A 107,276-nucleotide genomic window follows, 5' to 3' on the forward strand; every position below is an offset into this window, starting at 1 on the left:
CAGGTGCTGCCATCTAGTGGCAGAAGAAATCCCAGGTCTTGTTTTTTGTCATTTTTGTTTGTTTTCTTTTTATAATGTAACCACAACTGACTACAACCAATAATTCAACATCCACAGAAACTTTCAACATTCAAGACAGTCAATATTCAACAGTCAGTGCTAAGTATTCACTAAGAGCTGGGTCTTAAACCTCATGACTCATTCTACTCCTGAGAACAAAGAGGAGAAGCGTCAGATTTAAGTGCCAAGGTGTTCCCTGAACAGTTGAGTCTTCAACTTTCTCTTAATAGTAGAGAGGGACACTGTGGATGGTATGTTGTCAGGTAGTTCATGCCACCATTTGGGAACAACAGAGGTTAAGAGTCTGGCTGGGCTAGAGATTCAGAGCCATGCTGAGCTGGGAGCACCAGCCGTCTCTCACAGGCAGAGCGAGCAAGAGGGAGTGTAGTCTTGAATGAGGGATTCCAGGCAGGAGCCGTTCTTGTCACTGTTTTGTAAGCCAGAAGACGAGCTTTGAATTTGATTCGAGCTGCCACTGGAAGCTAGTGAAGCGATATTAACAGCAGGGTGACATAATGCAGTTAAAGACCAGACATGCTGCTGCATTCAGGATCATCTGCCGAGGTTTACACGGACACGGAGGGAGGCCTGCTAGGGAGGCTGTAAAAGAAGCATTGACACACTATTGTAAACAAGATAAGAAACAGCTCTAGAAGGTTGTTGTTAAGATGGATGTGTTTAAGATATGTGTCACCTGTTTCGTTGCTCTAAATGGTTAAGGGTCAGTTTTTGGTCTTACTGAGCACCAGAGAAAAATCATTTAACCATCACTCTGACAGAGTAAATCCTAGTGTCATCGGACCAATTTGAAAGTGAGCTTGGAGATAATTTCCATCTGCAAGGGGCATTATTAAAAGTCATAGACCAAAACATGTGACACAGTGCAGACGGATCTTTAAAAAACATCTTACAGTGGAGTTATTTGTTCTTCTTTGAGAGAAGACAATGTTATAATGTGTCTTTTTCAGTGTATTATCAAACCTGGCTATTATTAGATTCAAGATTGTTTTCCTCGTGAAGGGAACATGCGAGTGTCTAATATTTCAAAACTTGAAATGTCCTGAAAAAAATCAAGCATTTCACCAACATATATATATATATATATATATATATATATATATATATATATATATATATATATATATATATTTTTTTTAGGAATCATCATCCAGAAATAATGTGTAATGACTCAGTGCCAAATATTTCACTGGATAAGTGAAAAGTTTGCATCAGTGGTGATATTTGAGGAAAGGTTAATAGAATCATCTGACTAATTCTCCACTCAAGTCAGACCAACTGCTGCTCCATCATCATCCACACACACACACACACACACACACACACGCACACACACACACACACACAATAATTTATTGTATGTACAGTGGTTATATCTCTGCTCAGGGTTCTCCATTTCAAGCAGTGTCATTAAATTCTGACAAAATCTCGCAGATTCTGTTGGATTCATTTCCAGTTCACCATCATGATGTTTGTAATAATCACATGTACCACCGGTGGAGGGTTTTTATTTCATTAGTAGTCGAGGCGGTACGGGAGAAGTGTGCTGCAGCAGCGTCTCTCGTGTTCCTGTAGGTTCCACACGTGCGGCCTCTTAGAAAAAAACATTATACAACATTTCAGATGATGAAGTGAAGGGAAGTCCGTCCCCCCCCCCCCCCCCCCCATCAACCTTGCTGAAATAAAAACACCTTACTTTACCTGGCTTTTATAGTAGCAACATATTCCAAGAGTGTGGCGTTGAAGGGTGTAAGTGTGAAATGAAACCCGTCATTCAACACTTCTTCAAAGTAGAACCACCAAGGTTTTAATGTCTTGTCTACTTCTCCGCGGTGTCACTCAAACATTCACAGTTGCGTGATAGATCAACGCAAGTCCTCTCTAAGTGCTGAGACTGACTGAGTGAGGGGGCCAAGTGCAGCTCATGAAAACTGTGGCATGAAGCCTGCATGACATCATTGTGTTTCTCATCTAATTTATTGGGTGAATCAGATGTTAGCCCTGTGGTGACCTGGAATGACCATGAGATTTCTGACATGTCCAGCAAGGCTCCACCTGCGGGACAGTCAGTATAGTACAAATGTGTGTTTATGTTTTTGGCCCATACACTGGTATTTTAGGTGTGTTGATCTTCCTTTTTTCTGTGTGTGTGTGTGTGTGTGTGTGTGTGTGTGTGTGTGTGTGTGTGTGTGTGTGTGCGTGCGCGCATATGCATGTGTTGGCAGTTTGACTCTAAGAAGCCTTTGGCATTGACATGTTTGAACATCTCGGTTTAATCACAATGAATCACATTTCGATCTACAACTGAGATTTTCAAAGTATAACTTAAGCCTCCCCGGGGGCTGCAGAAAGTATCAGAGGAGGTGAAACAATATTAGTTATGAAAACACTTCATGTATAACAGCTTAAATATATGTGATCTTCAATTTAAAAAAAAAAAAAAAAGAAGAAGCTTCAGGCAGTTTGGGAAATTTTAATAATCCCTACTCTCTAAGAGCACTACTTCAAGACGCAGGACAGTTTTCACATATTTGGTGGAGACAAAAGTGAAACAAAAAAGTCATTTAGGGAATATTTAATTGCCGACTGTTTGTTGGCTGGAGTTGAGGACTGCTTATGTACTGAAGTGACACATTAGTTGTGTTTTGTCTGTCACTTTATTTCATCAGTTTGATTTTGATTTGAAAAAACAAAACAAGACATGAGGAGTCGAATTGCGCTGCACACTTGCTGCTGTAATTCATGTTGCGATGCTGGCGATTCAAAAAAAAAATTCTTTCATTTTACACAATTTTAATTTGTATTCATTGTTTACAATATTCTCATACACTACTTGTGTAGCGTTAAAGGAATGTGCAATTCCTCACAATTTAAATTGACAATTCACTAATTCATGATTCAGTGATGATGTTTATGTGCACATGATTTTTCTGCATTGTTTGGACAATATTACAATTGTGTACTGGCCATAACCAGTTGTTTGTAATTGCGTAACCTGATCAAGATCATATTCCAGTAATGAAAAAAAAACAAATAAGACACCTGGCAAATGCCTGTATTAACCAGAATACTGGATTATGTAAACATGTTTATCAGAAAATGCCCCGAAGAGAAAATTATTTTATGTCTTCACGTGCTCATTTCGCATACAAACTTTTAAAAACCTTTGGCGGAGGTGAGAATTGTGTAGTTGCTGCTGCTAAGATTGCTGTGTGCACATGTTGCCATGGCAACCCAGAGGTCGAGGTGAAAAATTCCAATACATCCCGAAGCTGTGTTTACGTAATTATGTTATATTTGCTTACTGTATTTAAGACTATTTATTGGTTATTTTGCTGTGATGCCTTTGTAATTTTTTTTTTTAACGAGTGAATTTAAAGCAATTTACATAAACTGGAAGTTTATTAGCGAGGTTGCCTGGCAATGAACCAGAAGTAGACCAGCCTCACTGCATGTGCTATTTCCCGACAGCGACCTAGTGACTCTACCACATTTATTCAAGTTCATCATGTAGGCATGCTAAAATGCAAAACATTACAGTAATAAAATTAATCCTTGGGTGACATCAGTGTCACTCCCAGAATTTCATTGCACTCCTATCAGTTGGGTCAAGTATTTCAGTCAAAACCACAAATGCAGTGCTTGAGGAAAAAACACATGATAGGAAAAGTCACAAGGAATCAGCTTTTGGGACCATGAAGGATTGTACCAAGTTTTGTGTCAATCAGTCTAGTACATACAGTACAAACAGACTAAATAACTAGATAAGAGGGAACTTTGAAAAATCAAGACATCGGCTCTCGGTAAGGTACTTTTTTTGAGGGCTGTGACGGTGTGTGTCCAATGGTGTCCATCCAGTGGTTGCTGAGATACTTCTGATGGAAGAAAAAGCTAAATGATTCAACTGACTGACAAAATGCCCTAAACTGTAAAAAGTTGTCCCGCACATGGCCAAAAGCTCATTTTCAACCATAGTTCATGTATTTCAACATGAAAATCCAGGTGAGATATAGAAATCTGTGGCGCTCCTACAATTTTCAGCACCGGTTGTATTGTTTGAACATTCCCAGGTGTAAAGATGCTGGTGAGTACTTCCTCTGGTGGAACACCGGGAGAAAAGATGGAACCGCCAGGCTGTGTGGGCGAGGAAGGGTGAGGACAACCATCTGGTTCAAGAGATCCTTTATTGTTGTTGGTGCTGAGAACTTGTTCATGTATGATGGAACAGTTGGTTTTGGTTATTTGTCCCTCCATTTCCTGAATATTTTCCATTTCTTTGTTACGAAGCCCAACCCTCGGTACAGAATAATCGCTCCGCCGCCTGGGCTGACGGTTGTGGTACAGAGTATATTTTAATAGTATAATTTTATGACAAAGTTTGACTGCTACTTCCTCCGAAGCATGGGTTTTTAACAAAAAGCAGGAGTGAATCCCGTGGTATCCTCATGTAGCATACATGATACAGAAGGTCAGTGTCTCTCCATGACAGTGGGTTTAGTGGATCTTTAGCCAAAACATTTCAACATTTCAAACATAGTTTTTCAAATACAAGGCTAAAAGTTCAGCGAGCTTCTCACAGACTAACAGAGGAAGCATTTAACCAGAGCCTACCCACTGGCGTAATCTCATGAGATTGCATATTAATGACTTAGCCCTTTTAAAGACACTTCATGTGTCGTATCGTAGTGTTTTCAGCTTTCAGTGTGTCATACTCTTTCATTTTACAGTACAAAGAGTACAAAGTAAAGTTGTATCCGGTCAGAAAAAGTAGAACAGAATAGAACAGAATCTTCATTTGCATTTGAGCAGCATTGCTTGTGTGATGGTGGCCAGCAGGTGGTGCTGTGAAGCCAAGGTCACTCCCGACTCCTGGTGACTCACTCGTGCCCATGGGTGAGTTTCTTGCAAGTGCGTCTGCCTCCCCCCCAATGCGGCTGCCGCTAGTGTAGTCATTTGAATCTAGTGGTAGGTGACGCTTTCAAAACACAGATTAAACCTACTTTGATTTTAGTTTTGGATATACCATAAGATGCGTGCTAGTAGTACATAATAGCAATTTTCTTTTGAGTGGGAAAAATGTAATATTTTTATTGATTTTGTGGTTGTTTTTACAGCACCGGTTACGCTTTGGTAAAGTTTAGGCACAGAAAATACATGGTTAGTGTTTGGCAAAAAATCCTGTTTGTAGTTTAAACGGAAATTAAATGTCTCATCTCGTTTCATGACAAGAAAGATGGCAAAAAAAATGAAGACGGACTTTATTGTCTCAGGGAGATTTCATTGTAAATTGATATGCCATGCCTGAACAATAGAAGTCTGTGTCTTAATAAATTATCCTTGTATTGATTCGCCTTCATATGAGACCAGGCTGCACGCACATATGCTGGAATTTCCCCTCCCCAGATGAAGAGATTCTCATTTAGATATCATCTAATCTGAGATACGATTCATGAGGCGGATTTTGAAATTTGTTGTTCTATTTTTTATTCATTGTTATTCTTTATTATTTTTTATTTGTCTTATTTGAGTTTATTGAATTCTGAAAGTGCACATTAATCGACGTATCAGTAGTAGCATGTAAATACAATATAAATATGCCAGAATTCGCAGAAGTGCTCAATTTTATTCGCCGATATCATAAAATCACTGCTATATACATGACATCTCACAGTACACTACAAATGCACACATTATATCAAGCATAACACGACTACCTCCAAGAGGCTGTTCAATTGTAGAGTAGGCCTAAAAGCCTCTGAGACAGGTATCAGAGGAGAAAGAAGGTTATGCATGGTATCAACATACGATTCATTTTTAAAGAAAATTAATGTCATGTTATTGTCATCTTCCGCTTAGTCCTTACTAGTAAGGGTCGCGGGGGGGCTGGAGCCTATCCCAGTGTCTACGAGCGAGAGGCGGGGTTCACCCTGGACAGGTCGCCAGTCCATCGCAGGGCCAACATACAGAGACAAACAACCATTCACACTCACATTCATACCTACGGTCAATTTAGAGTATCAATCAGCCTAGTCCCCAAATTGCATGTCTTTGGGCTGTGGGAGGAAGCCGGAGTACCAGAGAGAACCCACGCAGGCAAGGGGAGAACATGCAAACTCCACACAGAAAGATCCCGCGCCCGAGCCGGGACTCGCACCCGGAACCTTCTTGCTGTGAGGCCACAGTGCTAACCACTGCCAGCCCAAATGTCGTTATCAATCGGTAAAATAACAAAACAGATTCCTTTAACTAGCTTACATGCATGCCTTTCTTGCAACACTACGAGCGTTTGTTTTATCTCCTCCCAAATACAACTAAACACCAGTGCTTTAATCTTGTGAACAATCATAATTAATCCCGAAATAATTATAGCGTGATAAACTGAATGGAATGTTTTCATTAATCCACAGCACTAATTAATATATTCATGCTTTCTAGAAAACACACCAAATATAGCCAATCTTGCGCCAGGAGCATGTACATTTTGGTCAGGTTGTCTAGTAGCCAGCTTCAGAGATTAAAGACAGCATCCCCGTATGAACTACAGTAGTACATCCATCCGCCCATGTCTGTACTGCTTATCCGTAAAGGGTTGCGGGGGTTGGAGCCTATCCCAGCTGACATCGGGTGAGAGGCAGGGTTCACCCCGGATGGGTCGCCAGTCCGTCGCAGGGATGAACTGCAGTAAAGTAAACGATATTTTCTGGAAGCAATCCATCTGCCTGAGCTATTTTTTTTTGTTACTAAGAAAGGTAAACATGAGGTTTTTATGACCAAAACAGGGGCACTCAAGCTGTGAGAAAATCCAATGAGGTATTATTTAAAGTGACTGGGTTACGTCTCCACTTCAACAGGGACTAAAATAACATGATGTGAGGGAGTTATGGGAACACGGGTAGTGTAGAGATTTCTCAGCTCACATTTCCATCATACACCCTCATCCTTTGTGAGACTTAGGAAGTTGATTTATCATATAGGAAATTACACGCAACAAGAACACCGCTGGGATTTTCTTTGTCAAATTCTCACGCGGGATCTTAATGATCTCATAATGGGAAACAAAAAAAGGGCTTCCGCTGACGGTAGAAAATATCATAGCAAGCTTTAAAAACAAATGGAGGAAATATCTTGAAAAAGCAATTTACAGTATGTAATGTCATTTTTCAAGGCAAGTCTCAGCTGTTGACTCGGTGGTCTTGCTTTTAAAGCTATGAAAATAACAAGAGTGACAGCCATAGAATTCCCCATATAGCCTCCATTATGAAAGTTCCCTTGATGTAGCTTTTTGGCCCCATTAGCATTGGTCAGTGTGGGGAAGTCTACTTTTATTTTTGCTGGCAGGTTTCTCAAAAATTCATAAATTAATGGATGACTTTGTTTTGTTTTTTTTGCCATTTCTCTGTGGTCACAAAGTTGTTGTTTGTTTTCTATAGGCATCATACCAGCAGTTTTAACATCACTTCAGGGTCTTGTGCTACATTACTTAGGCACGCTCCTTCGATCCAAAAACATGGGATTTAGAAGAAGAAACCGCCATTAAACTTCCCTTTTGAAACACCATTCAGAGTTTTAAGACTATAAAACTACTAAACAACTACAGTTTTAGAACTATTGTTACATGGCTGGCTGACAAACATTTTTCTCTTGAATGGTTGCATGCAATTGGATTTGGAAATAAAAGCATCAGTTAAACCTTGTGATTTTTGATGGAAACCAAAAAAGAAATACCGAAAAACATTTTGGAACAGACTTCCGGAAAACAAAACAGTGATTTATTTCAATAGAAAGGGATGTTATTACTTGGAATGGCAAAATTTGGAGTTGACGATTAATGGCGCGTAAAAATTGTTAGAAAACATTTTTTTTTTTTTTTAAGATTTTCACCTCTGAAGTTTTTTTAGATACTCACATATTTTTAACCAAACAGAATTCATTAAAAACCTGTAAAGATCATGGAATTGGCAATTTCCAGTCCCTGTTACTGTCTGTGTTTTGTGAGTGGGCGTGTGTTTTTGGGCGGTGGCTTGGCTCCGGCTTCCAGCAGGCGCACCTGGTTCCAGTTCCCTCATCGTCCTCACCTGCCTGCCATCAGCTCGTCACTGGAAGCCTATAAGTGTTTGATCTGCCCTGCCTGCAATGCCAGATCGTTGCACCAATTCCCGTGTGTGGTAACGCTACTAGCCAATTCTAGTTTTAGCCTATTAGCTCTAGAGAATCTCTGCTCTTTTTGTATTTTTTGGAAATCCAGTTTTTTTGCCTCCTGTGACTTTTGACTTCTTTCCCTGCCTCCCCTCAGCGACTGCACCACCAACTGCCTTGCCTGCCCGCCTGCTCGTGTCCACCCCTGGTCTACACCGCCACCTCCTATCTTCAGCTTTAGTTCAAATAAACACCCTTGAACTTTCATTGTGTTTGTCTGCTTTTGGGTCTGCCAGTTTTTGCAAATCGTGACATGGAAAAGTATTTGAAATATAAATAAAGCCTGATTTTTTTAAATTTTTTTTAAGTCGAGGAAATTTGTTTTAAATATATGTGAATATTCGTGTACTGTATGTGGTTAATCTTTTTTTCGATGTTTCGAACTTTTGTTTTCCGTGACATTTTCGAGAATTTTCAGGGTAGGAACCTTAACCAAAATCTCTTTAAAATTAAATATTTGAAATGTTTGTCACAGTTAATTTTGCTATATGTGAGTGATTGCAAAACATCCAAAAATGGGTGTGTTTTTTTTTAATTGCTCAACAGCCCTGTATCACGAGGGCAAGTGCGTCTAGCAGGCATTTCGGTGCCGCGGGCTGCTTAACATACAGTGTTTAATGTCTGTCAGCCAAACCCTTATATGAAATTAGATAGTTCAATATATACACAACATAAAAATCCAATAGAAAGCACTGCTATAAATACATATGCATAACCAGACACGGGTAACTTAACATTTTAGTATTAAACTCTTTTCTTTTATCATGGACAGACCCAACCGTGCAAACTAAGCCCACCATGAAGTCCACAGAAGAAAATAAAAGCCTAACTGCTGAAAGGGTTTAAAAGCATAATACAGTACATCCCTGGACTCTGGCAGACCCTTGATACATATATGGTTTTGGAGAGGTGTGAACCGCCAGCCTGCAGACCACACAAACAACCACGGTTCAACTTCAACTTAAGAACAAGCAGCTCACAGATAAACATCTTTGACAAAAATAGAAACCTGTCACATTAATTTCATTTTCTCTGCAGCCCGAATGGCTCAGGGGAGGTAAACGAGGGGTGAGGAGGGGAAGGCACAAAGACTTGTTTCATTAGGTTTTTTTTTTTTTGTTTTGTTTTTAAATACATTTGGCACATTCGTCTGAATTTGGTCCACGTTTGACACCCATTCATTGCTGGAGTCAGATCCGGTGGCATGACTGATCACTTGTTTTTGGCAGCATAACAGAGCAGGGTTACTGTTTGGCTGATGGGTGTAATTACAAGTCCAATTAAAATTTAAAAAACAATGGAATATCTAACTTTGTGACCTAACTGGCCATATGACTCTTTAAGGATGGATTTTCTAAATGGGGCCGCTGGGTGCAAACAGATATGTAAGTGTAACAAAACAAAAGAGAGCAAATAGACAAAATTTGGGGTTGTCAAAGAAAACCCTAAAATATAGTAGTGATAATAATAATAATAATAACAACAATAATACATTTACTTTGAAGAGCACTTTCTCAAGAATGTTACAAAGTAAATAAAAAACTAGTTCGATGAAATAAGGCAGAGGTACATCGTGAACAGATGCAAGATAAAGGCACGTACAATAAGAGCAAATAAAAATGCATATTAAAGATTTTTAAAAGCTTTGTCAAAGAAAAAGTCTTTAGTATAGTATAAAAGTATACATTCAGAAGGGTGTCCTCCCCCTCCTGTGCATCCTGCCACCTCTACCACTAAAATACTTAGGTTTTGTAATTGTCATTCATTCCGACTGTACTCACCTTTTAGCCAAGTTAAAAAGTCCACTTCTGTCCTGACTATAACAGCTTAAAAACTGGATTTTCCTACGGGGATTGATTCCAAATAACTTGAGCGATCCCCTGACTTCCCTTCTAGCATCACCATCAGGTCAATTTTCAATATGAGCATGATCGAATACAGGCCAACTGCTGACATTCCCATCACCCTCAGCTATCTTCTATTTCTAGAGCTCATGATGGAATATTTGCAAGAAAAAACCCTCAACTTAATGAGGGAAAATAGTCAACTTTGTCATTATAAGCATGGTACTGCTGTCCCTCTCCCTGCCTGGTTGTACTGTCCATGAATTTCAGATGTATGTTTCTGTGCCACGGGCCTCACAGCATTATGGTGATCCATCCATTCGTCTATCCCATTCTCCTCAGTGCTTTGTTTGGAAAACCTTCAAAGACCTTCCAAAAATATGGTATGAATATCCGCTGGAATAAATTGATGGATGAACTAAAAAGATTTCGGTGGCGGTCAAAGGTTAAGGTCCCTGTCCCCTCACAGTTACACAAAATCTGTCTATTCTCGATGATGTTCTAAAATGATCAATGCATGCATTGTGATTGTGAAGTTGCTGCCTTTAATAATTGATTATTATTGAAGCCCATTTTCTGTTGTTTTTATTTTGTTTTTAAAGTCAGCAGCTGTAGTCTAGTATTACTGTCTTTCCCATTACTAACCCATATGTGGGTCACCATTACAAATCCATGTGTTACCTCTGGATTGATTGGAGGCCCCATAGATCCAATTCGCTGTGGCTCATGACATGGAAGCTGGATGATGTTACGCGCGGTGGTCGCTGCAGTGTCCCCTCCTCTGGTCGATCGGTGGACTGTTCGGCAGGGAGGAGAATAGCGCGATTCTCCCATGTGCGACATCTTCCTAGCAAAGCTCTCTACTGGAAAGTGAAAAAATGTAATGGAAAAGGCCTCCGGTTGTCTGCAGCCCTCCTTAGATCACACTTGACATTAAAGAATGTACAAATCTTATTTGTATGAAAACAAATACAAGCATTTACTGTTCTAGAGACATCAAACGACAGATGTCTATTCTATAAGGATAAGAATATTTTAGTACAAGAAGTAGAAGTCTAATGTAAGTCATATAATATGATGTAATATGATTTAAAATTAGATAATGTATCATAAATTTGGGCGGTACGGTGGTGCAGTGGTGAGCACTGTTGCCTCACAGCAAGAGGGTTCCGAGTTCAAGTCCGGGCTCGGGCTTGGGATCTTTCTGTATGGAGTCTCCATGTTCTTCCTGTGCCTAAGTGGGTTCTCTCTGGCTTCCTCCCACAGTCCAAGGACATGCAAATGAGGACGAGGCTGATTGATACTCTAAATTGACCGTAAGTGTGGCTGTGAGTGTGAATGGTTGTCTGTCTCTATGTGTTGGCCCTGTGATGGATTGGTGACCTGTCCAGGGTGAACCCCGCCTCTCAAGAAAATGGATGGATGCATGGATCATACATTTGTTCATAACCTGCTAAAACTAAGATAACAGTGTAGCTTGTCGCTTTATTTGGCTGCCATTGGGACCTCAGAGGAGTGATGGGGTGGCTCCAGCCTGAAGGGGCAGTCCTTATGAAAAAATGCAATCTGTATGTAAAATCTGTATGTAGAAAAGGCAGTATGTCAAGTAATTAATTTCACCTCTATGGGTCTCTGTCTCTCTGTTTCCATGAGAATTTCCATCCAAATATTTTGTGTGCATTTTGAAATATCAAATTAAAAAAGGTTGATGAAAAAGGCAAAATTCAAGAGACAGTCCTACATTTTGCAAAGGTTTTTACATGAAAAGTAAAGTTTTTCCCTTTTTTGAAAAAGACTAATTGAACAAAAGAGAGAATGGAAATCCTGCTTTTTGAATAAATACTGATGTTTAACTTGCATGACAGCACGTAAGCTTGTGCTCATGACCAATTACAATGTGTCCAACTGAAGATGATTACCGAGGACAGACAGCTTGTCTTCTTCTTGTGAGAGTGATGTGGGTTGTTGCCTGTAGTGCCATCTTGTGGTGGGATTACCTACTTTTTTTCACTCCAAACCTGTTGAGAAAAATGCATTTATTGTGCTTTTTTTGTCCGTTGAATCCACATTTCCTCGACAGTGAAGTGAAAACAAAATCTTTCTCTCTCTCTCTCTCCCTGTCTGTCACCTTCACTCTCACTCTTAAACACACAACACACAGAAAGACAGACAGACATACACACACACACACACACACACACACAGTGGGTGGTCTCAGTGCTGCATTTTACCCCAGATGTTAAAAGAGCAGGCCAGCTCACATCTCAGGAAATTTCACCTGCCAATCATCTGCATGTAAAGCACCTTCTCATTTCCTCCATTTCCTCTTCTCTTATCCCCTGATGTGTTTTTGTGCGCACCAGTATGGGCTCACCCTCCGCCGTTTACACAGGCCTCCCTTTGTCACCCTATAAAATGTATCCATTTGGGGCAGCTTCACTCAACTGCTGCCAACGTCAATACTGAATGAATTAGGTCTGAAACGTCCCTGAAGACTTTGAGCATTTTGTGTTTCCCTCCTGATCAAGCATTTGGCAGCAACTTTGTTTTGCTTTTGCTGTCTAATGTCAAGGACCTCTGCCCGCGCTGACTCTGTGTGACATGCTGATAGAGAGGAAAACACATTCCATCTTATAACTGTACAGTTTTGTTTGACACTGTAAATACTAGTGTATATTTGGCCCCGTTTTATGTCTACTTTTACAAATGGGTCACCATTACATATTGTATATTTGGTCTAAACAACAACAATCAGTGACAAGAATGCAGGACTGGTAATCAATTCCTGTCTGTCTCATTTGTAAATCTAATTTGTAAACTCAATTATATCCTTGGCATGAAATCTGTTCATATCTGCGGAGTCTTCAAACTACCCGCTAGTTTATTTTTTACAGCATAAAAATTGACCTTTTGTACTATTGTTAAGCATTTGATCAACAGCTCAACATACGTAGTAGCATACATAATCCTATACATGCCTATTTTTGGCAAGATACTGATGGTTGGCCTCACTGAGAACCATATTAGGGTTGTATTTTGAAATGCTGGGACTTATTTGGGGTATTAAAGGATCCTTCAGAGAGAATGTCTCATGTTGAATGAAGCACTTGCTCAGGGTATGACCCGAGCCTGTAAAGCGCTAGTTAATCCTCTGAAAGCCTGAACTTCTGGCATGAGTAGTAAGTTTGACAGGGTTCCTCACGCCACGAACATCCTTGACTGATAAAATCCAAGACAAAATGAGGCCATCGCAGGTAAATTAACAGAGAATCCTATTTTTCATATTTTGAACTCAAACACATGAATTTGACACAGCTGTCATGGCTTCATATGGTTGGATTAAATAGTAATGGGGACCTGGGGCCTTTTAAAGAAACTTGCCATCATTTTAGTAACAATGGCAATTAAGTTTAAGACTTTTAGAAGATAGGTATTACCTACTAAAGGTTAATGTTCCTGCCATAACGTAAAAATCCAAAAGCATCCCTTTGTTACATGCAAAAAAACAGCAGGGGGTTTTCAGCACAATAACTTGTATACATTTTCCCAGGCTTGAAAAGCTATTGCTAAATTCATGTCATGTCGGACTAATTGGAATAATGACTTTCCGGATTGAGAAAATTTGCACTATGACCCCTCATGTCACAAATAAAACTGCAAGATTATTTAATTACTGTAAATTCTCAGTCAGTCAGGATTTTCTTCTGTAAAACAAAACTGGGTAAAATCCCAGCATATTCTTATTCTAGTTTACCCTCAGGCATGCTGGTAAGATAGGAAGCTTCTGTAACATAGCCCATCTAGGCCAGGTCACTCAGTGGCCCCTCTGAGGCTGAACAACAACCTTTGCTGGAATTTAGTGGATAATAGGGACGTGAATCCTCAAGTGCCTCACAATTTGATTCGGTTATGACTCAGGGGTGCAGACCAATGAAACAATGATTATCGATGCATTTTGATGCATCTTGTAAGGCTGAGAATTTCTCAGCCCATTATCTTTTATTATTGCTGTAAATTGAAGTGATACGTCAACTGGAAAGTTAGTCCATTCATCATCGACAGGGTGACTTTACAATACAACTAACAAAAGCAGACCTGGAATAAAGTTGTTTTCGGGCAAGGTCAAATACTGATGCCCCTGTGAATGCCTCAAATAGCGAACAAAAACTGACTGATTATTTTTTGCGCCCTCATCATTCAGCTAAATTGCCTGCCGCGCATTTAACGTGCACTTGCACAAGCATTCAGCTCTTTCCTTCTTTCAGACTTTTTTCTTGGTAATCCCATAGCTGTTTACACACATTTCAGGCCTGCTACTCATTTTAGCTTAGTGCCGATATCTTCTCTCTCTCTCTCTCTCTGTGTCCTGTTCTCCTGCTTGGCGTGTCTCATGATTAGTTTTACTTCCATCTCCCTTATGATAAATCATTCATGTTTAATGTCGTTTTTGACTACGCTGCATGTGAGGGTCAGCAGCTCCGTGTTAGCTTCTCGCTGTCCCTTGGTAGTTGGTGGGCACCAATCCAACTGATTAGTATATTGTTTGTAGTGTCGCAATTAATTTTAAACGAGGGAATGAGCAACTTTAATGGCACTTTAAACTGGCTAAATGGGTAGAAGAACAGAAGTTACAGCCACACAACAGGACATCCTAAGTGCTGCCCCTTAAGCAGCACTGTGTTTCACTCTCTCCTGTCATCTTTCTTGCTGCATGTTGCTGCTGAACCGCTTCTGTCTCACTCATCACATTATTACCACTTTAAAACATTAATGTTTTAAATTCATGAATCAGTGCCTCGGGTGGCACAGTGGTGCAGTGGTCAGCACTGTCGCCTCACAACAAGAAGGTTCCGGGGTTTGAGCCCCGATTCGGGCATGGGGTCTTTCTGTGTGGAGTCTGCATGTTCTCCCTGTCTCTGCGTGGGTTCTCTCTGGTACTCTGGCTTCTTCCTAAAGTCCAAAGACATCAAGAGGGGATGAGGCTGATTGATACTCTAAATTGACTGTAGGTGTTACTGTGAGTGTGAATGGTTGTCTGTCTCTATGTGTTGGCCCTGTGATGGACTGGTGACCTGTCCAAGGTGAACCCTGCCTCTCGCCTGAAAGCCGCTGGGAAAGGCTCCAGCCCCCCCGCGACCCTTAACAGGATAATAGGGAGAAAATGGATGGATGGATGAAATCGCACTGAAACCATGCAACAATGCTTAGTGCACCTTTAATTGCATTTAGCTTTATTTTTGTATGTATGGCCACATCACAACAGAAGTCATATAATATCACTTTAGTTTATTAAATAAGCTAATTAGAGTTGTGCTACTGATCTAATTTATTTACATCCTCATGCATTTTCATTACTCCTCTGATGTCTATTTTGCTAAAACCGACCTTACATGCATTGCAAAGACACACAAACGTGCCCACAAACCCACATTGAGGGCCCCCCCATGCAGTAAAACAAGGGGAAGCACTGATCTGTAAACACGAGTGACCTGTGACCTTCAGACCTTCAGCTGGCTCTGGGACTCTATGAAAATCTCCATACAGCTTTCAGTGATAGGGCTCTCACGCACTAGTCAGCACGAACAGCCTTGTCCAGGACACCCCCCACCCACCCACAGTAACCCGCCCTCAACACACACACACACACACACACACACAAACATAGGATTGAGGCAGGAAAAACCTCTTGAAGTTCAGCAAGCCCTCTTTACACCCACGTCTGTCCAGGCAGTGTTGTCCACTTCTGAAAGAATCCTATTTTCTGGTATAATCCACTGTCTTTTCCTGAGGACCGCATGCAACGGGGATTGGGTTTAAAAGTACAACATCCAGGACAAGGTGATACCCTACAGGCATATATCTTTTAACAGCTAAAGCGAGGTCTTGTTCAGAGATCTATTGTATTTTATGTCTGGTAATAGCTACCTGATGAGTAGGGAATTCCAAAAAATACAAGAAAATTTATTTAAGTTTGTTTAGAAAAGATTGGACTTAAACTCACTCTCGAGATAGAAACATTACAGATTCAACAAGGTGGCAAATGTTGCACTATGTGGATGTGTCTAAGGGCCTGGGATGAGAAAGTAACAGGAATGTTGAGAATGACATGGAAATGTTGGGGGAAGGGGGCAAAATACCACTTTGATTAAAGTTTGTCTTGTAATATTTCTTTCTGTAAACCTGTCCCTGTTGCTGTAAGGGTGTAAAGAGGTTCATCTTTGACAGGTGAATTGCAATTTTGTCTTTGCAATTCCAAACTACACATGTTAACTGGAGCCCCATTTTACCTTGTGTGTTCCTGTCAATAAATGTTTAAATGATCATCTCAAGCAAATCTGTAAAGTGTTGACTAGGTCCTTGTGCAACAGAATGTATAATTTACATTTAAAAAAAGTGTGAATCTCTGTTTTATTTTAGTAATTGCACATTTATTGCTCCAAAGTTGAATAATAATAATAAGACTAATAGTGAGAAGAAGAAGATGAAGGTCCTGTCTTTGATTTACTGAAATTTTCCCTTTACAATAAACTTTAAATAGACAAACTCATTCAGTCAGCATTGCTGATCTGCTCTGCAGCCTGACAAATGGTAAGCTCCTCTTGGAATAGGAGATTACAGCCTCAAATCCCAGCTCTGCATGTTTGTGCATCTCCTTAAGTCAGCTTTACTCCCCTGTAAAACCCCTGGGTCATTAGAAACGGCAAATTCTGCTGCTCCCTCCTGTGACTTCCCTCACCTGCATCACATTATGAATGACAGAAACATGTTGTAAATGGTGTCTTGATAGGTATCTAAAAGGGGACATCAAACTTTGAGACTTCTAGGAGAAAAAGGATTGAATTTGTCTCTTCCCTTAGGACGATAAGGTCACTGGAAGGCACAGAGGGGTGATGGATAATCATAAGTTGTCTAATTGATGTTGTCACATTTTGTGACAAACTTTGGTGAGAGATAATTGGCTGAGGGGGACCTCATGACTTGAGCTGGATTGTTAGCACCATCCTCTCACTTAGCTGGCTCACTTTAATAAATTATAGTCAAAAAATGCAATGAAATTCTGTTGGAATAGAACAGTGTCATCAGCGTGAAACATAATCTGAGAATGTAGGGTAGATCAGTCACAGTCTACACTACATTCTCAGCCAATTATCTCTCACCAAAGATTTTAATCCAAAATGTATTTCAGATTAAAATGCTGTTTAACATTCTACTTGACTACTTTTTGCATTGTGTCCAGTAACTTTTGGAGAAATGTAAAAGTTTGCACAAGTTTTGTGTCAGCGAGTGTGAGCACCACATGCAGATGTTGATGATTGTAATTGTTAAAGTAAAACGAGTAATTATTTTAGTTATGTCCTTGTGTTAATAGCATGTTAAAGATATACACATTGCAGACCTGAATAACTAATATTTTCTCTTAACATTTGGCTGCAGGAAACTTTTCTTGAATGAATACATTTTAGGATCATAATACCAAAGGCCCAGACCAGACGTTTATAGTATTTGGTAAACAATACTGAAGGGTTTACAGATATTTACAATTAAACTAGGATATTCAACTGCCTTTATACAGGTAAAGTGTCCTGTACTAGCTGCCAAAAAAAAGTGTAGCAAGGAAAAGTGTATGCACCTACCATATGTACCTTCAAACAAGGCACTAAGAAAGACACTCCCCTTCAGACATGCATTGTGTTGCCAGCAATCGCGAGGGCTTCCAGAGTGATAGATGCTGTCTGTGAGAATTTCAAAATTTCTTATCAATGTGAAAATCTATCAGTATATTTGAAAAATTACTGCATGTCATGGGCACTTTCATTAGTTTTTCTTTTCTTTAATACTTGGCATCACTTCTTAATTATTTGGGAGATACTTTTGCTTTCTTGGCAAGGAGAAATCTTCCAATGCCCCCTTGTTTATTTCCTCTTTTATTTCTAAATTCTGAATTTCATGTGTCAGCTGTTGCATTCACTTCCTGTTTATTTTGTTGCTCCTTTGATTACCTGCTCCACTCTACTGCTTTACACCCATGTACAGTTAGTCTTTACTCCTTTATGTAGGTGTAGCTCTGTTCTCTACAATTGCCAGATTATTGTTATTCCATGTGTAAATGTCTCAATAAAGATTTGGTTGATTAGCAGATAGATAGCAGCCATGCTAGCTCTCTAAATTTAAAATGGTAAAAGGGCAGAGTCATTGTTTATCAAGAGAAGTTTTACGACTAACAAAACAGTGAAGCATAATTTCCTCTGTGTGTTATGTGGGTTTCTACTCTCCCACACCATTAAGACACTAGCAGCTGGTGAGAGAAGTGGTTTCACACTCAGATTAGAACCAGTTCTGTCACCCCATAGTCACCTAAGTAAATGTTTGACCCCTTTTTCACAAGCTACACATCTTTCAACCATTGCAACACTAAAATACAATTTTTCAGATAAGTCAGGTGGAAAAATCGAGTAAAAGTTCATCCAATTTGCACAACTTTGAGTTAAGAGTATTTGTTTTCACACAAGCCACATGCTCTGTGCTCTCCATAAAGCACGAGCGCTCTGACTGGAAGGTGATGCATGGTATCTATACTCATCATTTGTCCCCAGACTTGAAGGAAACATCTGCATAGAAAGTACAGCACAATATTTGAAAGTGTAAAGTAATTTTTTTTGCGCGTAGGTGTGGCAGATCAGGTGTGATTAGAGGACTTGGAAATATCCTTGCATGTAGGAGGCATAGGCATTGGCAATGATCTACACAAAGAGGAGCATTACACAAAAATGCACTTAAAGGGCATGTTTTTAAAGCATTGTGTTTCCTTTTTTTTTACCAGAAAGATTCAAAGATTTTAACCCATAGGAATCCAGTCCTCCCTAGATTGTGGTTACAAGTGTTCTGTTGCCTCTTCAGTTGTGGTTGCTTCAACCTATCAACACAAACGATCTTTAAATGAAATCTTTACTCTTGACAACAAGTTTATGTTCCATCTACAGAGTGGAATCTTCTTGAAATTTTCACTTAAGCTGATGCTGATGTTGACTCAGGGTGATAATACTTAATGGTAACCCAGCACATGTGTTGCTGTCACGCTACAACCATCTGTCATGTATCACTGTTAAACTGGAAGCTTCTGCTCACTGATTGAAGTTTGTCTGTCATCCAATTCAAAGCATACCTTTACGCTTATAACACAAATCTCAGCGCTGTGCTGTGTCCTCGGTGGAAATTGATAACGACAGATCATATCTAAATCAGTGACATCGCCTTGGTTCTGTTTCTGTCTCTATCTGCTTGGGGGGGGGGGGGGTGTGCTTTATTAGATTTTCCAGTTTTTCCATAGGGATTCTGCCACTTTCTCTGTGATTTGTCTCCCCACTGATGTCACTGTGATGCCCAGGATTGTGCTACACCCATCCGTCTCAGATGGTTTTACCATTTTCTCTTTCAAGGAATGCATGAAGTTAGTTTTGAAATAAAACCAAAACATTTTTGACTGAAAACTAGGCCTTCAAATTTTGCTCTAAAATTGAATTTATTTTCTCCGATTTGAAATCTATCAACACTAGAGTATTATCAGATCATAGAGAGCACCACGGTGACAACATGACACAAGTGCTGTGTACGGTGGGGGCCATTACCAAAGCCCGTCTTTATTCTTTGCTGCATCCGCTCCACTAATAAATGATTTATGCCACCTACATAACACAACTTTGCTTACTTGACTTAAAATATGGCTGAATAATGTGAGACAGCGGCGAGTTCGAGGTGTGGGCTGTCCCTCCATGTGTACTCAGGACAACTCCATGTTTGAAAGAGATTTAACACCATGTCATCTTTGTCTCTCTGGTGTTACTGGGGACATAAGTGAAGTGTAAACATTTGATCAGATAGCAGAATAAATGACTATTGATTGAACCCCTGATCCAGCACCACTGGTACACTCGTTCGGTCTGGTCTCTCTGAACTCTCCTAAACAGATGACTGGAAAATGTTTGGAAATCCCAGATTGTACTTATTAAGACTTGATTATATATTTACGGACAGTTTAAATTAGTTAGTACAATTTTTGTTGTTTTCATTGACAGAAAGTCCCCAAAATATCAAAGCCAACCATTCTGTGCGGCACCATTCCAGTCAGTCGAAACTCCGAGCACACACATTCTTGGATAATGGCCCTAAATCTTAGACTTTCGTGTTTTATCAAGGCTAAATAATTTCCTGAAATGCTGCAGTTTATTTGCTCATGTCATTTAAATAGCAGGCAATCGTGTATTTATTGGATTTCAGCTCCATATTTGGTGCACTAATGAGTAGTGGCAACAATGGATTGGCCGAACATAAACTACAATGCTGCCCATGGTTATTCAGGAAAGGCCAAATTCAAATTGTGGGGGTTGTGTTTTTAATATTTTCTCAGTAACAATGGAGCTCTAGCTGAACGGGAGAAAGAATGGTAAGACAGTAGTAAGTTGTGGTCATTTCATGAGACTGGACAATAAGAAAAATTTGCTAAAAGAAGTATAACAAATATCGTAGGCCTGTTATATGAAGACATGATAAGCCATCTGCTGTTTCTTGAACATGCTACTGATAACGCACACCACTTCAGGTAAGTGACTTCTCATTAATAGGATTCACATGCGCTTTTGGCGCCAGTGCAGCAGCTTGGCTAGCCCTGCTAACGTTAATTCTAGCCTTGTTAGACACTGCACTGGAAGTCCTAGATCAGATGGGTGTGATAGTCGGGACTCTGTCTTCTGTCTTGCACTGCATCCCCTGACTTCTGCTAACATAAGACAGGCAACATATTAGGTGCAAAAGGGTCTTACTTTTCCAGGTTAGGAAGAACTGGACAGACTGGGGACAAATCCTGTACCCCAGTTTGGAAATCATGGTGCAAGACTAAACTAAGCAATCTCACAGAAAATACATTGAAAGAGGTTTTCTTTTTTTTCAACATTGTCTGTTCAGCAACGTCATGCAATGGTTACTGTTGTTAAAACAGAAGGGGTCTCATTCATGAAATATTCTTAGACACAAATGTGTTCTTGGAGACCAAAAGACTCTCACAGACAGGAAGCAAAGCATGATGTCTATTTTTAACATCTTGCTCCTGATATCTGCTGCATACCTCTTGAAGTTTTTGCAAGCCTGGGTGATTGCCAGTTACAGGAGATAGATGGTTGTCAAGAGCAAGGAGTTAGCCAGCATCACGTTTTCCATCCTTTCTGGAAGACTAAATTTGGGGTTAAAACTGCTGCTGATCAGGTTTCAGACAGGGGAGGGTGGTACTCTGCCATGGGAGATGAGTTAAAGTCCCATTTGAATCCTGTTTACAGCACAGTGTTGTACAAAATTTGGCCAAACCATGACATTTTCCAAACCTTAACCAAGTGTTTTGTTTTTGTTTGATTTTCCAACAGTGAAGTCCTTTTCAAAAGGCTGTTGTGACTTAATAAAATAAAGTTACTACATACTGCCAGTAGCGTTACGTTGTTAAGTCAGGGAGTTGGTGTGATGGCCATGTGTTGCAGCTGAAAAAGATCACGGACATTTCTGTACGTCTGTGAGACAGCACTGATACTAACAGACTTTTTAATAATATGTTGGCATAGACACTTATGTGCACATTTTCAAAAATATAGTAACCACAAAAAAGTTGAGAGCGGCTGTCAAAAAAAATGAAACAAGTTGCATAATAAGAGGTTGTGTGAGAACAACATCCATACTCTTTATGGTTATTTATTGTATGTGCCAACAAGGAAATATGTGTTAATGATAACCTCAGTAGCAAACTGTAAGAGTATTGGTTAATGAAATGTTCCCAACCGTAAAAACTTTTCTTCTTCGTTTTATTAAAAGGAAGAAACAAAAATATAGTTAATGACACCAGTATTGAGTAAAACCTGCGGTAAACAGGGTCAGTGTGGACTGGAGAAAACCAAACTTCCTTCACTGCCAGCAGATTCCACAAGAGGAGTTTCTTTTTTGTCAAAAGTGTTAAGAGAACTGAGAAGACTTTTAGTGTTTTACAACATGACAGTACAGTGTGGGCAATTGTGAAAAAACATATATGTTTGGTCAGATCTCAATAGGATGCCTTTTATTTTCTGTCTCATAAAGAATTGCCCCATCAAGTCCACAGGACTGTGACATTTTAAGCCCCACCCCACCCCGCCCTCACCCACTCCATTTGCTGCTGCTGTGAATTACCCTCTTTCCTCTACAGCCACACTGGTCAAGGCACATAAAAGTCTCACAATGAAGCACCTTTGCAGCCCAGCTCTGTAGTATTCTCTCAGAAAGAGTTCATAGCTTGTTTCATTCCTTTTTATAGACTTTTTTTTCCTTTTGACTTCAATAAATAACACAAATATATTCATACGTCATATATAGATAGGTAAACATGTATAAACTATATGCATTTCATATAATTTAAATAATTTATATGTACAGTTCCCCTTCACACACTCCCGCCCGCCCTCCCTCCCCACCCTTACTCAAATGAGTTCTTCCAACCAGCAATGCTGCATCAACTTGTGGATTTTGCAGCACAACAACGTGAAATATCATGTCAATGGACCCAAGATTTCTTCAGTAGAAGTTTTATAACAAAGTGTTGCTCTTCACCATACGGAAAGTTCCAAACAGGTATTAGAGTTCCCCAGCATGGAAAGTACTGTTGAGTTTACGTCCTGCGACGTTTCCTGGACAAGGCGCAAACGCAGGAAGTGTCGATGCGTATCCACCTCCAGCCCACTAAATTGCGAAGTGTTGTCAGTGCTCGAACAAATGTTTGTGTTGTCTTACACTCCGAGTTCCAGTTCTTGTCATCAATACCCCTGCAGCCACCCTTGAAGGGCCTGGCGGTCTGACAGCGGGTCTCATAAAAGTACTGCTTGATGTCGTTCGTTGGGCTTGTTTTTATTCTACCCAGAACAATGACCGACTCCCCCCTGTTGTCCACCGCCTGAGTTTTATCTGTCACCCACTGGCTCTCACTGTCGCACACAGAATATTCCCCACGATAGCTCCTGTGCTCAGCGTAGCGCTTCCTCCGTGTCTTATTGCCTGCTACTCCACCATCCGGTCTGCCACTCATGAAATCATCAGCGAGGTACAGTGGAGGTGGTTGCAGTGGTGGCTTCTCACTCAGCAGCACTCGAGGTGAATTAAAGCGCTTGTGCTGTCTCAGTAAATCTGAGTTCAACAGCATTACCTGCTGGTCAAGTGCACCTTCACTGTTTTCACCGCTGCGGCCCACCACCCCCCACTGCTCTGCGTCACCCTGGTCCTCCAGAGGGAAGTTTGCACTTAGCAGAGGGGGCAGCATGTCCGGGGGGCCCATGTCCCTGCTTTTCCCTTGCTGGCTCTGGTTCCCCCGGTTCTTCCCCCTCGTCAGGTCGGCCTGAAGCAGCTGGATGATGAGAGAGTTTAAGGGGTCTGGACTCGGCTGCTGCTGTTGCCCCTGGCGACTGCTGTCCATATTGGTTGCCTGGATACCATAGAGGTACACGAGGACCATCACATAGAGCAGGATTGACATCACTAGATTCACCTGTAAGATCTAAGGAGACAGAAAGAGAACATCCTTCTTTTAAAACTCATCACAAACATGAGCCCTCCAATAGCCTCAAGTGATCTTTGAGATTTTCTGGGAACACTCAACACGTGTTTTTGGTTATGGGAACTAACATGCCGCTGCATGTACAACATACCATGCAGCTGTAAATTACCCATAAACCTGTTCAGAGCACTACATGGACACACAAGAACTTAAAATTTGATCTAAGTTGCCATAAGGAGTTTCATATTCAGTTAAGGTAAGGAAAAGACCATTTATTATGCTTCAAAATTCCATTTCTTTGTAATTTCTCAGTAATTGCAGGTGTAATGTAGATGCAGTTGTGGAAGCATTTTCAGTTCGATGACACTGAAGGGTAAAATCATGCGTTAATGATCTGTGAAGATCAGAAGCAGTATTTTCAGTCAAATTGAGTGCTAGGAATCGTTATGAATGCTAACTTTACAGATTACAGCAAAAATGGATGGAAAAACTGGGAGGTTGGTGTGGGGTTGGAATAAGTAATAAAATAACAATGAAATTGTTACGTATGTACTTCACACTCACATGTGTGTGTGTGTGTGTGTGTGTAAGTAGGTATAAAAGCTTCAACTAACTGCACAGTCTCATTGCAAAGTGTCACCATTATGTATTTATGTTAACCACCAAAGACTTCAAAATAGTTTTTACACTTTATTGAAATTTCTGACCTTCAAAAGGTACCATATACAGTATGACCTCCAACTCAAAAGAAGTCATTCTGAAACAGGTCACACCTCCTCTGCTATTGCATGGCGGTTTCTGCCTGTCTTTCTGCGGTAAAGCAGAGGCCCCAAAAGGCACCCTGACCAGTTCTACCTGAAGCACAGCATCCCCATTTACAACAGTTCAACCTCTTTTTGCTTCAATTCCACCAGGTCTTTGTGTTCCAAGTACGGTGACATTTACCCATCAAAGTTTACAAGGGCACACCCAATAATCAGTTTGTTTTGCTGTCTGTGTTCATTTTAATTGCCCAGTACAACATCAAAAAAGATAGCAGATGTTTTCGTATATTCCAGCACAGATGTGCTATCAGAGGAAGCCTGAGGCAAGTGTCACTGCCACTTCTAGTTTTTCTCATTTTCCAAGCTGGATGTCCTTATGGAGAGGTGACTGACTAACACTCATTCATAAAGCTCAGTCCAGCTGCAGTCATTCCCCCTAAACAATTCCTCTCATAGGAAACTGTTTCTATTCCCTATTCAGTCCGCCAGGCATAGCTTTCTCCAAACTTTTAACATGCAAATATACTCCATGACAAAGTAGCACAAAGAATTTTTTTTTTTTAATTTCTTAAACGTAATAGGAGTCATTTATTTACCATGGAGTGTAATTTATCTCCAGCTGAAATGCTGTAATGCTTTGACAGCACTGTACAGTATAACTACATGGTTTCCCACAGCTGTTTAGAGCAAGGTTGTGACCTCGACTGAGTCAAAGACCCCCCTTTAATGGGATTTCAATGTGCCGAATATTAATAGAGCCAGCAGAGCCTAATATGGTCTGATACTACCTCATACTGAATACCGGCACTTCTGATTTTTGTCCACGATTGCTTTTACTTTTTATTGCGTACTGACCTCTCCCAATGAGTAAAGGTATCCAACCCTAATCACGTGCATCACAGCTTCTCTTTCTTGGCTAAGCTTAGATCAGTATGGAGTTGTTTTTTAATCTTAATCATGCAATCAAGAGTAAATGGTTTGTGAACAAAATAATGATTTATCAATACTACGCAAATTTTTTTTTATTGCAACATATGTGTACAAATATGAAACTTTTTTTTAACATTTTTATAAACTGTTATTTCCTGCAAATCTTATGTTAAATTGTACATTTAAAATACAAATGTAATCCCGTATGTATGGATTAAAAAAAACAACAACACAAAAACAAAATTCTACTCACTAACCTGAACAATGCAATAGAGTCCACATAGCTTGTGCAATTATTTCTTTTCATCTTGTTTTTGAAATTGTTTCAGAGATTGTAGCGTGTGTTTCATTAGACTGCATAATTTAAAACGAAGCTGCCCCTCTCGTGGATGTGGTAGCCCAGGATATTAGAAACACCACCATACAGGCCAGTGCAACACCACCACAGCCTTAATAATAAGCATGTAATTGAATAATAGGATCTTTCATGGGGCAGAGCCACATGTAAGTTGATCTAATGACCCTTGGGTTCGCTGCCAAGTTATGAGTATATTTTTATCTTGAAGTCATGGAACTGTTGGATTCAGCAACACTTTTGGCCTATTTTAGAACCGAGGACAAGTTGAGAATTTGAGCGATTATAAAGCAACCTTTCGCATTTCTGTGCTAGAAGGCTTTTTTTTTTTTTTTCATCAATGTGAATGTTTCGCACAGACTACATCCTTTTAATCCTATTTTAAAATGCAAAAAAAAAAATGTATACAATCCATGTTAAATATTTTTCTTCTGTCTCATTTTAAATATGGTCTTGCAGACAGGCAGGTGGAGATTGGTAGCATAGTTCCAGTGTAGTTGTTGCTTCATGTGGCAGTTTAATGTCCGGCAAACCTTTGCTTGATAAGTCAAGGGATGGCCAAACTGATGTCTTCAAAACAAAAAGTAGTGACACAACTAGACAATATGGTTGTGGGATGGAGGAAGGTTGCACCATGTGTGAGTACAGTCAATGACTCACAGAAGATTAGAAGACAGAAGAAGAACATTACTGTTCCTCTCTCTCTGGGCCCTTCATGAGAACTAACACTCAATGCTTTTGAAAAATGATCCAAATGGACAAACTCAACTCTTTTATTGCACCATTTTCAAAATCATGGTCCTCAAAAACACAGATGTAACAGCATTCTCTCAAAATGCTTTTTTGTTGTCATCACATGAGATTATAAAAACAGGAGGCTGTTCCACCAAGTTTGCAATTTGGGATTCTTCCCTCTGGCCTCACTAATTAAAGTCAAATTCATGCTTGTGACCTACGTGTATGTGACAACGCATAACCCCAAAACAACTCATTCAACTGTATGAACGTATAAAATAGCAGATCTTGTCAATTTGTATGAGAGAAATGTGACATATTCTCCACTGGTGTAAATATGTGATATATTTAATTTTTTTTTTTTGGTATAATAAATGGATGGGTACTGATATTACACAAACTACCCCGCAATAAAAGCCCTCTCTGTTTTTTATGATATTTTGTTTACGATGTTGATATTCAGGCTAATGAGGCTAATGAGGCTCAGTTGATGAGCAGTAACTTGCCCAGTGAGGAGTGTGATAATGAAGAGACGCGAGTGACAACCCATCGTCACCTATCCGAACATGTTGGTTTAGGTTTATAATTAGGGTTACCTTTTATATGTAAAGTTGCTGTGTAAGTGGGAAAGACATAAAAGCACAAAGTTTGACAAATGTTAGATTCACGTGCGATCACAGCTTGTCAGGACATTATGAGTCCAACTGTTTCAAGGTGAGTCTATTTACGGCTCTGTCCTCTGCCAGAACAAAGCATGACAACCTCCATCACTTTACAGGTTTCTATGTCCAATTGTGCCCTTGATTTAAATTGAAATAAATATAACAAAACTTTGTATGTGTACATTTTTTCAGGCAGCACTTGGTCATATACTCAGCAGAAGAATTCAGAATTGAATTCTTTATGCCACTTGCATATTTGTGCGGAGTAAATGTAAATGTAATGTACTATAAATATAGTCGTCCGTAAATGCACTTCAAATTGGTGATACTGCAACTTGTCTCTCAGTAGTATTACACAAAAGTTATTGGGTCAGTTTTCATATGACCCAGTGTAGGGCTATGACATCAGGAATAAACTATTCAATTTTGGTACAGATGACAAAACCCAACATCGTCTTACATCAGTGTTGGTGCGCTTCCTGACCTCTCCGACTGGCCCTCTGTCAGCAGGATTTTACAAAACACAACGGGGATGATTTTAATGAAAACTGTGTCAAGGAATTTCATTAATTTCCAAAGTTGTGCTTTTTTTAGGTACAGCTGCAGTTCCATGTTTCCCTGTGCATTGATAACTGTTAGCTAAAGAGCTGTTATTGTAATTGGAGATCTTTCTATTCATCACCCAAAAAGCATACATAGCCTTTCAAGTCAGGCAGAGATAGGTTCTTCCCTCTGACTGCAAAATGCATTCAGCACTTGCCAAACCCATTTAGCTTAAAGCTGATGGTGACAAACTAATAACAAAAAAAAACTTACCAAACGTGTGTTTTCAACCTCTCAAATGCATTGTCTGTTATAATCTATGTCTGCTTTTTCCAGCTGTAAACTCAGCACTCCGCAAATGCTTGAGATTATATGGCTGGATGAAAAGATGTGGATTATACCTGACAATGTACACGAGCCTTTGCAAATGGACATTTTTTTGGACCGTTTTGCTGTTGTATTTAGTTAGCCCAGTAGCCCATAAGCTTCAAGCTAAATATGTATAGCTGGCACTTTCTGCATTCTTGAGTAACAAAGAAGTCATGCAAGTGGAAACAAACATCTGTCTGAACTGAAGTCACCTACATGTGAGTGTTTGGAAAGCAAAATACCTTTTTTGTCAGTGCCTTATTGCTTTTATTTTTGCAGGAAGCCCTGGGAGACAGTTAGATTCGACAATTAGATTTGGGAAATGGTTAATAGAGTTAATTATCCTAATGCGAGATGGAGTTCACAGTACTTTTTTGAATTCATTGCACGACATCTGTCAGGTTGGCCATTTCAAGCTATCGATTGTCCAGTTGAGCACCACATTAGCTTAGCCTGCCACATCAGCTCATCTACACTGAAAAACTATTACCCTGGCCTCTTTACGTAGGTGTTATTGACCTAGTTAACAACTGTTTGTTCCTCTAAAATGTCAGATTTCAAGAAAATTCTTTCCAGAGTACTGCCTCTCGCTTGAGGTCTGTGTTGATTAAACATTGGGTGTTCATTTTTCTTTTTTTTTTTCTTGCTCTATTTAGATAAATGTAACAACATTTTCTCAACCTACTGAGGACCATGGGATCCTTTAGCTGCACAACTTCTGGAAGAGTACATGCACTGTATACTGTAAATTACAGCAGCAGGTTTGGGCATGAAGAAACATCTGAAGCCTCAGGGATTTGTAAGAGGATTCCTAACATTCATATATCATCTTGTGAAACGGTTTCTGACAAATACTGCTCACTACCACATTGGTGTTTTGGTGCCATCACCATCAGCACCAACAGTGAAATCCTTTTCCTAAACTGCCTTTTTCACTCTCAAACCAGAAGTGAACCTACATAGCAGTGGGAATACTTACAAGGAAAATCACCGTGTGCCTCTTAGCACTGTGCTTCACACTTAAATTGATAATTGCTCCAGGAAAACATATTCTTCATGTGACATTCAGATGGTTCCCTGGCCTGAAAGTAGTCACAGAACTGGGTGAAATTGGAATGCAGCCTAGGGTTTTAGGGCTTTGTCGTCCAGCACCAGCACAATGAATGGGCCATGTGATTAATTGAAGGGTAATATCGGTTCGAAGACTTCTGTTACAAACCTGACTGTTGATCTCCACTACATGCTCAGGGGCAGTTATCCAGCCAGTTATCCGCCTCAAATTATTGAACCAAACAAGCAACAACAACCTCACCCAGCAATACACAGTAGTAATAGTGACATTTAGAGGCTCTACAAGAGGATGTTTCCTCAAATTCCCTCGCATAAATACACTCACTCCATGATCAAAATACTTCAAAACATTGAAATCAAGTTCTTGCCAATGATTTCAGATGAAGCATGTCACAACTGGATCCGCTTTTTCTTTCGCAGGGAATTACAACATGTCAAATCAAGCCAGTCTGCGTGATTTCTGAATCGTAGAAACTTTAGAACAAAAACACAACAACTAAAAAGCACATCTGCACATATCTATTAGTGATGTGTCATCACGCACCAACAAGCCAGCGCATAGACTCCTGAATTTCTTCTATTCATGATTCGTTAATTGATACAAGACAGGATCGTAGAATGACTGAATGTTGTGTTGGTGTGGTGTTTGTGTGTGTGTCCATGCACGTGCATGTGTATGTGTTTGCATGCGTGCATAACCCATCACATTTAATGACAGAGTAGTGAGTCTACTATGATCTATGATCTTCCTGGTGATAGATAGATAGATAGATAGATAGATAGATAGATAGATAGATAGATAGATAGATAGATCAGAATTTTGTTGGCAGTCCCAGTCAAGTTTCCTGTCTCTTGCCCCTTGCGATGTGTGTAAATACCCAACAAGTCCAAGTAATGCTGCACTAGTTCATGTACCACAGCATCCTTAGACGTGTCCAATCCTCTGCCGCAAGAGCACGCTCTGCCCCCAGAGGTGTGTGTTTGCTTCTGTATGTGTGTGTGTGTGTTTTGTTTTTTTTCCATTTCAGACAGCAAGCATGAATTAAGCGACTGGCACTGACAAAGCACACGCATGCAAACGTCAACCTCATGACAAGGATGAGTTTTCTTTCCCAACTTTACTCAGTGTCCCTGACATGCAAGTCAAAGGTCAGAAGACAGATCAGGACTTGATGAGGCAGGTCTCCAAGTATCATCCTAGCGCTATACAAGGGGGTAGTTTCCCATCTATTCAAATATCAATGAGCTCTAATCTTTTCACCTTAAGCTGTACAGGAAACAAGGAGGTGGCTGGGACTAAGGAGAGAGTGAAGCAAAAAGGAGAAAGATATAATGAGGATAAACAGCAGTTTCATCAGGAGGGGGAGTAACGTGATTCATCGTGCAGCATTAGGAAGAATGTTTTCTCCGATCTTGTCGGATGGTTGGTGTGTGAATGTTTAACATTTCCAGCTGTAATTAAATCATGCAACCTCATATTATTTTCATAATCTCTCTACAGAAATTTAACTGTTTGTTGAATGCTGCTGCAATGGGTGCCTGTTACAGTGACCTTGATGTTTCACCACAATTTTTTTTTTTCACGTCATCCTTGGATCCCCGCAGCAGTTTGTGGCAAATTTGGATAAATTCCCTTCATACATTTCTGAGATAATTATGACCAATACATGGAATTTCCTAATTATTTGTTTTCTTGAAATGATAGATATGGGACATTAGTGACTCAAAAAATAAGTGTGGTGGGTGTAGCAACAGGTTTGCCGGAGGATTAGAGAAAAGTGAAAAAACACACAGAGCTTAATGAGACAGCAGGGTTTTCCCTGGTGTAATGCAGCAGCGTTGATGTGTTTGTGAGAGTATTTAATGTGTGTGATGGGGATTGTTTAAGTGGCTCGAGCCCAGCGCAGCTTTCTGCTTGGTGGTGGAAGCCAGCGGATCGCAACATGGATCTGTATGTGTACAGTTAAGGTGTGAGAGTGCTTAAACTTGAAAAGACCCAAGCTAAATTCCAGTGTTTAGCTTGCAAACTGTTGCGTACTGCATTGAATTTTACAGTCTATATATCTCACTTTTCAAAATAACACCATAACTTCAGAGTGGTGCGGATCTTCGCTCCTTTTTTTAAAAAAAAAACAATGTTTATCGACAGTCTTCTCCAGCTGCAGCGGGCACCAGACTGACAGCCATTGGGATTTCAGACTAGGGATGGCGCCGGCAGCCCCTGCTTATCGTGGAGAAGATGAACTAAATAAAGGAACAACGTGCCTTCAAGTCACGCTAAAAATGTATTTGTGTCAACACAAACATCCTCCAAAAGACCGGAAAAAGATGGTAGATTTGTCAGTAGTCGCTTTGGTCAATTGAAACTGCCAAGGGGAGTCTAGAAAGTCACCAGATCTGGTGGCAAAGTCGCCAAGTTGGCAACACTGTCTGCAGCTTTAGCCTCTCTCCACACGCTCTACATACATCACATGCACCAAAGCTATTCTTAAAGGAGCTATGTTTCATTACAACCCTCGTGATGGACCTCACTGCCTTCAGAGACAGACTGTGTTTATTTTGAAATGTGTTGATTTCATTGTTCTTTTTTAGACTTTTGTCACAGTACTGAAACAGGTATTGAGAGTCATGTATGGCGTCTGCGCCGATTACCAAATTTCTGCTTTTGTGACATTCACAATGTCAACTCCATTCTGGGAAGCCCTGCTCTTAACAATGTGGACCAGTTGGTTTGTCTGCCTTGAAGACAGGGAACAGTTAACGTGGCACACTTGGCAAGAATGCGGACCCTGAAAAAGTGTCAAAATGGACATGAACTTCTTTTAGAAAGCCCTTTATGGCTATATTTACTCAAATGCAGCCTAACAAATGACAACTTGTCACGCGACACAGATAACAAAAGGCCTCTCAAGACTGTCTAGTTGACAACTGCCACTGGCTTTCATACTGTTTGAAAAAAAAGTCTTTCAATGGTCAGGTCATGTGACAGTGAAACAACAACCTGTAGCGTCAAGATTTAAAGTCATCTTTAGAGGGTGTTCAAGTTAAAACTCTGATGTTTGGCTCAGCAGGCATTCAAACATGTTTGTCTGAATATTTGTGCGAGAACTGAGTCTTTTTTTTTATACATTATCACACTATGGACACATGGTTACATTTTTTCCAAAAAGATGATCAAAAACTCAAGAAGAGCTTTTCAGGAGGGCTGTCAGTTAACAGGGGATGTGCTCCTGTTTGGACTGGATCTCAGGTCGGTAAGAGCATTTTTACTTCCAGAGATCAAGCTCATAATCATGAGTCTATCTGTGAGTAGGAAGCTGTTATTGTTGTTGAACCAGGCAGAACATGTATGATGACACAGTTTAGCCAAGAGCTTGTTGTCACGAGCCTGATGCTTAAGGTCTCTGATACCAGAGATTCCTGGATCTGGAGCCACATTTCACCCTGCTGATCTTGGATCAAATCCCAACAGAGATCTTTGCTTTCCAATTGATTTTTCACTTTTTTAATATAGAATGTAGCCACAAGCAATGTTAACACGGTCCAAGCAGGAAATGCAAGGCGCACGGTGAAGTTAAACTTTAAATAATTCAGTAGAATTTGAAAACCAGCCAGATGTTTGGCAGGTTTGAATTAGACACCCTTGGGACCTTTGCCTCTGTAAAGACTGACTGTGCCACTGGGGAGACATAACTTTGACACAACTTCTAACTTGAGGGGATGAAATCACATGTACTAGACAGTTTAGCCTTACATTGTTAAAACTGTAAAAATGAAAACAGTACCAGTTTGAATGAGTAAAGCAATCAGGAAGTCAGTCGGTAAATAACTAGCAGCTGGGTGCACAAATCAACTTCAACAGTGTGGCAGAGGATGAGAAGGGAAGCAATGCTTTTATACTGGGGTGACTTGGAAGACTGATGGTTGCCTGGATGTGGGAAGACTGTCTTCGCTGTCCAACCAACAGAGACAGAGAGGGTGTCATACTGTGAAAATAACAGTAGGGGAATGCAATCAGTGCTACAATATGCAACCAAGGACTAAAATGTGGAATGCTCAGGGATAGAGCTGCCAGTATCAAGCTCTTACTAACGCTTAAAGACAGGATTGTAGTTTTGTACCGTATTGAAAAAAAACACCTACAAAATTCCCTCTCTTATTCTGCGGCAGAGCCATCTTTCAAAGCATTTGCTAGTTGGGTAGCAGAAATGATTCAGGCAATGTAAGCTGTATGTTAGCAAGCTGATCTAGCACCTTGACTTATGAGTGACATTTGAATTATTTTAGCGACAGAACACTTGCTGTACTCAGTTTTACAGTTCGACAGCTTTTAAAATTTAAGCGGGAGCTCTTTAGCTTGTTCATCCCACCACACAGCAGCTTTTAAGCATTTTTTAGCTAGCATATGGAATAGACAATGGGAGTCCACCATGCGCGCAACGCATCTCTTTCAAATTTGAAATTGGAGGAGGTGATATCTTCACACACAGCAACAATGCAGCTTTTCTCTAGAATTTGAGCTGACAAAATCACAAGAAAGAACTCCTCTAAAAGTTAATCTTATTTCCTGATTACCTGTACCATTCCACTAAATTACATCAAACTATGCATCAGTTTGAAAGATATCCTCAGAATAAATACATTTTTTTTTTAAAAAAAGGATATAAGATATAAGAAAGATTCCCATCTTGGACGCCTAAATGGACAATAAATGCTTTGCTGAGAGGTTTCATACAACTTTAAACCCCCCAAAACATCTCCAGCAGCACGGTAGTCGACTGAAGCATATTACTTTGGAGTGCAAAAAGCAGACATATCCACCATGACATTAGATGTCCCCTATCAACCAGGAAATGCTTCTCCAGGCTCCATACACCAATATTCCAGCACTAACACACATTTGAAGCAGCACCGCACACTATTCAGAAGGATTTGAACCCAGGATATCACATTTCCACACTACCACTGAACCATCCAGTGCAGCCCCATATGTTAAGGTAGAGCATCTGCGTTGGTACGGTGTACTGAAACACAACATCAATTGTTGACCACTATAAAGGTGTATATAATGGTAAACACACATTTTTTGTTGTTGTTTTTGTAGAAGCTTGTGAATGAACTAATGCTACTGCATGCTATTAACCTTGGAAAGACCATCATCACGATCAGTAGAAGCAGGTCAAAGATGTAACAGCATGTACAAGATGTGATGTAACTGTCCTCTGACCATTTTAGAGGGAAAACCTCCTAGAAATCAAGCGTGGACTAATGTTCCATAGCTACCACCATGAGTGATATCCCAAGAATCCTTTTTCTCCAAACGGAACTACAGTGATTGCTACTTAGAAAACATAAAAGAGAACTCAACTGGCTATCACAAGACTTGCGTTATGTCAATCAGAGACATTTGAAGCTTTTCAGGTCAAACCTAAATGATTACAGAAAGAAGTTAAGGACGATAAATTTCCAGTTATAAGACAGCCCTTTATTTGTACTAAAGGCAATTTGAATGAGAGATCCCCTCTTTTTCAGCTTAGGAGGCTTAAGGCCCATTGGGTCAGTGCCTGGTCTCTCCCCCTGCCGCAACATGCACTCATCAACTTACTTTTTTCAACTTAATCTGTTCTCCTTACTTTTATAGCACCCCCCCTCACACACACACACACACACACACACACACACACACACACACACACACACACAAACACACACACACACATTCTTATTACAAAGGTAGGAAAGAAAAAGAACCAAATAGTTACCAAAGTTCCAGAATCCAACCATTTTCTACCACTTATCCTGTTAAGGGTCGCAGGGGGGTGGAGCCTATCCCAGCAGCCTTCGGGCTTGAGGCAGAGTTCACCCTGGATGGGTCGCCAGTCCATTGCAGGTCCAACGCATATAGACAGACAAGCATTCACACTCCCAGCAAGTTCCAAAATTTAATTATGAATTTTAAATCTCTGTTTTTTTACATTAAAATGTAAACTTTTTAGATTGTCAGGATCAAAAGAATAATCTCCATTAATTGTTAAAATCATGAAACACCCCCTTAACTGAACAAACAGAGCATAAACATATCTATAAGTACATGTGTGATGCAACTTCCTAAGCCAGTCACTGGCTACACAAACATGGGCTGCACTAATCAAGCTGACTTTGAATAAGACAATATTATGACTATGATGTTTGCATGAATTTTAGATAAACAATGTTTCCAAAACTGGGATTCACACAGTTACATTACAGGGTACAAACACAAAATATAATCAAATGTAAAGTACTACCAGAGGCCAAAATGTGGTATCCTCTCAAAATCCTTGATCAAAAACTATTTTTAGTTTCTGCCACAAGCATGTTGTGAAGTTCTGTTCCTTCTCTTCCTGATCGATTGCAATCTACGCACCTGAAGGCACAAAGTATCGGCCAATCAGAAGCAGAGTTGTGCGGGACCTCAAGGGCTAAGTGTAAAAAAAAATGCTGTTGAAATGCCAGTATATGACATAGTGAAATGTATACATGCATAAAATCCACTGAACTAATGGGATAGGATTAGAATACTCCATTTCAGTACCAGAATATTTTCTTGTCCATCGATCAGTGAAGCTGGCCTTTTCTCAAACCAAGATTCCTGTTCAAATCCTTCTTCCACAGTCCCATGTGAAAGCTGCACACGTAATTAAGCATGCAACAATGTGAGCGTGCAAATAGGTATCACCCCGCCCCGAAGTAAAAATACACTTTGCTGAATACGGTCTGTGAGCGACTCAGGTAGGAGCTGCAGTCTCACGGCCCTCTAATCGTTTAACTCCTGAGGGATTGATTCAGATAATCAGCCTCACCACGGCAGCATCTTAGCAGGAGCACAGACAGGTCTGCCCTCTAGATACGTGGTTGTCCGTGTCACTGTGGTGTAATGGATGGCTCATGAGCCGTCAAAGTTTACGTGCGCAGACTTTTTTTTGAAGGTGATGCAAGTGCCCCAGGGCCCCTGTGCCACTGTTGCACCTGTCTGCATTCTACTTAAGTATGTTCAGTTTGTAAACTGAAGAGTGCAATGTTGTACTTCATGTGGTAGTCAGGATGCCTGAGTAGAATACACACGTGTTCATCCCATGCCCCATTGGTCTAGCCTGGTAAACCAGACCCTCTGTCCCCGCCTCTTTGAGGATTGTTTCCTTGATATGTGTTTTAGTAGGCCTGTTATAGTGTTAGGGGGAAAAGTATTGGACCAGCCTTAAACCAATCAGCACTGACAACCAGCAGCTCAAGCTGGTAATTTGAACTTTTCCCAAATGTCACTGGTAGTGAAGCAACAACATATTTACCTTCAATTTGTAGATTTCTGTTCCAGTTTTATTATACTGTATGTGTTTTTAATAAAGTTTCAACAACTGCTCGTATTGCCTCATCCGATTCTAACACAAATGCAATGGGTGAACTACCTTAAACAGGCGCTCTCACTTCTATGTCGTCAAACTCTCGTTAGTCACTGATTAGCCAGCAAAGACTTTAGCTTGTGCAATCGTTAAAATGACTCTCATTGCCAGACTGAAAATCAGGGAGATTGAGCTGTGAGCTGAGTGGAAGGAGGGCGGAGCCACACTTAAACGAGAAACCATCCCCCCTCTTGCGGTACCGATTCAAAGATGCTGTTCATTTCGGCACGATGTCATGAAACAATACCTCTACTGCAGCTTTAACATTTTACTTAAAATTTATAATAGATTGCTTCATTGCAACATTGTTTTGCAGTCGGCTGAGTTGACTGAAAACCTTTTGGAAAGATATGCAGTAAAATGTGACGGAACATAATGCAGCTTCTTTTGACTCCATTCTTACGTTTTGTTCATGTCATCTGTTGTTCTACAGACATTTTTCTGTATTGATATATTCAGTCAAAAATGGCAGCAATGCTACTGTCCAAAAAGTACCAGAGTCTAATTTTGAATTTCTATACACAGTGACTGTCCTCCGGAATATCAATACATGGAATAAATTTATATATGATCAGTAAATTGTACAGCTTTATTTGCTTAGACATCTATGGCCAATAATACGGACTTTATGCATGAAGAGAGTCACTTAAAATTACAAGAGAAGAATGTAACAGAAAAAAACAAGAAGTTTTTTACAAGCTTAGGTTGGCTTCTTAAAATCTTTTTGGATTGGTTATCCACTGAGAGGTACCCTCTTTTTGAAAGTGTGCTCTCTTACAACCACAGTCTGATTCCATCCACTGGAGCTGTCAGGGTTAAGAATCTTCTTCAAGGGCAAATCGGTGGTATGAGGGTGATTCATGACATTCCCCGCACAGATTTATCCTGCTGCTTCTGGGGTTTGTACTCCTAGTCACAAGCTTAAGTTCTGAACCTTTTGGCCTCCAACGCTCCTGCAAACTGAAGCTGCGCATCAGCCTCTCTTAACTCTTACCGAGCAATAGCAGACTGTGACATTATGGTTGTTATCACACCCACTGATTTGAATTTGTGTTGTGTTGGATCAAGGGCAGCAGGAACCTGGGACCAGGACAGAGAAACTTAGGAGGGCTCAGACAGCTCATAGGTGAACTCAGCTCAGCAAAAATAAGGAAACTAGTTCAAATCTAGTATACAGCTGAACTCTGCTGGTCATTGTTTGAAAATGTGGCCATTTTATCACGATAGTGGTCAGTGTCTCTTTACAGTGAATTCCTGGATAGCAAATGCTAATTTGGGATTTCCTTTGCTCATTCCAATTTCAAGAGGGTGCATTTAACCATTAACATTCATCACTCCTCACCATAAAAAAGCTATATCAAATTTGGCATGCTAAATAACTAAAACTTGAAAATGTGCCACACCATAAAGCTGAGTAATGATTCTTTGACTGGTTACTGGCAACATGTTTGCACAGATATTTTTCCGTCCATATTTGGTGATATTCGCACAGATTTTTGTCTTCTGATGCAGTATTTTTTAAAACGAGCAGCTCATGTGAAAATTCTTTCACAAAACTCTGATGTTGATACATACCCTTTTAAAGTTTGAGGATGGTATAATGAGATTTTAGAGCTTTCTGCATCAGTCTGTGACGTACTGTACCTGCTGCAACATACAACATCGCTTTTGTTGTGTGCTGGTCTGTAAAGTGTATGTGGACCTGTGGAACTCATCGGTGGCATGAAAACAGATGTAGCCACCTCAAAACCCAATGTGAACACTAAAAATGAATGTTGAAGCAGGATTTGTTGTCTCGGGATCCTGCAGACAGCCTTGTCATTCATCAACCGCGTAGGGGAGACTCTACTGCTGCACCAATGCCACATCAATCAGGCACTCACTCAACATTTCCATTTATAGTGCTGGCTCTCTGGTGACATTTCTTGTTATTTAAATTTTTTTTTCAAAAAAAAATTCTTCTTTGGCCCATGTTACATCCCTTAAGTAAAGGGCCAAAAACTTTCCTACATTGGGGAAGGTTACCATGCCAAATAAAAGGAATCTCCAAGTTACCATGTAACGCATTAATATCAGATAAATAATATTTTTACGTTGTCAAATGTACTCCATCCATCCATCCATTTTCTTCCACTCATCCTGTTAATGGTTGCGGGTTGGCTGGAGCCGATCCCAGCAGCTTTAGGGCGAGACCCTGGACAGGTCATCAGTACATCGCAGGACCAACACATATAGACGGACAACCATTCACACTCACATTCATACCTACGGTCAATTTAGAGTATCAATCAGCCTAGTCTACATTTGCATGTCTTTGGACTGTGGGAGGAAGCTGGAGTACCAGAGAGAACCCACACAGGAACAGGACCAAGAACCAACCAAGAACCTTCTTGCCGTGAGGCGACAGTGCTGACCACTGCACCACCGTGCCGCCTGTCAAATGTATTTATTTATTTAATGGATAAAAACTGTGAAAATGTGAAACTGTTCATACTTATTTGCCCTCTTTTCTTTCTAACAGCGACTTGCCATACAGAAGCATTCACACATAGATACACACACACACACACACACACGGTGAGTCCTGCCTCCTCCCACTCATTCATACAGCTTTGCTTTTGTTGTCACTCATCGTAATAGCTCTAATATTCATTCAGTGGATATGGTAAGTGCAGTCAACTGATTTTGGTGGGCAAAGTTTGAAATTCTGAATTGAGTTTCACCCAGAAAATATAACCAGAAGAGTTGAGTCAAGAACAATTGGACTTGTGGTAGATTTTTTTTTAAATTTTAGCTCTTACTCAGAAGCTTACTCCTGTAGAAGCCTTTTGTAAACATTCTGCAAGAGTCTAAAAGTTCAGCTGTTCTTGGCAGAAGTCCTATGGAGTCTTCACAAATGTTTGTGTTTGAAAACGTTCCACTTCATGTCCTGAAAACCATTATAACACAATAATGCTGTACGATTAGCAAACGCAACGAAGTTGAAACTTTATTCCTTTGGTTTGTTTGTGTAGTTTAATGTCTGTAAAATGAAATATACTTTCAGCAAATCCAGAAACAGGCAAACTCCTGCAGGACCGGCCATTAAATGCAAAGGGAAGGAGTCTTCTGACTGACATCAAACCTGCCTTCCAATCTGCTTGAACATTAATTTGATTCATTTTTTGACAACAAAAAAAACAGTATGCTTTCAGCCTCACAGCCCCCAGTATTGTTTGAGCATTTGATCCTAGGCATATTCTGTATCAGGGGTGTGTGCGTGTGTGTGTGTGTGTGTGTGTGTGTGTGTGTGTGTATTTGTGTAATAACTCTGATGTGTGCAGGCGCATTGTCTCTGAATCGACGCCAAATGTTTATTTAACCCAGGTTCTGTATCACGAAGCAGGATTAGTGGGTTAGTAAGGTAACTTCAGGTTCAACACAGGATTTTCAGTATCAAGAAGGTGATTCACTTTGCACCAGGATATATCACCATGGTAACTTAAATGCTGTAGCACTGATGTACTCCCCAGCAGGTCGAGATGGAGATAAGAGCTCACAGCAGTATAAAAACATTCCTTACTGACCAATCATATCATGGACACTGATATCACCATTCCTTGAAGATTCAGTGGACCTCACACAGTCTGCAAATGCTTTGCCAGCGTTTCTTCCTGACTTTGGCTGCTATAACTGTGTTGTTTTAGGTCTGCATCACAGATTTATATTCCACGTATTTGTTGAAACTACAGTGCATTTTATATTCAACACCCAGTTGCATTCAAGCCTTTGTGAGTTCACACAGTGGTGATTAAGCCCATTGCAGCCAGGTAAAATCTCTTTGCGTTTGACTCTAGATTGTTTTTGTGTATTTGTTCGCTGCCCCTGAATAATTCCAGTTCGCCCTCTGCTAATGTGGGTAAATAATTTAATCAAATTCCTGAGGGAAATATGCAGCTTTCCCATGTTTTCTGTTGTTGATCTGGTGACAATACGATGTGAAGATGCTTGGAAAAACATGTGGGAAACAGCTCACTCAATGATATCCTGGATATGTTGAACATGTTTTGTGGTTCAGGCTCCCAAAGGCCAAAAGGTATATGAAGGTGCACCTGTCCTCAACCTTTATTCCATTTCTCTAAAACAAAACCTCTCATTGTTTGTTTTAATATTGACAGAGGCTGTATTTCAGTGTGGTGCAGTGGCTATAAAACATGACACCACAGCACCACTGGCGTCATTGATTCCAGACAAACACATACACCAGATATCACCGCAATCAAATATTTGGAGATAAAGACAATTCGAATTTTACTAACACCAGGAAAGTCTTGCACCAGCGCCTGTACATTTACTGGAGAGAAGTGGTGCGATGAATGCGCCTCAGACATCACCTCATCCTTGCTCTGATGATGCATGAATTAAAAGCACAAAAAGACAAGATTGACAGGAAATAAAATATCTATACATCAAATCAGCTGCACAAAAATCTATTTTAAACGGTCATCATCAGACATCATCTGTGTTTGTTTGTCTTTTAAATTTACCACCACACTGAAGGCAGAAGTCACAGTGGGGATGTAATATGGGCTCATCGGGCCACCCATTAGGTGCTGATGGCATGGGGATGGAATTGAGTCAGTTGTCCCCGGGCCAGGGAGCCACAAAAGTGCCCTCGAACTAGGGCTGCAAGATTCATCATATTCAAATGATCTTCTTGATTCTTCTGTACTTGCATTTTGGACTACAGAAAGCTGCATGAAAAAAATCCTTTCTCCTTTACCAAATGACAGCAGGGATGTAAATAATCACAGCAAGAGAGAATGAGTGATGCCAAAAAGTGGTGCGAGAGAAGTTGTGTGAGGACAAATAAGAATATGATGAAATGAATCCAGAAGAAATACGGACGCTAATGAAAAAATGTGAAGGAATAACAACTGAGCGATTGCTGGGAAAAAAGGATCATATTCTTTGTTGTGGAAGGTTTTTGGAGTCAAAAAAACCAACGAAAGTCAATATCACACAGTGTAGGTATTCTTTAGCGGTAGCAGTCGCCTCCCAAATGAACAACATAGCCTATGTAATTACTAATTTTGACCCAGCCCTGTTTTTGCAAAAGCAAAAGTTTTTTTTTGTTTTTTTTTAATAATTACGAAATGGCAGGCGGCACAGTGGTGCAGCGGTTAGCACTGTCGCCTCACAGCAAGAAGGTTCCGGGTTCAAGCCCCGGCTGGAGCTCTGTGCCTGCGTGGGTTCTGTCCGACCCATCCAGGGTGAACCCCGCCTCTCACCCGAATGCTGCTGAGATAGGCTCCAGTCCCCCCCCCCCCCCCCCCCCCCCGCAACCGTTAATGGGATAAGTGGTAGAAAATGGATGGATGGATGGATTATCAAGTGCAGTTGATATTGGGTATTTTGTTATTATGAATGAATACAAATTGTTGTATATTGTTCTTGATCATGAGTGGTCCCCAATAATACTAGGGTGATGAAATCGCATCGCTCGTATTGCAGATACAAGGGTATAGATGATGGAATGAAATAAAAGACAAAAGCGCAAAAGGCAATTTTAAGAAAACAAATAATTAAAGCGATATTAATACAGTCACAAAACTTTTAGGAACATGCAGAATTAAAGTCTAAATGTACCTGAAAAAACATAGTGGTAAATAAATTATTTGAAACATTTTATTGGTTCCAAAATATTCATAATATTTACATTTGAATGAGTTGGCGAACAAACCATGAATGATCTCTGAGTTAATAGTATAAACACATTGATATGACCTCTTATCGATATGCCGTCACCGACCTCAGGAGCTCAGGGGTTGCCAGGTGTTGGGTTAACTAGAGATACGGCTGAGAAACAAACAGGATCATTTCATTATTGGGCCCCATGACTGGGTCCCATTGTAAACATGGTGGAAGCTGGAGCTCGGTCAAAAGAAAGCGTCGTTGCTATTTTCAAGTTGGAGCGTTTGACATTTTCATGAAAAAATGCCCTCGCCCTTTAACTAGCAAATGAACTGCACTCCATCTGCAATGGCAGCTGCTTACGTACGTCAATGAGGCCTGGTCTGGTGCGTCCATAGTGCATTAATATTTTGGAACACCAGAAAATGTTTGGGCCACAGACCAAGAAAAGGTTGATCTTTGGTCAATGGTTTTATGTGTGAGGTGCTATTCAAAGCATGCATCAATCATATGAGCAGATGCGCCATTTGCAAAGTGGTTCTACTGATATTAAATATTGGCCAACACCTCCTTCCAGGACTACTTTACAACTGATGGCTTCGGAGGATACCTGCTGCTCCCTTATATAAACACAAGACATGCTTCTGCACCTTCATCTGGCCCATGAGGAGGTCAGTTTCACCAGATGAGAAGCATTTACTTCTCCCGAGCTGAAATGCACGGGCAGTGAAATAGCAACACTGAAAGTCCTGGTGCAACCTGGGCTTTAAAAGGAATGACAAGGAGGAACTCTGACTGGTCTGAGTGACATTCCGTCCAAGACACATCATGAATAACTAGGTGTCTTATATAGACGGCTTGTTGTAGTTCCCTACTTTAGGACTATTTGCTAACGCAACATCAAGCAGCCCTATAAGTAGGGATGAGTGAGCACATCATTTTCTTTATCTGTACAAGCAAAATGGCGTGTATCATTATTCCTATTGGAGGGGGCAGAGTTTAATCCTGAAGAGTATGCGGTCTACACATGAAGTGGGTGTGGCTTTACATGGACTTCCATGTTGTTTGTGGAATTGGTTTCAAAAAAAGGAAATTCAATGAATTACTCTGCCTCCTCACAACCACGATAGTCGTACGGGATACTCGTTTTAGCTTGAGTATCTGGCTCATCTCTACATGTAAACTTACTCAGATTGGTAGGAGCTACAGTAGCTGTGATATAATCACAATATAGCACAGCCAGCTGTGGTATATTGCTTAAATATAGAGTTAAATTGGGAGCGACCAGAATAAGGGGGAAGAGGAAGAAAAGAAGAAGAGAACAAGATTCGTTCAAAACTGTAAGGTAGTTCAGTAGAGCTGGATGAAAAGTTAAAAAAGAATATGGCAGGGAGGCACAAGGAGGAAATAAAAGTGGGGAAGATTAGACTATTTCAAGAAGATGTGATGAAAATGACAGTGGCCAGCAAATCACTGTCTAACCTCTGAACTGACTGAAACTGGGACGCCAGCCTGGTAATCATCAATCTGGCAGTCATACTTAACAAAGTGAGCCAACTGCTGTCAAACGCTACAAGGAGAAGAGAATAAACAGACTTTTGCACAATTGACCCAGAATTTCAGTCTCTGACACCAAAGTATTTATGTCCACAGGGAAATAAAAGATAACAAACATAAAACTGTTTAATATTGGCACCATATTAGTATCTTGTGACGTATTTCTCCACACTCACATTCAACCAAAAAGCTAATTCTTATCAATTAGTAGCAGTATGTCAACAATATTCCAGCAAATAAATTTAGAAATAATATATTGAGCATTTCTTAACTTCTGTGGACAACTAGGCCATTGGGCTAATTCTGGTCCATCCGCACTTTAAAGGACAGATAAGGGCGATGCTGTACTGACCCTGGACGTAAGGGCAAGTGATTAAAGGTCTGTATTTGCTGCCAGGCTAAAATGGTCAGGACACATGCTGTAAACTAATTAGTGATTTACCCTTGCAAGCAGCAGGAGGAGGAGGAGAGTACAGACGTGCCTTAACCACAGCTTAGGAGGTGTTTGATTTAGAGACTGTGCTTCACTGAGGCCAAATTCCCCCTCAATGATAAGTTTTCATTTTAAAAGGAAAGAGAATCACTACCCATGCGAGCATTTGAGCCCCATTTCAGATTTAATCTCCATCCATATAATAACACCTGGAAATGCATACACTGGACATGAACAGTGGAAACAGGAAGCACATTGTCACATTGTCAGTTGCAGAAAATACAAGGAGGGAAAAAATTGCAGAGATGTCTTTGCTTGGGGTGATGATGAGGTGGAAGTGTTACCAAAAGTAGCACAAGTATAAGACAGTCAAGATTGCAGAAATGTCGGCAAAGACTTGTAGATGTTGTAAAGACATTTTTTTACCGGGGCCTAGATTAAACTTTTTTACTGAAGTTGAACAGGAGTGATCTGGACACTCAAAAACAGCTGCCATCATTTTCCATGAGCGAACTCCACATTAGCTTTGCTTCGTGACTGTTATGTTCTAGAGCAGCAGCGCCTCATCCTGAAAAATGCAAAGAATGGCTAGTGTACATTGTACCATGTATATCATGGCTCACGCAGCAGCTCTTCTTCTCTTCTTCTGCTGCAGCCTTCTAACCCTGTCTCTAAATAATAGACGAGGAGAGACTAGCTGTTGTGACTGAGTATGTCCCAAGCTCTATTGCACACAATCATGACACAAGTCCAACAATCTCCTCGTTTAAAAGTCTACTCTTCCATTTGATGTCGTTTGCTCCTCTGCACCATAGCTTTCAATAAGAGCAAGCACGAAGGGTAACATTAACCGGTACTCACTGGGGTCTCCAGCCATCCTTGTCCGATTGAGTCGATGGCGTTTCTGATTCACTTTAAAACTCTAGGGTCTGTGCTTAGTTTTGTGCCAACTATTTTATTGACAGTATGTATCCTTTTTGTCTGCTGAGCTGCCAGCTTATGTCATGGCTATGTTGGGTTTCAAAGAAGTGGACTATGCAGTGCACATCGTCCATTTCTTTGGTGCAGTATGGCACGATTATTGATGACCTTAAGTTTGGGGGACAAACACAGTGGGCCGTGTGTGACAAAATGAGAAGTGGAATAATAGGGTTAAACCAAAGAAAGGTATGAAAACAAAAAATGTATAATATTGGGAAAGTATAATTTACTTTTTTGTCTCAAGCAGAAAAGAATGGCATGGATGGTGTGTTAGTTACTGTGGAGACCCCAGTGATGATGCAGTCAGGGGCGCTTAGTGATGCAGCTTAGAGGACATTGTGCCAAACCAGCAAATCCTCCAGAGGGATTTTCACTCTGCAGTGTCTGAGCCCTAATACGGCCCAATTGACTCCAGATGTTACGAAGCTACGAAGGGAGAACATGACAAAGAGTATGATCCAGTGGTTCCGTTTCCTGCCAAGTATTTGTCCTGTGAATTAGAATTCAAAAGAAACAACATTGGAATGGTCCACAAAGATTTGCTGAATTATCACTGCTGTTGGAAAGCATTAAAACCAATGGTTGGCTGGCTCCATTTAATTGCAGAACTATTTACTGGTTACCTTTGTGGTCTAACCATAAATGGCCTAACCATAAATAGCCAAAGTTCCTATAGGAAGCCTGACTGGAAAGAAATAAAACTTCAAATTTTGTTTTTTCCATTTTTCCCTTAAATTGTTATTGGTTGGATATAACTATATTGCAACGAGGAAGGGACAGGTCAAACCGTTTACTCTATTTCTATGTAGCTTGCATTTCAAAAGTCCAACCAACTGTTTTTGGGAGGGTGAGTGAAATGTTTTGCATGGATCATCAAATTGTCAATATATGCCTGAATTCTGAAGAACTAGATTCTACAGGGACACTTGTGATGCACAAGGGAGAATGAGATCAAATGTTCAAAATGAGATTCTATTTTAAAGTCAAATGAGATGAGATTGAGTATGTCTGAATGAATAAGAACACTGAAGTTTTAGATATGGCAAATTCTGAACAAGAATCGTTTTAAGGATGGATTTTTTTTTTCCCCCCATTGTAACCACAACTTAAAATGTCATTTATATTTTGAATTTAACTTCCAGATTGACATATTTATCAATAGTATTTATGGATTTGTGGAAACCAGCTCACTTTCTTTTTAACCTTGAGGTGTCAGGCCAAGTAAAGGGAAGGGCAAAATTCCAATCGTAGCCTTGATGTAAAGTGAATGTTTCACTGCCTCCAGCCAGGTGACTCATCTGCATTCACAGTGATTCCTTTGAAAAGACTAGTTTGCGCCTGAGCAGTGCATGCATCTTTTTTGCAGTGCGTGTGTGTGCGTGCGTGCGTGTGTGTGTGTGTGCGGGCATGTGCATTGGAGAGAAGGAAAGTGATGTTATTGTGGTAATGATCGCTGGTTGGGAAAGAGATAGTAATTGTAAGCATGGTGTGAGTTTACAGTGCATCTGTGGGCACAGCGAGCATGTGTCTTCTACCAGCGAGTACTTGAACATACATATGTACACACCTACAGGAACATTCCTGCATCTGACAAAAAAATACACCCAGTTATACAAGAACAAACACCTTGCAGCTCCACTGATGGCATAAATATAGGGCTTACTATTCTGTTTCTCAGTGAATGAATTTAATTTCACTAACAATAAAACAACTCTACTAAAGGGAACTTTGAGGGTTGAAGAATTGTTCCCAATGGATACAAGGACACTATTGTTGAAATTAATATTAACACAGAAACTGAACCACCATTCAAATTTACCACACATTTAAATCAGCTATTTATAAAAATCCGCATTAAAAAGATGAGTTCACGTGTGCTTTAGATATATAAACGGATGATACTAAAGGAATTAAACCCAAAAGCTCAAATGTTAAAAAAATAATAATGTAAAATTATGCAATTTGAAAAAAAGGAATCAGTTTAATGTGTGAACAGAAAAATAGCTTTAAAGTTTAATTTTCAAGCTCTCAACAGCTCCGTCCCGCGTCCACTCGAACAAGTGCTTTGGACCATTTCATGATTTGAGGACAAATTAGAGGAAAATTGTGACCCCTGAAATTCAGTAGAATAATGCCAGTGTTTCTAACTTGATTTTTACTTTCCAATGAAAAACTTCCGAGTTGAAAACTGATGCAAAGTCCTTTAGGTGTTTGTTTTTTTTAATCCTCATTTAACATTTTAGGAGGTATTAGGTATCCAACTAATTTGCACAGATGTGCTGACACAGCTAAATATATTGGCGTGTTATCTGCATACATATGATATGATACTCTTTTATTGCCTTGGGAGCGTGTAAGGATTAAATAACAAAGGTCTGAGAACATATCGGTGTGGGATGTATATATGCAGTTATTAATAGATACAAAATTAGGCCTCTCTGAGGTACGTAGCTGGATGGGAAATAAATATTTTAAGAAGATCTTATTGACCATGCCAATGAAACCTCAAATATTGGAAACAATGAAGCCCCATGTTCCCTGTACATCATGATTTGTGCACTTTTCCATCTCAGCATTTTAACAGTTACATATAAATCTGAAGGATTTCCCTTCAACTTACTGCACAAACAGAGAAGGAAAGAGTCGGGCAATCTTACGTATTTTGCTTTGGGGAGGATGACAAATAAACACATTTCACAAAAAAATCACATATTTCTTTAAAATGCTACCGTCTATCTAAGGCCGAAAAGCGAATGAAAGGAATCAACTCTTAAGTGTTTCGTTTGCAAAGCAAACAGTTCTTGACCCTCAGTGGTACATGTCTGGTCCACTCTCATCTATTGAGCACTGCAGTGTTGACATATTCTTGTTAAGTCTGTGTGTTTAAGAAAGAGAAGAGTAGAACAAGGCTGCCTGTATCCAACTTCTACTTTCACAACAGGCCAAACAGATACAACAGCAGTGGCTACAGTGTTAGATTTCTGTGGTTTCCTTAATGAGTGTTGGAAAAGAATTCCCTATTACTCCGATGTCTCTGATGTGGTTATCATTATGATCCACATCTGAAAACGTTCACCCTGGAGATTACACAAACACACACACACTGAATGGAGGTTTAGTGTAAGCCCTCTTATTGAAACTTTTTTTTTTTTCTGAAGGGATAGATTTGAGTTGTTCGACGCACTAGATGGTTAGTTTGGCTGTTGTTGAAATAAACCCCAGCAACACCTCAAACCACATCGTCTTGAACTCATGAAGCCTCGGTAGTGAGCGTGAACAAAGACTGAACACAGGAGCAGACCGACAGCTGAGAACTGTGTGATCCACACACTCAACGAGAAATGTGATTGATGGACTGTGACCCAGGTTTGTACGCGTCATCTTGTGCTGGCTACATATTGAGGACTAGAATACGTCTTTAACCACAGAGTGAGGACATTTTCGAAAAGTGAGGACATTTTAGCCGGCCCTCACGTCTTCAAAGGGCCGTTTGAAGGTCAAGACTTGGTTTTAGGGTCGAGGTTAGAATTGGGTTCTGGTTAGGTTTATGGTCAAGGTTAGGGTCAGGCAGTAAGTTGAGATGGTTAGGTTTAGGGTGAGGGGCTAGGAAATGCGTCACGTCAATGAAGGTCCTCGCAAAGATATAAGTAAAGGATGTGTGTGTGTGTGTGTGTGTGTGTGTGTGTGTGTGTGTGTGTGTGTGTGTGTGAGTGAGATAGAAACAGAGAGAGAGAGAGCAGAATAGGTTATAATAACCAAATCAGCCACAGAGATCAGGGGAGCTAATCCAGTGTCAAGCCTAATAGAATCACAGACACAGGAATAGACTGTACAGCTCAACAGTGGCGTTGACCTTCCCTTTGTGTGTGTGTGTGTGTGTGTGTGTGTGTGCGTGTATGTGTAATATGGTAGTATCATGTAGTATTTCCTGCATTAATAGTTCGAGGCTGGACAGCGATCACGCAGGCCGACTGCTGAAGGTCCTGAATGCCTGGTTCTCTAAAGGCTTCAAAGACTTCATGGCCAAGAACGTTACCCCTCTGCTTCTTCCTGCTGTCACCTCGAGAGTGGAAATGAACGTTAGTCGGTCCAGAAGAAAGAGCCGGGACAGCCCAGCGACTGCTGAACCCTTTGTTTTTTAAGCTGGCACCACCAACCATTTTTTTGTGGGGAACTTTGACTTTGGTTTACTATTTTCCAAATAAATTTTTATAGTGCATTTTGACACTTGGTCCAGGCATCCTGTAACATGGTTGGGGGTTTATACCAGGGATCTATAAAAGCCCAAACTCCATATACACCATTTATCCTCCATAGAAACACATCATTCTGATTAAACATACCCGAACTAATGAAACAGATTCCATTCAGTTGTAGAGGAGTGGTACAAACCGTTTCATCAACCAGTTAAAATAAGCATTGCTCCAACCTTGGATTTGACCTCTGCAAATTTTCCATTTACCAAGACTTTGGACAAATTAGTGGTGGGACCAACCACTCTCAAATTTCTCTGACTGTGGTGTGGATGTGGGGTTTGAGGATGAATCATGTGTTTGGGAGACTCCTGCTTTTGTCGGCTTACGCTGAGTTCACCTTTCAACATGGCATCAATAACTTAAGTCAACCTGATATCAGTCCGACAGAGTAAGAGAGACACAGCACAATAATAGAGTAACACGATAACAGCAACTTCTGCCCTGAATAGACAATACAGTAGATGTCCATGAGCTGATTCCGCTTGCCAAACTGAATGCATGTGTTATGTCTGCACACACAGGGTCATCAGTGTTGCATTAGGTAACATAGTAGACGTTTTGTATTCTGTTGCAATCAGGGCTGTCAAATAAAATTCCGTATTAAAACATGGACATTTATATTTGAATATGTCATATAACAAATTAAATGAAAAAGTCCACCTCACAAGCTCTGGAGAGACTTTGGGCCCCCAGCATGCTGTAGTACCGCAGCTGTTCTCAGGAGAACACAGCTCTACTCTTTGACCATATGGCTGCCAGCTGGTGGCGATAATGCATTGAGAAATTGGTTTGCCAGCCAATTGCCACTAAACTTTAGAGAAGAAGAAGAAGAAGCCACAAGGGTGCGCGAGTAGGCTCTCAATTGCACAGGAGCTGAAAAAGTCTTTGATTTGTCAGTAATGATGGCAGAGGGAGATGGTTCCGAATCAGACTCCACTGATTTGCATTCTGGCCTGTTCTGAAAAGCCCTCTTTGGAAGTTTGTGGTTTTGGTCGGTCGATGACAAAATCAAGATAAAGTTTTGTGCAAGTTATGCAAACTACAGTTAACCACCATTCCACATCTAGGAACTTGAAGCTACGTCTTGAAAATGTGCACCCTACTGAGCGTTACCTGGGTCCAGAATTCCAACGAAATAGCCACTATATACTCATATTCTACACCGCCTGTGACAAGCTCTGTATTATATATATTTAAAAAGAAATTTTAGATATTAATTTTCACTTTTTTTTGGCAATCGCTAGTTGCAATCATTGCATTTTCGTGGTTTTGTTGGGTTCAATCGTTCTGCATGTCAGAGCAAGTCAAAGAGTAAACAGACGGTGTGTTGACACTAAAACAGCGTGATGTTGTGATCTCTCCAAACATGATATTTGGCAGCAGGGATGGCTGATACCTCACTCTCAGCACCTGTCCACTTCCTGGTGAGCCACCAGTACCGTGGACTTGTGGCTACATTCTCCTCGCCTCAGGATTGACTGAAGCATTGGTGGTAAGAAGCCACCGACTATAACAAAGCTGTGGAGCGCGTTTCCCAGTCCCTAAAAGTGACCTTTGAAGATTTTTATTTTGCCAGAAATACCAAGTGCCCTGTTAGTCAGTGCAGCAGTACATGGTTAACCTGTGAGGCCTAGCTAGACTGGGATGTGTGCATGTCACGCAAACTATTCTTAACAAATTTACCAGCCATAAACACCAGACCATATCAGAACGGCTTGATGCCATAAATACACCAAATAATTTTAATGAGAATGACAAAAAAGTGTACATGTAAACCCAGTTAGTGACAGAATGGAATTAGTTATCAATGCAAACCCCAACCCTCTTCCATATCTCTTCCATTAAAGACGAACAGCTGACTTACTTAGCTTTGCCAGACTGCTGTAAAGTCCAACAATACTCTGAAGTGCAACACACTGATCAGTTCCACTCAATATCACAGTTTTGAGAGAGTTATGGCAGCTGGTGAGAAGTGTGGCGACCCGCTTACAGCAATGTTTATACTTCAGATAAGACTTTTTTTTTTCTGTAGAAAAACAACAATTTCAAGCCTCCATTCACAAGTTTAGCATGTATGTCATTACTATTAAAGGTCGCTCGACTCGTGCCAGCTGTACTGATGCTTGTACTTCCTGAGAAACAAGAGCTGCCAAACATTTGTGCACATGTACTAAAAACATTATGGTCTGAAATTTCACCTACAATTCCACTTTCCAAACACTATTTTGTTGCCACAGATCCTTCAGCGAAGAGTACCTAGCGTTGCCAAAAACGAGAACAAGTACAGTATGTGCAGCCATGTTGGGCTCAATAGAAAACAGTCTTTTTTTTAAGTTTTGGCCCCTGTAAAAGTTTTTTTTTTTTACCCAGGAGGTGAAGATTTACAAACGATCAGTCAGATTTAAAGCGGTCGTTGAGGGGCAATCGAAATCTTCGCCCTGTGAGAACCTACCTTTAATTCGGAGACATGCCCTGGCCCGACCCTTAAAAGTTCTAACCTCAGAATACGCATTACTACATAGAGACAAACTCGATGTTCCAGTTTGTGCTTGCCATCGTTTCGGAACAACTGATAATCTATCTGATTGTTGAAGTGAACCCTTCAAGGTGTCTTTGATCTTTCAGAGTAGATAACATCACATGCTGGATGAGTAACGGTCTCCTGTCAACCATCTGGCTGTAGATTTTGATCTTAATATGCAGTTTGGCAAATTTAAAGCGGTTCTGGAATTTTCTTTGTGTTGGTTCTCAGCGTCTCACTACAAAGTTGCCTTTTGTTGTCATAACAATGCCAAATATCAGTGTGACATTGTTTAAAGCAGTACAGGGTTGCGTTTCACAAATACATACATTTTAGAAACTGAATGTAATTTGTATGTGAAAACTAATGTTTTTCATGTGAGGAAATGTCCAAAAAAAAAAAAAAAGTCTTCCGATTCAAGATGTTGAAGTTAGAATTTATGACATCCTCTCAACCCCAAAAATATTAAGATATTCTTCAGGCTGATGTTTATTTATTTCCCTGATTCTTCAAAGATCAGTTTCCAAGAGGAGACTGTCTCATTTCATATTGTATATTGCACATCGAGCGACCGACATCGTCCGAACCTTGACATCAAAACAAACTCTTGGGTGAGCTTTTTAGCCGACGCCAGCACAGATTTATGGCTCCGCTCACACTAAGATGAAGCAATATCAAGGTTAAAGAAGAATATACCAATTACCAATAATAGGCAATACTTCTCAAGGCCAATACCAATAACTGAACATTTCATTTGAAATGTTATTTTAAAAAGAAGTTCACCCAAAGCGAGAAATGTAGCACTAATATGGATGATTTAATGTTACAAAACTCTGACCAAAATGAACAAGAACACTTCTGACCCTCAGAGAGTTCATTTGTTGTTGTTTTTTCTGCTAAAATACATTTCAAGGAATGTGTAAGGGCACATCGCAGTCTAAAAGTAGGCCAAAATCAATTGTGAACAAAGTAATACCAATAAATGAGCCTAACACATGAATACGTGTGCATTTTTTTTACATTAAAATTTCCCATCATATCCAGTGTGTAAAACCTTTTGCTGCTAAAATTATAAGGCATCTGCCCAGTTGTTTGAAAATGCCACACATTCCGGTTGAAGTGTATGTAATTATTCACAAGGGGGCGGCATGGCTCAGAGGTAGAGTGGCTGTAGTAACCGAAGGGTCTCTGATTGGATCCTCACTTCATCGGTGACCATGTCGAAGTATCCTTGAGCCCCTAATTGCCCCTGATACCCCTGTGACAGACTGCCCACCCGTCCAGGGTCAGCTGGTATTGGCTCCAGCACCACCCCGCCACCCCTAACAGATAAGTGATGCAGAAAATGGATGGATAGATGATTATTCACAGTCATAATGTCCTAACTGCGAAAGAAAGAAATCTACCTGCATGCAGGACAACTGTGTTTCACACACACACCAAAAATCCCCAAAACTTGAGAGGAAAAGACAAAAAAATGGTGCCACATCCATATTTGGGTCTGAAAGAATGGAAATCCAGTAATATTATCTCGTACAGTGCATTCTTTGCGTTCACATTCCAGGTGTAACAGACTTGTTGCAGCAGTGTGTCATTCCTCCACTCTGTTAAATGCTAAATTTCAAATGTTACACTTTGTTCACTCTCAGAACACTCCATGTAAAGAAACTGGAGACGAGCGGCCTTCTACACTGCACTCCTTGTCAGCACAACTATATTAGTAATAATTCAAAAGAGGTTGATAACTTTATTCATACAGCGCCTTTAATTACAGAGCGCTTTGACGGACAATGAATTTATAGTAAGGACAAGAGAAGCATGACCAAGTTACTATAAATGCATGACTCACAATGAGCAGCTTTTTAAATTACACTAATATATAGTTATATATATATATATATATATATATATATATATATATATATATATATATATATATATATATATGAACAAAGGCAATAAGACCATGAAAAAAGAATTCTATAAAAAATGGGTTTTGAAAGACATCACTGACTCTGCATCTCCTCGTGCAGGTTGTCCCAAAGATGAGCATGATGGAAACAAACATGGCCTCCTTTAGATTTAAACCTCAAATTAAGAACGAGAAGGTCTGCGGACAAGGATCTCATCATACACAACGGCTCAACCTTAAAATCACTTCTAAAACAAACGGGGAGCAAATCAACAAAGGTCAAGCATGTGGTGATGGGATTTATATGCAAGAGAGTGACTTTTACTTGTTTTTTTTTTCAGTCAACATAAGTATCAGGAACAGGTGTACAATAAAACACTGCAAAGAGCTGTGCTACTCAGACTGTCACGAAGCAGACGTTGGCCCGATGTCATGACAACTCACTGTTGTTCATCATATTCATTTGAATGATTGCAGCTACTTGAATAAAGGTGTTATTTGTTTTAATATTTCTGCTCTAAACTGCTGCTCAGTCTGAGTCATGCAATGCACTTCTAAAACAAAAGCCATCTTGCTCTCATCTGAACGCAGTTTTGTTCGTCTTTTGTAAGGCACGTTGAATGCAAACAATATAGCCAGTATTGTTCTCCCACATGCACAAATATTGTGTTATTCAATAGGAATACAATGTGCAACCATACGACTGTGGTCACTTCAGTGCAGAGCAAACGGATTAAAACCAACTGGAATGTAAGCACCATGGTGGAAGAAGTGCTTGCATCCTTCCCTTCAGTGGTAATAAGGATGTGTTATCGCAAAAATGCACTTCAAGCTCTCAAACTAAAAGGTCTTCAATGGGGAAAAATATACAAACACACTTGTTTGACTTAAGCAAGGTGATTTTATGTGTTTGTCTTGAACAAACTGCAAGATTTTTAGAGTCAATCGGGTTTAAACTAGAATAAACCATGTCCAGAACCATGGTTCTTTAGACCGTTATGGAAAGAGAGCTCTCTCATCGTTGAGAGCCAGGTTTAGGCTTAGAAACTTTGCCCCGGGGTAAAGATTAAAGTGAGGATTAGTTTATGTTAGGGTTAGAGTTAAACCAAATGAGAGGATTTGGTTTGAATGTGTTTGTGTGTGTGTGTGTGTGTGTGTGTGTGTGTGTGTGTGTGTGTGTGTGTGTGTGTGTGTGTGTGTGTGTGTGTGAGTGGTGTATGCAAAGGAGTAACCTAGCAAGATTCGATGGGCCCGTAACCTGCCCCGAATCTAAAGGTGCACCCTGACATTCAGCTGTGTGTGTGTGTGTGTGTGTGTGTGTGTGTGTTTGTGTGTGTTGAGGTACCATGAGGTACCAAGCAGCAGGTTTCACCCTCAAGCCATCTGAACATCTGCCAGCTCAAATATCAAAGTGTCCACAAACCTGACACACACACACACACACACACACACACACACGTGTCACCTGTGGGCATCTCACTCCATTATTTGGGTAAAATGAAGATGGCCGCTCCTAAACTTTTGGAGCCATGATCAAACTGCAGGTGGCTGCAGCCGAGGCAAATCCTCCTGTTTGACAGAGTACATTGCTAACATGCTAACTACCTATCATGAGAAGAACTCTTAATGTCTCGCTTCTTTACATTAAAGGAGAAATGTTTGCTATGTCAATAAAGACACTCAGCAGTCATCAATAAAAAGCTATTTTTCCTCTTCTTACAGGTCTTATCAGGACTTGAACTCCTTGGAGAAAAATGCAGATTAAAAGGAATCCGCTAAGAATGTGTAAATCTCTGCTAAGGCTGACAAATTTCATGAGAGTTTGACTTGACTTTGGCTGTCATTTTAAAGCTAACAATAATCGTCTTAATGGCAGAGATCATACATCTTAATCAGATGTCAGCTAATCCCTTAAGAAATGTGGTAAGGTTGACTCAGTCACCAAATTTAGTAAAAGTGGGTGCCGATTTTGTTTCGCCACCCACCGACAGTGATTTCTCTGGGGAGTAATGGAGGGTAAATACAAGAGCATACAGGAGCATTGAACGCAGCTTCTACTCTGCTACCCTCAACTTGTTCACGTTTGGACAAAAAAATAAAAGTAAAAGGTTGCCTTCAAATTTTTACGAGTAAAAAAAAATAACCGTTTTTTTTTTCAGTTAGGTGTATTGAAGTTTGTCACTCTAGTTTGCGTCTGTTAATAGCAGCTGTGATAACAACACTGTAGATGATTCTTGGAAGTGTTTACCTGCTGAAATTGTATTTTGCCTGAAAAATACATTACAAAATTGCCTTTAAAAGCTTGGTATAAGTGGGTGTATATTATTGGTTGTCATTCTAGATTTTAGATGTTTGAAACATCATTTTATATTTCACGTTTTCCTTGTGTGATACCTACTTGCATGAATATTTTAAAGGAGACCACGTGTCGGTTTAACAATAAAGTTGTTCTGGTCGTTGAAGTTTTGACCTCTTAAGATTTTATTTCCCTTCTGCGAGACTCACAAAAAGCATTTAACATTTCTGAAATATCCAAAAAATATATGTTGTGGATGGTTTTACTTTAACCACCTAACTATATCTGAACTAAATCCACCTCCGCCAAGAAAAAAATAATAATAAAATGCTCCCGAAATATTGACACATCAGTAGGTCATCCATTCAGTGATGACTGTTTGTCTGCCAGCAGGATTACACAAATATTTAAAAACTGAACTACACCCAAATTTGTGGAGGAGTAAAACACGGTCCAAGGAATCACTCAGTAAATTTTGGAGCAGATCTCTTCGACTTAGCTAAATTTTTAAATTCAGGTTTGGTGGTTTAGTGTTTGCTTGGGTTAATTAGTTAGTTCGTAATAATTCGTTTGTACATGAATATATTGATCACGTTTGCATCACCTGAACTCAAATAGCGTTTGAATACGGATAGAGATGAACCCACAAAAGGCGCATCGAAGTTCAGATGAATCAGTTCAGCAATATAAAGTACGCAAGTTAAGTGGAAATACGTTCCATTTGCAGTGTTTGCATTAAACACCTTATGAGCAAATGAAAAAAAAATCAATGCAAAAAGCATCACCTTGACTGAGAGACGAAACAGGAGCCGTTTGCTGTTAAATAAGATTAAAGCTGCAGCCAGACCTCAGGCAGCAAGATATCGCATTTTTCTGTAGAGGCTGCCTACATTTTAATGGTGGATTAAAATTCGTACATGAGTATTGAACACATCTGACATACTCTTACATACGAAAAAAAAAACGAATTGTGAAAAGAAAGGTAAATGTGCAGGAAGTCAATCCAGTGGACAGCAGCGGTGATCAGATCAATGAGCACGGCTTTGGAATCCTGTTATCAGGAGGTCACTGAGTCTACGTTTTAATGTGGAAACTGAGAGAGTGGAAAGAAAAACAGGATAGGAGGGAGAGAGGGGATGTAAAGAGAGAGGAAGGGGGGGTGGAGGTGTGTGAAGATCCAGACAGTGAATGTGAGAGAGATAAAGAAAATCGTTGAGACAGAGAGGAAGATTACAAGGTCAAACTGGACAGGAGGAGGAGGGCTGAGCTGTCATATGACTGAGCTGCTGGGAAGAGCGAGCCTCACCTTGAAACCACATCATCACTATCTATCTGCCGGTGGCTAATTTTACAATTTTTTTGGGACTTAAATGACCTCATTATTAGTTTAGATTTAAGGAGTGTTTCTGTCAGAGTAAAAGCGCAGTTCCATAGTGTGTATAGAGAAAGCTCTACCTACCCACGCCAAATCCTTACACTGTTTTCCTCCAACAAGCCAAAAGAATGTGCGGCGAATAAACACGCCGCTAAATGTGTAAACCATCACGGAGCAGACGGGGTTGTGAAACTAGAGGGTGAAAGAAGGTTCTGGACTCATCCATGTGATGGGAATCATCAATTCACTAAGTCGCTCAGAAGCATGGGAATCTTTTTATGTCGCTTTAAATGGTGAATTTACAAACCTTGCTAGCAATAATAACCCTGTTGACAGCCCCTTCAGAATGCTTGACCTGACTAAAAAAAAAAAAAGAAGAAGAAGAAGTAGAAGTGACACTTGAAAAAAGTGCTTGAGTTCCACTTGACTTGAACTACACGCAGCACCAGCCTCTTGAAAAGCAGCAGCGATGTGTACATTTGGAGTTGCAACCACAGACTTCTGGTGATTCTGAACGTGAGATAGATGTCTGTGGGTTTCACCTCAGTGAAAATGAGTTCAGTTGCAATCGTTAGAGCTGCAATGACTGGGAGATTTTTTTTTTATTCACTTAGGCTTGGTTAAAAATATCCCATTGTTTCAACACGGATGGGCATCCCAGGTAAAGTCCTCCTGGCTCCATATTGAGTTCACCGATGTTCAACTGCAGTCACTTCGCAGCTAAAAGCTGGCGGATGGGAGGCAGATGGTGCCTGTGGGCCATCCAGGCAGCATCAAGCAGTGTGTGTGTGTGTGTGTGTGTGTGTGTGTGTGTGTGTGTGTGTGTGTGTGTGTGTGTGTGTGTGCACGTGCGCGTGTGTCATCCACAATTACAACTACAATTTGTATTCATTTTACTGAAGGTAGATTTTAGTGGGGTTTTTTTTGACAACAGTGATTTTGATTTTGATTTTTGACTTTCAGTTGTTAATAAAACTCTTTCATTGGTTCTAATAGGTGCACGTTTGTCCAATCCTTCCTTAGTTCATTAGTGAGATTTTAACGTAATCCCCTCTTCGTTCCCTAGACAGTCTGGGAACGAAACTTTAGAATGTAGAACACTGTGGAACGCGTTCGGTTTTATACGTCGCTGTTCTTTGCTCCCATGCGTTTGTTGAGCACGATAGATTTCCCTACATGAGGACTCAACCCCTCCCCATCAAGTAATTCATAATTTAACATGTTAAAATATGTCTTGTGTCAGGTATGTAATGTAATGTAATGCAGTGTCTGAAGTTTTATCTTGCATGTGTGCCAAAGAGCACGCCATACAATTTAATGCCTTAAAATGACCCAAACTGCACTCTGTCAGGAGAAGTAGGAGTTTGGTGCAATGACGCTGGAGGACTGAAACCTTGTGGAACCCTTGGACAGAAATGTAGTTTTACATTGAGGTACATGCATTTGATGCATGACTCAAGGGGGAGCTACCTTTACACCCTTTTAAAAGCATTGCAGTTTACCTTGCCTTGGCCTGCATCTGTCTTTCATTCACCTCCCTACATGTAGATGTGTGCTACACTGTCATACTATTGCCAAAATAGTGCTTTTTATGATCACTAAGCTCTCTATTCCTCTTGGCATCGTTTGGCAGTACAATGCTTTCATTCAGTTGCATTCATTAATACCTTTGACAAAGAGGTAATCTGGTCACCAGTGTGTGTGGGTGTGTGCGCGCGCGTGTGTGAGAGAGAGAGAGAGACTGTGTGTTAGCAGGATGTCTAAAAAAATTTGTGGATGGATTTTGATGAATTTGGTTGACAAATCAATTTGATTTTGAATCAGTCCGCATCTGGATCTGATTACGTCATAGTGACTTTCTTGAGGTTTGCATCGTCTGAGCACCCTCTAGTGGAAGTATTTTCAGTTGCAGGTCCCACAAATCAAAAGTTCTGGTGATATGGACTGATTACATCAGCTACAGCACCAACTGAAAAGCGGCATCGTGTATTTTTTGTTGACTGGCCAAGTCATTGCTCCGTTTTACACAGCCATTTCAAGGTGGTGATATGATACAACTGCTGTGCCTCTACACTTGTGACGGGGTGAGAAAACAGATCATGGAACCTCTGATCTGCCGGCGGAACAGCTCCGAATCGACGGCTGTGTGAAAAGGACAACCAAAAAAGTGGAACAGCTCATTCTGTGCTGCAGGCACAATAGTTGTGTCATGTGACAACTAGACAAATAGAATATCAACTATACACCCATCCCCGTCCTCCTCCAACTTTTGGAAAATAAATGAAACACCTGGCTGGACTGCCACAAATGGAAAAGGTTCCTGGAGGTCCTAGCGTACTAGAACGTTTGTACCTAAACCACCCGACACTCAGCATGGCGCTAGTGGCTCCCTTTAAACAGCTGCTAAATCAGCTGCGCTGTTTGTACGTCTGTTGATGCTGAATATTGATCATCTTGATCTGCACTGTTGCCTTTAGATGTAAATTCTGCAGCTTTTTTGGGGGGTGGGAGGTGGTCCAACTGACTGTCTGGGCGGTCTTCTGTCTCAAAGCCACTGTCACGTTGTCCTTGTATCTGCTGATATAATCATACTGGGTTAGCCTTGTGGACAAAATGTAGTTATACAATTCTGAGTATGTGTCAACTGCAAATGGAATTATACTAATGACACAGCATGAGGAGAGGTGGAGACAAATGGCAATATTACATGATTCCAAGAAGTGGGAGGATGTCGCTCTAAAGGCGTCATGAGCAAGCGCTACGGAAACTTTTGGCTCAGCCTTTTATCCAAGTGACTGTGTGAAGCCCAAACTGCCCGACTACCAGCAGTACAAAAGATCTTTTGAACAGCACATGGGAGCGTTACATCACATCTTTTCATCCGTTCATGTGTCAAAACTCTAATTGGCAAGATGTTCTAATCGCTTTTTTTTTTTTGTGCTTTAATTTTTTTTTAAATTTTAAAACAATGTACCCACTCTTCCTTCCAGTTTTTAAAACAGGCTCTTGACTTTATATTTAGTGTTGCCCCATAGTTCAATGAATGCATACATCTTCATGATTAAAGGTCAGAACCTGGTCCTGGGTAGGATTGAGACTATGTTTTAATATTCGACTTGACTGCAGGTCCTTCACTTTGTGGTTCAACTTGATTCTTGGTCTTAGTTTTAAAATACTGAATGGGTCTACTCTGGGTCCGGGGGGTACATCCTGGGTCTGTTCGGGTAGGGATATAAAATTTTGCATGCACTGTTGAAGACCTCTACTTTATGCTAAAAATATGTAGCCGGTATTTTGACCATGCTGAAGTCACCCAGAAGTCATGCAGGGTGGTGAAATGTCTGAGAGGGATCCAAAAACCCGACTGTGAGTACTTGAAAGGGAAATTACACTTTTTGGAAGAGGTGTCACTTTAATGCATTTGAGCAGAATTATTAAAGAGTTTTATGCATCACTGAGCACCTTGTAGTGATCTGATGATCAGCTCTGACACCATCAACCATCATCATGGTGACTCTCAGCACTTGCGGGTAGACTTCAGAGCCTGTACTTTTTCACTTTTACGTGAGTAAAATTGATGAATCAGAACTTCAGAGTCTCTATAGATACTCGTGCAGTAATTATTAGTGTCCAGTTAGTTAGGGATTTGAACCAGCAGCCTTCATTTCAAAAACCCTCGAGGCCGGCGTCATTTTGCTAGACGAGTCCTCCAGCAGGAACAAAAGAGATTGGGGCAACGTGTTAAATGGGCGCAGGATAGGATGAGTCGGATGCACATAAAAGCACAAACAAGTTGGAATGCAGAACCAGACAGAGACAACAGAAACGCCACAGAGAGACGGTCTTCCAGGCTCCCAGGCGATTAACTAGAATGAAGTTTAGGAGCCATTTTTGCCCTCTTTTAACCTTATCTTCTTTATGTTCTGTTGACAACCCTGACGTCTCACTTTTCTCTTTTCTCCTGCAGTAAAACACAAAATGAAGTCGTTAAACTGCAGCTGCACTGTCCCATCATGTCTGGTCCCCCATCCCACACACACACACACACACACACACACACACACACACACCCCAGTGTGTTGAAGAAAGTTTATGTCATGGTGCCTGGAAGGTCATTATTGACCAAACTGCCCATAAAGAGAGATGCAGAGCGGCTCCTCTCTCGTTTCCTCTGCTGCGTCCTAATTCCTAGTCCCGCTGTATGCCTGCATGTCAGACGGGGCTCTGCATCAAATCCGCCACTGCAACAGCTGTTCCAGCGACCTCTACACACAAACATGCACGAACACACACAGAAGAGGACTCCCACAGATACAGAAAGAGCATGAAGACACCTACTGATGCGCCATTACGCAAAGCTGCCAGGACCACATGTTCCATCTAGCAGACCCGACTTTAGCACAGCGCCGGGGAGGCACTCAGAAATGCCTCCATGGTATTTTATTAGACTCAAAACACACACACACACACACACACACACACACACACGCACACGCACACACACAAAGAATGTTTTCGGCCTTAAACTTAACCTAACCATTTTACAATTCTCAGTTTCTGAGGGAAGAAAATATGTATGAACACACATTAGGCAAACACACACATTCAGCCCAACCCTGCAGAAAAAAATAAGGCCCCCGGACATGAAATAAAAAATATTGTAACATCTAATTTCTTTCTGAACAAGTTCAAACAACTTTTAAAATTCTTTAAACACACATTTTCTTCTTTTTAATGTAATTCTGCACGATCACATGTGCCGCTCTAGTCCTCCTTTTGTTTTAGTTCATTTTCCATTTTTGGCAACATGCGTTTCTTTTCACATTTTCTCTTAATGACTTTAATGGTTTTGATGAAGCACTTTCACTTCCCTGGCTGTTGGAAAGTGGCGTACCAGTGAACTACCTGAACAGCGCGAGCTCGCGCGCGCGCACTCACACACACACACACACACACACACACACACACACACACATACACACTAACACTAAAAAAATAATAATACGATCATGCATGTCCTCAAGACGAAAGAGACGCGGAACGCGGGGGGGGGGGGGGGGTCAAACTTGTGATCGGAGACATCTTCGTTAGGTTTCACCCTCACTAACGCGATCCAAGTTATATCCCGTTAAAAGCTAAATTTACCAGTTCCACCTCAGACTCAGAGAGCTGCTGAAATACCAGGGGTCTCTTCTGTTTGTGCGCGAACTGTGGAAAGACCCAACCCTTTTGTCTACCTGTGCGCAGAGAAGACGAGACGAGTATGAGTTTCTACGCGCTTGTTTGCCTTGGGGCGGCACACGGCGCGGTACTGCGTCCCACATTCGACTTTGTTTAACCTGCCAAAGCTCGAGCTTATAGGGGAGGACACAAGTCTTTAAACACATCACGCAACACCTCTGATAGGCTGCTCAAAAAGTAAATATTTATTCTGCAACCCTTCAGCTGTTTAAATGTGCCAAATTCAGTTCATTCACAACTTTTCCTTAACATTGAAGATCAACTCAATTTTACGGTCTCGCATCACAAGTTTTGTGCTATTTTAATGTCTGCTGTCACTATGTGACTCTTTCAGAGAGTCAGAGAAGCAGTTTTCGGAGATAAAATGCGCACTGGAGCGCCGCATACAAACACTGAAGAAGTTGCTCCTACCGTAATAAAGGTAACCATAGCATCGGCCGGTTAGTATCCAACAGAGTCGACATGAAGGTGATTAATTCTTAGAGAATCCTTTGGCGAAAACTTCTCACTGAGGGCTGCCGCCTGTCTGTGCGCCACACTGGTTCTGAGTGGAAAGGATCAGGGTGTGCGTAATTCTCTCTCTCTCTCTCTCTCTCTCTCTCTCTCTCTCTCTCTCTCTCCCTCTCTCTCTCTCTCGTCATAATCTACGCCGCTGTGTCTGTTGCAGGACAGATGGCTCTTGGCGCGCATGTCGCTGCAAAGACCTGCATGCATGTTGCCAGAGTCTGTCGGCGCAGCAAGCCTGCTGACATGAATTAAGGGACAGAATTAGGTGTGTGTGTGTGTGTGTGTGTGTGTGTGTGTGTGTGTGTGTGTGTGTGTGTGTGTGTGTGTGTGTGTGTGTGTGTGTGTGTGTGTGTGTGACTAATGCAACTTTACTATCCAGCTGACATTTGGCACGTTCACCAGGGCTGGAATATGGAAGTCATATCCACCATACCCAAAAACCCTCATAAAACAAAGGGAAACAAATACATCAAATACATATCAGCAGAGTGTCTCTGATTATTAATTAATTTATTAAATCTGATTATTCAACTTGGAAAAATCGAAATATATTAAATATATAATGACCTTGCAACAGCAGCTAAAGTTCCTTGTTAAAAAAAAATCTGACGGGTCCTTGTAGCGCCGCAGAAACAATTGGAACTTATATTTAACTTTAGTCAAAGTGCTTGATGTCTTGAGGAATAATAGATCCTCTAGTATTCATATCAGAGAGGCTGAGGACTTTTTTGTGACTTTATGAACAGAAAAAGTCTTAAACTGAAAGAGCTGGATGTGCATCCATGAAATGCATCCGTCTCAGAGACTTTGACCTTTGACCATCAAAATCTTTTCAGCTCCTCCTCGAGTCCTGCCTGAGGTTTTGGCAAATTCTTTTGTCTAGTCTTTTCTGATCCCAACCATGGAGGGAAATTTCCCACCTTTAAGATGTGTTTGTTCTGGTACAAATTCATTTGGAAACTTGTAGGATTTTCCAAGAAAATTCCAAGTAAACCAAAACAGGGCAACAATGTTCACTTTACATATTTAGAAAGAGTTTCCTGTTGGGTTTTGGGGGTTTTTGGGGGGGGGGGGATAAATCTGTTAAGCTACACAAGTTGCTATGGTTAGCATGTGGTTCTTTTTGGATCTTGTTCCCAGTACCAATAAACTTATTCGGTCCAGAGTTGATCTGGGGCTTAACTGAGACCACTTCCTTTAAACGGTGTGGTTGTTTTGGTCTGTTCATGCCTACAAAACCATACCACACCGAAGGGGTCAGGGGAACTGGACCAGACGGTGCAGAGAACCTGCAAAAATCCGAGGTGTCAAATCATCAAATGCTTATGTGAACAGAGGTCAGTCATCCTCCACATGCGTGCACCATCATCATCTATGCCTGAAAATTATTTGGACAAACTATCCCTCTGATTCTGTCTCTTTAACTAATTTCATAACCCAGTAGGCTACATCAAAACACACTTGATCAAGGACTTTTCAGCTGCACATCTGGTCTCTCCTCTCAATCTCCTGACAATCTTAGCAGCACATCTGGTTAAACTGAATATTTTCTCACCTCAGAGGCAAGATTGGACCTGACAAATAATTGAAAAGGTGGGTGGCGGACTGACTGATGTCATTAACCCATGATTTATGTGAGAAAGGTACAAGTAACACAACATTATGCAACACTTGAATGAGATAGTCCCTGTTTTGTTTGCATCTTTGTTTACCAGTACAAATGAGAAAACGCAGTTAAACACATTCCACTCATACTCAAAATGAATTGTGTTGAAATATGGTTTGACAGCTGATCCAGAGATCCAAAACAGACGTAAAGCTGCGTTAGTATGGGATGAAATAAATGAAGGACACCTTAGCAACAACATGGGGAGTTTGATGGAGAGAATGATCAAAATTAGCGTTGTCCTGAAGAATAAAAAACATAAATGCTTTGGCTATTTTGATGATACACAGTTCAAAACTTTCACAAGTGCATGTATGTGTTTTCATGACAGATCAGACAACAAACACTGGTCTCAAAATATCGTTGTAGCCCAAATATAGAACTATAAACCAGTAACTGTTTGGTTTAGCTTAGCTCACTTTAGCTTAGCTTCGTTAAGATAATCTGACTTTAGTTTAGCTTAGCTTAGCTTTGCACGAAGACAGGAAATAGGAGGAAATGGTAGCTAAGGTGACACCATCAAATGCAAATAAAACCCACTCAGTTTCATCTTTTACTCTCTTTTCCCAGCCCTGAAGTAACAAGCTGTTCATGAAACCCATCAGTTTTACTCTAGCAAACCAAACAAACAAGACGTTACATCCTAAACTGAGTGTTTTAAAAATTCCAGGATTAGCAAGTAGACCGGGCCAAGTTTGCTTACTTAACCCCTTTCAAGATCGGGGAGTGTCACCCTCATATAAAATAAATGCAACACAAAAAAGTAAATAAATAAATAAATAAATAAAGCATGCAATTGGTTTCACGTGTGCACTCACTAGTTTTCCCCAATGCTTGGAATGACATGATCAAAGAGAGGTTCCAGAATGGTTTTTTTACATCATTTTTGCCCTGGTCACAGACGCTCGGCCAGTTTTAAGTTCAAAGTCTAAATACAAATTCTAAATACAGACTTGAACAGCAGATGGAGCGTGACTCTTTTAGACGGCCCAGTTTGCCATCGTGACACTCTCCAGATACACAATTGGACAGTTTATTCAGGATGTATCATTGAGCGAGAGACCCCTCATCCACTTGGTGGGACTGAAGGTTAAAATTGTTTTCATTTGAAATGGTCACATTAACTTTTTCCATAATTTCAGAGGAGGTCATTCATTAATTGGACATCTGCTGTTGCGCATGCACTTTATACAAATACATTTCTTTTCTTTTTTTTTTTTTTTTTAGAAGATGAATTTTATTATCCATTCATACAACCAGTGAGGCCCTAGTATGTTTTTCTTTAGTTCCTGTCTCTTGTATTGTTGCAGTATTTTATGTCATGCTGATTGTGTTAAGTCCTGTGTGTCCACTATGATATATTTGGTGAAAAAAGTGACCCTGATATTTATCCCTCCTGGAGGAGATACAGTTTTTTTAAATCTTATTTTTTAGGCAGACAAGCTAGAAACAAACTGTGTCCTCTGATGAAAACTTGCCGCAGTTTAAGAGATAACGGAATATAGGGGAATAAGACATGACACCGTCATTGTTTCCATTCATGTTACACCCCAAACACACCCAGGATTAATTTAGCCAATGACATTACTATTAATTCATCAACTAATTTAAATGGATTGGACACACCTTCAAAAGGTCTTGTGCCATTCGCCTTAAACCATGTGTTTTAAAAGGCCCTTTATATTCCAGCTCAACAATTAAAGTTTGTTTGGAGATAGCGGTAGTAGTAGTAGTCGTAGTAGTAGTAGTAGTAGTAGGAGAAGACATGCCAGCCACTTGTGTGTGGAAGGCTGAACTGTAGAAACAGCAGGTGACCGATACTGGGCAAGAGATATAAACTTCCAAACTTTTTTAACAAAGCTGTCTCACGTGCTGTATGAAGTGCCGAACATGCTGCATATTGTGTTTTGCTCTCTATGACTAAGCATTACTCATACATCACAAGGCGCCCCTCAATACCAGCCTTTCGCTCACCGTCATCACTGTAAAGGATGTGGTGCATTTTTAATGTGCACAATGGCAACGCACATCTCCTGCGGGTCCCTGGGGCTCCACACATGACGTGAAACGGAGTAATTATTATCCTGGACCGCAGCGAAATCATCAAATATGTAAGGAGCGAGGGAAAGTTTTCGAGGGGGAGAGGGAGGATGAAGTGGGAAAGGACGAGAAAAGAGAAGTCAGCAGAGAGAAGAACAAGGGATGAGGAGGAGGAGGAGGAGGGGAGAGGCAAAGGCGATGATGATGATGGATGCCGGCCTCTTTCAGGTACTTGAAATGTTTTACCCCAGTTTTTCCAACAGTGCTGGTATGCTGAAATATCTAACATCCTGCCGATGAGTGTGCAAGCTGATGTGAGTGATGACTAACAGAGGCCGCTCACGCTGCTGTTCCCAGTTTATTACCTGACATCATCCAGGGAGCGGCGATCACAAGCAACTGGACTTGCTTGTCCTTGGATCACCATGGCAACATACTAAGAGAAACACATGTATTTCATCGTTATTAGACATGAGACTTTGAAACGTTTCATCAGAAGAGTTGGAGCTTGATAAGAAGTCTGGAGAGACGCGCTGCACAGGAATCTTTATGTTCCCTTTTTATTGGAGGTTCTTTCAGGGAATGAAAGGTCACTCCTCAGCATTGTACCATAATCCTCACATTTCCTTGCTCGCTTTCGCTGAAATATAATAAGGAAAATGGAATTCTCATTTTAGAAGCCCTCATTAGGCAGGTTTATATCGACATTTAAAAGAAATTTTATGAAATTTTCTACCGTACTTAGATAATTAAATAGCTTGTTTTCATTCTTGAGTTTTGCCTGCATATTAAGTGTTGCGTGTATTTTGATAAACCCTTGTTTGTATCTATTTTAATACCGTGTCACTGACAAAAAAAAAGGGTACTTTAATCTTTCCTTCATTAATTTGCTTTTTAGGCAACTAAACTCTTTGTTTAAGAGTTGGATTGAGTCTAAAAGCTTTCTGGCAGGAATGTCTATGTACTCTGTTTAGGGAGGGAAAAGCCAAAAGTTTGAATAATGCTTTGAAAGGTTGATTATTATGTCTTCAATTTTTTTTTTTTCATGAGAGTTTGGGGCGATAAATATGCTCTCTGTGAGAACTCTTGCTACTTCCCGCATTTGCTGTGTCTGATGTTCTTTTGTGTTTGTTTTGTCTGTTCTTCAATTTGTTGAAATCTCCTCATAAATAACTTTGACTCCCATTGACCTAACCGGATTTCAGTTTTCAATTGCAGAGTTTCTGAATAATGGATGAAACATGATGCCATATTATACCCCAAATAACCTTAAACAAGAGGTCCAGAGTCTTTACAGGCTAAATCCTGACAAGATCACCAGCAAAATCCCAAATTACATGAACTGGATTAGATTTGTTTGCTCAGATAATTCCATTTTTCATGCTGAGATCATTGTGTGCTCAAAAGCACTGCACGCTTGTCTCTTTCTTGGACTGCGATAGGCAGCAAGCAGTCTTAACCACCATCAGCAAACACTTTGAATGATGAAAATGTCAACAGAACCTCAGTGACGGGACATTTGTTTTGTTAGGTTTTTTTGTGACGTATTTTCTTTGTGTTACACCTTGCTTGGTCTCATGGAAAATTCAAAGCTAGTGTTGACACACAGATTAAAAAGACGCAAATGCAGGACACGCACACACATCTCAACACCAAATATTGATGATAAACCACATACACATGCATGGAGTAATTATTGGAAACAGAATGGCGTTGGAGCGGAACAAACCTGAGAGGGACATGAGAATGAACCAGTGAGGAGTTGAACAGAAGGTAAAGAGGAGATAAGAGATGGAAGATGGAAGAGGAGATAGGAGAGAGGAAAGGCAGGGGAGAGCGAAGGAGTTGAGAGAAATATGTTCGTTGGAATGGTAAAAAGGAAAGAAAGAGAAACTGGAGGAGAAGGTGGATTTTCTTAAGTGGCCTCAGAATTTTAAACAAATGGAGGAAGAAGAACCTTGTCCTTTTAACACGCAAGATGTGTGTATGTGTGTTCCAGGGATCATGCAAGCTCTTAGTATGACAGAGTGAAAGCCTCACCTCAAAATACACACAGACTCCACAAGAAGAGATCGCACGAAATCATGGACTAGTAAGTGTAGGGACTTGTTTGCGTGTGTGTGTGTGTGTGTGTGTGTGTGTGTGTGTGTGTGTGTGTGTGTGCGCGTGTTTGTGTGTGTGTGTGCGCGTGTTTGTGTGTGTGTGTGTGTGTGCGTGTTTGTGTGTGTGTGTGCGTGCGTGCGTGCCTGTTAAGACTGTGCGTCTGAAAGTATGAAATACAGGAAGGAAGTAAATGTGAGAATGAGAAGGGCGAAATCAAGAGGAAAAAGCAACGATGATGATGATGATTATCAGAGCAGAACACTGCATTATTCATCTTCCTCTCTGGGGAGAAAGACAGAAGCAAAGAGGAGTGATGGAGTGAAAGCAGATAAAATGTAGGTGAGGGAGGGAAAGGAGGGATGAGCGGGAGGCAGAGGAGGAAGAAGTGAAGGTGTGACAGGAAGTGAGGGAGGGGCGAATGAAGGAGAAGAGGGTACCAGGACAGATGATGAGGGAGAAATAAGAATTTAAGCGGTGAAATGTCAAAAAAGAGTGTTGGATTCATTCATTTAATACTTTCATTCTGGGAATGACTGCTCCTGTCACAGAGAATAGTGGCTGTGTGCTATTGGCAGGTAACATTGCATCTTTAAAAAGACAACAGTGCCCCTTCAGTTCACTTTTAATCAGTTTGGAGGCCAACGACCTCTTCAGACCAGTGCTACACTTCTAACTCTTTCACCGCCTGTGTTTTTTTAAGTTACAAGCCCTCTGTTCTTTGTAAGAACAGCCATTCTTCTTTGTTTTTAATCAAGGCTTCAATAAGGTTTGGTTTATGTCATTTTTCAGATGTAGGAAAAGCACTTCTTTTGAAAAAGAAATATTTTTTAAAAGAAAATGGATTTGAACCCCAACATTGATCTGTCTTATGCGACTTTCGATCTGCAGCGCTTTAAAAAAGGTGTGTACTAGCGCCCTCTACTGCATGACTGTGAACGATTTGATCGATTGAATTTAATCTTGTAAATTGTATGAAAGTGGTTTCTTGCAGATGACGGATAATCTCACCGATGGAAAGGCATGGAAAGAGTTAAGGTACTTCTGAGGGAACATTCTCAAAAAGTGCCAGTGTAGAGCTGTTATTGACTTGTACTTCCATTTCTGGAAGGAATGAGGTTGATAACTGCCCTCCTAACATCCCAGTAAAAGTATTAAAAGATACTGACATGGCACATCCCCAAGATTGTTGTTGGTGAGGAAATGTAAGTGTAACAGTGGTGATCAAACCATTCTCTGAAAGGAGAGCAAAAGGCTACCGTACATCAGAACAAGACACACTTAACCCTTCGTCGATCGTCCCTGATTTATGAAAATTTGAGGATCCTTCCTTGCAATTTAGAAACACTGAGTTACCGACTCTCCCTAAAAACCGTACCTGTTTAAGCGTCGTCAGTTGAAGAGTTTGCACATGAGTGAGCTGTGGAATTTGCAGCAGAGCATCAAAGCTACGTCTGAGGTACTGAAAGATTCTGGCTTTGTACAGTTGTACACTTACAAGTCAGCACAGGAATAATTGGAGGTGTGATGTGCAGGGCAGTCACGTTCAAAAACAAGTCAAGAGCAGGGTCATGGCTCTCAGTCATGGAATGATTGACGTTTCTCCTTAATTCCTGAATTCCTTCACTGTTTAAGGGTGGTATTGTTGCTCTAAATGGGATGTTTCAAGGTTAATCCTGGTTTGTTTCAATTGATTTACAGTAAAAGCAGATGGACAAAATGTTTTACTTTGTAATGGCGCTCTGGAATTAGAAATGACATCTATTTTTATCTATTTGAGCCTATGAGAGTAATAACACATTGATTGACAAGGTATGAAAGTGGAATGAGAAAAGCTTAAATGGAGGGACGTCAACAGTAACTGTTGACCAGTGATTATATTGGTGAAACGGTTAACTGCATCACTGTGGATACATAAAAGCTGCACATCGATCAATTCATGATCATGTGTGCGCATATTCCTCCATTTGCATATATAAAAAACTTTTATATGAAAAAAAAAATTTCATTTTATTTTCAGTGGGTCTGACACTCATCCGTGGCGTCTTATAGTGCCGGTTGACCAGTTAATAAACAATTAGAGGTGATTAATGTTAAATGGCCATTCCTACTTATATGTTTAAAACCCAGGTGTATTATTGTGAATTCAATCCTTAATTAAATCAATCTGTTAGTCAATTATCCTGCATAGGTGGGTGGAGCCAATCCCAGCTGACACAGGGTGATGGACAGGGCAAAGGTCTCTGCTCATTCACGTTGGGGCAATTAATGAAGCAAAATTCATATTTTTGGTACAAAGGAATGAAAACATCATCAACTTCACGATGTCTTTTGACATTTTTTACTTCTATCTTGAAAGCACCTGCAGTTTGACAGATTCTAAAGTCAAAGCGCAAGTACAGTCGGTGTTGTAGAGAAGAACGTGTCACCGAGACGCATTGTCTGGTCGAGATCGTGAAACAGTGGCGTTTTTTTATTTTTTCCAATTTAATTTTGATTTCTTGTAAATTTGCTTGCTGCCTGTCTAACCTCACCAATCTTCAGCCAACCACGAAGATATGTTGCAGCTGATGGCAGCTTTTTATAATCAGTATGTTTCAAATTTAAGTAACCCGTGATTTTAAAATCCCACTGGTTGTCAACCGCTCTATATTTGCATGTAAGCTAAGTCTTGCCTGTTGTTCTGGGTGAATCACTGAAAGTCATAATGTCAGAGGGAACGTCACACAGAAGGAATGTACAGCAAGTGGGAGAGCTACGAGTTTTCAAGTAGTGATGCTGAATAAACACTGAAGGACAAAACATTTTTCACACACACATGAAACAATTATCGCATGGAGACATATAGAAACGCCGCTCAGAAAACCCCGGAGTTGCTTTGTTTTGTGTGATGGGCGGTGACACCGACTTCTGAAAGCGAGGGAAGTCGATGTCCTCATTCGATCTTTTCAGTCATGACATGTCCTTGTCTGATTCACACTGGAAATGCCTGGAAAAATGTATCTTAACTCAAAATACCTCATTGTGTATTTGTATACCACAGTAATGTGTGCCTGTGACCTTGACCAACAAAATATTTCAACCCAACATCTCAGTTGATATTTGTAACCAAATCTGTAGAAATTCCCTCAATGAAAATATTGTGTTCACAACAATAATGGGACGTGTATCAGCTATCATGTTCATATGAGATGACACTGACCTTGACTTTTTTACCACCAAAAACCTTTTAAAACCAAGACAATTTTTTATACGTATAGCGCCAAATCACAACAAAAGTTTTCAATTTTCAGTCGTGACACTTAACAAGCAGAGTAGGCCTGGAACCACACTCTACAAATTAATTTAGTTGAAGGAGACCCGAAGAATTCCCCATGAAAAAAAGGAGGAAAAAGACTTTTAACAGGTAGAAAGTTGGCGCAGCACCATGTGTGGGTGGCCATCTGCCTCGACCGGGCAGTGTGACAGAGACACACAACAGAAAGGGACAAAGAGAGACAAAGACAAAAAGGGAAAGTGATTGACAGACATTGGCAAGGACCAAGAAAGAGACGGATAGAAGGAGATTGACAAGAGCAGAGAACGAGAGAGAGAGAGAAGTACGGAGAACTGAGACACACAAGAACAATGATTGGCAACAGCAGTAATAATAAAATACCACTGACAACTTAAACCCACCACAAAAACAAACTCAAGCATAATTTCAGCATTTAAGTATAATCATTGGTTTTGTGCTAGTACTGATATGAATGCGGTGCAAATACATACTACTATGAATCCAGAAACAATAATCATGCTAACAATTCTAAAAAAGGCTAATATTAAACAATACAGTACTGATAATGCTAATTTTAAAACAATACAGTACTGATAATGCTAATATTGAAACAATATAGTCCTGATACTGCTAACATTAAAACAATACAGTACTGATAATGCTAATATTGAAACAATATAGTCCTGATAATGCTAATATTAAAACAGAAAGCACTGCAGGAGTGCATGTAAATTCTACCTTTTATAATGCAGCTGTTTCCTACATGCACAAGAGGAAAGCTGCTACCCAAGCACACAATCCAGCCGTGTTAACACAGAGTTACATTTTTAGCCAAGTCTGGCGGGTCAACACACCAATTTGTAAGTACTAGAAAGGCGATACAAATTTTTATTTTTATTTTTTTGGCATCACTTTAAAAAAGATGAATAAGTATAAAACCCCCCACCATATACTTTTTTCAAATTAGATTGTTGAACCATTTTTACACATGCAAGAGATGTAAAAACTCTGATGAAGTCACATCGGTTTTAATCAGCTAGAAGGCAAAACTCATTGTAAATGCTACATCCCGTGAGGACAGGCCTGTGCTACGGTGCGTTATGAATTAGCCAAGGTTAATAAAGCCTTTTGAATATTTCACGAGGAAAGTGCCTTGAACCCCGTCGAAAAACCAACCCCTCTTCACTTTTTGGGGACGAATAAGCTGCTGCATTTAAAAGCGTACACTTCACTACGAGATATCAGAGGAATAATCAACTTTTCCAGTGCATTCACGTCACCGAGAATATAAAAGTGTGGATGTTATCGCTGCTTTTATTAGTGCAATTTCTGAACTTCTACCAGACAATTCAATTCCAGTCTGTTGAGGAATGCATTGTCACCATTCCATCATCTTTAAAAAAAACACACAAAAAAATGCAAACAAGCTGCCCACTGGCCTTTCCTGTAAATGGTCAGTGTGTCATGGAGGCTCTGGATGAGTCACTGCTGTGTCAAACCTGTCTACCTTTAGTCATCACAATCACTTTTATGCCGGTTGATTACAAAATACAAGAAAAGGCACTGTGACGTGCAAAAACAACCCCAAACAAGTTTGAGATCTAGACAAGAACCCCTCCTATTGACGAGCTTCCCATGAGCAAGGCATCACAGTCCAGGCACGTCTGAACATGAGAGCAAACTATCCCAGAGTAATTAAAATAAAAGATCAAAAGAAATATGTATAAATAAATATAACCGGCACAATAAAAATGCAGTGAACAGTAATGGCGTGTATTAGAAATGATTTTTTTTAATGAATTAAATCCTTTCACATGTAAACTAACAGCTCTAAACTGTTGTCATGCCAAAGGTGTTTTCCTGCCTTTGACCCAGTTCTTACTGGGAGGGACTCCAGTATAAGCAGGGATGGAAGTAAGAGAACCAAGACGTACATTTGACTGTTTTTTGTTTTTTGTTTTTTTTTAGTTTTACTCAAAAAAAAATCACATATAGAACAAATAATCCAAATATGATTTAGACAAAAAAAAATCCACATTTTGTTTTAGGGGGATTTTTTTTGTTTTGTTTTGTTTGAAGTGATAAACTTGCACAACTCTTCAACCAAAGGACTTTTTTTTTTTTAAAAACATATTTTTCCACACACTCAGACAACTAAATCATGCTATATCAATGTCTGCTAACAGGCTTATCTAATGGGATTATACAAATCTTGTTAGAGAAACACAATTATGAAGATTTAGGAAGGGATAGCGAGGGTTGCACGGAGCAGATTTTAGACAAATACCGCAGACCGACACTTCATTTTAAATTGATGGATAATTTTGTTTAACCATGCTGTCAACCATACACATCACTGATACCATTCGCATTTCACTTTCTGTAAAACTCATGAAGGAATTAAATGTTTATTTTTACATTTGGTGTCAGCAGTGGAGGTTTATTTGTGTGTGTTTATTAGTCATGTCGAACGCTAAATGAGAATCAGAGAGTAAAATGTTATGTTTCCGGGATCTTTCAGTTGCTTGGGAACATTTTATAGATTAACTTTAGCCCTCTACCTGGTTCACTCTCCATCCATGACCTCCCCAGAGTTGCATCATGACAGTAATAATAACAGAGAGCTAGCCACATGCTACAGCAAACTACAAATGTACACCTTGGAAGAACTTGTTTAACATGACTCCAAATGATCTGGATGGCGGCACACACTGAAGCAAGGACTTAACCCTTCCTGCAAAATTCTTCATCACAGATTTTGTACATCTGTTGATCTGCGGCTTGTTTTATAACCTATAACCTTCAACCAAGACCTCAGGAACTGGCATAACCTACGATTTACTCAGATCTGAAAGCATGACACCAGGAGAGATTATCAGATCAGTTATTGCCATGATTCCCTCGCTGGGGATACGGCAGAAAAAACTGATGGAATCTTCGTATAATCATCCATCAAAATTAATAAGTGCACCTGTGCTCTGCAAAGATCGTTCAACTTTTCCCTGATCCTTTATGAGCACCCCATACGCTGCCTAACTTGCTCAAATATAGCTAAGTGGTTGAAATTAATCTCCACCACGCCACTGGGAGCAGCTGTGAATGCACATCGGACAGGAATCTAGCACCACGTAGGGCAGGGCTAGCATTAAAGTTGGTAGTGCTAGTAGAGGTATAAGGGCACAAAGCAGGATTATTGATGGTTCAGGACTTTAAAAATTTGGGAAACACTGATTTAGAAAGTAGCAGAAGCCGGACTATCATCTAAGCCAATTCACTTCATAAACTTAGCAATACACATGCCTGGCTTTAGGAGATGAAGGGGGGGATAAAAAACATTTTTTTTAATACAATTGCATTTTCACATTCCATAAAACGGTGGTGCAGTGGTTAGCGCTGTCGCCTCAAAGCAAGATGATTCAGGGTTCGAGTCCTGGCTCGGGCACAGGGTCTTTCTCTGTGGAGTCTCCATGTTCTCCCTTGCCTGCGTGGGTTCTCTCTGGTACTCCAGCTTCTTCCCACAATCCAAAGACATCAAGAGGGGATGAGGCTGATTGATACTCTAAATTGACCGTAGGTATGAATGTGAGTGTGAATGGTTGTTTGTCTCTCTATGTGTTGGCCCTGCGATGGACTGGTGACCTGTCCAGGGTGAACCCCGCCTCTCGCCTGAAGCTGCTGGGATAGACTCCACCCCCCACCCCCCGTGACCCTTAATAGGAATAAGCAGAATACAATGGATGTTCCATAAAAATCTTTTTCTTGGGATTTAGCTTCAACCTCAGCCCTCAGTATTACATAGTTTGTTTTTCCATAATTTCCTTTTAATTCCCAGGATGGAGGCTTTGCCACAGTCATCATCTGAAAGATAAAGCAACACTGCAAGTCATGATCATGTTTTCCACATGCTGTTTTTTGAAGTCTTGGAATGTTTGTGAAATGATGATTCATCTAAGACACTTCAATTATTTTTTTAATAAATACATTGCAATGTGCTCTGGAATCACAAAGGTAGTTTGGAAGTCCATGATAAGATAATAAACTTAGATGTAGCAGGAAACTCTTCCAGATGAGCTTGTGTCAAATGCGTTTCCTGATTTCTTTAATTTGAAACCGAGTCATTGTTTTTGTAATATGTGCTCATGCATATATTTGTGTGTTTAGAGCCTGACAATCTGACCCGTGATTAACTGGTCTGGATCAGCTGAGGTTGGCTTTAGAAAGATATTCAAAATTATCTTCAGGCTCTGGTTTGGACAAATATTATATGATACGATATTCTCCCAGTAGGGGAAATTGTCTTGGACTTGAATGGTACTCATACATGCCTTCACAGAGCACCACATGCCCCAAATCAGGCAGCGTGGCTCGGAGGTACAGTGGCCGTCTTGCAACAGAAGGGTCGCTGGTTCCATTCTCACTTCCACCAGTGACCATGTCAAAGTGTCCTCAAGCAATATACTGAACCCATAGTTGCTCCTGGTGAGTATGGTGAGTGTGTGTGTGAATGGGTGAATGAGACAACACTGCCAAACACTCTGAGTGCCGCTAAGGTAGAAAGGCGCTGTATAAAAATGAGTCATTTTACCGTTTACCAAATCCACATTGCACACAACATATACTGCACGCACAATGAAATCAATCCTTGCAGCTTTGTTTAAAAAGCTTGATCGCGGGAGAAACAATTGTTTCGATCTTGAGGCTTGAGGAGGTCACATCAGTTTTCAGTGAAACTATTGTGTCAAAATCAGTTAAATCTGTCCGGTTCACTGCAAGAGCATCACCGCATCAGGGTAAACAGACAGGCTATAACCATTGCAACAACAGTTGCCTGATAATGTTTCAGTTTACCATAAATAAGCCAGATTTCGTCAAGCTCAGGTCAGTTTCGTACAATTATTTTAAAACAAACATATTTTTGTTTGGACAAACAGTCTTTGGGCTGGGGTTAAAGAACTGACGTGTCAGTCTTAGTTCTGCTTTGGTTACTAATCTGTTAGACTTGGTTTGGATGGGAAAATGTGGTTCTAGTGGTGTGTGTGTGTGTTTGTGTGTGTGTGTGTGTGTGTGTGTGTGTGTGTGTGTGTGTGTGTGTGTGTGTGTGTGTGTGTGTGTGTGTGTGTGTGTGTGTGTGGAGGCCAATTTTAAGGCCATTAATAGGGGATAAATTGATGTTCAATTGATAAAACAGATTTTTGGGTCAGCGGTTAGTGGTAGGGTTTGATGGTAGTAGTTCATGTGTGTGTATCTGCGTGTGTGTATGTGTCTGCGTGTGTGTGTGTGTCTGCGTGTGTGTGTGTGTATTTGTGTTTGAGTGTTAACAGGCCCAACCTAATTCCAGTATTTGTGTAGGTGTTTCCCTGTTTTAGAAAGTGTCTTGTGAGATACTGAGATACTGAGCTTCGCGTTTAGGGGACTTTGTACATCGTGTGTGAACAAGAACTAAAGACAGAGGAAAACATTCTCAGAGATTTTCAGTGAGTACAGTATACACACACACATACAACTGACACTTTCATCAATGAATGGGAACACAGCCTTCGTGTATCAGACTGCACATACGTCATCATTGTACACAGGGAAGTTCAAACATTCAACTTTAGGAACAAAAAAGATAAACATACCTTCACCCAGAGAGGGAATACACACACACACACACATATCTCTACTTTCTTTGAGAGGATTACCCCCAAGGCGCTCACTGTCCGTGTGTGTGTGTGTGTGTGTGTTTGTGTGTGTGTGTGTGTGTGTGTGTGTGTGTGTGTGTGTGTGTGTGTGTGTGTGTGTGTGTGTGTGTGTGTGTGTGTGTGTGTGTGTGTGTGTGTGATGTGATCCTTTGCCTTGAGCTGACTCGGACAGAGGAAGTAAGAAAGAAGGAGATATGCAGATGAGAAAAAAGAAAGAGGAAAGTATAAAGCAGCACTAGAAAGGATGTGTACAATGGCGGAAAAAGAAAAAAGAATAGAAATGAGGTTTTAAAAAAAGAAAAAAATAGACAAGGAGGAGAACAGCCTTTTCTCCTGTCTGGGTCAGGTTTCTACCTCAGTTTCGTGGGTCAACGCTTAGCTTTCACACACATCAGCATGCACGCCAAACACACACACACACACCGACATATAAAACCATGTTCACATACAGAGACCACACATAAGAAGAACACACATAGATGACATTTAGGGTTGTTTAAAAAGATCCTACGACCAATGATTTATAGGAATGAAAATAAAATAAAAGAACCCAAATTGAATTTCAGAGAAAAGAAACATGTACAGTGTTGAATATTCCCAGAGAACTTTGTGACTTCTCCCTGCAGGCGTCTTCATTCTGTTGGCTTCGTCTCATATTTACACTCAACACTCTTAAACACACGCACGCACGCACGCACATACACACACACACACACACACACACACACACACACACACACACACACACTCACTCACATGCTGCATTTATGCATTCATCACTTTATCGTTTTCTTTAACTCACACACACATTGTCACATACACAAGCAAAATTTAATCTGAGAGGAAAAGATTTACTGATGCTCACACACACACACACACACACACACACACACACACACACACACACACACACACACACACTATCCCATCCAGGGTTTGGAACACACCTTCTGGTACAACAGAATGACACTCTAGTGTTTGTTGTGTTGAAAATGCCACACATAAACACACAGAACTACACTAACTCATGATCTGTGATCTGGGAGGGGGGGATTTTCCCTGCCTGTGGGCATTTATGGTTTCCAGGTCTGCATGCTGGTACACTGTGTGTCTTCTCGCCCCCCCCCCCCCCCCCCCACCCATGCCCCAACCCCTGTATTCTGCACATCAGCAGACAGGCCTTCAGTTTGACAGTACAACAAATTTGATCCAGTTGATTTCAAAATATTAAGAAAAAGAAAGGATTAGTTATTTTTAGCCAACCTGGAAGGTGGTTTGCTATTGTTTATTGAAAATAAACTCTGTGGCAAATGTTTTGAGAGGTTTTGTTCACCTCACGTCCCTCCCCCTATTACCTTCTACTTTGAAAGTGTAAGGTCGTATTGTTTGAACATGAATTGAAGCGACCGAGCTGCCTGGAGGCACAAGAAGGGCCCGGTTAACCGTGAAGCACCGCCTTAGAAAAGTTTATTTGAGGATTGCAGCTTTAGAAAATACTCTATTACCCTCCACTCTCTCTTTGTCTGTCTTTCTGTCTGTCTGTCTCTCTCTGTGTCATTTACATAATACACACACACACACACACACACACACACACACACACACACACAAACACAAACCGCTTGTTGTAAAGGCAAGCCCAATATAACGCATCGCTTACTTCAAGCGTGAGACCATGTAGCATAGAAACAGGAGAGGAGAGAAAACCACGGCGGTAAAGAAGGAAAGGAGAGAGAGGGTGAAAAGAGGGACGATGCCAAAGAAGGAAAGGAAGGGAGGAGGAAGAGAGAAAGGGGAGGTTAATTCAAGGCCGCAGGTTTAGTTTACTTGTCGTGGCAGCCAGACGGCAGGAGAGTTGCTGCATTAGATTGCTCCGACAGATAGGACGGAGGGAGTAGCAAAGAGAAAGGAGGGTTTTTTTTCTGAATGTGTGTGTATGTGTGTCTGGGTCAGTGTGTGTACAAGAGCACAAGAGGGTTGCTGGGTTAGATTGCCCAGTCGGATAAGTCTGTAGTTCCCATATGGGAGATGGAATGTAACACTAGAATAAGTGGTCCTCCTGGAATAAATAAAGGCTTTTTTTTCAATGAGTAAAAAAGGGGAATTCAGGAGGCAAACATTTGGAAGGTTGAGGAGAACTACTGAGTTAAAGCAGCAGAGATATTTATTCACCGGATTAAAAACAACAACAACAACAAAATAGGGATTATTAAGAATGCAGATAAGGTCTAAATAAACGTATGAGAGGTTGGGCCTTCATCCTTTCTTTTTTAAAGCCCCTTTCTTTGAGAATATTGCTGCTGTGTGAACAGTGTGAAGCATTCAGTGACTTGCTATTACTGGAAACGGGACATGATCATTTGAAAATGGAAAAAAGCGAAACGCAAAATGCACGAGCTTAAATGGAAATGTTCAAACTTAAAGCTTAAAACATAGAGATAAAAGATAAAATAAAAAATTGAAAATGGGAAGCAACAAAATCTGGATTTAATGTGCTTTTTTATATTCATTATTTGTAATACCAATTATAACCATAATAATCCTTATATTGCTCTTTTTTAGTATAGTCCAGTACAGTAAAATAATATATTTTTTTGTGATTGCATCTCTCGTAATTTCCAGTCTGAATTATGACCAAAATAATCCTCATACAGAGCAGAGAGCAGTTAAACAATCCCGCTGCTCCACACTGACCACATCAGTCATTATCACCACGTCCATTTAGTAACGTTCATTCATACAACAACACTCTGAATAAGTAATAAGCCATCAACTGCATGCTGAGAACAGGGGAACATATGTACAATAGAGCGGAAACGGGTGTTGCCTGTTGAGAATTGTGGGGAATTTAAAGTGACAAAACAGTAGGCCATCAATAGTGGAGGTAAATGCAGACAGGAAGGGTGTCAATGCCGGAGGACAAAGTGTGTTGTATAGCCTTGGCCTGACCGGACTGATTATTAAATGCTTTCTCCAAGCAACCTGACAATGTGTTATATTTCTTACACACAGCAGCCTGTTTGACCTCTGACCCTAAAGCAATTGGACTAGTCAGATTTCTGGGAATCAAACCAAAGGTGCAAATTAAAAGGAAAAAAAATATTAAGTTACTTTTAAGTCTAATGTAGAAAATCTTAATGTATATTCTACATGTCTGGAAGTCTACTGGAGGAATGACTATTTTTTCAAGACATTCCCTCATTTGATGAGTTAATTCAGTTTGAATTTGATGACAGTGCATCTGATTCCCATCATATGTGGCACTCTTCAGTCCCTTCAGTGAGCCAGTGAGCCACAAGTATCTGCTGAGAGTCACCCACACTAGCTTTCACAGTGACAGTAAAAACAAACATGACATCAGCTACCCTCCTATGAAAACAACGCCACAAAGCACCTGTCATGTGGTCCCTTTAGCATGTATGTCCCCGCAGGGTGAGCGATGGGGGGCCATCTGGGGTCTCGAGCAGGGCGTGGCCGGGAGGTGCGGAAGGGATGTGTGTTGCTATTGTGCTAGAAAAGCCTTCAGAGATATTACTCATGAAACATTTATGTCAGTGAGGAGTTGTGAAGCTACACTGAACATTTTATCCCCTGGTAGAAGGTAAACATGAACTTCTTCTATCGTCCGGGTCATCGTTGCCAGACCAGCTCCTTTTAAAGCGCCTCTGAACATCAGACTCTGGAAAAGTTTGACAGTTACATGAAAACTTTATATAAAAAGTGTAATAACTGGGGTCTTTGTCCACACAGTGTTTTTTTCTGACAGAAGAATGTGAGTTTTTATTAAGATATGTGTATGATGAGTTAGGATGGCCTTTTTGCTTTTTATGTATTTGTTACGTTTTCGTTTTTATTATGACTATTATTTCAGAGGTGTGTCGGAGAAAGGCAGGGTAAAAAGATACTTTCCCAAAAATGGAAACTTCCATAAATTTTAGTTTCCTACACTTGCATATTATTTACTCTTAAAAACGATACAGGGAAAATTTTGCACTGAAACATTATCAAAAATGAATCATATTTTTCAAATTTAAACCAGTTTGCTAGAACTTCCTTATTAAGGAAATATATATAGCAAAGGAGGGAGGCTAAACTTGATTATACTGGCGTGTTTTGAAAAGATGAGTGCTGTTGTTGCTGCCACCATAATATTGCGGTATGCTGTAAAGAGCAAAAATACAAGTGATTAACCTGAAAGCAAGGTTTTCTTGTTGTGCGTTTTCATATTCTATCAGTGTTACGACTTGATGATTGAGGAATGACGATACAGGTCCTGTTCCAGCTGATACTCACAATACAAGATAGAAGCTCTAGCCAAGACTGGAGTGATTTTACTGATGTGGTGATGATGTCTGATCAGACGCCACTCCCCAGGGTCCATTCAGGATGTTCCAACGCATCTGTCAGTGCACCAGAGGGTGCAACAGCGAGTTGAAGCTCTCTCACTAAAACAGATCAAAACAGACACCTCAGCTTCTTTCTCAAAAAACTTCTGATATGTTGGTTTTATCAATAGCCTACAAGAGGAGCCAGAGTCCTGTCAGTTTGATTGACAGTAGTGTTGAAATGCAGGAGACGGAGATGACTTTCCAAGGTCCTGGATGAAAGAGGAAAATGATACAGAGAAGAAGGTGGTTAGCAGCTATGAACATCGACCTGGAGGAGGAAGGAATGCACAGGCTGTCATTGTTGAATCCACTTTACTGCTCCTGTTCTCACGGCAGTGGGTTGTTTTCACCTGCTGGAGGACAGACGCCTCTTCTCAGGGAGTATGAGAAGTTGAGAAGTCTGATGCCAACACCCAGATTATGTGATTGCTGCCTTCCTGAAACCTTCGTAGTGGACGAATGCATCAGCTGAACCCACAAGCGATTCCTCTTTGTCACAAGGTGCTTGTGGCTGTTTTGATTTTCTCTTCACAGCAAATAATGCAGGACTGTGTGATGCATTCTTTATTATTCGAGATAAGAAAGAAACATATAAATCTCCAACATAAAAATACACAGTAACTCATAAAAAGCAACCATTTATGGTACAGTATGAAGTATAATGGATGTACTCATGAATAATAAATCATTGTACAAATGATCAATTGAAAGTGCTGCTCAGTGGTTTTTGTTCCAGTTGTGTAACAAGACTTAAGAGAAATATTAAAGAAGAAGGCATGTCTGATCGGGGGAATTCGAGACATGGGAGTATAAAGGAGTGAATAACAAACACATCAAGATCAGTAGCTGCTGCTAGATCCCAAACCAGCAAAATTACTGGTTGGGATTGATCTAAATACACCAAATTCTGGGTCTTTGGTACATCTAGTCATCAGATAGATCCTCCAATGTCTAGATGACCTTGGTTAAGATGCCTAAGGGTTGGACTTATGTTAGGATGTTAGGGGACTTACACGACTGCAGATGTGAAACCCCCTGAAAGACCTTGGTTTCATCTTCTGAAAATACAGAGTTCTTTGTAAGGGCCTCAATTATGTGTACTTAAAGTGTGTGCCGATGACTCTGTTGCTCATGCGGATGTTGAGGGAGGGGGGAAGGGAAGAATCGTCATGGTGTACTCACCACCACGCATGTGGCAAATAAGTGAACTTGCAGTTAGCAATGGCTGACTCAGTGTCAGCTTTAAGCACCAATCAGCCGAAACTGTCCTTTTTTCTCTGCAGAATGTATATAATGCTATTTTTTCCAACCTGGGAGAAAGGGTCATGGGCCGAGGCAGGTGTAAAGACCTGCTCATAGCAAAGTAAATAATAAAAAATAATAAGATGCTTTAGTTGTTTTATATGGATTCTTTTATGTAGCAAAGTGGCTAAAATATTGATAAATGTGGTCAGACAGAGCTAGCATCAATGGTAGCACTGCTAGCCTCGCCAGCGTTGCTACTATGAATGTCAGCACAGGTAAATCGTATTGTATTTGTTTAGCACTAAATCACACCAGAAGTTACATCATTACACTCGACTATTGGGTCTAGAACTAAACTAAAGTCTATGCCCAACAAATGAGCAAGCATATCTGTCTCATCCATCCATCCATCCATTTTCTATACCGCTTATGGGGGGGGCGAGAGCCGATCCCATCTGACATTGGGCCAGAGGCGGGGTTCACCCTGGATGGGTCACCAGTCCACCGCAGAGCCATCAGGAGCAATTAGGGGTTCAGTATCTTACTCAAGGACACTTGGACGTGGTCAACGGGGGGAAGTGAGGATCAAACCAGGGACCCTTCGGTTGCTAGACAGCCATGCTACTGCCAAGCCATGCCGCCCCACATCTGTCACAGCAGTGACACAAAACTTCTTTTTAGGCAGAAACATCAGGCAGACCCACGGGTGTGCATGCTCAACCGGGGGGGAGCCGTCTATTTCGACCACATGGGGGAAAGAGAGCAAGAAACAGAGACGGCAGCAAAGAGATTAGAATGTATGTGGACTGACAGAAGAAAAATTATTCATGATATCACTTCAGTCCCAACAGCCACATAAGCTCTTAACCCTGTGTAAACTCTGGGCTTATACCATCTATTATTCCAGCATTACATTACTTAGGAGCCCTCTACTCAGTCCTGCAGGGATTTGTGATGTGTGTGAATGCAGGAACATGGATGCAGTTCTGAGTTTTGCCATCAGCAAACACTTGTTCAACACAGCAAAGTCTCAGGGATACGAAATTCAGCAGACCAAGTAATGTATGACAGTGTGACAGAGGGCGATCATATCTGGAATTCATTCACTTCTTTATTTATAAATTTTCGTTTCTCTCTTTGACATGTCAAAATGTCTCCAAGTAACCTCTGCTCTCAGATGTCTGTCAGGCGCCTGGGAAATGCTCTGAGCACTGATTGTTCCAACAAATGTGTCCAAAAATGTTTTGTCCTCTGTAGATCAGTGGAAAATACCTCTTTATATTTTATAGCATGCATGAGAAGGTAAGGTGAGGAAGTTCATAAATTCACGTATAGTGTGTGTGTGTGTGTGTGTGTGTGTGTGTGTGTGTGTGTGTGTGTCTGAGACAGAGAGAGAGAGAGAGAGAGAGAGAGAGAGAGAGAGAGAGAAAGAGAGAGAGCACCTTTTCTGGTATAAACACTAACCTTGCCAGGACCTCTAGTCCTCATAGGGACCAAAGACTGCTAGCTACTAGGTGCTAATGTAACACAACATAATTTCTGAGTTCCTTGTTAAAATTAGGGTTTAAGTCTGAATTGAGGTTAGATTAAGGTTAAAGTTAGGCATCACCTGGTTAGGATTAGGGTTAGGGTTATCTGTCAATGTCAAGTCCTAATAAGGATAGCTGTGTAAGTGTGTGTGCGTGCGTGTGCGTGTGTGTGTGTGCGCGCGCGTGTTTGGCAAGTCCTGGCAGAACACTAAATAAGACCAATTACACTATGACATTTGTATAACAGTGTACATCCTGTATTTGAGGCCAAGTTCAGGCTGCTCACCGTCAACTGGATTGACTTGTATCGACAAATCCTCACCTGCAACTTTAACCCCGTCATGCACTGACAGCTGAGGCAAACAAGTCATTTAAAGCTAACCCTTACTGGGCTGCAGCTAACACATAGAGCTTGGTCTATTGGTCAGTCATAACCATGACCATCTGAGGTCAACTGCTGCTGTTGAAGACATTTCATACGACAAAAAACTGGGTTTATTCACACTCTCACTGAGAATTACTACACTACCCTCAATCCTAATGAGTATCTGCAGTGTCTGTGATTGGTGGAGCTTGCTACTATATTGAAATGTTCGCTGAACCATAGAGTTGGGGCGCACAAGACCGGTCTTAGTCTTGCAACTGGTCTCACACCCAGGTCTTGTCTTGTTTCCGCCTCTGACCGATGGAGATAACAACTGAGGCTTTATTGCCCGTACCTTATTTGATTGGAAATAAAAATACCAGCTCCAACTCCAAACAATCGCTTGACCAGTTACTTTTGAATATTACTACAGTCTTTGCTGTTAACAGCTGAACCCCCCCACCCCCCCGAATCGTGGAAGAAACTGGGATGAGGATACCAGCTAATTTGTCCGTTACAACATTTGGATTCACGAACCATAAAGATTTGTGGGCAAAAAAACAACATAAAAGCACTCAACACACACACACACACAAAGGCCACAAATGAATTCTGGTCCTATCTTGGTCTCACCCTGCCTTGGTCTTGGTCTTGACCTGTCAGTTTTGTCTTTGTCTTAATATAATCTGGTCTTGGTCATGACTTAGACTCAGTTTAAGTGGTCTTTATCACAACCCTACTGTACCTGTCATTGAGTTCCCATGATCCCTTGAGAAGAACCATGATTTAATTTTCTGGTGAGAAACATCAAATATCTTCATATGATAAGTTTACTGACAGCAGAGACAAGTTAGCTAGAAAGAACATAAGTGGCTAAGTGGTCACGAAAATTAGCTTTTTAGAAAAAAACAGTAGGCAAATATCATTGCAGAGGTTTATGGGTTGAGTATTAAGCTGTACTTGTAATCCCAAAGTGCCGAATGAAATATTTTATGGTCAAGATGCATCTCCTCACCGATTGCCTCGGTTGGTGGTGTGAAAATATTTTTACTGAAATGAAGCTCTTCTGGAGGTGAGTGGTTACAGCTGAGCTCTGTAGGGTCAGGTGAGGCATGTGGTTGACTAATCTTTATTCGTGTAACTCCGTTTTACTTGATGAGTGACACGAGGAACACTTAGGGGGAAAAAATCTTCGGGTTTGAGTCGCAGAACAGTCATTACTTATGATGTATTTGTGACTTTTGTCATGTTCTCAGAAGAATGGCCAGCCTGGTCTGTTTCATTCACGTTTGATTGTTTGGTGTGTGTTGAGAACGAAACATCACTTCACTTAACCGTGTGTCTGAGGATCGAGGAATTTCTTGGTGATGACTAAGTCAGAAAGAATTTTTGGCACGCCTTCCTGAACCCAGAATGTTTTCTTTGTGACCCATTAACAGTCATTTTGTGTGGACTGCGGTGTTTGGTTAGAGGAAAGCTGTAGTTCATTGAGAAACACCACAGCTTTTCTTTGGTATCATTCTTTGTCACCTCTTGCCGTAGCCGCATCACAAAGCACAGGGATCTCCCTCTTCTTTTTTATCTTTCCTCCGTTAGTTCTAAAAAGAGTAGACCTTCATTTTCAGTCATCCTAGCCTTGTTTTGTGTCACATCAACGGATGTTTTCAAGTCGTATTTACACAGTGAGCACTTTCAAGCACCGCCCTGCTTCTCACACACAGTTTCCTTACAGTCCAAGCAGGACGTGCTGCAGGATGTAAGGGACATGTAGCTGCTACCTCACAAAAAACCTCCACTACTGTTCAGAATGCTTCCATTCACGCTGCAGGAGCTCAGCCTTGAGTCGCAGACCCCTACCGAGAATAATCAAATTTGGGTTTGCAACCTGTTTTATTCTTGCCTTTAGATTAGATAATACATTCTTTCACATTATAGCTTCATTTAAATTACTCAACTATCATAATCGATGTGCACTTTAGGCTTAAAGCAACAATAATAGAAAGTAGAAAATTCCAGCAGAAATTTTGAATGGGCCTGCAGATGGGTGTGTGTACCTTGTGTGTATATATAACTGTGAAAGACTTTGATTGAGAGTGAATGTATTGCAAATAATTGTTGTTTTTGTCAAGCTTTTTATTTTGAAGGCAAAACAAGGATATATCCTTCAGTGAATTTTCGTGGTGTCAGGACTTTTATTTTCCACACGATAAATTGAAAGGAAATTAGTTATGAGCCAGACATTTACTCAGAAGATAAAACTTTGTTTCACACACGCACATGATTGTTCTGCCAAGGTGGCGACCGTGTCAGCAACAGCGGCTTTGGCTTTTAAATATATTAATTTATAGTCAGTCATGGTTGAAATTCACTGAATTGCCCATCCCTAACAAATGTTCATAGCTTCAACTCTGCTGTGGATAAACACACTCACTCAGGCCCACATGCGAATACCAGCATTCAAATTGATTTCAAAGAGTGTCATCAGAGGGGGAGTGAGAGAAGTTGGCAGTAAAGGTTGCATTCCATGCATGGAACATAACAATTTGAAATGAATGTGTATTAACATACTTTGGTCATACGGGCAGTCACACAGAAACAGCAACATTTCTCACATACGAGGCAATCACATTTGTGCTGCGCTGAAAACAACTTGCTACTGCTTGTTCCTGCTCCATCTGGAAACCAGGTGAGGCCAGACATCAAGAAGCAGAACTTCCAATCCAGATATATTTCAACATACATAAAAATACACTTCATGGAGTCATATCTTGAGTCTGGTTTCAAAAGATTTGTTGAGTTGACTGGACAAAAATTCTTTATAGCAAGAAGGGCAGATGTTATTTTGAGGAATCCAGATGCTGTGAATTAAATATTTTTAGTTTCAAAACAGCTGGAGATTGTAGCTATGCTTTGAGCTGTACAGAAAAGTTCTTCGGCATTTATTGTGCAATGTTTTTTTTTCCAAAAAAAAGGAGAAGATATACAAATTTAAAGAAGAAACTGGAGATAGACCAATATGTGTTTTTCAGGGCCGATACAGATTGTAACCAATATTCATTTTCAGTAAAAGTGAAAATATTGACATCAAACACACTTTGTTTAAATGACTTTGAGCATAAGCAGGAAGCTCCCAGGCTCAGCAGCATGTCTTATGAAGTCAAATGAAAACTTAAACAAATAACTACCTGTGTGTGTGAGCACTGTGCATGCACAGCCTTCACAGCTGATGGGATGTTACCTGTGCTGTGGCTCTGTGTGTAACCAATCAGATGGTGCTGTGGGTGGGGCAATGCTGGAGACAGAGTAGTGACTGCAGACAGAGAGGAGCGGCTGCGTCAGAGCCATAATAACCCAGTTTTAAATTGATCTCTTATCGGCCGTTGGATTTTTTTTAAGAAAAGGCAGATGCCGATATGCCTCAAAATGCTGAATATCGGCTATCCCTAAAAGAGTTAACACATCTGCCGAATGAGTTCTGTCTGAGTGAACACTGAAGCCATGTGATGGCTTTTTCCACTGATGTGTGACAATATAGTTGTGAACCGATGGAGAGACCAAACTATCACTCGATCTCGTGAATTTTAAAAATATGGAGGGCAAGTAGTAGTAGTTGTGTTATAAGAAGAACTTTTACTTCCTCTACAATTCGCACATCCATCTCAGAGTACGTTGCTTACACTGCCATGCTCTGGCTAAACTGACGTAGTTTATCCGCTCCAACCACTTGATGGAAACGGACCTTATTCACTATCTTAGCGCTCTTATTTGAAGAGCCATGGAATGTGAAATATCCCAAACCTCTGAGATCAGAGCATTCACTTTGATCTCAGTGTCCTGACTTTGGGGGTTCTTCCTTTGGTCTCCAAGTTTAAACTCCCATCTGACGAAATCCTTTTTTTTTTTTTTATTGAAATTTCTGGGACGTAGATGACGTCCAGGAAGAAAATCAGACATTCAGTTTGTCATCTCAGCTGTTCTGACTGAGACATCAAGCATGCAACAACAACAAAGAAGTGTTACAACCCAGACCATGACCTTTACAGGACCAAACGAAGTGTCTGTCTTACGAAACGCCGTGAGGTACTCTAGCCCTAGCCTTTGTTTAGCAGACTGTCCCTCTCAGCTGCAGCAAGAGCAGTGGATGTTCACCCCTCTGCGTCCAGAGTCAGTGACAAACATGTCTTGTGAGAACGTCACTCCGTTCCCCAGTTCATGTCCTTAATGAGCAGAAGGGTCCATTCCCCAAAGTTCATTTGTGAATCTAAACACATTTAAGGTATTTTTCACACTCTTGTCTGTATCCAATGATGACAATGCTTTATCTGCCACATAAAGTCTATCATTATTATGCAAATTACCTGATGATGTCATCGAGCGATGTCTGGCTACTATTCAGACAGCCAATAGCTGCTTTTTGAGAATTGGAAACAATTGTTCCCACTGCGTGAATACATTTTAGCCAAAGGTTTGTCAAAAACATTGCATTGAATGTTCATAGCAAAATTAGCATCCAATGAACAGTGGGTAACAGAATAAATACTTGTGGTTTTTATTGGCATAACTTTCAGCTTGCATGCAAAAAGAGAATCACAGTCAATTTAAATCCAGCAGAGAGTTTTTATTTTTTTAAAAATCAAACATTTGCACAAATGAAAATTAAAGGAAGAAATGGTTTAAAAAACATTCTACTCTCTAAAATGCTTTAGAGTGTAGAAAGTTTATTTTAAGGTTTTAAGGGTGGTGGTGAGGAGGAGACCCTGGTCCTCCCTGTCGTCACTGCCATGATTTTCTTCTTTGGGTGCTGTGGTTCTTCTGATAAAGGGCGGCATGATGTTTGCTGTATTAGACTCCACTAAATATTTTCTTTGGGATGCCACAATATCCTCTTCAGGACTCCATCTTCCCTGGCATTGGTGACACAAGGCTTTCTTCTGGTGCCTCATTACTTCAAGTAGAGGACCCATCATCCTTCTGCCCAATGGTGTGGCTATGTATCCCACAGAGGACGCTGTGATCCTTCCTCACATCAGTGCCACAACTTTTCACGTAAGGAACAGCACAAGCTTTCTTGTAATGTTTTGCTCTGTGCTTCCTGTACAGAGCATCACGATCTGTCCTGGAAAACAAACCCTCCAGTCGTAGAAGTATTCAGGTTCAGGGGTTGTCCTCTGGATCTAATTCTGCCTGGCACCACAGTTATAGGCACGCCTGGCAAAATAATTATTTTGCAGTGAAACCTCGTTCCTCTGAGCAGGAATTGGCCTCCAGACCAAGTCCTCCCTGGCACCGTAGTTGCTGCAATGCTGCCCAAATGGATTGTTGAGAGTGTAATTGGTCCTTGGGGCAGGGGATGGCTCCCATATCATGTCCATCACTTCATTACTTGCACCATAGTACCCACAAACGTCCTACCAAGCTTGGTATAATAGTTGTCTTCATGAGCAACTCTGGTGCTTGGGGCAGGGGTTGGCCTCCAGATCCTGTTCTCCCTGACACCACGGTTGATAGTGTGCCGATGTATCTCACAGAGGATGCCGTGATCCTTCCTCACATCAGCACCACAATTCTTCACGTAGGGAACAGCTCGAGCCCTCTTGTAAAGTTTTGCTCTGTGCTTCCTGCACAGAGCATCAGGATCCATCCTGGACAATAAGCGGCAAACTCTCCTGTGCAAGCAGAATTCAGGTTCAGGAGCTGGCCTCCAGATCCTGTTCTCCCTGGCACCACGGTTGATGGTGTGCCGATGTATCTCACAGAGGATGCTGTGATCCTTCCTCACATCAGCACCACAATTCTTCACGTAGGGAACAGCACGAGCCTTCTTGTAAAGTTTTGCTCTGTGCTTCCTGCACAGAGCATCAGGATCCATCCTGGACAATAAGCGGCAAACTCTCCTGTGGTAGCAGAATTCATGTTCAGGGGTGGTCCTCTGGATCACATTCTGCCTGGCACCGCAGTTCACGCCACGCCTGGCAAAATAATTATTTTGCAATGAAAAATTGGTGCTGTGGGCAGGAGTTGGCCTCCAGATCCTGTTCTCCCTGGCACCGCGGTTGATGGTGTGCCGATGTATCTCACAGAGGATGCTTTGATCCTTCCTCACATCAGCACCACAATTCTTAACGTAGGGAACAGCCCGAGCCCTCTTGTAAAGTTTTCAAGAGCATCAGGATCCGTCCTGGACAATAAGTGGGACACTCTCCTGTGGTAGCAGAATTCAGGTTCAGGGGTTGGCCCCCGGATCTTTTTCTGCCTGGCACCGTGGTTCATGCCACGCCTGGCAAAATAATTGTTTTGGAATGAAACACTGGTGCTTGGGGCAGGAGTTGGCCTCCAGACCAAGTCCTCCCTGGCACCGTAGTTGCTGCTGTGCTGGGCAAAGAGGTTATTGGGAGCATAGTCGGTGATTGATGGCTCCCATATCATGTCCAACACTTCATCACTTGCGCTGTAGTACCTCTGAAGCTGGGATTGGACCAAATACCTCGCAAAGGAAGCCATGATGGGGCTTCAACAGTCTCTGCTGCTGCTGAATCGTCTTTCACTTGTTCTCTGTTTTGTCTGGTCCCAACTTGCTCTCATGTTCCTAGATGTATTCTTTCTTTCTCTATATGTTCTTTCACAAAGACTAAATTCAATTTATCATATCAAGATAACAGTCACAACCCAGACAGTCTTCTGTGATCTCGTGTACTGAGACTCAGCAGGCTGTGTTCTCATGAGGGGCAGAATTCAAAACTTGATCCTGAGTTGAGAATCACCATTTTATGTGCACATTTTTATACAGTACAGGCCAAGAAAAGACATATTTTTTGTATTTAACTTTTAAATGATGCTATCTTGTGATAATGGGTAATTATCTGATTGTTGTGATGATGGATTAATTTATCAGGCTATTTCAACATATTCAAGTTCATCATCCCTACGGGGGCATGGGTAAGGATATTTTGCCACCAATACAGAATCCAAAATGTATTCATGTGATGAGATGGCTACTCTTGTTATGAAGTTAACGGACAAAATGTGAATTGAAAGAACAACACAAATGTGTTTTTGAACCAAGTACACTTCATCAGTAGAGTTTGGTCCAACATTTGAAGTTAGATTTCTGTGGGCTGCGTTGTGTTTGAGGAAAGCAGGCCGATATTGTAACGGTCACAGGGAAACTCATTTGCCTCTTCTGCTGCCAGTTCAACCCACCTTGGCAGATGACCCACTCATTCACATCAGTGGAGAGCAGTTCAGACTTTGTTTGAACACATAGCATGTGGATGCTTAGGAATGTGGATCAAATATCCTTTGTCAGAGGTGGGATTCAAACCCAAACCTCCAGGAGAGACTGCAACCTGAATGCAGCACCTTAGACCGCTCGGCCATCATGACAGAAACTGAAAAAATGCAGACTGCAATATGAAATGAATTAATTCATTGGTAAAGTAGAATTGTTCCAAAAGGCACTACTGGCTCCTGAGTTGTTGCATTTATTGTTAACATTGAATACACAGTCTTTGTACATGGCAGTCATACATTAATTTCATTTTTCTAAAGGACAAGTAACGTAACATAACACTGGAACTACATAATGTCTCTTTTTCAGTATGTTACATGTGACACATTCCCAACAGAAAGGTCCCCCCGAGATTTGAAGCCTGATCACTGGATTCAGAGTCCAGAGTGCTCACCATTACACCATGGAACCAAACACAAAGATGTACTTCCTCAAAATACGACTTGACATTGCCAGCAATACAAACTGCTGACTTCTGGATTCAGAGTCCAGAGTAGAGATACACCCATTGTTTTTTTTTTTTCCAGGGCTGATACAGATACTGATTATTAGTAATCAAGGAGGCTGATAACCGATATTTGGAGCTGATATTCACTTACAGTAAAAGTAAATATATTGGCGTCAAATTTTGAATAATACAAACTCCAACACTTTTTTTAAATGCCTTTGAGCATATGTTTATCAAACATTGCAGAAAAAAATCGACATCTTTGTTTTAAAATTATAACAAAAAGTGCAGGAAGCTCCCAGGCTCAGCAGCATGTCTTATAAAGTCAAATGAAAACTTAAACAAATAGCTGTGTGTGTAGCACTGTGCATGCAGAGCCTTCACTGCTGATTGGCTGTTACCCGTGCTGTGGCTCTGTGTGTAACCAATCAGATGGTGCTGTGGGTGGGGCAATGCTGGAGACAGCGTAATGACTGCAGACAGAGAGGAGCAGCTGCGTCAGAGCCAAGTTTAAATTGATCTCTTATCGGCCATCGGATTTTTAAAAAAGGCCGACGCCAATATGCCTCAAAATGCTGAATATCGCCGCCGATAATTGAGGTCTATCTGGTCTATCCCTTAAAGAGTTTATGTGCAAATTGGGGGGTGGTAACACATCTGCAAAATAACTTCTGACTTAGTGAACATTGACATCATGTGATGGCTTTTTCCATTGACGGTGTTTTTCCAGTTTTACAAAAATGTGTGACAATATAGTTGGTAACAACAAATGCATGTGAACTGATGGCGGGACCAAAATATCACTCCATCCATCCCAGAGTTGCTTACACTGCCATCCTCTGGCTAAACTGGCATAGTTTATCCGCTCCAACCACTTGATAGAAACGCACCTTACTCACTATCTTTTTGATGAACTTTCAAAAGATTTGCTTCACAATGAGATGGAAACCAGTCGAAGGGTCTGTTGCTACAAACCAAAGCACAGAGGAGACCCCCCACACCCTACCTTGCTACAACAGGACATTCTGTACCGCTCCAGAACACAAGACCACCTCCACTCTTCTATTATCTGCTTACGGTTGGCAAATGTGTTTTAATGATTTTTCTACTGTGCAGGCTTCCTATGGTCTTGGTTGCATCGTTTAAACTTGTTTTGGGTGGTTTCATGGTTTTAATAGAAACGTGAAGTTGCTGTTAAGTCTAGCATTCCAGTGTTATTTTGATTTTCTGTCCTGACATCACTGTTTCTTGATTCATAGGATGTATTTTGTACAGGGGTTTAAAATATTACCTTTTGGATATTTCTTGACAGTAGATATTTTCTTGTCAGATCATCTGTCCTCGCGGCCCCTGGTCTGTTCCTTGTGTTCTGCCACCTGTTTCTTTTTGTGCTCTCCTTTCCAATCCTTTGTTCTCCCTCTGTTCTCCTTGTTTTTAATTCAACTGCCCAGTTTATTGGAAGTTTCCTTTAGCCCTTAGTATTGTAGATTTAGGTTCTGTCATTGTCAATTGCCTGTGGCTGCATTTAGGTCCAGCTGCTTCTACAACACCAAGCTTTGCAGAGAAAGAGTTCAGCACATTTGGCTGCTTGCATATCTTTAACTAGAATGATTTAAAGCTTAAATCTCCTCTTTGGAACAGTTGGTATCGTCCAGGCTATGACAGAGAGCTGCCAACAGAATACTCAAATCCAGATGAAACTTGGAACATTGTTGATCTTTGAGTGCTGCGTGTTCACAAAGCACGAAAGTTAGTCCATCCTGATGCACATTGGTTATGATTTGGAGATAATAAAAATCAGAGGGAGCCCTTAATTTGTGAACACTGATCCCAGAGAATTTCATTTTTGAGACCGATTCCTGTCTCTGAACCTTACAATTTATAGCTTGAACATTGACATTTTTTGGACATCAACTGAGAAGCCTAACTCACTGCTTTTTTTTTTTTTGTTCTGATGCATGGTCCTACTCTTCCTTCTTTTTTCCTCTCTGCATATTTATGAAGTGGAATGATTAAAGCCATGGCATACTTGCAAAATTTAATTCCCGTGGAAATATTATTCACTTGGATGGACATGTCCCCCCCCCCCCCCCCCCCCCAAATTTGGCCATGCTTGGCAAAACCCTGTTTGCTTTCTGTCTCTTTCTGAATGGCAGACAGTCACCAAGCAGTAACCTCCGGCACTGCAAAGACTGAGCCAATGTGGATGTGCCAGAAAACTGCATCCATCACTTGAGACTTGAGGCACCAGAAGCCTTCCCCATGTTTAAATGCTCACATTTCCAGTGGAAGAGTAGAAAATGGATGGATGGGAGGAGTTTAGTTTCATTAAGTTCATTTCACCTGTGATGCCATTTTCAGAATCGGAATCAGGGTGAACAGCAACCCATTTAGATTGTATTGAGGTTACACAAAGGCTGCTTACAGTTCTTGTTCATTATTTCTTTGCAGCATTTTTTTTTTATATTAAGAAGACAAAAGTACTGTTGTAAGCATACACCATCCAAAGAGCTTGACTCACCATTTTTGAGCAGTTAACCTCTGCCAAGAAGGCTCACTTTAAAAAGAGAAGCTAATTGTTACTTGTAAAACATGTGTAATATAAAACAGGCCCTAATTGTGATCTCCTTCTTTCATTTTATCATCAATATTTGATTTTTTTTAGAATCTATTCTGACTAGAGTACCTTTTTCTCCTCCTTTGCCACACGTTCTCTCCTGTATGAAACTAATGTTAATTTCTTTCTTCTCTAGGCAGTTGTAAGACAACATCTAGAACTGAGACGGTGAGCCTCGATGTAAAAAGTCTCCTACTGCTGCATTTATCCCCCATCAGCTCCCTTTTATACCATGGGCATGCTTCCAAACCAAAGGAATTCTGTAACAACACTTTATACCGTGGTTTCTCATCAAACAGTTCTACGACTCCTGGAGATAGTAAAAGTTTATGTTTCCAAACCACTTTTGGATTATGAGAACAGCTTAAGCAGCATTTCGGTGTACTGCCAACAGCAGCACGGTAAAATCTCATGTTACAGACATGGCCTATTCATGATGATGATTCTCTGTTGTTATGGTTTTTCAGGGCCCAAAAAAAACACATTTTTTCCCCAGAGAGGACAATTTTAGTGTAAAAGAAAACTTGATTATTCCAGTAAGTTTAATAAAGTTTGAATTAAATTTTGCTGTGTGGTTTGACCTGTTACATTTCCCCTCTTCCATAAGTGGAGAGTCAAAGGCAGGGAGAGTAGCTGCAGTAGCATAGGTGCCCATAGAATACAGAAGAGTCATCAACAGTAGCAACACAGGTGGCTGCTGCTGTCAACTGACAACATTCCATATCATACAACAACATTCGTAAGATAAGATACCAAGTAGCCACGGCCCATTCGCGGATCCAGCCGTATATGCAGTGGCGGGGTGGCCGTCGGGACAACCGGGAGTTTTCCCGGCGGCCTGGCCCCTTGGTAGCCTGGCTGGCTGGCGAGATTCCTTCCCCCTCAAGCCAGGCCAGGCAAGCTAGCGACAGACAGCGCAGATAAAACAAAGGTCTCAATTCTATCGAGGCCATTCATTCAATCAATCTGCTTAGTCAGTGCTGCTGCTGCTGCTGCTGCAGGCTCCAGTTTGTGTCGCGCTTGCTGTGATAGTGACTTACTGAGTTCCCAGTGGGTTTTTGTGCTGGATCAGCACCTTGGGCTCCTGTGCTCACCTGCGATCATACAGGTGACAGCTTTTACAAGCTGCTGGTGAGGGAACAGCTGAGGGTGCGTGTTGTCAGTAATGTGCAGTCAGAGGAGGATGAACAGTCAGTACTAAGCTAATGTTAGCCAGCTAGCCCTGTACCTGTGAAAAATGCCTGTTCCGCACTAATGTCCATGACTTGTGTCATAAAACAACATCAACGTGATTTTTGATAACTTCTTCATGCCACTTTTGAGTGAATAATTGAACTTTTGATGAAAACTTTCAGCTCCAGTTGTGTTTCCATCTTATTGTCCAGCAAATTTTGGGTGGTGTGACGCAAAAAAACAGATGTGCGTGTTTTGTGTATTTCCGTTAACTGTTTTGGAGAAAATAAAATAGGCTAAATGATGGCAGTAGGGGCAACATTATGCATGGGTGTATCTTTAACAAATAGTTGAAGAATAACAGATGGCGCAAAATGTTGCAAGGTCTTGAGGGGTTCCTTCCAACTGGATAAGTTGTTTTCACCAAAGTACCAGGTAGTACTCGACACGTTGCTGCTATCTGGAGACGAAGGCTAAGTTCCTGCACTTTTTTGTTATAATTTTAAAACATAGACATCTATTTTTTCTACAATGTTTAATAAACATCAAACTCAAATGCATTTAAACAAAGTTAAGTGTTGGAGTTTGTATAACTCAAAATTTGACGCCAATATATTCACTTTAACTGCAAATGAATATCGGCTCCAAATATCGGTAATTGATATCTGTATCAGCCCTGAAAAACGTTACTTGTTATTTGACATATTTGTTTGTGAATATTATATCCAGACGACCGCTGTAGTCCCTCCTACATGATGAGCAGGGCCGGCTCTACCTAAATTAGTGCCCTAGGCGACATTACTCTCCGGCGCCCCACCACCACCACCACCACAACACACCAGCCAAATGAACAATCACATACAGTTTAATTTTAACAACAGCAGGGTCTTGGTACAGGCTAATGTTACCTTTATATTGCAGCATCCTCTTCTCCTCCTCTTTTCTTCTCTTTCTGTTCTCCGCACCCGAGGGCTTGGACAGCCTTTTCATCTTGTTAATAACGAACCATCAACTGTCTGTGACCTGACCTTTGATCCCTGTGACCCTGAGGTGCTCAGTGCGCACCTCAGGGTCAGAGCAGCACCACATTTTAGGGAAATCATTGTTTATTCATTTAAGATATTACTATAACATTTTTAAGAGAGAACGCACAAAGCAGGGTGACTGGGCATAGAAAATTATTGTTATTGTTTTTATTTATTTTTAACCGTTTTTTTTTTCCTCTGAGTTAGTGTGTTTGATAACTAACTCAGTTTACTATAAACCAAAGCTGGACCAAAATCAGAAGTTTTAGATGGGGCTACAGAGCCTAGAATTATCGAAGGTCAGCAGAGAGGAGACAACAAAAATTAGTTTGAAGATATACATGTATTTGAAAAGACTAAAATGATCAACATTTATATTCCCTGCCTATCTAAGCCGGCTCCCTGAGTATACAATTGCACATATGAAATAAATAAAGACAACAACACAAATGATTTCAGAACAACTGTTTCCAAGTGAGGATGAAAGAAACAACAGTGTCTCAGTGTCTCTGGTCCCCGCGTGCGTGTGTGAATGTTTGTCTCTCAGAATTTGCTATTTAACGACATGATTTCCTTTGGTTAATGTTTCTTTTGGCAATGTAGTCTGGAACAACAACAAGATGAACTTCCAAATGTCAACAGTTTGTATTGCTGGCAATGTCAAGTCGTATTTTGAGGAAGTACATCTTTGTGTTTGGTTCCATGGTGTAATGGTGAGCACTCTGGACTCTGAATCCAGTGATCAGGCTTCAAATCTCGGGGGGACCTTTCTGTTGGGAATGTGTCACATGTAACATACTGAAAAAGAGACATTATGTAGTTCCTATGTTACGTTACTTGTCCTTTAGAAAAATGAAACTCATGTCTTACTGCCATGTACAAAGACTGTGTATTCAATGTTAACAATAAATGCAACAACTCAGGAGCCAGTAGTGCCTTTGGGAACAATTCTACTTTACCAATGAATTAATTCATTTCATATTGCAGTCTGCATTTTTTCAGTTTCTGTCAAGATGGCCAAGCGGTCTAAGGTGCTGCGTTCAGGTTGCAGTCTCTCCTGGAGGTTTGGGTTTGAATCCCACCTCTGACAAAGGATATTTGATCCACATTCCTAAGCATCCACATGCTATGTTCAAACAAAGTCTAAACTGCTCTCCACTGATGTGAATGAGTGGGTCATCTGCCAAGGTGGGTTGAACTGGCAGCAGAAGAGGCAAATGAGTTTCCCTGTGACCGTTACAATATCGGCCTGCTTTCCTCAAACACAACGCAGCCCATGGAAATCTAAATTCAAATGTTGGACCAAACTCTACTGATGAAGTGTACTTGGTTCAAAAACACATTTGTGTTGTTCTTTCAATTCACATTTTGTCCGTTAACTTCATAACCAGAGTAGCCATCTCATCACATGACTAAAGTTTGGATTCTGTATTGGTGGCAAAATATCCTTACATGCACCCATGCCCCCGTAGGGATATTTAATTTTAAAAAATATGTCTTTTCTTGGCCTGTACTGTATGAAAATGTGCACATAAAATGGTGATGTTGTAATTCTCAACTCAGGATCAACTTTTGAATTCTGCCCCTCATGAGAACACAGCCTGCTGAGTCTCAGTACACGAGATCACAGAAGACTGTCTGGGTTGTGACTGTTATCTTGATATGATAAATTGAATTTAGTCTTTGTGAAAGAACACATAGAGAAAGAAAGAATACATCTAGGAACGTGAGAGCAAGTTGGGACCAGACAAAACAGAGAACAAGTGAAAGACGAAAGAAAAACTCCTGCCCCAAGCACCAGTGTTTCACTCCAAAACAATTATTTTGCCAGGCGTGGCCGGAACCACGGTGCCAGGCAGAAAAAGATCCGGGGGCCAACCCTTGACCCTGAATTCTGCTACCACAGGACAGTTTGCCGGATATTGTCCAGGACGGATCCTGATGCTCTGTGCAGGAAGCACAGAGCAAAATTTTACAAGAGGGCTCGTGCTGTTCCCTATGTGAAGAATTGTGGCGCTGAAGTGAGGAAGGATCACGGCATCCTCTGTGAGATACATCGGCACACCATCAACCGTGGTGCCAGGGAGAACAGGATCTGGAGGCCAGCTCCTGCCCAAAACTCTGTTTCATTGCAAAATAATTATTTTGCCAGGCGTGGCGTAAACTACGGTGCCAGGCAGAATATGATCCAGAGGAAAACCCCTGAACCTGAATTCATCTACCACAGGAGAGTGTGCCACTTATTGTCCAGGACGGATCCTGATGCTCTGTGCAGGAAGCACAGAGCAAAACTATACAAGAGGGCTCGTGCTGTTCCCTACGTTTAGAATTGTGGTGCTGATGTGAGGAAGGATCAAAGCATCCTCTGTGAGATACATCGGCGCACTATCAACCCCTGAACCTGAATACTTCTACGACTGGAGGGTTTGTTTTCCAGGACAGATCGTGATGCTCTGTACAGGAAGCACAGAGCTAAACATTACAAGAAAGCTTGTGCTGTTCCTTACGTGAAAAGTTGTGGCACTGATGTGAAGAAGGGTCACAGCGTCCTCTGTGTGATACATAGCCACACCATTGGGCAGAAGGATGATGGGTCCTCTACTTGAAGTAATGAGGCACCAGAAGAAAGCCTTGTGTCACCAATGCCAGGGAAGATGGAGTCCTGAAGAGGATATTGTGGCATCCCAAAGAAAATATTTAGTGGAGTCTAATACAGCAAACATCATACCGCCCTTTATCAGAAGAACCACAGCACCCAAAGAAGAAAATCATGGCAGTGACGACAGGGAGGACCAGGGTCTCCTCCTCACCACCACCCTTAAAACCTTAAAATAAACTTTCTACACTAAAGCATTTTAGAGAGTAGAATGTTTTTTAAACCATTTCTTCCTTTAATTTTCATTTGTGCAAATGTTTGATTTTTAAAAAAATAAAAACTCTCTGCTGGATTTAAATTGACTGTGATTCTCTTTTAGCATGCAAGCTGAAAGTTATGCCAATAAAAACCACAAGTATTTATTCTGTTACCCACTGTTCATTGAATGCTAATTTTGCTATGAACATTCAATGCAATGTTTTTGACAAACCTTTGGCTAAAATGTATTCACGCAGTGGGAACAATTGTTTCCAATTCTCAAAAAGCAGCTATTGGCTGTCTGAATAGTAGCCAGACATCGCTCGATGACATCATCAGGTAATTTGCATAATAATGATAGACTTTATGTGGCAGATAAAGCATTGTCATCATTAGAGACAGACAAGAGTGTGAAAAATATCTTAAATGTGTTCAGATTCACAAATGAACTTTGGGGAGTGGACCCTTCTGCTCATTAAGGACATGAACTGGGGAACGGAGTGACGTTCTCACAAGACATGTTTGTCACTGACTCTGGACGCAGAGGGGTGAACATCCACTGCTCTTGCTGCAGCTGAGAGGGACAGTCTGCTAAACAAAGGCTAGGGCTAGAGTACCTCACGGCGTTTCGTAAGACAGACACTTTGTTTGGTCCTGTAAAGGTCATGGTTTGGGTTGTAACACTTCTTTGTTGTTGTTGCATGCTTGATGTCTCAGTCAGAACAGCTGAGATGACAAACTGAATGTCTGATTTTCTTCCTGGACGTCATCTACGTCCCAGAAATTTCAATAAAAAAAAAAGGATTTCGTCAGATGGGAGTTTAAACTTGGAGACCAAAGGAAGAACCCCCAAAGTCAGGACACTGAGATCAAAGTGAATGCTCTGATCTCAGAGGTTTGGGATATTTCACATTCCATGGCTCTTCAAATAAGAGCGCTAAGATAGTGAATAAGGTGCGTTTCCATCAAGTGGTTGGAGCGGATAAACTACGTCAGTTTAGCCAGAGCATGGCAGTGTAAGCAACGTACTCTGAGATGGATGTGCGAATTGTAGAGGAAGTAAAAGTTCTTCTTATAACACAACTACTACTACTTGCCCTCCATATTTTTAAAATTCACGAGATCGAGTGATAGTTTGGTCTCTCCATCGGTTCACAACTATATTGTCACACATCAGTGGAAAAAGCCATCACATGGCTTCAGTGTTCACTCAGACAGAACTCATTCGGCAGATGTGTTACCATCCCCCAATTTACAATTAACTCTTTTAGGGATAGACCGATTATTGGCCTGCTTGATTATTGGCCGGTTCGATTATCGAGCCGATATTCGGCATTTTGAGGCATATCCGCATCAGTCTTTTTTAAAAATACGACGGCCAATAGATCAATTTAAAACTGGGTTATTTTGGCTCTGACACAGCCGCGCCTCACTGTCAGCAGTCACTACTCTGTCTCCAGCATTGCCCCACCCACAGCACCATCTGATTGGTTACACACAGAGCCACAGCACAGGTAACAGCCAATCAGCAGGGAAGGCTGTTTTCATTTGACTTTATATGACATGTTGCTGAGCCTGGGAGCTTCCTGCACTTTTTTTTTTATAATTTTAAAACAAAGATGTCTACTTTATGTTTAATAAAAATATGCTCAAAGGCATTTGCACAAAATTAAGTGTTGGAGTGTGTATTACTCAAAATTTTGATGCCAATATATTCACTTTTACTGCAAATGAATATCAGCTCCAAATATCAGTTATCAGCCTCCTTGATTACAAATAATCAGTATCTGTATCGGCCCTGAAAAAAAAAACATATCGGTCTATCTCGAAACTTTTTTACCTAAGTTAAAAACCATCTCAATTGAGTGGAGAACCTGTCTTCTGATAAAATACTTTGAAATGCGATGGTGGAACCTAACTCTTGTAGGTGCTGCAGCCTAAACTCTTATTTTTGTAAGTTTTGCTAAGTGTCAGAAGAAAGCCATAGAAATGTACTCCAGTGGGCTGAACCTCCCAGAACAGCAGTTCATCATCCTAACTCTTGACATTGTTGCTGAAGGAAGCAGGGCTCATAGTAGACTGGGTGATCCATCACCTCTTTACAATTGACCGAACAATGCTACCTGACTGACCTTTCCAAGGATTAATATTCTGCTAGGTTTCCCTCTTCTGACAAACTAGTTGGCTGACATCCCAACTAGGTACAATCGCCAAATCTGCTGTAATCTCTCTCACACACACACACACACACACACACACACACACACACTCGCAGGATCTGCCGAGACAACACCGATTATAAGAGGTGATTAAGGGGTCAGTCTACCCCATGATGTGTCTGCGTCCTTTACAGTTATGAAGCAATTAGATTGTAGTTGATAATCTGTATTGAATTTTTTTTTCCCTGAATCAATACTGATGCGTTTTGACCGGGGATGTAAGCGGTCAGATCTGGGTCACGTCATGCAATTTATCTCTGAGTTTGAAAATCCTGTTCTCGTACAAATTTCATTATAGTCAATCTGTCTATCTGTGAATCTGCTGCTCTGTCTCACCATGCTGAGATCAACATGCATGCTGCCTTCAGATCCACTGCCTCAATAAACAACATACTCTGCTCCCTTGTGGCCTTCAAGTACTCAAAAGGTTCAAACAGTATTGGATTAACAGCAGTTTTCATTTCCCAGTGATGGTGAGGAAGCAGCCCAGGCCAGTCACCCTCCAGAGGAACTGAACAGCTTGTATCTCAGCTTGCAATCTTACTCTCTTAGTCACAACCCAAAGCTTACGACCAAAGGTGCTGGAAAGTAAATTGACTGGTCATGATGAGAGTTTTCAACTACCCCATGGTGAAGGACTTGCAAGCATCTCAGGGATTAGTTCTCAATGGGGGGGGGGGGGGGGGGGGGCAATGGAGCATGAGATAGACATGAGAATCAAGTAACAGTCCATCATAAGTGAGGAACTCAGAGTGGAGCCCCTGTTTTCCTTAACATAGAGATACCTGTGTGTACGTAGGCGACCAGTTGCAGAGATTATACCTCTACACTGACCTGAGAGCACCTTGGGATCCAGACCTGGCTCATGTGACCAGTGAATTTCTGGGGTCTTCTGCTGGAGCTGCTCTGTCCATGACCGGAGTCCAGTTAAGCAGTAACAGACAGACAGACTGTTGGATGTAAATACCAGGTGCCATATTGCAATTCTGTGAGAATATAGAATATGAAGGGCTAGATTGTTCAGACTACCTAGTAATTGTATTTTTAAAAGCCATGGACTTGTTTCGCTGCCCGGGAAAATGAAAATGATGTCATTAGATTTCCTAAAACAAATATATTTTATATAATATATTTTACCAAAACTCACTCAGTGCTTGTCCTCCAAACTGATGCAAAATCCTGACAACACCACGATATAAAACCTGGCTGCAGTATTTCTTGAGTCCATATTTGGTCTACGAAGTTTCCTGGAACAGACACGTCCCTGCTTCACACTTAACCTAAAGCTCTCACACATAAGGAAAAACGAAAACATATTGTCCGGTAATTGGATCATCATTTACATGTACCAATTCAGATCAGCAGAAATATGTTTATTACTTTTGACACAGCTGCAGTTTGAAGTCAACAGATAGATTAACTGCAGTTTTATGGTCCCAGCTTGCTTCAGGCCAGTCATTCCTGTCAGTTCTTGATCGACTCAGTGGGAATTTGTTGCTGATGATTTGACCAGCTGCTGGTTTGTTCTGCCTTTGTTTACCCTCAGTCCCGCACCAAAGCTTTGCCTGATTTGAAACTGGAGCTGAGTTAGTGAGAGAAACTGTGTCAATGAAAATGTTAGGATTCATCGCTAAATGCAAATACAGGACAAATCCTATATTATCCATTGCCGGAGAACTGTTTGCAGCCACGAGTGAAGATTGTTTTAGACTTGAAATGGAAGAACTTTGTTCCTTTCAGGTGAGTGAGTTTAAAAGTCACTGAACTTCCCATTTATCATTGTACAAAAAGATGTGACTCACATGATTAGAACAGATTTGAGACAGCTGTTAGTTCCCATTTGCCAATTTGACTGTTTATTTTTCTGACACAAACAGAATTGGGAGGTAGTTAATTTTTGATTCTCACTGCAAAACTCCAGTATTGATAAGTATTTTTTTCAAATTTCGTGTGGAAAAGGTGTGATGGTATGAAACCGGGGGTTGTAGTGGAGGATCCAAGAGCTTAAATCGGAGACGGGTTGAGGGTACAATAGAAATGGATTTATTAAACAAGGTGGAAACTGGAAGGTGATGGGTTGTGAGGAGGGCCGGCGTGGTGTGGGCTCGTGGAGGCACTGCGAAGAGAGAAGACAAGCAGAGAGCTGATGAACACGTGGGCAACAGCAACATAAATATGTTAATGGCCTAGGCCAGAGTACTCCAAGAAGGAGATCAAGCTTGCTTAGCGTAAGTAGTAAGAAGCTTCTTAGAGGGCCAACAAACCACAGAAGATGTGGAATCCACTGGCAAGGGTGAAGCCTCCACCAGCCGGTTTTGTAGGTGGGTGATGACGTAATTCCTCCCAGGTGTGCAGCTGCCGGAGCCACGCCCACTCCTCGTGCAGCAGAGGGAGCAGGAAGGCAGGGAGTTTATGGGGGAGGAATCCCCACAAAAGGTGTCTTTACATTTAATATAAAACAGAATAATTACGCAAGTGGCGGGAGGATGTCCCCACTGCTTTTTGCGGATGACGTGGTCCTCTTAGCTCCATCAAGCCACGACCTCCAGCTCTTGCTGGCGCAGTTTCCAGCCGAATGTGAAGCGGCAGGGATGAGAATCAGCACCTCCTAGTCTGAGGCCATGGTCCTCAGCCGGAAAAGGATGACCTGCTCAGTCAAGGTCAGGGGGGAGGTCCTACCTCAGGTGGAGGAGGTTAAGTATCTCAGGATCTTGTTCACGAGAGAGGGTAGGATGGAGCGGGAGATTGACAGGCGGTTTGGGGCAGCATCCACAGTGATGCGGGTGCTAAGCCAGTCCATTGTGGTAAGGAGGGAGCTTAGCCAAAAGGCAAAGCTCTCAATTTACCGGTCAATCTACGTTCCAACCCTCACCAATGGTCATGAGCTTTGGGTAATGACCGAAAGAACGAGATCGCGAATACAAGCGGCTGAAATGAGTTTCCTCCGCAGGGTGGCTGGGCTCTCCCTTAGAGATAGGGTGAGAAGCTCAGTCATTCAGGAGGGGCTCAGAGTGGAGCTGCTGCTCCTCCATGTCGAGAGGAGCCAGTTGTGGTGGTTCGGGTATCTGGTGAGGAGGCCTCCTGGACGCCTCCCTCGGGAGGTGTTCCAGGCATGCCCAACCGGGAGGAGGCCTCGGGGCCGATCCAGGACACGCTGGAGGGATTACATCTCTCGACTGGCCTGGGAATGCGTCGGGATTCCCCCGGAAGAACTGGTGGAAGTGGCTGGGGAGAGGACAGTCAGGGCTTCCTTGCTGAGGCTGCTGCCCCCACGAACCGTTACCAACTGGATAAGCGAAGGATGACAACGACAATAATTGCACAAGTATCACATCTGTAAGTTAAATTTGTTCAAGACAATATATTTTTCTTTCAAGACATCTTTGACATTTTGTTTACTGTACTGTTTTTTGTAATAAATACAATAATGTAAGAGAGTGTAGGCAAAAATGTGTTATGAATAGACAAAACTGACCAGATTTTTTGACGAAAATTTATTAATCTGTAACCACAACAACCAAACCATGGTCCATCTAATAAGTGTGATACAGTAATATTAAATCTAATAAGTGAAACACGCTGAGGATTTGTTGAGGGAAATAAATATAATGGATGCCATTGCAAAATAAAAAGACAAACAGCAAAGTCACATCTTTGAAGTGGAGATATTGGTCGATAAACATTGAAGTATCATTATTGAGCAGCTCGCTGGGCTCAACAAAGAAAACCTAGCTTTGAAAAAAGCCCAAGAGCTGCATGAAGCTTAGAAGAAGAGACACACACAGTAAAAAGTTACAATGATGTAACAAGTGAAGGTACTGAAACACTTAAATTTCTGTGTGCGCGTGTGTGTGTATGTGTGTGTGTGCGTGCGCGTTTACTTGACATCATTTGCTCGACCCTCAGCATGCATGTGAATACGTGAATTTGACAACCAAATGACACTTTTCAACTCTGACCTCCGTAATTACCTTTGCTGTCGGTCAAGATTCAAGTTTCTCTCTCTCTCTCTCTCTCTCTCTCTCTCTCTCCCACACACACACACACACACACACGAAACTTGTAG

The 107,276-nt window shown here is 41.0% G+C and overlaps 1 protein-coding gene across 1 annotated transcript; it reads right to left on the bottom strand.

Moving 5' to 3' along the window:
- Positions 1 to 22,605: 22,605 nt before the first annotated feature.
- ntf3 (neurotrophin 3) lies at positions 22,606 to 63,320 on the bottom strand. Its single transcript, XM_086202368.1, has 2 exons — positions 63,198 to 63,320; positions 22,606 to 23,673 (listed from the first exon to the last, which is right to left on the bottom strand). The coding sequence occupies exons 1-2, from the start codon at positions 63,213 to 63,215 to the stop codon at positions 22,795 to 22,797; spliced, it is 897 nt and encodes a 298-aa protein (XP_086058494.1). The 5' UTR covers positions 63,216 to 63,320; the 3' UTR covers positions 22,606 to 22,794.
- Positions 63,321 to 107,276: the final 43,956 nt, after the last annotated feature.

Source organism: Aulostomus chinensis, chromosome 4 (genome assembly GCF_037954235.1).
Source record: "Aulostomus chinensis isolate RoL2024-O1b breed Wild chromosome 4, RoL_Achi_v1.0, whole genome shotgun sequence".
Taxonomy (NCBI): domain Eukaryota; kingdom Metazoa; phylum Chordata; class Actinopteri; order Syngnathiformes; family Aulostomidae; genus Aulostomus; species Aulostomus chinensis.